Source organism: Acanthochromis polyacanthus, chromosome 16 (genome assembly GCF_021347895.1).
Source record: "Acanthochromis polyacanthus isolate Apoly-LR-REF ecotype Palm Island chromosome 16, KAUST_Apoly_ChrSc, whole genome shotgun sequence".
Taxonomy (NCBI): Eukaryota; Metazoa; Chordata; class Actinopteri; family Pomacentridae; genus Acanthochromis; species Acanthochromis polyacanthus.
The window spans coordinates 2,071,752-2,215,930 of record NC_067128.1 but is presented as its reverse complement, the minus strand read 5'-3'; the positions used below and the strand labels follow the sequence as shown (position 1 = coordinate 2,215,930).

Sequence of the window (144,179 nt, the reverse complement as noted above, 5' to 3'; positions counted from 1 at the left end):
GACTATACTGACAATGCTTTATAGCAATCTTTCCAGAAGCTGTTGAAACTATTCACAAAACACCAAAAAATTGACATTGTGGTGACACGAGAGAAAGATTGGCAAGTATTTGTCCAAATTTCATGGCAATCAATCCAGTGGCTGTTCAGAAATTTCAGTCTGGACCAAAGAACCAGCTATCAAAACACAAATATCTGGGTGAAAAAAATGTTCCTCAAAAATACAAAAGACAAGATGCAAAGAACCTGAATAGAACTGATCATCACTAGATCAACCCAAGTTCTAGCAACCAATCCAGCCTGTTAAAGATCCATGAAGCAATTAGCATAGCAATTCAAGATTCTTTGCTTCTTCTGTAACTGGTAATGTTAAAAACAAGACCTTACAAGAAGGTGGCTAATGCAGAGTAAACTCTTAATAGGTTCTGTGACAAATACCAGTCAGAGTGCAGACTGAGTATAAGGAGCCGAATCTCAGGTTTCTTCTCGGTGAACTCGCGGTGAACTTTCAGCTCATTGGCCAGCCACTGTCCACTTAGCTGGCGGAGTCCTGGGATTAACACTTGAGACGACGCTTCATCAGCTGAATACTCAAAAGCCTGTTTAGTGAAATCCTATTGCAGCACAATATCTCGAATACTGGAAAGACTTCAATCCCCATGACTGGATGTTGCATTTCCTGTCTATTTTTCTGCTTCATCTCGGACCAAAGCTTCAACACGCTGCAATCAGACAAACATGAAGCATGAAACACGTCTAAAATTATCTTCCCAAAGTTTCAACACTCCCAACTGCATGATTTTCTCCAAGAATGCTGAAAAACTGTCTCTGCACACTTGTTAGCTAATTGGACCAGCAGAGCTAAGCATACTCTAAAAGCCGATCCCCTTCCAGTCATGGTGTAAGTTTCCGCAGAGTGGCAGAAACCTTTCTTGATGAGGTTCTTATTGATTAAGGATGGCCATCACCCTTCTGGGCTCCATCTTAAACCAGGCCCCTGCAGATTTATGTGCTTCTCGCAGAGGTTTATCTTTGCCTTAATGCCTCTTTGTTCAACACTGTATTGGTGTTTCTGTCACGTTGTTAAAATCTATGGTGCAATATCACTCGCTTGGAATGGGCTCATCGAAGTGTCAGGCCTCGCAGATGTATGGCACAATATGAGAGAGAGGAAAAAAGGGGGAAAAGAAGGAGCCGTAAACTCATAAATCTATATATTTATTCTGATTGATGGCACTCGCTGTCACTTTCCACAACATCCAAAAGAGAGAGCGCGCAAACAGCTGACATTGTGTTACATATACAGTATACTCCTGACATGCTCCATGAAGTTTTTTAACCATTTTCTTGATGTCTATGATGAGTGTTTCCATTTTTCCCTTTGGCCTGGACAATTTCCTCTGACATTCTGGCTCATCCACAGCTCAGGATCGCATGTGAGAGCACTCAGAGGGGTGATTGATATGTGGATGGGCGTCTGCAGTGTTTTTATCTTTTTCTATGTAGATCATTTCAGCTGCCGCATTCACAGACGCGCCAGATGTTCTAACCTGCTAACCGTTTCGGTCAAGCTTCTGAGTCAGCTACTCTCACTGATTGAAACATGTTCTCTGTGATTATGGCAATCATCGACCCACTCCTGCTATGCAGTTATACTTCCTCCAGCTGGCCCATTTGGTCCGGCTCCCTGAGTGTGGAATTGGATCAAGGTGCCGGTGCTGAAAGGCTCTGCCTTCAAATGACCACTTTCATTATGGCAAATGTCATGTTAGCTCTGGGAACTGTGAGATCTGACATCAAACGCTAATTATTCAATGCTAGTTTTTACTTCGATACTTTTTAGTTTCTTCTTTGACAGAATATTTAATAGAGAAAATATGCAAACCCGGTCCCAAATAAGTAAGAGACAAATGCTAGTGATAGTATAGACCAGGGGTGTCCAACATGAGGCAAGCTCGCCAAAAGTGGTCCTCCAGAGGGTCCAATCCAGCCCTCAAAGTGTAAAAATTACAGAGAAGACATTAACTGCAGATTGTAAACTAGTAAAACTATAAATTTAAAATCATTTCTAGACCATGACAAGTTGTTTGGATCATAAAAGTAAAATACTAGATTGTTCATTGTTCTTTAGTCGTTTTGTGCCTCCTTTTTGTAATATTTTGTCTTGTTTTTGTTGTTTCTTGTTTTATAATTTTTATCATTTGTTTCATGTTTTTGTTGTTTTGTTTCTCATTTTTGTCATTTTGTGTTTCCTTTTTGTCTCGCTTGTGTTTATTATCTCATTTTTGTCATTCCGAGTTTTGCTTTATTCATTATTTTGTGCATCGTTTCTGTCATATTGTTTCATGCTTTCGTCATTTTTTTGTCTCATTTGTCCAATTTTTTGTTGCTTTGTAACTTTTTTGTCTAATTTTTTGTCACGTTTTTGTCTTGTTTCATGTCATTTGTCGCTTTTGTCATTTGTGTCTCTTTTTTGTAATATTTTTTCTTGTGTTGTTTTTGTTCTTTTTAAAGTAAAATAATGTATTGTTCAGTTCCAGGTGACTAAATGTTGTGTTCCTTTGTAGACACTCTGTGATCTGGAAGTTGTAATGAGGAAATGATAAACTGAGGATGAATGTTGATGAAACTGAATTTATTTTTCTTGATAAATTTCAACTTGTTCATGATGTTTTGTAAAAAAAAGATAATTCCTTAAATGTGAACACTTTCAGAATGTACTTTTTTGCACTAAAACAAATGAAATATTTGGAATTTGTAGTTATTCATCCATTATTCTTCTCTGATTTTAGTGGTCCAGAACACTGGAGATCAAACTGGGCTGAATGTGGAACCTGAACTAGAATGAGTTTGACAGAGCTGGCCTAGACTTATAGGGAATGAAAAGAACTTGATCTTTTCCATTGTTTCTTTATGTTCATTTGTCAGTTTCAGTGATCCTTATTTGAGTTATGTGCCTCCACCAACCAGTCAAACCAGTCACTTTATACTCCCATCCATCCAGATGACTTGTAATTTCACTGAGAGTCTGAAAAGCCAAATTCCTTGTAAATGTTCACATGGCTGGTCAATAACATTATAGACCACAAAGCTGTAGCCAAGACAGTATGCAACACTTCGAACATGATTCTCTGTAGAAAAACTAGAAATTCTAAAACTTGGATCCTTTACTGACATCTTCAACACAGCAGCTGAAAGATTTGTGTCCCCAAACCAGCGTCAGACGAGCCTAGCCGCGCTAGACAACCCACGGCAACGAATATAGTTCTCTGCCAGGGTGGGTCTAGTTACCCTCCATAAGGCTCGAGGTTGGATTCTCCTAAAACTGGCCGGACCAATCACCATGAAGTGTAGAGTCAGAAGGCGGGCGTAACTAAGTGACGACAGAGGCGTGACGATTCTGACAGAAACAACCGGCGCACAATAAACAGTTATCTTTCGACTCGGCTTTGGCCACAGCCCTTAAAGATTTGAAGCTAAAATTCAACTTGAAAGATAAACAAAGGACGACACTGAAGTGTTTCATTGAGAAGAAAGATGTATTTGGACTTATGCCGACAGGATATGGCAAATCCTTAATATACCAGTTGGCTCCGCTGGTTGGGAAGCTAATGGGACTTAGACACAATCCGCCGGTGCTCTAGGAACTACGTCAGCCTATTCGTTGCGTTGATTGGTTGTATACCTACCCAATTGCTGCAGAGGGATTTGAAAGACAACCTTTTAGCCCGCCTCCCTCCCTGTCGAGCGTGCCTAGACCCTTGTGCCTTCAGAACATGGGGTCTAGCGCGGCTAGGCTAGCATCAGACCAAATCTGGTCACGTCTGCTTCTTGGTTGTGGTGCTGAATAACAGCAAAAAGGTATTTTTGGTGATTCTATTGGATATAAAATGTCATCACTCCATAATGTTTTCTTACTCCTGTGGACTTTGTTCTGCTTATTTCCTGTTTTATTTTGACATTCAGTGTCCTTGTGTGTCTCTTGTTGTTTTACTCCCTCCTTTTGGCCTGATTAGTTTCACCTGTGTCTTGTCTCCTCAGTCGGTTCTGGGTGTATAAATAGTCTTGTTTTTCCCTTCGTCTTTGTCAGTTTGTCCGTCTCATGCTGTACTGTTTGATTCTCCTGGTCTGTTTATGGTTTTTTCATTTGGATTTGGGGAGTTTTCACACCACTTTTGTGTTCCTTTCAATAACATTTTGCTTATATTAGTTGTTCTTGATATTTACTTCTACTTTTCGGATTGTTCCTGAACTTCAGGCCATCTGGTGTTTGCTGCCCATCTTTTGTAAGTAACTTTAGTTTGAATTAAATGTCCCTCCCTTCCACACAGCCCCCGACATTTACATTTCTGTGAATTTTTTTCCTAAGTAGGTTATGAATTTCTTTTAGTTACGCCCAAAAAACATGCTTTGGAGGTCATGGTGAACTTTGACCAACAAATTCTGAACAGTTTAGAAGTTTGTGGTTCTGCACAATATGAGGAAACGTGGATCTAATCGCTCAGCGCTGCAATTAAATGATTTGCAATAAAAAAACATTTAAGAATGTTAGCTGTGCATTTATAGAGCATCTCTCTGTTTTAATAGCCACTCTGCTAACACTGGATAGCTTATGCCCATTGAATAATAGAAGAATAATAAAACAAGCTTTAATTGAGCAAATTCTGCATGAATACCCAAACGATTAAACAGAATATTAATTTTAAAAGGACATTATAACCCAGGGCTCTAAATACGTGTCCATTTTTGATGATCTTTAGACTGATTTGGTGTCCTACAGCCTGCATGCATACATACTGCACTAACAATGGTAGCAGAAAGTAGCACATTTTCTTCTTCACTGGCTTCAGTCAGTGTGTCCCTGCTTGACGCATGAAACAATCCATTCAGCTGCTGCCGAATTCTAAAGATGAGGAATCTATAGCTGATTATTTTTTAAATAAATGAGAGGAGATGAGGAGGCTGATGGAGAAGGACAAGTCCCATCTCAGGTACTCCTCTGTGCAGGTGCAGCAGAGAGGTACAGATTGAACCAGTGAAGAAGAAAAAGTACATCCAGTCACACCTGCTAGCACGGTGCTGCGGCTGCAAAAATAAATGAATATAAATCACAGTGATGATTCTGGCTTCCAACAATTATATGGACATGATGGACTGTAGTATTTATTACTATTTAAAATGCATCTGCTTACTGAAAACTCTGCTCAATTAACAAACTATATAGAGAAAATCACTTAGTTTAATTTTAGGTTAATCAGAGACAGCAGATGCCTTATTTTGTTGTTTTTAAAGGAACTTTTGGTGTCACAGTAATCTGTTTGTGAGGCGTTTAGGGAACATCTGCAAATTGTAGCGTCTACTGATTATTTATAAAGTGAGGAGTTTAGTTTGTGTCCATTTTATAAAAGTGATATCAGACAACCTCAGGAAAAGACTGATGATGCTAAAATATCAAAACACTGTCAGTCTTTACATCAATGCAAAGACAAGTAATCACAAGCGTGCAAGGTTGGTTCGTCACGCTGTACCCAAAAGCTCCTTTTTTTAGCATGCTAAGCGCCTAAAGCTACCAGTGAAAAGGTTTTTCTAGGGTCCTGTATGCAATGATTAGACATTAAAGTCTCATTTTCTTATTTTCAATGTATTCCTCTGACCTCAGCCAAACCAATTTCTCTCCTTCCTCAGCCACCGTGCATGTTAGCTCACGGTCTCCACCAAATTTGCACCAGTTAGCTGTCGGCTAGCTGGAGCTCCATGTCATGGCCAAATGGTTTAAAGGCGTGGCACCTGTACAGAAAACTTTTCTCAGTGAATGCATTTCAAGCAATTTTTGCAATGTGTTTATTGTGCAAGTTTGTAAGGCAATGACAATGAAAATGTGACTTAATGTCCAACGCTACATTTGTGCCAAATTTGAAGAAATTACTCCAAAAAGAGTGGGGCTTAGACTTAGACACAGAATACATCAAGCCACAGTTGCTGCCTGTGCAAAAATAAAAAATAAAAAAATGCCATGCTGGACAATACTGGTGTTTAAATAGCTCATAATGCACAGGTGGCTAATGCACTGTTTTCTTTTAATAATTCATTAAGTGATGTGGAATTAGGAGTTTACTCTGCTGCTATGTACTACTTCTGGTAGATTCTTTGGACTTTTTTTTTTATAGCTAATTGTAGTAAGAAAGTAATTATGCACATGGCAGTAAAACTCAACATCCCTTTGACAAAATTAGTTTATTTGCAGTCTTATTGGAAGTTTGATGGATGCTTGACATCAGTTTTGTGTAATCTCGGCGCAGCAGTTGGAGGTGTGAAGAGACGGCAGATAAAGCAACGTGACTTCCAGTACACGGAAATCTTTGCAGAGCTCAGCGCCGTTCTTGCTGGTGTGATAAATGCTCCCCTACCCGCTGTTCAACCATGTTTGCTTTCCTATTTTCAGAATCCGTTCTGTTGCCAGGTAGGTTTTCACGTATGAGGAATCTGACATGGTGATCTGATGCGTTAAAATAAATGTTAAGCCGAGATCTTTTCAAGGAGGACAAGATTTTAAAGGAAGGCATTTGTTGCAAGTCAGATAGTGAGTGGTAGAAGACAAACCCACAGCAAGATGAGCAAGGAATGAAATAAAACAGATGTATCTCACACATCTATGCAGTATGCAGGTTGAATCTAATGTGTTTGTGCTCCTTCATGCATTCATGTCAAACTGATGTTTATCCAGTTGTTCACCATGGATACTTCCAAACACGTGTCTTGCTGCTATTTCTACACCGTTTCATTCAGAGGGATGTGGAGCTGTGGCAGTTTTTAACCCTTTCAGACCTACCATTGTGCAAGGCTGCCAGGACATATTCTTACATTTTTACATGCTCTAATGCAAATTCTTGGAGTATTTTTATTTGCTTTACATCAATATAAGCCTTATATCCTAAGTTTTAATAATATATATTGACTTATGTCTTAACTACTGCAATAAATTGCTTAAAAGTGCAATAAACCTAAAACCTTTTTCTGTTTGTTTTCAGTTTTTTTCACGTATATTTCAAAATACAGAAATTGCATAGCTGTATCCCTCTAATTTGTTGAAAAAAAAAAAGTTGCACAATATGCTGCGGTCTCGTTTATAAAGATTTTTGACATGTGGGCTTCATTGTGTGTTCTTACAAACCCATCACTGCAGCAAAAAAGCACTGCAAGGCCTGGCGAATGTGTGAAATGTTAGTGGAACTCCCCAGATTTTGAATGCAAAAAGAATGATCGATCTATCCTATCAGGTTTCTACCGTCAATCAAAAATAAACATGCAATCATAGCGCCGGCGCTACACTGGGCTTCATAGGGTTAAAATACACATTTAATGCAGCTTGGTTGTAGAAAAATAAAGCTATTTTTTAGCTGCTCAGGAATAACTCAAGAATCGCAATGCTAGGTAAGCCACGTAATTCTTTTTTATTCTGCTATATTTATATGCAGCAACAGTTAGTTGAGGTTTCTGAAGCATCTTGCCCAACCGTGCAGAATTAAATCATAAATAAACCTGAATTTACCTCCACAAACGCTAGCAGCTGTGAATGAGTCTTCTTAATCTGCAGACATTAACCTTGCATCACCAGATCCTTTTTTCCCTCCTTCCTGGCACCCACAACAGCTCAAATTGCCCAGAGGAATGCTTATTTTCAGGCATCAGAGCGCAGGCCAGACAATGTCTGTCCTTTTCAAAGGGTATCAGGGATTGGCAGGGCCATGATCTCCTCTACTTGCAGGTCTTTTGTGATTCCCTGGAGGGGCTGAGGCCAGGCGAGCTCCCTGGCGCCATTCTGCTCTTTCACCCAGTCAGCCTTCATTAAACTCCACCTGAACATTCCTGCTGCTGGAGATTGTCGCTTCATTATGGGCTTGGTCCACCACCAATACTACCGGCAACGCTAAACGCAGGGTGGCTTAAGGAAGTGAATGTATAGTGGTAATGAGCTAATTAATGGATATCCACTGCTAAGTAATGAGTATAATTCTACTTGAGGGGACTAATCAGCATGTAAGGTGTGCAGACTGTTTTTCACTGAGGAGTTACTGTAATAATTGTACGAACTACATTCATAGTAAAATAAGATCTTTGGGTACCATGACAGCTATGATAATGTAATTTATTAAACTATGAGTTAAAACTACCACCCAGACAGAGCTTTTACATTAATGGACATTATTCCTTTCTTATAAATGGTGGTGCCCTGATTCATTAAAGTATAACCAACTGTCATTGGTGGAAAGCAGCTACGTAAATATAGTGTACTTCTTTAAATATTGTACTTTACGCTCTCCTACATTCATCTGGCTATGTGAAGAGTTCATTTGCAAAAACAGATAACTCCGTTTTGATAAATTTTCAGAAAAGTTTTTATTTTATTGTTTACATGAGATAATATCAATCAAACTGAAGTTGAGTGGATTTGACTCAGAAGAAAAATACATGACAAAATGGAAAAAAAATGATTGGTATTATTATCTGCAACCCGGTCTCACGGGGATTCGTGAAACTGTCACGTAAGTTTTAGTTTCGGTTTCGTGCGCACCAACACGATTTCGTCATGTTTTTCGTGCCGCTCACCACGAAATGTTTTTCGCTGTGGTAATCACATCTGAAAGTGGTTTATACCGGCGGATTCATGACGATCTAAGCTGTCCATCGGCGTATACTGCTTGTGTGATCGCGTTTGCGGCCGCCGGCCGCCGGACATTCTTGAAATTCCTATGCAAATTGGTAAGTGTACCACCGGCTTATGGTTAGGTTATGGTTAGGTTATGGTTATGGTTATGGTTAGGGTTATGTTTAGGAACGATGTCATGCAAAATATAGCGTTGGATTCGCCACGGTTTTACATTAAAAATATAATATACACATTCTTTTGAAATACGTTCTGAGTGGCACGAAAAGTCCGCCGTTTAAAATACATTGGTGTGCATTTCGTGGTGAGCGGCACGAAAAACATGACGAAATCGTGTTGGTGCGCACGAAGCCGAAACAAAAATTTACGTGACAGTTTCACGAATCCTCGTGAGATCGGGCTGTATTATCTCAAGTAAGCAATAAAAAGAGTTTTCTGAAAATTGATAAAACGGAGTTACCTGTTTATGCAAATGAAGTCTTCATATGTAGTGGTCAGTTTTCAGATAAAGATGATAATCTTATAAAGCAAATTTGCAAATTAATCTTTCTGGTTTGGTAATGGCATTCTACTTTTCTAAATAAAAAAAAAGAGTTTGACAGAATATTCAAAACAGACTGCCACAATCACAGAAGAATCTCAAAAGAAGAAATAAATATGAACCTGACTAAACACGTCGCCTGACTTGAATCCAGCGGGGCAATTTGAAGGTATTTTAAAGAGAAAGGTTAAAGGTACATGCAGCAGCCTCCCCTTCACTCTTTGTTCCCGTTTCCTTTCAAATTGGTTGCTAACTGTTGGATACCTGTCCATTAAATATAGCTATGTTTGCTTTTAAATTAGCATCAGTCTTTTCCCCAGCTTCCCCGTGTGTTTTAGTTGCTTTTAACACCTACACTCTCTGTCCCATAGCCACCGTCCTTTTCCTGATTTTAACCACTGTTGCCAGGTGCAGATATTGTACAAAGAGAGAATTTTAATATGTCATGTGCATTGCCTCATCTGCTCGACATTTTCAGAGCACCTTGTTGAAATGAGAGCACTAATGATGTCCTCCAAAACGAGGACGCGATCTTTTGCCAATGTGCACATCCGAAGATTTGGGTCTTGTTGCAATGATGAGAGCTCAATCACTGCAGAGAACAATGAGATAACAGCTGGGAAGGAAAGCTCTGGCAGAACCCGGCTCGCTGCTTCATTTGGAAAATCTGAAACACATGCAGCAAAAAATAAAACCCCGGACGTTTCACTATTCAGCGCTGCCTCTAAACTGCACCCACATTTCTTCCTCTCAGGACCACTGCTGGGATTTAACATTTAAGAACAGTATCTTTCAGTCTCAGCATTATTTTTCACAGCTATAATTAAAAACTTTGGAGATCAATCTCATCCAGCTTCACAGTTATTCTATAAGGATGGCAGTCATGGAGTGAGATGTTTGGATCGATACCAATCAATGCCATGCATCAGCAGTTTGTGCTAATTCAGCACAGCAGCAGGTGATCAGTCATACTGATAGGAGAGGACCTCTGGACTTTAAATTCAAACAGTGCTCACCAATCCAGCCAGTGGAGCCGAGCTTTGTGTGCACGGTGATGCTATCAGGCAGACCTCAGCTGCACAGCACACACTCATAACAACATTTGGAATTACCAAAAGCACCGCAGGCCGTGCTTCATATAGACAATCAGGTTATGTCCCTTTGAATCTGGGATGATGCGCCTGTTAGTGTGTGTCACGAACGCCCGGCCGTCCTTTAATACACGAGTTATTAAAGTCCATGAGTGGCTGCCTTTCAACACTTTGTACTATAAGGCTGTAATTAAAGGTTAACCCAGCCCTCTGCATGTCATCCTCTGCAAGTGGCTGTGGTCTGAAGCCGTTATATGTTGACTGACACGGCGAAGAAAAATGACAGTGATCAGGCTGTCAGGAAGTTCTGCGGTAACACAGATATATGAAAGGATGAACGGAAAGCCCTGAGAGAAAGAAAAGAAGAAAAAAAAACGGAGGATGGTGGATTGGTGGTTGGGTTGTTTATCAGACTCAGATGTGAAAAGCGCTCCTCCTCTGGATGTTTGCAGTTTGTCACTTGCATACCGTCTTTTCGTTTTCCACCGCTATCAGTAAAGGAAGGCAGGAAGAATGCGGCCTCCACTTGTTAAACCCTTGAAAGTGAAGTACGTCATTATCTGCCGATAGGATTTGAAGAGAGATGAAGATAAAAGGGTTTCAGACCGATTCCTGCCAACAAATGAGTGTTGTTGCTCTCAGCTGCTCTTTACTTCCGAGCTTGAGATGCAGCACTGAATAAAATGTGCTATATAGTATTGACGGTAATTTTCCTGCAATACCCTGAAATGGCACTGCTTTACTATCACCTCAGTAAGTCGGCAGCCCATTTAGCAATTTGCAGAAAATCCCATTTACAGCTCCCTACTTTTTAAATATCTTTAAAAGCCAAGCAGTATTCCTTTGTCAAGCTGTAAATGACCATTTTATAAAGCAGAAGTTGAGGCCTTGTGTCTTTTTTATGCAGTTTCAGAGTTATTAGCAGAGTAGAAGTTTAAGAAATGGATTAAAAGCTGCGTTTCTGTGTTAACAAGAGCTTCAGATGTTAGCTAACTACTGTTTAAAGGCAGGACCAAAGTAAGCTAGTGCTGTAGTGTGCTAGTTACTTCCTACTTTATATCTGAGATAAGTGACTCCCACAAAATCCAACCATTAGCAGCTCTGATACACTCAACAAAAATATAAAGGCAACCCTTTTGTTTTTGCTCCCATTTTTTATGGGAACTGGTACACGCTGTCGTATACGCCCAAAAAAAACAAAAAACAAAGTTAGCTTCACTCAGTAATTAGCTGTTTTAAATCTGCCACCATTATCACTGTAAGATGTAGATGTGAGGAGCATCCTGGTTATATGCTGCACTTGCAAAACCTCTTATTCTGATTTCAGAAACCTGGATGGGGTGTAATCTGCCTGGCTTTGAGAATGTGGATATGCTACTTGGAGTAACAGAAACGGGGATCCTGTTACATGATATGATTATCAAATCAAGACACAACTTTAGAAACCGGAGTACTCTAATGACCATCTAGTGATATGAAAAGCCAGGTTTCCCCCGTTACGTGTAAATACTATATCCTGAAAATGATCCAAACCAGGATAAGACTGAAAATGGGGACACTAATGTGCTCTCAGTGTGAAGCTGCCTTTGTAGCATCAGGAGGTTTGTTTTTTGCAAGTGATCAGTTACCCTGATTCCACCTCTCCCCTGCTGCATCCAAACTGCTTCATTTTTGTGAGCATTAATTTTAATTCAAGTGCCAGAATATATATAAACCTCCAGAGGCAAAAAGGAGCAGCTAGCCCAGAGTTCAGCGGCTATCTCTCCACTGCAGAAAACTATTGATCCCGCTGGTGTAAAGAACCTGTCGGTGTGGGTTTAAGTATTGGCTTCACCTAAATTCACTTGTTGTGGAGGCATTTTCATGGTTGGACTGAAAGAACATCCGTCAGCTGATGCACACACACACACACACAAACACACTTCAACCCCCACCGAGGAAAAAACACATCCAATACTAATCAAATGAATCAATTTAAGTGTGTTTCTGCCCTCCTATTTATCAGCTGCCTCCGTCTAAACAGCTGCTGATAATGCTGCGCGGTGCACATTGAGGCTAGCATCGACACACTGTGGGCGCCTATTTCACGCCTGCCCGGTTCAGGGGCTAATGAGTGCAGTTAGCATCTCACAAGTGGGCTTGCACGGGAATCGAACATCATCAATTCCAGTGCGATTCATTTCGTAACCAAATCACTGATCAAAGTCCATTTCAGGCCGCTCTAATAGCTCTGATGGAAGAAACAGATGCCCTGATGACAGGCCTCTGCATCTCCGTAAACAAATTATGTGGATTCTGTATGTGTCTGCATCCTTGATTAAATGCAATGATTATCTGTAGGCTCCAATATTACCTCTCGTCTTTGAATGAAATTATTCATTTCAGTTTTTGATTGGATTGATTCTCTATTCACTTCTTCCAGCGCTCCCACTGGAATGCTAACGTGTTGTAGCCGCTTAGTGCACCGGCTGAAATTGGAAGGAGAATCAGCACTGAGCCTTTGTAAAAGCTGAAACATGTGTCGCTGAGTGGCTCAAAGAAAATGAAAAGCAAGGCGTCCGCACAAGAGATTTACGCAAATCAAGTGGAATTTATTACGACTAAATGACACCAGACAGCAGTGGAGTACGGAAGTCAACAATATTAGCAACGCAAGCAGTGAATGGATGCGTGTCCTGTGTACTGTGGAGGCGCTGAAGGCGTAAACACAAAGAAAAAACGATGCCAAGTGCATTGAAGAGAGAGACAACACATACCGTCTGCCAACTCTTATAGCGCAGAAGGTCCAGGCGAGCTGTAATTATCTGATGATCCTCCTCTGACGGCCAGCTGCCCTCTCAGGTCGACTAGAACCGCCCTCCACAGTGGAAGAGGTCTCACATGCATTGTTTGTCAGCCAGCTCTTCATTGACACTTTTTCTGACACTCTGCCGCATTTTCTTGGGGTGTCACCACCTCCAGGCGTCAATCAGAACGCTCTGGGTTTGCATGCGCTTTGCATTTGCATTTCTTCCCTCCTCACCCAGCATTAGTGAATATTGTATCCGCGCTTAGCCATCACAGGGACAGCATTAAACCGTGAGGCTGGTTTAGAGTCACGGTCTCAACTGGAACTGCTGTAGCCCACAAACACTTTCTCATACACAGTAATGACTGATGGCATCTGTCCACGGGGCACTTTGGGACATGAGGCGTGGGTGCACGACTAAGATAGATGATTGACAGCTGCTCTTCAACAGGATTCACCCCTCTACGGTCATTCAAACAGAAGCTGTGTCTGATTGGACGGCATTTCAACAGCTGGGCAAAATTAGATTCCGACAGCATTTGAGGCAAGAAAATATGTCTTCACCTGCTGAACCTGTATCTGTTTTAGATAGACAAAGGTTAGTTTGGACCCACCTTAACCCACCTTATTTGCGTGAAGTTGCCGAGATCTCAACTTTGTGCAAATGAAATGCAGGCGACATAAGGCCCTGCTGAACAAAACGTAGCGTGTGTACCAGAATGCATTGCATGATGATTCACATAAGCAATGAATGTTTAAGTGATCAATCCTGTAGACATTTAAATCATTTAATCTGTTTTTCTAAATTTTTAAGTCTGACCTGTTGCTTTATGAGACACTAGAAAGTCAAACCAGAAATGCTGAAAAGCTTCAGTAAGCTAAACCCACAATGCAAACAAAACTTCTGCTTAAGTTTTGATTGCAGCCTTTCGACGTTATGTGCAACGAACATCATAAAAATGTTGAATATTTTCCATCAGTTATTTAAGAAACTGAATTTTTTATTTTTGCTAGACTCCTAGAGAGTGCCAAAACTACCAGATGGTTTGCTGACCGTGGTGTTACTGTGCTTGATTGTCCAGCCAGCTTCCCTGACCTGAACCCCACAGAAGCCCATGTGACGTTACTGTCATGAGGAAGACTCGAAACTCCAAATCCAAAAATGCAGATGAGCTGAAGGATATTATCAAATAATCAACAACACCTCAGGAGTACCTTCATCCTACTCTGCATTGACGTGGTAATTCATAGTAAGGGAGCTGCGAAAGTGTTAAATTAATATGCTTGTCAGAAGTTGGACATTTTTGGATTGTAAATTCTTCTTTGATTAATCTTAGGACATATTCTAATAATTTGAGGTAATAGATTTCTGATTTGGATGAAAATGAAAACAAAAAGAGCCTAAAATATTTCCTTTCTCGTTTTAATGAACATAGAATATGTGAAAGTTTTCTTTTTTGAACTTTTTCATTATGTTACTATATTTTATAAGATGGCTGAGAACACTGGTTGCAGTAGTGTGACATTTTTTTTATTTAGGTGCACACAAACCTTTTCAATGTGCCTTTTTGGCACCAGATAATAATTTCTGTCATCTTTTTTGCCAGTTCCCAAACACACTGATAATTTCTAACACAGTATGTACAGCCATGGCCATAAGTTTGGACACAACATGACTTATGTCTGTTTTGATGTCTATTACAGAACATAACTAATATTTTTTGACAGCACCAGTTTAATTAGTCAACAAATCAACAAGGGATATAATATTATCAATAAATTCCAACAACTGGAACAACTTTGTTCCCAAAACATACATTAGAAGAAAATAACAAAAAAAATGCAGTACTTTCACAACCGAATTTGGTAAGAATAACAAAATGACACCAAACTCTTTTGATGTTTTTTTAAATATGAAACTTAATATAGTTCTCAGGAGTTGTGTATTATCACCCAAACACTTCAGTATTTTGTGGTATTTTCTAAGATTCACAAGCGTCATGGTACTTGTGTCCAAACTTATGGCCATGGCTGTACTTTATTGTCGACTGGGGCTGGACCCGAATATCCCGAATATCCCGAATAACCCGAATATCCGAATATTCGTTCGCTACGGCGGTATCCACATATTAATTTTGGTATCCAAATATTTGGATACCAAAATTAATATCCCCCCCCCCGGTCGGAAAGAAACCCCTATTCGGGCCAGCCCTATTGTCAACACAAGTAAAGATGCAGATAAATGTTAAGTAAGTTTAGCCCATTCTTTTTCATTAGTATGATGAGTGTTTTAAAGTTATTCGGAGGTAACTTGTATTAAATTTTCTTATTGTTTTTGACTCTTCATTGCTTCAGTTTGCTGCTGCCTGGTGCTGAAAAGCCCCCAGTCATCCGTCTGTCGTGGCTCAGGATGAATTTCTTGGAGATGTTGTGCTTATTTTAAGATTTCAATTGGGGAAGTCAGTGCAGTTCAGGAGGAGAGTGTAACCCTGGTTGTTTTTTTATGCTCCCAAACCTCCAAACATGCTTCATAGACATTACTAGGAGGCTGTACACAGTGAAGCCTCTAGTTCCCACTAGAGCTGGCCCGAATAGTGGTTTCTGGTCTCCGGACATTCGGGCCCTATTAAAGACGAATATCCGAATATTCGTTCCGCTCCGTAACGTCCGACGGGGTGGTGGGGGGATGTGGCGGAGACGGCCTGAATATTCGGATCCATTTGTCTGGTCTCCCGGACGCAAACTTTGCACACTGCCTTCATTTTGTCTTCAGTTAGACTGAAGAATTCTCAAACAGCGGAGGTCTTCAGCATCTTCTCTTGTGTTTATGCAACGAAGTGAAGCGTGACGTCAGAGTCGGCAGCAACCCGGCCATTCGGATGGTGGTAACAAACACGAATGGAGGAGCCGAGATGAGCCGAACACTGCGGGATGAGCCGAAGTGGGCCGAAGGCGAAGGGAAGAGACAAGATCCGAATATTCCTATTTTCATCTGGGGGGAGGAGGGGGTGATCACATAGACATATGTGTATATGTCTATGTGATCACACGACGGGATGAAGGCGGAGGGAAGACAGTAACGCCGAATATTCGTTCCGCCTGGTAACGGGGGCTGGACCCGAATATTCGGATACCAAAATTAATATCCGGATACCGCAGTAGCGAACGAATATTCGGATATTCCGGATATTCAGGTCCAGCCCCAGTTCCCACTAAGCTACTGCAGTAGATCCATCAACACCAAGTGATTTTATCTTCCCCGCTGAGCCGCCCACAGACACAGAGACAGTCCTGCAGTATGTCAGACACACCAGCAGTACCAATGAATATGTTCAGTTGCACTTGACTGATTTCTGATCACACGCTGGAGCCCTGACACTGGAGGTGTGTTATTGCTGGTTGTTCTCCAGCTAAAAAGCTTCAACACATCCTTCTACAAGATCAACATTTATGTCAGGAGGAGCTGTGTCATTTTTTTTGGGAGACAAGCTTCCTTCTCTTATCAGCAAACAGTGTTTGGAGGCTGAGCTGGCCAAAAATTACTTGCATATTATAGTGAACTCAGACATAATCTTCTAACACATCCTGCTTAAGTCTCAAATGTGCAACAGCAGGTTCTTCCCCTCCCCGTTCACCTGAGGGTCACACCTCCGGCCAATCGGAGTAGGTGCTCATGAATAATGCAAATTTGATGCCAACAGCTTCCAAAACAGTCTGTTGGAGAGCAGAGGGAGTCTAGGAATGAGGACAGATGGATTTATAGAGATCTAAACACATTCTGATGAATAAATGAGCAGAAATAGTTTTAAACAGACTTAGTATTTATTCAGATTTACCAAAAAATGAAGATCTTTCTGAGAATTTTGAAAGCTTGTGAGCAACTTATATTGGAAATAATGGTCCACCATCTCAAAGCATGCATCCACTTTCCCTAATAGATGTCGTTTAGGATATTCAAAGCCCACATTATTAAAGCACCACTATTGGGGTCAAGAACTCCACAGTGCACCTTTAAATTTTTACAGTTTAACTACATCACCCAAGCAGGCTAATCGCTGTCCTGTCCAAATGCCAAAACACAGTCCCAGAGTGTCACCTCTTGAACCAAACGACTTAAAATAAATTATACGGCGGCCATATTAGGCCAGTTTTAAAAGCCATAAAACTGCGACAATGCATCATTCGAGCAAGTCAGAGAAGCAGATGGACAAGTAACGCGAAGCCATAAAAACATTTTACTGCAATAAGGACAACAAAAGAAGGATGGTACTAACGAGCTAACGTGGCGCTGTGATCTTTAAGATTCCCTCCAAAGCAGAAGATTAATTCAGCAGTGAAGAATGCAGCCTGGACATTCTTTCGGGCCCCGTACAATGGCAGCATGTGTTTGTCCTGGCCCCGGCCTCGTGCATTCTCCGGGTGCATTGATGTGTATGTCCTGCTGCCTGTCTAAGATGACAGAGATGGCACGGTGCCCGAAGACCCGGCGCTGCATTCCAATGGCCATTAATTGAGTACCTGCCCGTCATCTCATCCCTGATTGATGACATAATTAGAGACGGGCCTGTTTGATGGAGATGCCTGGCAAACTCCTCTGTCTGCTGGCCTTTGTGTGGATGTGAGGCCCCAGTCCCTGGAGCTTTGGTGTGCCGCTACCCTTGCCTCAGCACAAGAAGGAGTACACCTTGTGTGTGTGTGGACATGTGTGGCTACTGCTCCCCGGTCCTGCTCTCCTTAACAATGAGCACAGCTTCAAGCTTGGGGAAGCTGATTAAATTAAAGTGCCTCACAGGCAATCATGCCAAGGTCAAAGAGATGCTGTGCAAACCGCATTTGGCACCGACTTTCCTCGCTGTGTGGAGACGCTTATCAGCAGATGTGTGTGGTTTGGGTTCGGGAGCGGCTCAACGGTCGTGGAACGTGGAAAATTGAATTGTCACTGTTGATTTTGCCGCTTGCATATCAGGGAGAAAATGAACTTTCAACAATTGCACAATATGAGGGTCCCGGTCGGTGCCTCGGACGACAAAGATCCCGAGCGGAGTGAGAGAATGCGATCGCTGCCTGCTTGTCTCCGTCGCCCAGATTCAGGGAGATATGTTTTCTATTCGGATGAGTAGGAATTCTGCTGATTAGCATCTCCGCTGTACAGTACGGTGCACAGATTCTTATCCAGCAGCATCGGGGACGCGTCTGAACGAACCCAGATTCATTTTGCAGTCTGACTCCAACTAGAAACTTGCGTTATTTCTAAAAGCATCGTCTCTTTACTTTAAGTGCCTGAGACCTTCACGGCATATCACATCATTTAAAGAGCTACTCGCAGGCTGGCAACACCTGAGATTTAAAGTTTTTCTCAGTCGCTTTGGTGCATTTCTCGAATCATCCTCGGCATTTGCAAAACAGGAAGTGCATTTATCAAAACACCATGGATTACCTGCAGAAGCCAGTCTCTTGCTCAGAATCCTTAGTTCATCTCTCAAAAGGAAATATCTGTCGGTGAAGGTGTCAGTGCATCAGAATGACCAGTCCTTGTGTCATTGTGTGGATCAGGCGGTCAGATTGCTGAGTCATGCTGTCATTCTAACAGTGTTCTGTGGAGGCATATTCTGATAGAAACTGTGGCTAAAATTTTAATGGTAAATATTGTAAATTGTAAGTTACACCTTAGTGAATGTGGGAGATTGATTGCAAGAGACTGGACAAGATTCACATTTAGGCTTTTACTGTTTGTAATTTATCCACAGACCACGTCATTGTGACACAGAAAGCAAAGCAGCGCTGCATTGCACGAAGTACAAAACAACAACAACAAAAAACAGGAGTAGAAATGTGAACATAGGACAATCTCCTTAGGGAAACTGTACATGCAGTGCTGTAGGAATTACAGAGCAGTCTTCCTACACCTCCTGTCTGTTGGGCCACAAATTCTCATCCACATCACAAATATCTTCTCTTGTGTCTTTGAGTGATTTCAGAAAATTCTAGCCCTTCACACATTTCCCTTCTTTAGAGAAATTCAAGACTCACCTGGGAGCAATTTACCAATTCAGGATAGATTTAGAAAAAAAGGTCTAATGGAAATGTCTAGAAATACCCTTGACAACTTGTTCAACCATTTTACAGACTGATGTGATGAACTAATGCCTAAATGTTGTGGAGGGTGAGACTATTCAACAGAGACCCGTTAGAATACATTTAGATCAACAGGACAGAAGCAGCTGATAAAGGAGGAAACAGCAGAGAATTGTACAGAATCATTTGCATGGATGCACCAAAGCAGTTGCAACTTATTCAAAGAAATGAGAAACTGCTTTTTGATGTGCACAAGTGACACAATGATGTAAAGATTGAACAAGTAGTTTTGGGAATTTCAATTCAGATCTGAGAAATGTACCTAAGCGACCGAGAAAAACTGTAATGTGTAGAATAATGTAGCAGAAACTGGATGTCTTGATGTTGCACCGTTAAGTATAGCTTTATGCACACCCCACAAAAACGCAATCTCATCATGATGTCAGAAAATATGGATCCTGAGAGGAGTCTGACACTGAAGAGGTCCAGAATGCAAATTCATCAGACGGACCTCAGCTTTCTAATTATCAGCCTGCTGGGTGTCACAGAGACGAGGGACAGACAAGGACTGAGAGACATAAAAGGCAATCAAGGAGAAATTAATGGTTTCGTCTGAGGTGAAATGCACTTCGACAGTGAAGATGAGCAGCTCCCAGCGGCCTTCAGTCTATGCAGAAGTGACCAAAACACACCAGTTCATTCAAACGTTCTCAGGCGTGTGTCTGAGTTTGTGTCTAGTAGTTTTTATTATGACCGGAGAGCCTTTGAAACAGTTGATCTGTGATCTGTGGAAATCAGCATCAGATCAGTTTGTTACTGTACATCAATCAGCTGATCAGACCTGATAAACACTAATAAATGGTCAAATGCAGTAGAAAGAAACAGAAAATAATAGCTTTTATTACTGCTCTGTCAGATATTCTGTACTGATGTCATTTTAAGAATCCCTCACCAGAATTATTTGTGTTGCTGTATACCTCAAGCACTAAATCAATCCGAAGTTAATATACAATAGCATAATACACAATACTTTCTGGCTGATTAACTTTCAAAATGAGACAAACTTCTCTATGAGTCAGGCCCAATTTCGAAGACTTTGAATGGGAGCAGCTGTAACATGACAAGTTTCCCCTCAATTAAATACTTCTGATTCTAATGTGAAATGAAAAGTTTGCCTCAAACATCACACTGCTGAGTCACCATCCAAACCAATCAGCTGAGAGATAAAAGTCAGATGTTTCCCAACATGCACCGAGGATGTACAAAGAAATCCCTTTCCACTAAGTTCCAAAAACTCCTCTCCAGGAAGTGTGTTAATTCCAGATCACATGACCTGCTCCTCATGATGTCATTTCCTCCTGAAGAAAAGACTGGTCAGACTCCAAGGCTTTCTGACTTATTTAATATAAAGTAGTCAACAGATTTACTACAATATCTTTATGAATAACTTTCAAACTTGCAAATCTCGCCTTTCCAACAGAAACCAACACATTTTAAAGAGGCAGTTGGATGTTTGCAAAGCATAAAAGCTCGAACTACAGTGCGCTGAGCTAAATCTCTGACTGATCTGAGACCATTTCTCCAGAACCAGAAGCTGATGGTGGAACTGATGCAGTATCAGGGCTACACAGTCTTAACTCAGACATGTTATCCAGAACTCCATCGTTTCTCTGCAAATTTAATCCTTCTGCCTAAAATGAGTGCCCCACATGATAACATTTTTTGCTTCAAATGCAACAATAAAGTCTCAACTCTTCACCAACACAAGACTTGAAAGTTTGCTCTGTTGCTGGACAAGCTGAAGGTTGTGCAAAAACTCAATCATTCTCCATGATGACAAAGTGGCGGGTTAGACTGATGAATTGCAAAGTGTCTTATAAACCATATTAATTCCACATTAACTTTCCGAACAGTCGCCCCTGAGAAATATTACATTTATTGAAAACTTCAACCTGCAAGTTGCTGTTGAATGTGTTTAATGAATGCAGATGCCTGGTGCAGGGAGCGCAGGGTCACTGAGTGGTTTAATGAGTGTTAAAAGATGTGACTCACACGCTGTTGTCGTCTCAGTCGCCACATTTCCAAAGAAGCCAATTAAACAGCAGTGTGAGAATCCAGACCAGCGTGAGTCATCAGAAAAGAACATCCTGAGAGAGAATGTTGTTTGAGTCTCTGATACCATCTGTAATGAGTTTTTATCATGGAATGAAGTGACATTATAGATGAGTAAAAATCTATACCAGGTGAAGTTTTAGTCCTTTTATTTAAATATATACTTTTAACAATATAGGATTAGCAGAATTAGAATGTAACTCAGTACATTTACTCAAATATATAACAAATTTGAGTTACTTGAACTTTGCTTGAGTATTTTCTTTTCGTGCAACTTTATACTTATACTGAACCACATTTTAGAGATAAATACTGCATATTTTTTCTTCACAGCATTTCTGTTACAGCTTCAGCGGATTTAAAAACTAAGGTTTTTGCACACAAAACATGAATAACCTTAAAAACATATCTTATTGTAAATGTATCTACCTAACAGTTTATACAAGCACAACTGAATTACTGTGAAGTTGAACTATTATTATTTTTGAAAAACACATCATTATATTTATTAAGATTGTTTTGGTATTAATCAAATACTCAATTAACACAAAATTTACAACTGTTTGGCTCATCATTTAGATGGAAAAATAATCAACAGATTATTCCAGAATGAAAAAGATCATTGATTGCAGTCCTAGAAAAAACAGTTGAAAATTAGTTTTACCTAAGCAACTATAACAGGAACATCCTGCTTTTACATTGATGTGTGCATTAATGTAAAATAACCTATTATATAATGTATTTCAATGTACAACAGTCAGAAAGGACTCTTTTTTGCATTTAATACTTGAACTTTTAGTACTTTAAGCATGTTTTTTATAATTCAACAGTAAAACTTTTTAATTCAGGACTTTTACTTGTAACTTAGTACTCTTACAGGGCCATATTAGTATATTTACTTAAGTAAAGGATGTAAATACTTTCTCCACCAGTGAAGGATAGGTTTTTGTTTTGTTTTTTTTATCACCCAGTGGTTTTCTGATGGGTTTCAGTCAAACTGTGGTCACCAGCTGATTTTCAACAACCACAAAGCTCATCACTGAACATAATAGCAGAATCACAATCACATCTTCCTTTATGTCGCTGAGCAACCATATGCCACAGTAACTCAACAAATTCAATAAATTACAGCCACCATGACAAAAGTAAAACATGTTAAGTTATGGGAAAGACAGATGAGGCCTTTGCACACACATTACATCTTTAGGATATTTTAATGTAGAAATTTATTGATTTTTTTTCGATTACTCCATTATCGGTTGCTTTATATGTAAATTTATATGTGTATAATTAGAGTAGCTTTTACAACCCACTCGGCTGAGAATAATTTTGCGATTTACCTGCCACTTTTTATGGTGGGACAGATGTTAGTGTAACAAGGGAGGAACAATGTGCTGCAGAGGTCAAGTGTCTCCTGTCCTGCCATGTTGTTTTTATTATTCAAAGAGAAACTGTAGCTGCTTTATCGCCCATAACCCAGAGAGGCTGGAGAACGAACCCCTTTCAAAAAAATCAGGGCTACATTCTTCAATACATGTCAGAAGTCAACACGACCTTCAAAAATATAATTCCTAGGAAAAGTATTAACTGCTTTTTATTGCTTTTCAACACTGAGTCAATTTAATTTGGTTACTTGGACAAGAATTTACGAAAAAGAGAGTTTTTCATCTCAAAGTGAAAACAGATTTCCACAAAGAAATGTCAGATATAAAAGATATAAAATAGTAAATAAGTGACTGCATAAGTACTCACTCCCATTAAAGTGACTCACCCAATTCAGCACAGATGCAGTGAACTGGTAGCCTAGCCACGCTAGACAACCTACGGCAACGAATTTAATTCTCTGCCAGGGTGGGTCTAGTTACCCTCCATAAGGCTCCAGGCTGGATTCTCCTAAAACTGGGCGACGAATCACCATGAAGTGTAGAGTCAGAAGGTGGGCGTAACTAAGTGACGACAGAGGTGCGACGATTCTGACAGAAACAACCGGCGCACAATAAACAGTTATCTTTCGACTCGGCTTTGGCCACAGCCCTTAAAGATTTGAAGCTAAAATTCAACTTGAAAGATAAACAAAGGACGGCACTGAAGTGTTTCATTGAGAAGAAAGACGTATTTGGACTTATGCCGACGGGATATGGCAAATCCTTCATATACCAGTTGGCTCTGCTGGTTGGGAAGCTAATGGGACTTAGCCACAATCCGGCGCTCTAGGAACTACGTCAGCCTATTCGTTGCGCTGATTGGTTGTATACTTACCCAATTGCTGCAGAGTGATTTGAAAGACAACCTTTTAGCCCGCCTCCCTCCCTGTCGAGCGGCCCAAGACCCTTGTGACAAAAACGTCATAGTTTAGTATGTCGTCCAAAATATGAGAAAAACGTCATAGTTTAGTATGTCGTCCAAAATGACAAAAACGTCATAGTTTAGTATGTCGTCCAAAACGTGACAAAAACGTCATAGTTTAGTATGTCGTCCAAAACGTGACAAAAACGTCATAGTTTAGTATGTCGTCCAAAACGTGACAAAAACGTCACAGTTTAGTATGTCGTCCAAAATGACAAAAACGTCATAGTTTAGTATGTCGTCCAAAATGACAAAAACGTCATAGTTTAGTATGTCGTCCAAAATGACAAAAACGTCATAGTTTAGTATGTCGTCCAAAACGTGACAAAAACGTCATAGTTTAGTATGTCGTCCAAAACGTGACAAAAACGTCACAGTTTAGTATGTCGTCCAAAATGACAAAAACGTCATAGTTTAGTATGTCGTCCAAAACGTGACAAAAACGTCATAGTTTAGTATGTCGTCCAAAACGTGACAAAAACGTCACAGTTTAGTATGTCGTCCAAAATGACAAAAACGTCATAGTTTAGTATGTCGTCCAAAATGACAAAAACGTCATAGTTTAGTATGTCGTCCAAAACGTGACAAAAACGTCATAGTTTAGTATGTCGTCAAAAACGTGACAAAAACGTCATAGTTTAGTATGTCGTCCAAAACGTGACAAAAAAGTCATAGTTTAGTATGTCGTCCAAAACGTGACAAAAACGTCATAGTTTAGTATGTCGTCCAAAACGTGACAAAAACGTCATAGTTTAGTATGTCGTCCAAAACGTGACAAAAAAGTCATAGTTTAGTATGTCGTCCAAAACGTGACAAAAAAGTCATAGTTTAGTATGTCGTCCAAAACGTGACAAAAAAGTCATAGTTTAGTATGTCGTCCAAAACGTGACAAAAACGTCATAGTTTAGTATGTCGTCCAAAACGTGACAAAAAAGTCATAGTTTAGTATGTCGTCCAAAACGTGACAAAAAAGTCATAGTTTAGTATGTCGTCCAAAACGTGACAAAAACATCATAGTTTAGTATGTCGTCCAAAATATGACAAAAACGTCATAGTTACCTCCACCAAGGAAGTTATGTTTACCTCCACCAAGAAGGTTTTCGTATGTGGGCCAAAATATGACAAAAACATCATAGGTTAGTATGTCATCCCACAAATTGGAACACGGTGTCCAGATAGCTCAACTGGTTAAGAAGGTGATTCGTAAACAGAACTGTGTCAGAGATGCAGATTCGATTCCAGCTCATGGTCCTTTACTGCATGGGTTTCCTGTTTTTCTCTCGAGCCTTGGCAGAGGTCTGCACTCTCTGAGAGCTTTTCTAGTTTAGTATGTCGTCCGAAAATGGCCAAAAAAAACATCATAGTTTAGTATGTCGTCCGAAAATGGACCAAAAACATCATAGTTTAGTATGTCGTCCGAAAATGGACAATAAACATCATAGTTTAGTATGTCGTCCGGAAATGGACCAAAAACGTCATTGTTTAGTATGTCGTCCGAAAATGGACCAAAAACGTCATAGTTTGGTATGATTTCTGAAAATGGACAAAAAACATCATAGTTTAGTATGTCTTCCAAAATGTGACCAAAAACATCATAGTTTAGTATGTCGTCCGAAAATTGACCAAAAATGTCATTGTTTGGTATGTCGTCCGGAAATGGACCAAAAACGTCATAGTTTAGTATGTCGTCCGAAAATGGACAAACAACGTCATAGTTTTGTGTGTCATCTGAAAATGGACAAAAAACATCATAGTTACCCCCGCCAAGGAGGTTATGTGACACCCGGCGTTTGTGTGTCTGTGTGTCTGTCTGTCTGTCTGTTAGCAAGATAACTCAAAAACGCCTGGGCAGATTCAGATGAAATTTTGAGGGGATGTGGACTATCACAAGAGGAAGAGCTGATTTAATTTTGGTGGCAATCCGGAAAGGATCCTGGATTCTGGATCACTTTGAATTTTTTAGTATGTTTTAGTATGTGGTCCAAAATATGACAAAAACATCATAGGTTAGTATGTCGTCCAACAAATTGGAGCAAGGTGTCCGGATAGCTCAACCAGTTAAGAAGGTGATTTGTAAACAGAACTGTGTCAGAGATGCAGGTTCAATTCCAGCTTATGATCCTGTACTGCATGGGTTTCCTGTTTTTCTCTCGATCCTTGACAGAGGTCTGCACTCTCTGAGTGCTTTTCTAGTTTAGTATGTCGTCCGAAAATGTCCCAAAAACATCATATTTTAGTATGTCATCCGAAAATGGACCAAAAACATCATAGTTTAGTATGTCGTCCAAAACGTGACAAAAACGTCATAGTTTAGTATGTCGTCCAAAACGTGACAAAAACGTCATAGTTTAGTATGTCGTCCAAAACGTGACAAAAAAGTCATAGTTTAGTATGTCGTCCAAAACGTGACAAAAACGTCATAGTTTAGTATGTCGTCCAAAACGTGACAAAAACGTCATAGTTTAGTATGTCGTCCAAAACGTGACAAAAAAGTCATAGTTTAGTATGTCGTCCAAAATATGACAAAAACATCATAGTTTAGTATGTCGTCCAAAACGTGACAAAAACGTCATAATTTAGTGTGTCGTCCAAAACATGACAAAAACGTCATAGTTTAGTATGTCGTCCAAAATGTGACAAAAAAATCATAGTTTCGTATGTCGTCCAAAATGTGACAAAAATGTCATAATTTAGTATGTCGTCCAAAATATGACAAAAACGTCATAGTTTAGTATGTCGTCCAAAACGTGACAAAAACGACATAGTTTAGTATGTCGTCCAAAATATGACAAAAACATCATAGTTTAGTATGTCGTCCAAAACGTGACAAAAACGTCATAGTTTAGTATGTCGTCCAAAATATGACAAAAACATCATAGTTTAGTATGTCGTCCAAAATGTGACAAAAAAATCATAGTTTCGTATGTCGTCCAAAATGTGACAAAAATGTCATAGTTTAGTATGTCGTCCAAAATATGACAAAAACGACATAGTTTAGTATGTCGTCCAAAATATGACAAAAACATCATAGTTTAGTATGTCGTCCAAAACGTGACAAAAACGTCATAGTTTAGTATGTCGTCCAAAATATGACAAAAACATCATAGTTTAGTATGTCGTCCAAAATGTGACAAAAAAATCATAGTTTCGTATGTCGTCCAAAATGTGACAAAAATGTCATAGTTTAGTATGTCGTCCAAAATATGACAAAAACATCATAGTTTAGTATGTCGTCCAAAATGTGACAAAAAAATCATAGTTTCGTATGTCGTCCAAAACGTGACAAAAAAGTCATAGTTTAGCATGTCGTCCAAAATATGACAAAAACATCATAGTTTAGTATGTCATCCAAAATGTGACAAAAACGTCATAGTTACCTCCACCAAGGAAGTTATGTTTACCTCCACCAAGAAGGTTTTCGTATGTGGGCCAAAATATGACAAAAACATCATAGGTTAGTATGTCATCCCACAAATTGGAGCAAGGTGTCCGGATAGCTCAACTGGTTAAGAAGGTGATTCGTAAACAGAACTGTGTCAGAGATGCAGATTCGATTCCAGTTCATGGTCCTTTACTGCATGGGTTTCCTGTTTTTCTCTCGAGCCTTGGCAGAGGTCTGCACTCTCTGAGAGCTTTTCTAGTTTAGTATGTCGTCCGAAAATGGCCAAAAAAAACATCATAGTTTAGTATGTCGTCCGAAAATGGACCAAAAACATCATAGTTTAGTATGTCGTCCGAAAATGGCCCAAAAACGTCATATTTTAGTATGTCATCCGAAAATGGACCAAAAACGTCATAGTTTAGTATGTCGTCCAAAACGTGACAAAAACGTCATAGTTTAGTATGTCGTCCAAAACGTGACAAAAACGTCATAGTTTAGTATGTCGTCCAAAACGTGACAAAAAAGTCATAGTTTAGTATGTCGTCCAAAACGTGACAAAAACGTCATAGTTTAGTATGTCGTCCAAAACGTGACAAAAACGTCATAGTTTAGTATGTCGTCCAAAACGTGACAAAAAAGTCATAGTTTAGTATGTCGTCCAAAATATGACAAAAACATCATAGTTTAGTATGTCGTCCAAAATGTGACAAAAAAATCATAGTTTCGTATGTCGTCCAAAATATGACAAAAACGACATAGTTTAGTATGTCGTCCAAAATATGACAAAAACATCATAGTTTAGTATGTCGTCCAAAACGTGACAAAAACGTCATAGTTTAGTATGTCGTCCAAAATATGACAAAAACATCATAGTTTAGTATGTCGTCCAAAATGTGACAAAAAAATCATAGTTTCGTATGTCGTCCAAAATGTGACAAAAATGTCATAGTTTAGTATGTCGTCCAAAATATGACAAAAACATCATAGTTTAGTATGTCGTCCAAAATGTGACAAAAAAATCATAGTTTCGTATGTCGTCCAAAACGTGACAAAAAAGTCATAGTTTAGCATGTCGTCCAAAATATGACAAAAACATCATAGTTTAGTATGTCATCCAAAATGTGACAAAAACGTCATAGTTACCTCCACCAAGGAAGTTATGTTTACCTCCACCAAGAAGGTTTTCGTATGTGGGCCAAAATATGACAAAAACATCATAGGTTAGTATGTCATCCCACAAATTGGAGCAAGGTGTCCGGATAGCTCAACTGGTTAAGAAGGTGATTCGTAAACAGAACTGTGTCAGAGATGCAGATTCGATTCCAGTTCATGGTCCTTTACTGCATGGGTTTCCTGTTTTTCTCTCGAGCCTTGGCAGAGGTCTGCACTCTCTGAGAGCTTTTCTAGTTTAGTATGTCGTCCGAAAATGGCCAAAAAAAACATCATAGTTTAGTATGTCGTCCGAAAATGGACCAAAAACATCATAGTTTAGTATGTCGTCCGAAAATGGCCCAAAAACGTCATATTTTAGTATGTCATCCGAAAATGGACCAAAAACGTCATAGTTTAGTATGTCGTCCAAAACGTGACAAAAACGTCATAGTTTAGTATGTCGTCCAAAACGTGACAAAAACGTCATAGTTTAGTATGTCGTCCAAAACGTGACAAAAAAGTCATAGTTTAGTATGTCGTCCAAAACGTGACAAAAACGTCATAGTTTAGTATGTCGTCCAAAACGTGACAAAAACGTCATAGTTTAGTATGTCGTCCAAAACGTGACAAAAAAGTCATAGTTTAGTATGTCGTCCAAAATATGACAAAAACATCATAGTTTAGTATGTCGTCCAAAATGTGACAAAAAATCATAGTTTCGTATGTCGTCCAAAATGTGACAAAAATGTCATAGTTTAGCATGTCGTCCAAAATATGACAAAAACATCATAGTTTAGTATGTCGTCCAAAATGTGACAAAAACGTCATAGTTTAGTATGTCGTCCAAAATATGACAAAAACATCATAGTTTAGTATGTCATCCAAAATATGACAAAAACATCATAGTTTAGTATGTCGTCCAAAACGTGACAAAAACGTCATAGTTTAGTATGTCGTCCAAAATATGACAAAAACATCATAGTTTAGTATGTCGTCCAAAACGTGACAAAAACGTCATAGTTTAGTATGTCGTCCAAAATATGACAAAAACATCATAGTTTAGTATGTCATCCAAAATATGACAAAAACATCATAGTTTAGTATGTCGTCCAAAACGTGACAAAAACGTCATAGTTTAGTATGTCGTCCAAAATATGACAAAAACGTCATAGTTTAGTATGTCGTCCAAAATGTGACAAAAAAATCACAGTTTCGTATGTCGTCCAAAATGTGACAAAAATGTCATAGTTTAGCATGTCGTCCAAAATATGACAAAAACATCATAGTTTAGTATGTCGTCCAAAATGTGACCAAAAACGTCATAGTTTAGTATGTCGTCCAAAACGTGACAAAAAAGTCATAGTTTAGTATGTCGTCCAAAATATGACAAAAACATCATAGTTTAGTATGTCGTCCAAAATGTGACAAAAAAATCATAGTTTCGTATGTCGTCCAAAATGTGACAAAAATGTCATAGTTTAGCATGTCGTCCAAAATATGACAAAAACATCATAGTTTAGTATGTCGTCCAAAATGTGACAAAAACGTCATAGTTTAGCATGTCGTCCAAAATATGACAAAAACATCATAGTTTAGTATGTCGTCCAAAATGTGACAAAAACGTCATAGTTTAGTATGTCGTCCAAAACGTGACAAAAACGTCATAGTTTAGTATGTCGTCCAAAATATGACAAAAACATCATAGTTTAGTATGTCATCCAAAATATGACAAAAACATCATAGTTTAGTATGTCGTCCAAAACGTGACAAAAACGTCATAGTTTAGTATGTCGTCCAAAATATGACAGAAACGTCATAGTTTAGTATGTCGTCCAAAATGTGACAAAAAAATCACAGTTTCGTATGTCGTCCAAAATGTGACAAAAATGTCATAGTTTAGCATGTCGTCCAAAATATGACAAAAACATCATAGTTTAGTATGTCGTCCAAAATGTGACCAAAAACGTCATAGTTACCTCCACCAAGGAAGTTATGTTTACCTCCACCATGAAGGTTTTCGTATGTGGGCCAAAATATGACAAAAACATCATAGGTTAGTATGTCATCCCACAAATTGGAGCAAGGTGTCCGGATAGCTCAACTGGATAAGAAGGTGATTCGTAAACAGAACTGTGTCAGAGATGCAGATTCGATTCCAGCTCATGGTCCTTTACTGCATGGGTTTCCTGTTTTTCTCTCGAGCCTTGGCAGAGGTCTGCACTCTCTGAGAGCTTTTCTAGTTTAGTATGTCGTCCGAAAATGGACAATAAACATCATAGTTTAGTATGTCGTCCGGAAATGGACCAAAAACGTCATTGTTTAGTATGTCGTCCGAAAATGGACCAAAAACGTCATAGTTTGGTATGATTTCTGAAAATGGACAAAAAACATCATAGTTTAGTATGTCTTCCAAAATGTGACCAAAAACATCATAGTTTAGTATGTCGTCCGAAAATTGACCAAAAATGTCATTGTTTGGTATGTCGTCCGGAAATGGACCAAAAACGTCATAGTTTAGTATGTCTTCCAAAATGTGACCAAAAACGCCATAGTTTAGTATGTCGTCCGAAAATGGACAAACAACGTCATAGTTTTGTGTGTCATCTGAAAATGGACAAAAAACATCATAGTTACCCCCGCCAAGGAGGTTATGTGACACCCGGCGTTTGTGTGTCTGTGTGTCTGTCTGTCTGTCTGTTAGCAAGATAACTCAAAAACGCCTGGGCAGATTCAGATGAAATTTTGAGGGGATGTGGACTATCACAAGAGGAAGAGCTGATTTAATTTTGGTGGCAATCCGGAAAGGATCCTGGATTCTGGATCACTTTGAATTTTTTAGTATGTTTTAGTATGTGGTCCAAAATATGACAAAAACATCATAGGTTAGTATGTCGTCCAACAACTTGGAGCAAGGTGTCCGGATAGCTCAACCAGTTAAGAAGGTGATTTGTAAACAGAACTGTGTCAGAGATGCAGGTTCAATTCCAGCTTATGATCCTGTACTGCATGGGTTTCCTGTTTTTCTCTCGATCCTTGACAGAGGTCTGCACTCTCTGAGTGCTTTTCTAGTTTAGTATGTCGTCCGAAAATGTCCCAAAAACATCATATTTTAGTATGTCATCCGAAAATGGACCAAAAACGTCATTGTTTAGTATGATGTCTGAAAAATTTAAAAAAGTCATAGTTTAGTATGTCGTCCAAAATGTGACCAAAAATGTCATAGTTTAGTGTGTCGTCCGAAAATGGACAAAAAAGTCAGAGTTTAGTATGTCTTCCAAAATGGTCAAAAACGTCATAGTTTAGTATGTCGTCCAAAACGTGACAAAAACGTCATAGTTTAGTATGTCGTCCAAAATATGACAAAAACATCATAGTTTAGTATGTCGTCCAAAACATGACAAAAACATCATAGTTTAGTATGTCGTCCAAAACGTGACAAAAACGTCATAGTTTAGTATGTCGTCCAAAATATGACAAAAACGTCATAGTTTAGTATGTCGTCCAAAATGTGACAAAAAAATCATAGTTTCGTATGTCGTCCAAAACGTGACAAAAACGTCATAGTTTAGTATGTCGTCCAAAACGTGACAAAAACGTCATAGTTTAGTATGTCGTCCAAAATATGACAAAAATGTCATAGTTTAGCATGTCGTCCAAAATATGACAAAAAAGTCATAGTTTAGTATGTCGTCCAAAACGTGACAAAAACGTCATAGTTTAGTATGTCGTCCAAAACGTGACAAAAACGTCATAGTTTAGTATGTCGTCCAAAATGTGACAAAAACATCATAGTTTAGTATGTCGTCCAAAATATGACAAAAACATCATAGTTTAGTATGTCGTCCAAAACGTGACAAAAACGTCATAGTTTAGTATGTCGTCCAAAATATGACAAAAACGTCATAGTTTAGTATGTCGTCCAAAATGTGACAAAAAAATCATAGTTTCGTATGTCGTCCAAAATGTGACAAAAATGTCATAGTTTAGCATGTCGTCCAAAATATGACAAAAACATCATAGTTTAGTATGTCGTCCAAAATGTGACAAAAACGTCATAGTTACCTCCACCAAGGAAGTTATGTTTACCTCCACCAAGAAGGTTTTCGTATGTGAGCCAAAATATGACAAAAACATCATAGGTTAGTATGTCATCCCACAAATTGGAGCAAGGTGTCCGGATAGCTCAACTGGTTAAGAAGGTGATTCGTAAACAGAACTGTGTCAGAGATGCAGATTCGATTCCAGCTCATGGTCCTTTACTGCATGGGTTTCCTGTTTTTCTCTCGAGCCTTGGCAGAGGTCTGCACTCTCTGAGAGCTTTTCTAGTTTAGTATGTCGTCCGAAAATGGCCAAAAAAAACATCATAGTTTAGTATGTCGTCCGAAAATGGACCAAAAACATCATAGTTTAGTATGTCGTCCGAAAATGGACAATAAACATCATAGTTTAGTATGTCGTCCGGAAATGGACCAAAAACGTCATTGTTTAGTATGTCGTCCGAAAATGGACCAAAAACGTCATAGTTTGGTATGATTTCTGAAAATGGACAAAAAACATCATAGTTTAGTATGTCTTCCAAAATGTGACCAAAAACATCATAGTTTAGTATGTCGTCCGAAAATTGACCAAAAATGTCATTGTTTGGTATGTCGTCCGGAAATGGACCAAAAACGTCATAGTTTAGTTTGTCGTCCGAAAATGGACAAACAACGTCATAGTTTTGTGTGTCATCTGAAAATGGACAAAAAACATCATAGTTACCCCCGCCAAGGAGGTTATGTGACACCCGGCGTTTGTGTGTCTGTGTGTCTGTCTGTCTGTCTGTTAGCAAGATAACTCAAAAACGCCTGGGCAGATTCAGATGAAATTTTGAGGGGATGTGGACTATCACAAGAGGAAGAGCTGATTTAATTTTGGTGGCAATCCGGAAAGGATCCTGGATTCTGGATCACTTTGAATTTTTTAGTATGTTTTAGTATGTGGTCCAAAATATGACAAAAACATCATAGGTTAGTATGTCGTCCAACAAATTGGAGCAAGGTGTCCGGATAGCTCAACCAGTTAAGAAGGTGATTTGTAAACAGAACTGTGTCAGAGATGCAGGTTCAATTCCAGCTTATGATCCTGTACTGCATGGGTTTCCTGTTTTTCTCTCGATCCTTGACAGAGGTCTGCACTCTCTGAGTGCTTTTCTAGTTTAGTATGTCGTCCGAAAATGTCCCAAAAACATCATATTTTAGTATGTCATCCGAAAATGGACCAAAAACGTCATTGTTTAGTATGATGTCTGAAAAATTTAAAAAAGTCATAGTTTAGTATGTCGTCCAAAATGTGACCAAAAATGTCATAGTTTAGTGTGTCGTCCGAAAATGGACAAAAAAGTCAGAGTTTAGTATGTCTTCCAAAATGGTCAAAAACGTCATAGTTTAAAGTATGTCGTCCAAAATGTGACCAAAAATGTCATAGTTTAGTATGATGTCCGAAAATGGACAAAAATGTCATAGTTTAGTATGTCGTCCGAAAATGGATAAAAAACGTCATAGTTTAGTATGATGTCTGAAAATGAACAAAAACATCATAGTTTAGTATGATGTCCGAAAATGGACAAAAATGTCATAGTTTAGGATGTCTTCCAAAATGTGACCAAAAATGTCATAGTTTAGTATATCGTCCAAAAATCGACAAACGTCATAATTTAGTGTGTCGTCCGAAAATTTACTAAAAACCTCATAGTTACCTCCGCCAAGGAGGTTATGTGACACCCGGCGTTTGTGTGTCCGTCTGTCTGTCTCTCTGTCTGTTAGCAAGATAACTCAGAAACGCCTGGGCAGATTCAGATGAAATTTTGAGGGGATGTAGACTATGGTAAGAGGAAGAGCTGATTTATTTTGATGGCAATCCGGAAAGGATCCTAGATTCTGGATCACTGAATTTTTTAGTATGTTTTAGTATGTGGTCCAAAATATGACAAAAACATCATAGGTTAGTATGTCGTCCAACAAATTGGAGCAATGTGTCCAGATAGCTCAACTGGTTAAGAAGGTCATTTGAGAACAGAACTGTGTCGGAGATGCAGGTTCAATTCCAGCTCATGATCCTTTACGGCATGGGTTTCTTGTTTTCCTCTCTGTCCTTGGAGGAGGTCTGCACTATCTGAGTGCTTTTCTAGTTTAGTATGTCATCCAAAATGTCCCAAAAACATCATAGTTTAGTATGTCGTCCAATATATGACCAAAAACATCATAGTTTAGGATGTCGTCCAAAATGTACATAAAATATCATACTACAAAATAAAAGCATGGAGGGAATGGTTATTTGAACACTAGCAAAACAAAGGCTTGCCAGAAATGAACTGATCAACAGACCTTTATTAGAGTAATTTACATGCAATTCGGTGTCCATACATAACACGCACAAGGTCATTTTTTATTAAATATTTTGTCTGTCAGAAAGGATACATCACCTGAGCAGCCTTGGCACAGTACTGCACTCTGATCGCTTTTCTCGTTGTTAATGCAGCAGTCGCTCCATTCTTATAACTCTGGTGCAAATATTTCACAACACAGCTGCTTACAAAGTATCGCTGAGTCTCTAAGGTTTTAAACATGGTTGGAGTAGGCATTTTAATAATAATAATTTAAATCCTGCTGCTCAGAGACGTCTGAGTAAAATTCTCACCAGGCAATCTCAACGGGAGAATCACTTCAGGAAGCAGCCTTTCGTCTTTTTCTTAGAACCGAAAGACAGAATACAATAAACGATGGTGTAAGTTGACTGAATAAGCAGTTTGGTAATGCGCTGGACAGTGGACAAAATTTACAGCTGAGAATTCACTAAAAGATGCTTGATTCACTGTTTAGTGAACTGCATCATGGGTAACAGCTAAAGTATAGAATCCCAGATGCTAAAATTAATTCAGTGTTTCATAACTTTGCCCCAACATAAGGTAAAGAAAGTGTTTTTTCCCCTCCTTGTTAGGATGCGAGGGTTTCGAACCCAAAAGCAGACACTCTGAGACAGGCAGATGCTAGAACCAAGATTTAATGACAAAAGCAAAAGCACACCAAAATCCCATACGGGGAATAGTCTAAATAAAACTAAGGCAGGGCTCCAACGAAACAAAGGCAAGGAACAAAAACCGACCACTACATGGGCTAGACTAAGGAACTAACAGAAAGACTTACAACTAAAAGTCCAGGGACCGGGAGCCAAGGCGAGGACAGTGGGGAAGTTCTGGGGACCAAGCCGGTGGCTGTAGAGCCGAGGTAGGAACAGAGCTGACGGGGATCGGTGGCAGAGTCGGGGCAGGGACAGAGGGGTGGGAAAGACTACCGGGACAGAGCAGGCAGGGAGAGCCCCAGAGCTGGGCTGGGCAGGACAGAGCAGGCAGGGAGATCCAGAGCTGAGGGGGAACCGGAGCAGAGAGCTTGGTAGAGTGCCAGCAATAGCAGGGACGGAAAGCAGGCACAGCAATGACAGAGCCAATCCAGACAGATGCATCACAGGCAATGGCCCAGCACTGAGTGATAAGGTGAGCCAGGCTTTATGTGCTGCTGATTGCTGATCAGCTCCAGCTGTGGTCCCTCTGCAGCTGCTCTGATGAGCCGCGGAGCCGAGAGACAGGCAGGGGACCACAGCTGGACTGTGACACTCCTGTTACAAAGCAGACGATCGGAGAAGTCGGACATCTGTCATGTAAATGCCACTTCTGGCTTCACAGAATTAAAGATTTCTAATCAAGATTCTTTTTGTTTTCTTCTCTTTTTTTTTAGCATCCATGTCATAACTTTTTATTTTTACAAACAGTTCTTTTACAACATGTTACCGTACAATTACACTGCTTTACTGTATTAAATTAAGATAAAAATAGTAGTATTTTACAGATATTTGCTGTTTTGTTTGTTGTAATGGAAAGGAAAAGCAAAAGAAACAATCAAGTAAACAGGAAAACAAAAAGGTCGACCTGCTTACATGCTCAGAAATATTCCAGACTCTTTAAGTTTCTTCCTTATGATGCTTCTGTAGTTATTAAAACATAAATTGTCTCACTGATGTCAGTGGAGGGAACCTTTGTTTATGGAAGGAAAATCTCCTGGGGCTCACTGACATGAAAATATCCAAACACTGACATCTGAAGCGAAGCTATTCAGTGAACTCAAGGTAACGGGAAAAACATGAAATCACAAGTTGTGTCTCATCCAGCTTCAACTTGGAAACGAAGCAGCTTTGAGTGATTATAACTGCTAATATTAAGTGTAAAAATACCGTGACATTCTAATACACCACGGGATCATTGATTGCAAATCATACAAAAGGTGCAATTATCCTATAAATTCTGCAGTTATCGTCCATCTGGCAGCGCTGAAGATGACATCGGGGTCTGATATGTAGCAGAGCCCCGGAGGTGTTCTGTCGCAGCACATCAAAATCTGATTCCCTAATTATTCCATCACTCCAAGCTGGAATCTTCAATCAATCAGTCTTCGGTGAAAGGCTAGCAAAAGCACCGGGTCTGGTCCAAGGAGCCGTGATGCTTTCAGATGACATTCTGACACAGAAAATCCCAGCTCAGCGCCAGGAGAAAACCAACGTATGCACACTTCAATTTACCTGTGACAGAAAAAGTGATGACTCTGATTGTGACAGTGGCAGCAGAGCGGCGGCCGCCACTGCAGTTACCTCTAGATGTAATGTTTTCATTGTGAGAGGTGAATTAAAATGAAGTGTCAGTGAAGCCACCAGATGTACTGCAGCATCCTGGAAGCCTCAGTGGTGAGATGTTAGAAATATGCAGCAGTATACAGCAGCAAAAACACCTCCACCATCATGTCTGTAGGGCTTCATTTCTGCACAACTTCTGAAAGAAAAAATCAGCAGAATTCAACAAAATACACGTAAATCATGAGCTTCAAGTGTGCAAGACAATCTCTGAGCAGATAAACTGCCAAGCCGCAGTTTCAAAACAACAGAGTTGTCCTAACACGGCCAAATCCACACCTCAGTACGGTCCAGGCAGGACATTCATTCGTGTCTCATGCAACTTGACAGATCTTGAGTAGTTTGGCAAAGAAAAATGGGGAAATTCTGCAAAGTCCAGAAATGAAAACTGAGACAGAACTCACTACACGGAATACAGCCGCTGCCAAAGCAGCCGCCACTAAATATTGACTTAAAGTGGTGGAATTATGCAATCAATTGTTTTGTGTTTTATCCTCGGTCTTAATTTGAATCACTCTGTAGAGATTTATTTTCACTTTGAGGTTTCTTTCTTTCATCAAAAAAGCTTAACTAAATAAACTGTGAGTCAATCCTGTAAGCAGGGTCCCGGCCAGAAAGGTGCCGGAGTGGCACGATCCCAACGCTGTTGTTCCTGATGCACAAAGAAATGCAGAATGAGCACAAACAGACGCAAAACATGCATGAAATGAAGCAAAACAACTGGAAAGAGATGCAAAACACGCACAAATGGATGCAAAAATGCACAAAACAGGTATGGATGAGGAGATGCAATTTATGCACAAGAAAATGCAAAACAACCCAAATGAGATGCAAAACAATAACAAAGAGATATAAAACACAAGCAAAGGGGGGAAAACAACCACAAAGAGATGCAAAACATGCACTGAGACACAATGGAACCACAGATAAGCGCAACACAACTAGACAGAGATATAAAACAACCACAAAAAAACATACACACATATACAAAACAACCAAAAAGAGATGCAAAACAACTCAGGAGATGCAAGCCATGCATTGGGACATGCAAAACAAGTAAAGAAATTCAAAACATGCATGAATAGATGCATAACAGCTACAAAAAAAATGTAAAGTAGCTTAAAAGAGATGCTAAATAACCATGAAGAGGTGCAAAACAACCACAGAGGGACACAAAACTTGTGTTAAGAGATCCGGAACAAAGACAAAGGGACACAAAACATGCAAGAAGAGATACAAAATAATCGTAAAACAATGAAAAGGGATGGAAAACAGCCACAAAGAGATGCAAAACAACCGAGGAGATGCAAAACAACTAAAGAAAAGCAAAACAACAATAAAGAGATGCAAAACATGCACGAATACATGCATAACAGCCACACAAAAATGAAAAATAGCCGAACAGAGATGCTACATAACCACGAAGAGATGTATGAAAAAACACAAAGCAACCACAAAGACACAAAAACAACCACAAAGACACAAAACAACCACAAAGAGACACAAAGAACAATAAAGAGATGCAAAACATGCACAAATAGATGCATAACAGCCACAAAAAAATGAAAAATAGCCGAACAGAGATGCTAAATAACCATGAAGAGATGTAGGAAAAAACACAAAGCAACCACAAAGACACAAAAACAACCACAAAGATACAAAAACAACCACAAAGACACAAAAACAACCACAAAGACACAAAAACAACCACGAAGACACAAAACAGCCACAAAAAGATGCTAAACATGTGTCTAGAGATCCAGAACAAAGACAAAGAGACACAAAACATGCAAGAAAAGACACAAAATTACCACAAAGATACATAAAACAATGAAAAAGAGATGGAAAACAACCGCCCTTTATTACTACAGTTCACAACTTTCTGTAGGTTTCTCAACCCACCCTCAGCTGTAGAAGAATGAAACAACAATGAAACATGAACATCTCTGAGTGCAGATGGACATTTGTAAAACACGACATACACACAGCGAGCAGGGCCCATAAAATATGAGGCATTTTAATAACAGTGGAATTGTTTCCACATCAGTATTAACACTTTACCAGCTTAATGCCACTTTAATAAGAAGCCATTCGTCAGCTGCTCTGCACTTCACAGGATAACTGAAGAGTCCAAACGCTGGACTCCGCTCTGTTTACTTGTTCACAGACAAACAACATCATCGTTTGACTAAACAGATGAGCGACATGAGAAGAAAGCATCAGCAGAGGGTGGTGCTGAATGACTGATGTCCAATCAGCAGCTGCTTACATCCCTCCGCGGTTTTTTCAGGGATGTCTGTGGCTAATGACTCACCATTGGAGTGCCTCCATGTCCCGTGGAGAGATTCAGATCTGCAGGCCAAGCTTGAGCGCTATCAGATGGTTGTGTGTGAACACCAGTGGCGTCTGCAGCATATGCTTAATTGGCAGTTTGAGCCTCTGCTCGACTGTCTGTGTTCCAAGTCATTAACATGTAATGTGCACTCCGGACCCGGGGCTCATAAGAACCATTCCTGTCCGCCATAACATTTAAACAGCTTTGAGCCACACTTTCCCCAGCTGTGAGACAAAGGGCCTCTGCTTTCTGTCTCCTAAGGCCTCCTCTCCAGTATCTCCGTGTGAACTGTCACCACCTCTCCACGGCGAACTCCTCCCTCGTGGGACACCCGATCAGGACGCGGCTGCTTTCTGTCTTTGCTACTTGCACCAAAAAGAGGAGAAAAAAAGAGAGAGAGAGAGCAGAATGGTGAGAGTTGTTAACAGCTTGTTAAACATGTCTGTTTAATTCAGCACCACTCTCACCCCTCCGCTGGTCTCAAACGCAGCGTTCATCTTCTCTAATGCTAATGCACTCGCCTTTTATAGTCCAGATATAGAGAAAATCAATTCATAATGTCTCGCCTTTTCCCTTCTCTGAGTGGATGTGTGAGACTCTAATGAGCTCCCAATTTAGACCGAGATGTTTGTTTGCGACTGGAAAAATGTGCTGCAGGTTCAGCGAGGAGACACGGAACTGGAAAATGAGGGTTCAAGAGAAAGGAACAGGCACTCGAATCTCTCAACAAGTCAGAGAACAAGAGGTGTATTTAGTCTGCAGGTAGTTAGAGAGCAGAGGAAACATTTCTGGGAGTCTAGCAGCAGAAGAAAAATGAAAGGAATCGCGAATTTGGCTGATAGATAACACACTGTAGCTGCACACAGCCTCGTGTTCTGTTAAAAAGACGAGTTTAGAGCTCATTAGAAACCACTGCAAGCTGATGGAGAAAGAAAAGAACAGTTGCATGACAGGAAAGGAACTAAAGAAGTATTTTTTAATTATCATATGTAGAAGCAGCCGAACATTAGGAACAAACGAGAAGGACGGACGCTAGTTGGCCAAGTTTTCTTATTTTTGAAAGGAAACAGAAACCAGAGCAGAACTGGAGCTATTGTGCATTTTTTGCCGTAATTCAAAAGTTTGTTAAACTGTTTTAAGGACTGTTTGTGGAAAACTAATAGAGCTAGTCATGTCCAGCGCAAAAATGTATGTGCAAGATGTGCAAGCAGCTTCTAAAATGTTCAGGGTTAATCATCAATTACTGACAAAAAAAAACTTTAGAAACAGAAACTGGTTAAACTCTGAGTGATTTCAAAGCTGTTTCTTTGTTCTATCGGCCTTCGTGAAGCGATGGTTTCCTGAAACTGATCCAAACACCTTCAGCTGACTTCTCGACCTCATGATATTTGCAGTGAGTCTCATCGTCGGTCTGAATGAAGGTTTTATATTTGCTCTGCATTTGTTCCTAAAACCATTTACCAACTCCAAGGCTGCAGCTAAAAGAACTGAAACCATCTTAGGGACCTGAAGAACGAGGCTGAATGTGAGGTTTCTGAATTCATCTTCTGCATTTCACCACAAAATAGTCTCACTTTCATTGCTTTATTATTGATACTCGAAGTAATTTCTCTTCTTTTGTGAGCAGAATGAAGGCGCTGCATCTGATCTTGTGATATATGATGATAATTTAATGGAATCTTGAATAATAAACCTACACACTGGGACGCTGATGTGAGTCTGTTAATGATCTGTTCAGAGAGTCTGCAGCTTTTTGCAGCTTTCCTTCCTGACTTGCTGTGTTGCTTTAAACTTGTAATATATTTTAAAACGCCTTGTATTGGTTTAAGATTACAGTTTGCTCTGCTTGATGCGTGTCCCTGCTGATCAACCTCTTTAATGTGAACAGGCCCACAGTGGGACTCAGAAGCTGGACTGGCTTAACGAGCTCATATCCAGGTCTGTGTGACCGCCTGGCCTGATGGTGTTTGTTCGGTTTAGTGAAGCCACAAAATGAAAAGAAAGCCTGGATATGACCAACGGAGAGCTGCACTACAAAGCAAGATTAGTGGGTTATGTGGAGGAAAAATTGTACCAACATACAGAAGGTCAGAAGCACACCAGCTCAGACAGCTGATCGTGCAACAATAACAAGGTTAGATCCTGCCTCTTTTTTCTTTCTCTCAGACGGTATAAGCCCCGAAGGATGGAGAGTCTCCTCAGAGTTGATACTGGCAATGCACTTGTTATGTCGATTCTCCTGAATACACGGATCCAGTTTGTCTTCGTTGTATCTGCACTGCAAAAACTCAAAATCTTACCAAGTCTGTTTGTCTTATTTTTAGTCAAAATGTCTCATCCCACTTGATTTAAGATAAATTCACTGAACAAGTGAAATTTCAGAAAGATGGAGGGACTTGTTTTAGGACAACGCATCTTAAATATCTTGTTAAGTCAAACAATCTTGAAATTATCTTGTTGTGACTCTCGTGTCGTCCTGCGAGTCAAATTGGCCGTTTTAAAGGTTTAAAATGCGCCAAAAATATATATTTTCACAGTGAAAGCTTCCAAATTTTCAACATTTTTTGAGAAATTTTTGAACATTTTTTGGTGGGAAAAAAAAGAAATGTTAAAAAAATGTTTCTTTAAGAACATTCAGGAAAAAATCAACCAAAATCCAGCGAATTTCGCTGGATTTTGGTTGATTTTTTTTCCTGAATGTTCTTAAAGAAAATACTAGAACTTTTGCTGATATATGTGGAATCACTGTAGATATTTTTAGGATTTTTTTTTGAAGATTTTTATTCATTTTTTGAATGCATTTACATTTTTTTAATTTCTTGCCAAATTTGTTTTTTTAATGAAACTTTTGAGGGAAAATTTTAAGGAATTTTCTTCCTGAAGATTTTGCAAATTTTTATAAATTTGGGGAATTTTTTTGTTGAATTTTTGTATTTTTTTCAGACGAGGAAACCACCATATTTGGTGCCATAAATGAGGACAACAGGAGGGTTAAGACATCTAAGCTTGACAATCCTGGTAAAATAGAGCTTAAAATAAGTTTTTCCAGCTAATTTTAAGATCTCAGTATTCTTAATATCACATCTTATTTCAATAAATCTATACCAAGCCATTTTTCACTTGTTCTATTGACACATTTTTTCACTTATTTCAAGGTAAAAGTTCCTTGAAATAATTTTTTTTACTTGTTCTGAGAGGGGCATTTTTTCCAGTGTGCTTCCTCATGTTAACTCCCCGTCTAACCTGCAGCTTCTTTGCGCCTCCTGTTTCAGTCTCTCTCGGTCGTTTCTTTGCCAGTTCGATCCTCCTGCCAAACTTCAGTTGAGCTGACGTCTTGTTCACCTTCTAAATCCAAAACTGTTCATCAGTGACCCACCAGGTCGGCCTTTTAAAAAAAAATCTGCTCCAGCCTCCTCATTTCCGGATTCCCTTCTCCTGTTTTACAATAAACTTTTTTAAAACTGTCCAGCCAGCCCTGTGTTGTGCTTTTGGGTCCAGAAATGCAGTAAATTACCTCATGATTGTTTGTTTTATAGGATTGATTTTCTCAGTAAATACTCCCCTTTTTCTGCACTGCATTCTCAAGTTTAACCAAAATCATCAGGACCAGTGTTGTCGGTTCTTCTCACATCCCTCAGAGAGCATTAATGTCGGACGCATTACAGCAGAAACGTACATTTAGCTTCTACTGTTGCTACACTTTTGAGCCAATCAGAAACATCAGACCTGCTACCTGTTAGTATGCTGATTTCAGAGCAAAAGAGAAAAAAAAACTGAACTCCAGTGCAACTCCAAACGAGTGCACATCAAAAGCTGCTTCCCGGCGATGCATCAGCTGCAGATGTTCAGCAGACAGCAAACACTCAGCGGTCTTTCCATGACAAATGGGAGAATGTTTTGCTCATCAAAGCTTCGTTTCTGGACTGCAGCGCGGTGGGTTTTACTTTCACTAAGGGGGGTATTTATGACTTCGGCCCAAAGAATGCAGCTGCGAACGCGGAGTTCACGACTCTGGGAGACTTTGTGACTCGTGATCGTCCTGAGTGTGTTCTTATGGTGCAGCCCAACATTTTCTCATGTCGTCGTTAAAACGAGGCGAGGAGACGGTGAAGCGATGGACCTGTGGTGAGACGTTGAGCAGGGCTTGAACTGGACCTTCAGGAGCGAATTCAGTGTGACATGGAGGAAATCCTGCACTGGAAAAACAAAGAAAAAAACAAGAAAAAAAGAACTTATTTCAAGGAACAGGCAAAAGATGAGTGCATCAGTGGATGGAAAGAGGCATACCGGGTACTCTTCTGGATCTAGTGGAAAAAAATCCATTCAAATAGCAAAAAGAAGAGAGATCCGAGGCACTCCGAGTTCCTAAAAGTCCTTTAATAATTGATGGACGGCAGTTTACGTGTTTCGGCCACTACACGGCCTACATCAGAACATTATTTCAAGGAATTTGAAATAAGTGAAAAAATCTGCCAATAGAACAAGTGAAAATGGCTTGGTAGGTTTTCTTGAAGTAAGATATGATCTTGAGATCTTAAAATTAGCTGGGAAAACTTATTTTGAGCTGTGTTTTTATCAGGATTGTCAAGCTAAGGTGTCTTATCCCTCCAGCTGTCCTCATTTACAGCGCCAAAAAATATTGTTTCCATGTCTGAAAAAAAATAAATAAATAAAATCAGCAAAAATTTCCACAAATTCATAAAAAATTGCAAAATCTTCAGTAAGAAGTTTCCCCTAAAAAAATATTTTTTTAAAAAAAAATCCCCAAATTTGACAAGAAATATTTTTTTAAAATATAAAAATTGTAAATATTTCCAAAAAATGAATAAAAATCTTCCAAAAAAATCCTAAAAAATATCTAAAGTGATTACATATGTATCAGTAAAACATCTAATCTAAAATCAACCAACTGACAGGAGGGTTAAAACAAGATAATTTCAAGATTGTTTGACTTCACGAGATATTTAAGATGCGTTGTCTTAAAACAAATTCCTCCATCTGCTGAAATGTCACCTGTTAGGTGAATTATCTTAAATCAAGTGAGATGAGACATTTTGACTAAAAATAAGACAAACAGACTTGGTGAGATTTTGAGTTTTTGCAGTGTGGAAAGTTTGACAAACTTTGGTTAGACAGTTTAACTTCATTACTTTCAATTTGTCCAAATTTGTGCTTTTCACTTACAACTTAAAATATAATTTACTTATGAAATATCAGAGTACACTGATGGAAATGAAAAAGCTCTAGGTAGCTCAGTTCAGTCATTTTTTTCAACTTGTATTCAGGCCTGATTCTTACTATGTTTGTGTACAGTGTGATCACTCATTTTCTATATTATCAGGCAGTTTCAAACCACATGGAGGCTAAAAATGATTCTATATTTCCAACTGATCACACACGTTTGCTTTGTCAGAACCCTTTGGCATCAGTTGCAGACGCTGAGAACCAATCATGTGGTTAATACCAGAGGTGGACAGAGTAGCCAAAAAATCGTACTCAAGTAAGAGTAATGTTACTTCAGAATAATATTACTCAAGTAGAAGTAAAAAGTAGTCATTCAAAAATTACTCAAGTAAGAGTAAAAAAGTATCTGGTGGAAAGACTACTCAAGTAGTGAAAGTACTGAGTAACTGTTTGACTGGCTGTATGCTATGAAAAACCAAGATTTGGAAATTTGTGTTTCTTGTGCCTGAACTCATCATTTTTTAAAGATGTTATTTAATTTTGCTAGTTTTTATTTTATTATTTGGAAATACCAGAATTTGCACATTATTTTAAATTTCTGTCTGTCTGATCACATCATTTCTAAAGATATAAATCAGACATTACAGTCAAACAGTTACTCAGCACTTTCACTACTTGAGTAGTCTTTCCACCAAATACTTTTTACTCTTACTTGATTAATTTTTTGAATGACTACTTTTTACTTCTACTTGAGCAATATTATTCTGAAGTAACATTACTCTTACTTGAGTACGATTTTTTTGGCTACTCTGTCCACCTCTGGTTAATACAGAACTCATTGGTTTTTATCCTAACCAGTGAGTTCTGTGCCTATTTAAAGATGCATAGATTAGAAGCGAAATTATCGTACGTTACTTCAGTTTCCATCACAATACAACTGAAAAAGGGGCTTAGCTGTGTGGGAATGTCATTTTGTGAAGGCTGGGTTGGTTTATTCATTCGATTCACTGCGTTGACACTCAAATTGCGTAAATGTATCATTAAGAACAAACTAGTGTGGCTAGTTTAACACATGATAACTGTGTAAAGTGTAAAATATTCCTTTTAAACAACCTCTTCATTTATTTTTCACCATGCGTCATTGGTTCTGTTTTTGCAGCAGTAATAATCCATGAGAATATTCCATAAAACTTCACAGTAATATTGATAAAATGAGCTTTTCTTCCGTGGCTGCAGTGAAGTTTTTAACACTAAAAAGATGCATTTCTTTAAATCAAACCAAAAGGGAAGCAGTCTGAATATCATAAGTAAGTGAAGACCCAATAGTTTTAGGCTTTGAAGAGTTTTTCTGCCCAAGTGCAGACATGCTGATTGGTATTTTTATCTACTGGTTCAGATAAACAACTCAGCATGTTCAGTCACATTAGTTAAAGAAGGGTTCATTTAATTACAGAATTTTACAGTGTAGAGGAGCAAACAGTGATTCCCTAAAGCTTTCTTTCTTGCGTTTCACATTAGATAAGCTTGGTCTTTTGTTACTTTTTCTATTTTTCTCCTCAAATGCATTTTTTTCTAGCTGTAACCACTCATTTTGTCCACACGCATACAGTTTTACAGTGTAGACTTCATTTTCTCTGATCAAGGTTCCTCATAACTCATGTTTAGAAAACTCGGCTTCCAACCAGCGAGTCATTGCCGCGGTCATAAAATACGTAGCATGAGGCCTTGTTCTGACTGACATCCCCACAAAAATACACTCAGGGGTTAAATTTGCAGCTTTGTTCTGAAATATGGGTCACAGGCTTCTTAAATGCCCCCAGAGGAGAGATTCTAGCTTTTATATTAGAAATCCCGTGATTTATTTTCTATAAAAGAAGCTCTGATTTCAGACAAAACCCTGTTTTTCCTCCTACACTGGAAAAAATGCCCCTCTCAAAACAAGGAAAAATAAACTTATTTCAAGGAACTTTTACCTTGAAATAAGTGAAAAAAAATCTGCCAATAGAAGAAGTGAAAAGTGGCTTGGTGAGATCTTAAAATTAGCTGGGAAAGTTTATTTTAAGCTACATTTTACCAGGATTGTCAAGATTAGGTGTCTTAACCCCCCTTTTGTCATCAAAACATATTATTGCCTCGTCTGAAAAAAATCCAAAAAATTCAGCAAAAAATTTCTCCAAATTTATAAAAAAATTGCAAAACCTTCTGGAAGAAAATTCCTTACGTTTCTCTTAAAGGTTTTATTTATTTATTTATTTTAAATCCCCAAATTTGGCAAGAAATAAAAATTTTAAAATTAAAGAAATTTAAAAAGAATTGTAAATATTTTGCAAAAAATGAAAAAAATCTTCCAAAAAAAATCCTAAAAATATCTAAAGTGATTTCATATGTATCAGTAAAAGTTGCAAGGTTTTCTTTAAGAACATTCAGATAAAAATCAACCAAAATCCAGCGAATTTCGCTGGATTTTGGTTGATTTTTATCTGAATGTTCTTAAAGAAACATTTTTTAAGCAATTCTTTTTCTTCCATCAAAAAATGTTAAAAAAAAAATTCCCACAAAAATGTTGAAAATGTGGAAGCTTTCACTGTGAAAATATGTAATTTTTTTCCACGCTTTTAAACTTTAAAACAGATCAGTTTGACCTGCAGAGGGTTAAAACAAGATCATTTCAAGATTGTTTGACTTAACAAGATTTTTAAGATGCGTTCTCTTAAATCAAATCCCTCCATCTGCTGAAATGTGTCTTGTTCAGTGAATTTATCTCAAATCAAGTGGGATGAGACATTCTGACTAAAAATAAGACAAACAGACTTGGTAGGATGTTGAGTTTTTGCAGTGCACTTCCTGAATCTGTGTCGAGCTTCGGTGGGTTTCTTTCGGCTGAGGCCTCGGACGCGCTGAACTTCCACCTAACACGAAAATTAACAAAAGAAAGAAGAGGAGAGAGAAAGCACTTCCTCCTGGTCACCTCCAGAAAGCCGTGAGCCTTTTGCCTTCACTATTCATCACCGTCTTCATTCATTACGGGCCTTAGCAGACGGCCAGTCCCTCTCAAGGTCACAGCTGCTCCGTCCCACCTGGACCAGCGACTCCTCTGACCCTCCGTCCCGACATATGGAGGCGCCGCCGAGCTCCCGGAGAGAAAGTTAAACTTTAATCTGGCCGTCTACCGGGGAATTTACTCCAAGTTTCCTTGACAGGTTGCCTTTTTAATTATTGAAAAAATGCTCGGTTCAGATTCAGTTTAGCCATCGGATGACTCGAAGGCGCCGGTAAATCGCAAATGTGAAGGAATTCTGCATTTTCTTCCTGTTTCTTCCCTTTATACATGCATGTAAAACATCCCCAGCTGCTGATATTTTTCATTGCCGGTGGTTTCTTTCAGTAAAGGAAACCGGAGGACGTGTTGTGGAGGTCCGAGCCAATTAGCCGTCCACTCTCAAGTGTTAGGAGGCATCACCTTTCTCATGGTAACAAGAGCAACACTGCGATGTACGCTAGAGGGAGAAATCAGCAATTAGCATACAAATATGCAGCAGTTCCCTTCTGTGCAGCTTCATGTGGAGACAAAGTTTGATTCATATACTGAGAGAAAATGTGTGGAAGATGTTGGACTTTGACAAACAAGCAAAGCAACTTGATAGTTTTAACGTGGCAGTCGGCTGCAGCATCTTGTAGTTATGGATGGAGAAAATTAATATCAATTTAATGCGCGGTTTTGAAAGCAGACGAGGGGAAATGCTGCAGCGTTATCATATCCACAGATCTGTGCATCAAAGATCTGCACTGTGGAAGGATGTTCTCTGTAATCGCTGCAGCAGGCATGACGGGATGCACCTGCTGCATCTGTGATAAGGGAATTCACTACGTTTGAACTGACCATATGGCTGTGCATTTAGAACAGCGGATTCTGAGGTTATCCCTTTAAGCTAACACGCTACGCTACATATGTCAGAGGCGTATCTCTTCAGGGAGGCGGAAGAGGGTTGGATGTGGAAGGTGAAAGGAGGCGGTGCATAAAAACAAGAAGAAACCACGCAGTCATGACTCTCATCTACATCTGAACACATTTTTAGAAAGTGTGAATTACAGTTTAGAGCACAACATTTTTATCACTTCACGTCAGACGCAGACATCTATAGATCTGCTCCAGAACTTGCCTCAGGATCTTTGTGTTTTATTAGCACTAAAATAAGCCAGTGGAAGTTGTTTATTCACAGGAGCAAACATTCAACTCTTAATGGAGCCAGTTTGACAAAAAGTATGTTAAGAAACGGACTTAAACTGCAAATGAACATCCACAGATCTGCTCACACAAAACATAAAGAGAACTGTTGGACCACCTTCCATGGCATATTAAAGCCACTGGTTCAGGTTAGATAAATCAGCTGATTCCTCTCAAATGAATAGTTTGTGTTGCTGCAACTTAGTTTTAATGAAAGTCTGAGCCAAATGTAAAACGTGAAACCTGATTTTGTCATTCTCTGTTATCCTGCTTGAAGACAATAATCACAGTTGTGTCAGATTTCCATTGCTTTCCATCCACTTTTGTAAAAAACTCTAACACCAGTTTAAGGGGATAAAGTGTCATTTCAAGACAAATCCACAATCATCAAAGCAGAAAGATCACTGAGATTAATTCATAGCTGTACTTCAGCTCAACCACACCTTAGAACTTGTGTTTTTAGGACCAAAATAATACAAATAATAGTTGTTTGTATATCTATAGGTGCAAACAGGAGCTGCTTTACCATTTTTTTCCCTTTACTGGTGCTAACTGGACTAAACACAGGTTAGAAAACAGCCCAGAATGAAACATAAAACAGCGACACTATACCTCATTAAATCCCTAAACGATGGAAACAGCATTTCTAAAATTTGGGGCAGATTAATGGGCGACACAGCTGTAAAACAAAAAGTAATAGCAGAAGAGGTAAAATCCATTAACATCATTTTTCACATCATTAGGAACATGTAAGCATGATTTACACGCCCTGTCAAAAGTTTTGAGACGGGTTCTAATTTATTTGAATGAGAAAGTGTCTCAAAACTTTTGACAGGGGGTGTACACTACCACCACTTAGAAACGTCCTTATTTTTACTTAAATTAGTTCAAAATCAATTAAAGATTGTCTGACATGATTTGAAGTTGTCCAAGATTACTCACAGTTTATCCCAAAATAATTACAATTTGTGCAAATTAAGATAAATATTATCTAAAATGACTCAAAATTATCCCAAATTACAACAATGAAAAATTATTTCTTCGTCAAAATGGAAAAAAAAGAGCAACGTCTTCTGCTGAGGCTGCTACAGTGTCTCCATAAAGTTCCTGTTATGGCTTTATATTTCTACTAAAATACAGCCTTTGGTGGACATCAGTAGAATCTGATGGGAGGAAAGTATGACCAGACAAGGTTTCAGTTTTTAGATGTTTTGACTTAAAACTTGTTTAATTGACTCACAATTTATGCCCAGACTTCCTTGAATTTGTCCAAAATGACAAGAATACACTTAGAAATGTCCTTATTTTTGAAGGAAAAGCAGTTTTTTTCAATGAAGATGACATTAAATGAATGATAAATCCAGTAGACATTGTTAATGTGGTTAATGGTTATTCTAGCTGGATATTTTTAATGGAATATCTCCATAGGGGTACAGAGGAACATTTCCAGCAACCATCACTCCTGTGTTCTAATGCTACATTGTGTTAGCTAATGCTGCTGAAAGGCTCATTGATGGTTAGAAAACCCTTGTGCAGTTATGTTAGCACATGGATAAAAGTGGGACTTTACAACGGTAGCGTATGTAATCCGAGAATCATGTAACTTGCAGGTTCCGAGCGTAAAATTTGATCATATTATCTCATCCATGGATTCTACAAAAGCATAAGAATGTTGCATGCATTTTCAGGACATAAAACTGCATCATATTATTTCAGATGTGATGCAAATAAATGTCCATAGATCTGCTTCAGTCTCCTGAACTCGCTTTAGCATCTTCTTGGTTACATTTTTTCTGCAGTTTCAGATTAATCCAGTGATGTTGTCTTCATATCCACAGCTGGACTTCAAACATTGGCTGCTAATTGCTAATTTACTGGTGTCAATTTAACAAAATGTATAAAAATAAGCCTAAATGTTGGATAGCAATGAGGCTTCATGCAGCAAATTTGAATAACACTGTTAAAAAACCCCAAATGACAGAAACGGTGCTTCTAGAAATGTAACTAAAACACGAGAAAATCCACTATTGTTCCATTTTTCCTCCGTGTTGCTCTGTCAGCATGATTTTACCTCAAAATGGTTCACATTGCAGCTGCTGCTTGAGAGAAACGCTGCAATCCGATACTAGAACAACAGCAGTGAGACGGCCTCTAGGAAACAACATCAACACCGGCTGACCGCTGCAAGCTTCACGTCTGTTGCAGGATTGGGTTTGAGGGTTGCATCAGGCTCTGAGCAGCGGGGTTGCTTCTGTTGTGCCGGTACCTGTGAACGCCCTCTCAGGCTGCTGTTTGCATCGTGGAACTCATTCTGTCACCAATTAGGCCTGGCTACACCTGCAGGGACACTTTCCATGAGGTGCAAATGGGAGGAATGTGCCACACATTGTGTCATTTATTTCCTTTTTGCTGCGGTCTGAAAGCAGGTCTCCTCGCGGACTCTAAAGACTTGTCAGCCCGCATTCAGAGCATTCATTTCAGCACAGAAAATATCTTCCTTATCGCGGCAGAGCCCTGCACATTTTCTCTGCTGAAAAACAGGCGAGAGTTCTGTTCCCCTCGTGTGACAGAGCACCGGCTCAGGAATCTAAAACTGAGGGGACAAATTGAATTTACATCTCAAACAGTCCCGATCGACGCCTGCTTAAAATACCCCGTGTGCTCGACGCTTAAACGCTGCACAGGGATTCCTATTGCCTCTGTGTTTTGGTCTCTTTCATCTCCCAGCATCAAATTTTAATGACGAGCATCAAATGGAGTGAGAACCTTGAGGAGAAACGACAAAGAACAGAAGCTGCAGAGGCCGTTTTGTCTTTCACCTTCACGCAGGAGGAAGTGAAAACTCTGCTGCTTGTTTGGTCCAATTTTCCATTCATTTACTTTTTCATATAATTTCCATAGCAGCAGAAGGTGATCCTAAATTGATTTAGGTGTTGTTGTTTTTTACTGGATGTCCGTGGCTCCTGGCTGACAGGCAGTGACCCGCCGTGACTCGTATTAGCCCGACGTACGGAGAAAAGGCAAAGGCCTCACCTGCATTCAGGCTTTAATTAAAGAGCAGAGAGGGCAGTGAAAGACGGGATAACAACGGAGCAGCGCTTTAAAGCAGCCAGTTCAATGTTCATTCTGGCAGATGTCGATGTTTGTAATACCTGGAATAAGACTGCCTTAAACTGCTCCCTTTAATGAGTTTCTCCTCCACACTGAGGCTGATTAGAAGATGCTTAAATGTGGATCACAAAGTGAAGATGCTCTTTTGGCAAGGAAAAGCATTGATATATTAAAAAAAACCCAAAGCTAACAGCTGTTCACTGAATATTTCAAAGGCAGAAACTCACATTTTATTACTTCCTGCCTTATGGAATAAGACAGACAACCGACTTACTTTAAAACAACTCACAACGCTGGGAAATGTTAGAACTGTTCTGGAAAATAAAGCAGAGATGGAGTTTTTTTTTTTTTTTTAAATGAACCGAGCTTTAACTTTATTTCTAACAATCCGGTTTAATCAGTAAAGATTTATGCGTCACTGAAAGAAAACACCACAAAGAAAGAAGATCTTAATTCAGGGGTGTCAAACATGCGACCCGTGGGCCAAAAGCGGTCCTCCAGAGGGTCCAGTAAAGATTACAGAGAAGACAGTAACTGCAAATAGCAAATTTAAAATAACTTCCAGAACATGACAAGTTGTTCTGATCAGAAAGTGAAACACTAGATGCTGTTCTGTTGTCATTTTGTGCCTCATTTTTGTCATATCTTGTCTTGTTTTTGTTGTATTTTGTCTGACTTTAGTCATTTGTCTCATGTTTTTGTCATTTTATTTCTCATTTTTGTCATTTTGTGTTTCCTTTTTTCTCACTTGTGTTTTTTGTCTAATTTTTGTCATCTTGTCTTTTGCTTTGTTTGTTGTTTTTTGCCTCATTTTTGTTGCCTCGCTTCTGTCTGTTGTCCAATTTTTCTCGCTTTGTGCTCGTTTTTGGAATGTTTTTCCTTGTTTTTGTTGTTTTTTTTTGTCTATTTTTGCCTGACTTTTGATGACATTGATCATAAAGTAAAATGCCAGATCATCAGCTCCAGATATCTGTGACTAAATATTCACATTCTGTGATCTGGAAGTTTTAGTGTGCAAATGATGAGCGTTTTTGTTTTTGATGCACTTTTTGCACTAAAACAAAGGAACCATTAGGAGTTGTGGTTATTTATAGGTTATCATTATGCTGTGATTTTACTGGTCTGGTCCACTGGAGAACAAACTGGGCTGAATGTGAAACCTGGACTAAGATGTTTTGACATCCCTGGCTTAATTGGAGATTAAAGCTGTTAAAGGTGACAGAACAAATAATCTCATCCTTTACTCAAAGTAGCAGCATAATGCAGAGAAATATGAGTGTTATTAGCTTCACTGGATTGCTTTCACTGCTGTTTTAAAGTGTAAGCAGTCTTTTGCATTGGCAAATGTGTGATTAATTTTAACTGTTTAAAACATTTAATCTCAGGTTTTGTGTACAATACAAGTAGTACAAAACAGAAACATTCCAGAAAAATAAAAATACTTCAAGCACCACATTTGATTAAATTGTTAGAATAAATGCAGATTGAATTAACTCACTAAATAATCATTAATTTGACATTTTGACACTTTTTAATGCAAAGTTAGATGCTGACTTTACACTTAGACGTAATATTTGACCTGACACTGGATAAAATGCTGACTAATGGAATGAAAACAAAGAAGTTTTAGAATTACGTTTCATAAAAATAGCAAAAATAGCTCAGTGAAACTAGCTGGTTTGGCACCGTTCCCACTCTTTCTGTGACTGCTCGATCTGAAACACACATATTTTTAAATACTACATGATTTAGTGCCAAATACCTACACCTGCTTTTATATTTCATTTCACCCCTAAAACTGTCGTTTCAGACGTGTTGATGCATCTAAGCTGTCATTTAATTTAATGTAAAGAGTTTGAACAACATTTAGAATTTTAAATATTGAAGAACACTGAAATCCATCTTCTGTCTCAGCGACATGAAGACTTTAATCTATTTAAGGTTAATTCTCTCTCTTTACCTCTGGAATGGCCGGCCTCCCAGCACCGGCTACCGGTTCAATACAAACTGATTTTAAGGTGCTTTTATTTGTTTAAAACGCCGTGTTGTCACAGCTCAGAACTCCTCTGCTCTGCTTTACCTCCAGGCATCGGGTAACTGATCCTCCATCAAGGCTGCTGGTATAAAAGTCTTTGCAATAACAGCTCCAAAGCTTAGGAAAAGAATTCCTCATTCAATGAAATGTTGCTCCTCTATTTACATTTTAAAGAAAATCTCAAGACATGCGTGTATTAAACGGCTTCTGGTTGCACTCAATGGTCTTTATTTTGAGGTATTTTGTAGCTGTTCTATTTTAGAACTTGATCTTACAAGCTGTTATCAAGTTTGTCTTTTTTTTGTACATTATACTTCATTTGACAGGTTTCAATGTTTTCTGTCTTCCTTTTTGCTCATATTTCTGCTGTGGCCTGACTGACGCATGACTTTGTTTTATCAGGTTAAACTGCTAAACTAAATTATCTCCGTCTAAGGTTGTGAATAATATTGTTGGTCGTTGAGTTTAGCATCATTTTAATCCCTATCTGTGTTTTAAGTTCTGCTACGGCTTGTGATGCTTCCTGTTGTTCCATATTTACACCTGCTAAAAATAAAGTGCAGCAGCTGTGGAGCTAACTGAATTAACTCATCAGATTAGCATTAAGTAATTTGCCACATTTAAATGCAAGGTGATACGGTTAACTCATTAGACCTGGTTAATAGCATTTAAACTGAGATGACCTTGAATTACATTTCACATACGCTCAATGTAAAACTGCAGGACCTTTTGTGTCATAGTTGACATTGTAGTGATATCCAGTCATTTTTTATTAAGAAGTGATTGTTTCCATAATACATAACTGTGGAATTTGTAAAGACATGATCATAACGAACATAAAAACAGTCATTTTGTTTTACTTATAATAAAAATGTATGCAGATATATCCCATGGACTTCAACAGTCCCTCAATTATTAACTGACTCTGACAGCTACTGGAGCTGAATTTCCAGTCTCTGTATTAATGCTAACCCCAAAAACATGTATTTCTGTATTTATAATATGATTCTATACAAATAAAACTAATTCCTACATCTGCAAAGAAATATTAGTAGTCAGGTTTAATGTTTAATTTGAACGTAAACGTGTCATTTTTGGAGCTTCTGCCACAGCTTGTGAACTAACATCGGCTTACATACATCTGCTAAATATAAAGTGGAGCAGCTGTGAAGCTAACTGAATTAGCCCATCAGATTATCATTAACCTGCTAAATAACCACATCTGAATGCAAGGTGACACATTTGACCTGACGCTTGATAAAATGCTTCTTAAAAATCATGTAAACTGGAAGAGTTTGATTCACATTTTACAGAATAATTACAGCAAAAGGATTTAAGCTCGTTTAGCATAGTTTCTAATTTGTCTATTACTGCTAACTCTGAAATATTTTTGTACTGTATGACGTTATGCTAATTTGACATGTTCAAAAACCCCATTTAATAAAATGCTGTTCAATATCATGGAAATTCAGAATATTTTAAATAAAAAAACAATATCTCCTAAATAAAAACACAGTCCTATCTCTTTCTACTATATTCTCTCTTATTTCTATTCTATTACTGGCGGTGTACCACCTCATTTGAACCTTTAAACTGTATTCTCTGCTACAGCTTCTGATGCTCCACTGACTTTCTGCTGGCTAACATTTACAATTCTTCCATTTAAAGCCGAGCATCTGTGGAGCTAATTGAATTAACTTAGCAAATTATCATGAACTTCCTAATTTGACGTGTTGAAAGAAACCCAATTTGATCGACTGCTGTTTAATATTTTGTGAACCAGAAAGATTTTGAATTGTATTTCACAAAAATAACTATAATGGCTTAATTAATAAAATGAGCCAGGTTAGCATAGCTGCCACTTTCTGTATCACTGCCAACTCTAAAAACTTTAGATTTCTATGAGGTTAATCAGATTTTGTGCAAATTAAACAATCACATCTGCAAAGGATTGATCAATTAAATCCTTAAAGGTGTAAGTTTTGGAAGCAAAAGTAGTTTTACATCTAAATGCACCTGTGTAGCCAAGTGAATTAATTATTCTTTAACTCGTCAAATTTGATCTGACACTTGATCAAATGCTGTTGAATCTCATGTAAACTGGGAATATTTTGAGTTACATTTCGCAGAAATAAGAAAAATGAATCAATAAAATCAGCTTGTGTAATTTTAACAGATGGTTCCCGGTCTTTCTGTGAATATATTAATATTAACATCAGTCATAATGAGCACTTTCAGCTTAAATAATTCTGCCTGACTACATGAACACTGACTGCATTTAGTTCTTCATGTAAGATGTTATTTTCTTATTAATAAAACACCTGCATCCACAAAGAACTCTACATTTGATCAGTTATGCTAAAGCCTGTGAAGCTACATTGGCCTCCTGTTTGCATAAGTGCTTATTTTTGCTTTGCACACGTTCAAATCTGCACAACTCCAGAGCCTCGACTCCGTACGACGCTCCTCGGTCCAACAAAGTTGAGCAAATAATTTGCTTCTGACTAGCTTAGCACAAACTTGGAGATGAACTTCCAACCCGATCCTGATGAATGCACTGGGGTGAGATCACACTCTAAATCATTCATGGCACTCGCACAGAATGAGGGCAGAACAGCAAAGTAGACGATTCGAGTGCCAAAGCCTCGGTTCCTTTTACCCCGTTGGCCTCCACGTGAAGCCTGCAATTCTGCAACAACAAATCACATTCTGACGTTTGAGGGATTTCAAGAAATACACCAATTTCCCGCTCAAAATACCAGAGCGGCACACCCTTTTGTGTTCCCGCTGTGGTTAATTGTCATAGTGAATTAGGATTGGGCTAATGTGGCTTTCTTAGCGGGCCGGAGGCTGCAGAGGCAACACTGGGATGCGGTCATGTGGGGGGAAAAAAGTTGGTAAAACACAGGGATTGGAGAAAAAAGCCCATTCTGGGATTTAGCTGTGCCATACAAGTGGAAGGAGAGAGCATCCTGGATTTTCCCCAGCTGAACACTAAGCCGCGGTGGCTACGCTAAGATGTCTCAAGCTTCCCGTATAGAAATAAGCGGATAACTTGGCATGGTTTGGTACAGCACAAATCTATGACCCAGAATTACTAGTGTCTGACCCAAAATAGACTGAGAAAGGACCGTGTTCCTGTACAAAAATGTGAAAAGACAAAGAGTGCAGGATCACTCGTTCTTTGCAAAAACGAAAAGGAGTGATCGCTCAAATCCAATGGCTCTTTTATTTTCAAAAAGCTTCACTTAAGTATTTACAGTTTGTGCAAAAACATTTAAAGGTTTCAAGGACTTTACATTGTAAGTTCAACCTCAAGGCACATACATGGAACAACATCAATATTTCATCATGAGAACAGAAATTTTTAACTTTGGTTCCTAAGAAAACGTCTCGGTGTGGATGGCTAACGTAACACTGCGGTGTCTCGATGAGAATCCAGACGCCAGGATGGCAAAGTATCCCAACATAGCCATTTTACATGCACTGTAAAGTTCCTGCCTGCTTCCACTAAACCACATAAAAACCTTAGCATGTGGTCGCTCACGCTGTTTCTTAACCACCTCTCGGAAAAGAAAAAAAAAGGAAAAGATTTGAAAGTCCAAACCCTGGTGTGACAAAAATGAAAGGCTATGAAGCTAAATACAGTACATGCAAAAACTCTTGAATGAATATCGCTGGCTAATAGATATTTGCAGCCTGCGGGAAGAAAAGGTGACTTTAAACCTATTCAGCTTCATGTGTTCCGTCTGTCTCAGTGATTAAACATAATTATTTCAACGCGATTCAATGGGCTTTAAGGGAAATTACTTCTCGGCACCCTGAAACAGCAATAAAACCGACGCTCGCAGTCTGTAATATGTTTTGTGTAATTCCATTGGTCACGGCGCCGCGGCCGCCTTCTTTCATCAAAATTAAGAGTAATATTCGCTGCAAAACAACCAGCGCAGCTCCTTTCCCAGCCTGCTCCAATCATTAGCAATGCACCACTTCATTTCTGGCACTACGGAGTCTCTCGTTAGCTACTGTGTGTCGCTCTTCCTGTTATTGTTGCCGCAGTCGGTTCGGAGAAATGTGCTTTCGGTTCAGCATTCGTGTTGCCGTCTCTTTATGTCTCATCCTCTCTGCTGCTTTCTCTTCCTCACACTTTGCTCCCTCTCCAGCTAATCATTCAGTCCTGCATAAAAGGTAAGGCAAATATCTGTCTCCGTTACACATTCACAGACAGGGGAGATGCTAGACGTTGCAATGGTTTGACCTGACTTGCTTGATCCACAAGTGACTTAAAATAGGGCTTTCTTTTAAAATCGAGAAGCGAAAACAACAGAAAAAAAAAAACAGCATCGGTTGTACATGTTCAAGTGTCGCTGCGTGGGATCATGGTCAGCTGGCGCCGCATGAAGCAGAACCACGCCACGAACTGTCGGCGAGGCGCTCGGCAGGGTTGATCTGAGCGCGGGGCAGGGCGGCCCGGTGGGTGTCGATGGACGGTCTGGATGTGTCTGATATGTGGATATTAGTAGAAATAAAAAAAGTGGAGATGCTTTGATAACCACAGAAGATATTAATAAAGCCATGAAATCATCCAAACCTATCATGAATACAAGTCGAGGTGAAGTGGAGGTTATCTGGTGATGGTGGTGGCACAAATGAACGTATTTTACATTTTTGTTAACTCTCATATCTGTGTGGTAAATATGAAGCTACAGCTGAGAGCATGGCCTGGATGTAAAAGATGGACGTAGCAACTGCGATGTTTTGCCTTAAAAGTCATGTTTTTGCAACCAGATGTGATAAGTAAGGGTTGGACTGAACTGAAAGCTCGTGGAAACGGTGGTCCTGCTTGGAAACAGATCACTGTTTGTTATACTTTAAATGGAACCATAACCGATAATATAATGCTTGAAATTAGTGATTGAGTCTTTAAATTCATCAGTGCAGTGTTTACCAAGTGGAGCTGCAAGAATTAATTGACTATTTGATATTTAGGTCTACTAAATAAACAAAATATTGTTGGGTTGTGGTCAGAATGAGACATTTGAGAAACACAATTTTTTTTTTTACCATTTTATCAACCAAACATCTAGTCGATTAATTGACAGAGACAACAATCATTAGTGGCAGCCCTGATACCGAGGTAACACATGAGAAATAGAATCATTTTCTCCTTGATTTCAACAGAATCAAAATTCCTGCTGCAGCCAGAGGAGAGGCCCCCTGCTGGCTGCTAGAAAACATGCAAGTATGGAGCATAGATGAAGGCTGGTTAATTTAGCTGGAAAAAGGAACGTCCAAAACTACCAGCAGCTAAAAAGATCACTAATTAGCACATTAGATCGCATCACCAAACTGATGTAAAAATCTAAAACTGATATGATTTTTTCCTACCTTAAGGAAACGCTAAGCAATTTCTGTATCGTGACTATGAAGCTACAGGTGAGACTGTATATAAAAGATGGGCGTAATGATCTCCATTGGTTTTATGGAATTGCATGACTAGTGAGGGGTATATCTGGATGAAAACTCGATGACACCATGCATACCCATACGACAGCGATGCCTGCCCATCCTTAAAACACACCATGCTTTCTTGTCTATTTTATTCCATATGGGACCATAACTTTAAAAACTAACATCATGTTGTATTGAAGGAGGCTCGAAATCAGCAACTAAGACCATAAACTTATTTGGAAAATGTCTGCTGAGAGAACAAATCAAATGAGAAGTAGGCCATTTTCTCATAGACTTCTATACGATCAGACTTCACCCCCTGCTGGCTGGAGATGGAATGCCAGTTTTAGTCACTTTTTGTTAGACCCAAATGCTACGTCCATGGTTTAGCACATTTTATGACTGGTTAGCTTTGCTGGAAATATGTTGGAAAAGAGCCAGTCTAGTTCTGTCTAAAGCTCATTAATTAGCACATTACATCATATTTGTTTAATTCATACACAAAGTAATGTGTAAAAATGACACATGCTGGTTTCACGTCAGGTTTTGTTGCCTTTGGACAGATCTAGACTGGCTGTTTCCTTGTTTCCAGTGTTTATGCGAAGCTAGGCCTCATTTTCAGCACACAGACATCACAGTGATTTCAATCATCTCAGGTAACTCTCATAAAACTACTTTAAATATTTTCTATTGCCTTTTTAAGTGCTTCTAGAAACATGACATTCCAATTAAGGCTGAATGAAAACTAAATCTGAAGACATAGAATGAAACTAAATGACACGTTTGGACAGGTGATTGAATTCTTTGATGGTGTTCGTAGTTAGACAGGTTTTAAGCACCGAGGCCGGGCACGTCTCAAATTAAAGTCCGTGTGATCGTGATCTGAGCTATTGCTGGAAATACAGTAAGTGCAGCTACTTTTAAAGATACTCCGACAGCTGAGGTAAATCCTCTCGGAGATAATCCCGACACTCTGGAATAACACGAGTACGAGCCCTTGAGAAATCGTTCTGCTTTAAGCCCAGTTTGTCTGCCGTGTAGAGCGTGTTCGAGCAGCCTCGCAAAGAGTTAAAAAACCCAGCAGGAGCCTCATGCAGCCAAGTGAAAATAAGGTCTACATATTTTCTCCCTTTTTTGGTTGAGGATTATGGGAAGAGGGAGGGAAGGGGGGGGGGGGTTCTTTTAAGCTCGGGCCCTCAAAATAAAATCATGTCAAGTCAAATAAAGTCTTCTTAAGAGGTGCATAATGAAGACCTCTCACTGGCACCTCACATGCAAAGAGCTGCCACCACAGCCTACGAGCTGAAGGGCAGGGAAACTGTTTTAATTGAGCCCATGCAGGGATCAGAGCAGAGTCAGACACAGGCAGGGACAGAAAACAGGGGAAATGTGGGCAGGCTGAGCGAGAGCCATCCTTGCAGAAGGTGCATTGTTCAGGTGAGCGTAGCGAGAATGAAATAGGCCGTTTGGTGAGCGTGGATACAAGGATAAATGACGAGGGGTTTGATGAGGCGCAATCATGGGCGGGGCGCCATCTTACTGGTATAATTTCATAATTTATCAGAAAGTCTAATGAACGCCGGTACCGGGATGAAATAAGTGAGTGTATAATTACGTGTGAGCCGTCTGAAAATCCATCACATCTCTCTCTCACACACACACATGCACAGAGGGAGGAACCATCATCCCATAACAGACCACAGTGGTGAAAATCCATATCATTTAGCCACCAAACGCGGAAAACACTGTTAGTTTTAAATGATTCCACATCATTAAGTAGCTCGATGAGCAAGAATACGCCACACAATGCTGTTTGAGCGTGAGTAATGCCGTCTGGGTAATGGGCTCCAGGGGAACGGTGGAGGTAAAGTGATCGCTCTGCCCTCTCTTTCTCTGCCCCACTCATGTAGCGGTGAGGAAAACTGCCCCCTTGTGGCCTCACTCGCCAAAACAGAGGGGGAAAAATACATTTTCCAAGAAGGATCTGCAAGTCTCAGCACCTCATTAGACACAATCACCCTTTGTTGCTTTAATGCTCATGCTAATAACTGAATTTGCTGAAAATAGCACGTCCTCTCTCTTTTCCAACAGCGTCTCCAGGCTAATCCCACCTTCACTCCACTGTAAACTAGCAGAACAAAGATGCTTTTAGTGTGACTTTTGGGAAATCTCAGCCGAGGCTTTTCAGCAGCACCGATGACATTCCCCCCTCACGGCCTTCCACATTCCCCTACATGTGATCGCTCATTTCCTGCCTTGCTACCATTAATAAGAAAGTGCACTTCAATTCTTTTTTACAACACCAGTGCTATACTTCCACAGCGCTCTAATCAGCAGTGTTTGGATTTCCCCTGTGCTGTGTTGTCTTTTACCGCTGTTCTGTTGTACCGGGGAGGGTGTGCGGGGTTTCAAAGCGCAAAGAAAAGGCCATATTTTTGCTTCTGTGGTTAGCAAAGTATCCCAGCCCTCTGAAGCGCCCCCCCCAAACATTTCCAAGGCTGACAGCGTTTTTGTCAGAAGCTACACCCAGGGTGCCGTGATTGTACACATCCATGTTCATGTACAGTACTGACCATTAAAACAACTTTCAAAACCCTGCTGGTTATAAAAAAAGAAACACTTGTATCTCTTCTTCTAGGAATAAAAAAGATAGCAGAGAATCCCACATTATTATCCACAGTATAAATTACATCGTAGACAGAACTTGGAAATATATATAGTACAGTTATATTTCACTAGAATCTTTATATTTTTGTTGTCTACACAAACGGTGTATGTGTGTGTCTTTATGCGAGTGTTTCTGGCGTGTGAGTGCGTGTGTGTGTGTGTGTGTGTGTGTGTGTGTGTGTGTGTGTGTGTGTGTGTGTGTGTGTGTGTGTGTGTGTGTGTGTGTGTGTTTGCCGCTGTACTGTGTGCTGCTGCATCACGTGTGGCAGAACTCTGTACTGGGCACGTTGCTGCTCTTGCAGTAGGCTATGCTGTTGTTGCTGAGGTGACAGTCTCTAAATCCAATGCCCCCGTTGGGCGTGTAGATGGGCTGAATGCGGAAATCTCCCTTGAGCAGCTGCTCATTGTTCAGCGCCACTATCTGGAAACTGGTCTCAGTCATCTCCAGAATGGAGTTATCCTTCTTGGTCCCAGCCTCGCAGTAGTCGTCTTTTCTCCTGCCGCGGTTGTATTTCCACTTGGTCGAAGACGACCGGCTCTTCCTGTGCATGTGCCAGCAGAACAGGCCGAGCAGCGTCACCAGGATGATAAGAACCGCGCCGCCTATGATCCCCGCCATTAGCAGCGTCGAGTTGATGCTGTCCTGAGGAGCTTGTTCTCTGCCGGGAGGCTTCGTAGACGCGGGAGCCTTGGTCCTGGCCTCGGAGCAAACCGTATCCTCTCCGGGCCTGTAGGAGTTAAGGGTGTCCAGAACGTGCACGCAGATCCGATACACTGAGCGCGGCTCCAGGTTGGTGAGGCTGACGTGCCGCCGGTCCCCGTTCACCGTCCTCTCCCGCATCCCTTCGTTTATTTGGCTTTGGCCCCGTTTGACCCAAGTGACCTTGTAGGCTGTGACGGTGAAATACGAAGCCCAGCTCACCTCGATGCTGGTAGAGTTCACCACGTGGAAGGAGATCTGAAGGGGGTCCTCGTAAGGAGGCAGGGGTCCAGGGGGGTTGTTATGGATTGGAGGTAAAGGAGGGGAGGGGGAGTCGAAGTAGTAAGGGGCGGATGTGGTGATGAGGGTGGAGATCATGGTGGTGACAGGGGTGGTGGTGGGTGGGGGAGGGGGTGTGGAGCGGAGGGTGGGCCAGGGCGGCTGGTCGGGGTGAACGGGGCACTCGATAATATCCAGCGTGAGCTCTCTGATTGTCATGCCACGCACCTTCTCCGGACTCGAACACACGAACCCTCGGGCGTTGATGGAGGAAGGCAGGGATTTGAGCCACACCACCACCCACTTCACGGCGCAGTCGCAGCGCCATGGGTTGTTTCGCACTATTAGGTGCTTCAGGCTCGACAGGCCATCGAACACGCCCTGCGTCAGAGTCTGAAGCTGGTTGTTGGAAATATCCAGCTTTTCCAGCCTGTTCAGACCTGCGAAGGCCGCCACAGGGATCTGGTCGATCTGGTTCTCCTGCAGGCTGAGTTTGACCAGCGACTGGCTGGGCAGGAGGGGAGGGGGGAAGGTGAGCGAGTTGCGGGCCAGGGCCAGCTCACGGAGGGTGGCCAGGTCCTGGAAGGTCCCTGGAGCGATGCCCTCGTCCGTCAGCAGGTTCCCGTCCAGCAGGAGGCGCTGCAGGCGTGTCACATTCTGGAAAGCCTCCTCTGCAATGACAGCAATGCGGTTCTCGTCCAGCCGCAGCTCCTTCAGGTCCTCAGGAAGGCCAATGGGAACGCTGCTTAAGTGGTTCTTGGTGAGGAAGAGGAGTTTGAGGCTTACCGCCTCCCTAAAGGCCCCTTCTTCCACCCCTACGGTGGAGATGGAGTTATCATCCAGGTGAAGCTCCTCCAGCTGAGTCAGCTGGGCCAGCGCTGCCCTGGAGATGGTCTGGATATTGTTCTCCTGGAGATGCAGGACCCTGGTGTTTTTGGGCAGATTGATGGGGAATTCATCCAGCTGGTTGCCATAGAGAACCACAGTCTCCACAGAAGCCAGATTGTGAAGTTCCATAGGGAAGCCAGCATTGTTGATCTGGTTGTTGTGTAGGTAGAGGACCTTGTAGCCCTCCTGCATCCCCAGAGGCACTGATGTCAGGCTGCGTTCGTTGCAGTACACAAACGATTTGTCACAACGACACTCCTCCGGGCAAGAGGCACCCGGGCTGAATTGCATTTGGAGGCTTAGGATGACAGTCAACCAAAACTGCAGGAATGAAGCCCAATCTTTATTCCAGGGTCCAGCCAGAAACTCCATAGTGGAAAAACAAAACAGGAAAATGGAAACCAACAATAAAAAAAAACAAAAACAAATCTGAAAATCAGGAAGGCAATGACGTATATATCCACCAAAAACCAGAGCCACGAAAAGTCCACCTAGAACAGTTTGGTAATGATGCAGTTAGCTGGGGAAAGAGCAGGAAACCGTGGGAGTAATCCTGTAAATGCTAGTCCTCAGCTGAAGAGCGATGGTCTCATTAGTGGTGGCCAGTCCTCTGACTGACTCCATCCATGCTGAGACATCAGACCATAGCAGGACTCTTCACTCGCTGCTCCATGCAGAGCTCAGCCAGGGCCAATTTGAAGCCACGCAGTAAGAGAGCCACCGCAGGCTCCACTTGCCTGTCCGTCACACACTGCTGGTCCCCGACCAGGGCAGAGTCCAGGGGGGGTGACATTTGGATCCACAGACCTGTGGGAAAACAAAGAAAAGCTAGATGAGTATTTTCAGGGGTGGCCTGTTCTCGGAAAAAAGGGGCCTCTCTGTTCCCTCCTTCGCTCTGTCTCTTTATTTAACATACAAACACGCACATACCAACCATCCGGCCTTCGTTCTCACTCTTTCCTTCTCCCCCAAAACATAAAGACGGAGTCACAAAACACACCGTTCACTGCTCATGTCAAATTATGCACTGGCCATGTTAAAAAAAGCGTCTGATAAATATTCAGAACAGCTCTTGCACATCCGGTTTCACAGACATAAAGAAGGCTTTTATCCCCCTGCGCTCTATCAAAGGAGGTAATAGAGCACTGCAAGGACACACACTCACGGATTCACGAGGGTTCTCAGCAACATCACTGTCGCCTAATGGAAAACATGCTAAAATAAGATAAGGCTAATGAAGACATCAGTTCTCTGTGTGCCAACATGGAAGATATTTCCAGGGCAGCAACAACCAAAAAACAACAATACAGCAGAAAACAAGCTGCTACTGCTGGCTTTTTTCCCCCCCTCTTTCCAGCTGCTTGAGCCGACATAGTGGGCAGAGGTACACGAGTAAACACACAGGCGTTTACAGTAAACACAGGCGATTGTTTCTGCCGGTGGCCTGAGGAGGAGCTCGTTATTACGTGCAGGCCTGAACCCACCGTCGTCAAACTCAACACTTAAGGCTGGTGGAGATTACAAAACAAAGGAGAGGCAGTCGAGGAACAGAGACGCCACAGATCAACTCCTCCTCCTCCTCCTCCTCCGCCTGGAGTGACATACACGAGCTGTCAAATGAAATGGGATTGGAAAATAATTTAGTCCCTCCACCTGCGATAAATGATCGATACGGGGCTGTTTCTCAGCACGGGGAGGTTTGTTGTAAAGCACAAGGCCACTGGATTACAGTAGAAGCCACAGATCCATTATTTCAACTTTTATGAGCCATCAAACATCTCCTCTCCCTCTCCCCTCTGGCATGATTGAAAGACAGTATTTGTCATCTGTAGCTTTGAGCTTAACCAGAGCTCCACCCTGAGTCAGAGCTGGATGACACAATGATGGGAAACGATGGGTTGAATGTTAAGCACAGGGGCGACCGTGAGCCTGGGTTAAGGCTTCCTGCAGCGTCTGGAGCCACACAGTTCAGAAAATGAGAAGAATTCTAATATTTTCTGGGGACCAATTTTACATTTCTAAAAAAAATCTGATTCATTTCGAGTGCCAGCCGTGACTGACAGGGAGCTGTATTTTGTAAAGATGAGAAAAAACACACTCCTCTCCATGCATTCGCAGCCTTGCTTCTTTAAGATTCCCTGCCTTGTTTGTTGACTAGATGGAAGCCTGCATGGAGCTCTTTGAGATGGAGAAACAATCCTTTGACACAACCACACATACATACTCTCTGATCTACTTTTCTAAATTGAAAGAGCTAAATTTAATCAAATAAGCTTCAGGGGAGGTGGTGGTGGTGGTGGAGGGAGGGATAAGCAACCACATGAAGTGATAAAATGTGCTGCCACAGCGGCAGAATCAACAGCAGAAGGCAGCAGCATCAAGATTATTATAGCTGCATAAATAAAATGTCAGTGAGAATCCAAAGAACAGCAGCACGAGTTCACCTCGCGACACCAAAACTGACAAACTGCGGACAGGAGTGAGTTTAGAAAGACTTTCACGCCCTTTCTCACCTCTTTTTTTAATTTAGTTTCCAGTCCAGGGAGCACAGTTTCACACCAGCAGATGAACGCTGTGATATGCGGCCAGGACAATCCGATTAGAAGTGGATTTAGCGACAGAAAACGCAATTAAAAGTTTAAAATGGATAGGAGCGTTTAAGAGGCGATAAGAGGAGGATCAGGTGGACTTCAAAGGCTGCCCAGTGTTCATCTGAATGAATTATTACAAAGGAACGAATTGAAAACCGTGCAGAGCATTGAGTGTGAAAGAAAAAAGGAGAGAAGAAAAAAAAGTCAGGTTTTTCTCTCGGGTTGAAAAATGTGCACTGCCGTGATCCTTAACCCGATGAAATGTCTAATTAACCCACAAATAAATAGCGTTTTATTTAAATGATCTCTGAATTAAAGTGAGAGGATTAGGCTGTGTGCAGCTCCATGGGTGGATGTGCGTTATGAGGCTGTCTGCTGGAGCTTTCTGCTCCGTTTCATGTGAAAAGTAGCCGATTTATATGCAACTCAGGCCTGGCCTTAATTCTCCCCAGGTTCGGGTGCAGAAGCAAACATCCAGCCTACCTTTGGCGAGCCTTTATCCATCGCAAACCCCGCTACGGCATTCAACTTTTCCCCTTTTCTTTCCGCCTCCGTCCTTCATGCGGTCCCGCTGTATGACCGTGCGTAAAGCTCTGCTCGGTGCGTTCCGATCAGCAGCCCGGAGAGTCCACGGAACGGCATATTCGGCTGCATGGGTCCTTCCACTCGGTCTGTGTCCGTCCGCACTTTTTTCCCTCTCTTTTCCTTTTTTGTAAATTTTGTTTTACCGTGTGCGTTTCCCCTCCGATTTAACTCAACACCGTCTGCGGCGCGTAAGGAGCGAAGGAAGCAGCGGCAGGCACTTCTCCTCTTCCACTCTCTGCTGCCCGAACGGGGAGGACGCGCTCGCCGAAGTGTCCGCCGCCTGATCCGCCGCGGGCCATGACGCGGGGACCAGCTGCGTCCGTCCCGGTGGCTGCGCCGTTCGGCTCGGGGGGAGGGAGGGACGGAGGTGGAAGCTCAAACTTGCCTTTTTGGTGGCTGCGCGGCTCGGAGCTCCGGACTCCCTCAGAGTTGTTTTCTTAGATGGATTCAGTTGATAGTGCGACGTGTGTGCTCTGCTCACCTCTCTCTCTCTCTCTCGCTCTCTCTCTCTCTCTCTCTGTGTCTCCCCCTCTCGTCCCTCCTTCCTCCCCTCCTCCTCCTCCTCAGAATGAAGAATGCATCTCCTCCAGCAGCTCCGTGATGGCTTTAAGCCACAGATCCTCCCCGCTGCCCTCACACTGCAGAAAATAGTTTGTCTCTCAACACTCCTGATCTCCTGCGTGCTCTTTATTTTTTTCTACCTTTTCATCCTAATCTGAGCTCTCCTTTGCATTTTAATTCTCCACTGGATCCTCTGTGCCACCAAGTCCCTGATTGTAAGCTCTGAGGATCACTTTAACTTGTGTTCTTTTTGTTTTTATTCCCGCTGCCCTACAGCTGGATAATCAGCCCCAGAGCGCAGCGCAGCCTCGCCTCCACCGGCCGGACTCTGCCGGTGATGTGAGGCGTTCAGACACACGCTGACAGCCTCGGTAATTTCATCTGACGACTCCGCTGCTGCCGCTGCTTCTTTCTTGTCTCTCTGTTACTGATTCAGCAGTGCACCGCTGCTCAGAGCGGGAGCGCGCACCGGCACGTTCGTCTGCATCCACTCGGTTTATTAATGCGCGCGCACCCGTGTTTTTTTTTACACCCCCCCCCCCTCGCTTTTGAGGCTAAATGCGCACACGCTTGCTGATGTTTTAATGAGCACAGCTTTGTTCGTGCGTGTTGTTTGGCTCTCAAACACATAAAGAACATCTTAAAGCCAAACTGGGATAAAAGTGAAACTAGTCGAAGTAACGCGTCTTATTCCAACAGAGAAAGCATTCAACTGCTTCAGCTCAGTGAAACTGGACTGATTAGCAGCTGGAAGATCCTGCTGACTCACTTCTAGTGCTACTATAACCATAGAATGGGCATTATTAGAGGCATAGAATAAAGTTGCTCATTTAAAATCACTTTACAAGGACATGTTTTGGTTAAATTTGCCTGAAGGACGACATTTGTGCTTTCATTTTATTTATTTATTGTAATGACAGTGCCAAGAGCCTCCTAGGCCACTCGACAGCCATCTTTGTAGTCCCCCCAGGCAGGACGAGGCCTCAACCTAAATGAATGGCAGAGAGATCTAAAACTGCAACTTTCACTATTCTCCAGGATGTAAAAACTGCATAGAAATGTTGTGAAATTATTCACCTCCTGATTAGTTTTGTGCACTCAGACCATTCTGTGACTGCACCTTGCTACTGTTCTGCAACTGTGAGAATAAAACTCCCTGATTTGTTTGCATTTCTTTAAACCAGGGGCTTCAAACTCATCTTGGTTCAGCCCAATTTGATCTCCAGTGGACCAGACCAGTGAAATCAGAGCAGAATAACCTAGAAATAAGCTATAAACTCCAAATCTTTCCTTTGTTTTAGTGCAAGAAAGTACATTCAGAAAATGCTCACATTTAAGGAAGTATCTTTTTACAAATCATCATGAACAACCTGAAATTTATCAAGAAAAATAAATTCAGTTTCGACATTGTGCCTCAGTTTATCATTTACACATTACAACTTAAAGCAAGACAAACATGAGACACAAAACGACAAAAGCGAGAAACAAAATGACAAAAAATGAGACAGACACGAAAACCCCCCAAAAAGAGACAAAAATCTGACCAAAAAGTTATAAAACTGCAAAAAAATGGACAAACGACAAAGACACAAAATGACAAAATAAGACAAAAAAACACAAGCGAGACAAAAACGAAAAACTAAACAACAAAAACAAGAAACAAAACAATAAAAACACAAACAATGACAAAGTCAGACAAAAAATTAAACATAAGACAAAACATCACAAAAACATGAGACACAAAGTGACAAAAGAACAATTTTACTATTTTACTTAATGATCCAAACAACTTGTCATGGTCTAGAAATGATTTTAATTTTCTAGTTTCACTAATTTACAATCTGCAGTTAATGTCTTCTCTGTAATTTTTCCACTTTGAGGGCCGGATTGGACCCTCTGGAGGACCACTTTTGGCCCATGGGCCTCATGTTGGACACCCCTGCTTTAAACCAACCAGAGTCCTAGTAAGTAGGGCTGAATAGGGAGGAATACTGTCATTAAAATAGATAATCCACCACAAATACAACTCTCAGCTCTGCCTTGCATGATCCAAATACCCCCAAAATGTGAAATCTTCAGTGCAGTAGAATGCGGTTTGGATGTTTTTGCTGTGGCTTTCCATTTGAAAGGAAATGGTAACATGTAAAAACGAAAAGAAGGGAGAAAAAGTTGACAAGTCGCACGTTTTCTCTTGTAGACGATCATAAAGTAATTCCTCAGAAAAACTGCAATAAAATCCAGGCCCAAATAACACTGGCAGGAGCCGCTTCTTAGACTTTGATTCCCGACAATCAGTGCGTCATAAAAATCATGCAGGTGGAGCATAAAAGTGGCGTCAACTATTGAGTGAGCAGCTCCAAGAGCAGTAAAAGTGAACAGACCTATGATTACTGATACAAAATGAGGCCACCTGCGATTTGTAAACAGCTTAAAAGCACAAACATGGTGATAATATGAACCTATCACCTGCAAGTCCGCACCGCTGGTCTAATCTGATCAAATAGTTTGATGACTCTGCAACTAAAACAAGCTTTAACAACCCTGTGCTTGAATCAGTCCAGCGTGATTGTCGGGATGTTTCTCGGTTCAGCGGTCGCAAAGGAGACAAGTGGCTTTTTGGGGAGAGGAGTGGGACATCTGTCATATAACCACCATCTTTGGTGTCGCAAAAGCCTGTCATAGATTCTTTAAATGTCAAGTCTCTCTTTCTTACACTCATAACCTTCCAAAGTCAATCTCTACCCACCTTTGAGGTCAGATCAAGTCTTGCTAAATCAACAGTCCGGCCAATGGAAGACTTACATGTGACAAAGTTGACGATCAAGACCAAACGCAAGTCTGTAATCATTTTGGCCCTGTTTACACGAGGACGCTTGCAGGTAAAAACGTCAAAATATTTCAACAAAACACTCTATCATTTATATGAGAACGGCGTTTTGGGGGCTTAAAAACGCAAAAATTTGAAACCGGCCTCCAGAGTATAAAAGTTGAAAACTCTCCACCATTACGTTTCCGTCTAAACAGCAAAACGCAAAACTTTGCCGGAAAAAAACCTTTGCCGAGATCTGACCACGTTGCGTACGCGACACATACGTGCGCCGGTGCTTTGGTTTGCCGGCCGGTACAAGGACGTAAACAAAGATGTCTGATTATTTTGTGGCTTTGTGGTCCAAAGTGGTTCGAAGCAGTAGTTCGACCTCTTCGTCTGTCCAAACAAAGTTCTTCTTACTAGTCGCCATCTGACATTTACCGTGGCGGAGATCTGAAAAGGGAGATAGTACGCATGTGCGTAGACATGGCGGAGTTTTATCACAGCGCCACCTAGCTGCCTGGGATGCATATCCAATTCCACACACTACAGAGTCACCGTATATACGCAGATTTCCTTCAAAACCGCTCGTCTAAACGTGAAATAAAAAGTGAAGACAAGACGCCACTTTTGCGTTTTCTGTTAAGATGGTCCTTGTATAAACGTAGCCTCAGATGCTATATTTCTATTTAAAAGTGTCATCTTCAGCAACCAAAGTTCCTCCACATTCTCAAAAATTCAACAGTCGCTGGCATGTGACAAATGTTGAAATGGTTTAAGATTAGCCAGTTTTTCGGTTTGGGTAAAAAGGACACATTTCTGAGGCGCATTCAAAAGAAAATCTGAAATGAACAACCACTGTGAGTCTTTGAAAGCAGCATCAGAAACATGTCATTTTTAAAATTTGGATGAAATTAAAGTCAGGTTTTGGCTCTTACAAACTTGCTAGTTTCCGTTTTCCAAGTGAAACGCAAACTTAACAGCACAATGTTGAACGTGGCGAAGGGACTGACAACTGATTTCTGGTTCTAAAGACAAAAAACCCCCCCCACATATCAGTGTTTAGAGGCTACAGTGTGCAAAGAACTACAGCACCTCGGACATATCAGATGTCGAATGCAGAAGGTTCAGGACTGCTTCCACACATGTGACCCAAAATACTTCTAGCTCGGGTGCTGTTATAATTTATATTTCCTCACACAGGAAAGAAAGAACATATGAGGCACTCACATGCTCCTTTAAAAGCACTAAAGCTGCCGTGTTGTGTGTTTGTGGAGGTCAGGAGGGCACCAAGACTCACAAGATCCCCACAGGTCAGCAGGTGCCGCGCTGCCTTTGATCCCGGCCTCCAGTTGCCACACAGCATTAATGTTTGACTCCCGGTGACCTGCTTCAGCACACGTCCAACAAATCCTCACAGCTCCCGTTTAAATCACCGCCCGTCGTCTGGCGCACGTGCGATCCACATCCAACGCGTCAAACCCTCCACGAGGCGACTCGGTTGTTCTCAGTGTTCGCCTTTCATGTTTCATTTCGGCTGCCGTGTCCCAGAGACGGCAAGGCCCAGTCCACAACATTTAATTCCTTCATAAATCAAGCTTCTGTGCGCGGCATGAATTATTGATTGAGTGAATTTAGAGGAAACAGCCTATTTTTATTCTCTCCTTGATGGACATGTTTTGCAGCCTCTGTTCCCGCTCGCTGCAGCGCTACGGAACGTCTCTTTCCAGCTCGCAAATGGGGATGAAATGACAAGACAGTCGGACGGGACGAAGATGGGCCGACGTGCAAACACCCCGGAGCCATTATCTGGGCCTGTTAATTGAATTTTCTTCATTGTTGTCAAGCAAAATAGCAGGGGTTAGATGTGAAATGAAACGCATTCCTTCAAAAAAAATGAACATAATTTGTGTTGGGCATTCCTCTGCAGCAGGGCCTCAGACTTATTTTAGTTCACATTCTGCCCAATTTGATCTCCAGTGGGTCAGATCAGGAACATCACAGCATAATATAAATAATCACACCTCTAGTTTTTTCCCTTGTTCACAAAACGACAAAAATGATACACAAAACAACGAACAAAGCGAAACAAAATGACAAAAATGAGACAAAAAACACAAGCGAGACAAAAAGGAAACACGCAACGACAACAACGAGAAACAAAATGACAAAAACATGAGACAATGACTGAAATCAGGCAAAAAAAAAGACAAACAAGATAAAATGTTACATAAATGAAACACAAAGTGACAAGAATGAGACACAAAATGTGAAAAGCCAGAAACAAAATGTCAAAAAATGAGACAAACGACACAAAACCAAACAAAAAAATCAGACAAGAAAGTCAGAAAGCCACAAAAAATGGACAAACAATAAAAAATTGACAAAAAATGACAAACGCGAGAAACAAAACAAGAGAAAAAGACTAACACAAGCGAGAAAAAAACACAAAACGACTCAAATAGACAAAAAACACAAGCAAGACAAAAAGAAAACACAAAATGACAAAAAAAGAAACAAACCTTCAAAACCACGAGACAAGCGACAAAAATCAGACACAAAATGAGAAGAACGAGACACAATATGACAAAAGCCAGAAACAAAATGACAAAAAATGAGACAAACGACAAGAAAAAAACACAAAAAGAGAAAAAATTAGACAAGAAAGTTACAAAGTGACAAAAATAGGCAAATGACAAAAATTAGACAAAAAAATGACAAAAGCAAGAAACAAAATGACAAAAAAAATATACTAACACAAGCGAGAAAAACAACAAAACAACAAAAATGATAGACAAAACAATGAGTAAAGCGAAACACAAAATGACAGAAATAAGACAAAGCACACAAGCGAGACAAAAAGGAAACACAAAATGATAAAAACAAGAAACAAAACGACTAAAGTTTGGATTTTTTATTTTACTTTCTGATCCAAACAACTTGTCATGGTCTAGAAATGATTTTAAATTTATACTTTTTCTAATTTACAATCTGCAGTTAATGTCTTCTCTGTAATTTTTACACTTTGAGGGCCGGATTGGACCCTCTGGAGGACCACTTTTGGACCACGGGCCTCATATTTGACAGCCCTGCTCTCCAGTTTCTGTGCTGCACAAATGCAGAGAAATATTTCTGCACCCTGGAAATTCCCCCGGCCTTGCCCAGAGACCTTCCCAGAGTTCTTGGTGTGGCGTATTTACTCTAGCTTGTGTACCTTGATAAAACTGTAGATACACATGACCCCAGAGTACATCAAAGCCAGCTCTGTCCATCTGCTCCTGTTCAGTCCGTGTTAAAGGAGGGGAAGGAGAGAGAGGGGAAGAAAAAAACTGCAGATATGTTTATCCCTTGGTTATATCCCCTCTCGTCCCCGGAGACGTCATTAGCTTATCACATTTCTCCTCGCATGAATTTACATCTGGACACTGAAAGGCACTTCAAAGGTGCCAACAACATCAGTGTTTAAAAAGCCTGGCGAGATCTTTGAGGGAACTAGCTGTGGGGAAGCCGCAGTAATGTTGCAAGCTGTGATGTAATCAAGGCCCGCCGCTCGAGATCTTCAGTGGCTTAAAGAAAAATATGCTGATTATGTTTAGAGTGGGCGATCAATGCGTTCATTAATTTCCGAGGCGATGTAATTATGTTTGCCCCCGTCGATTATCAATCTACATGCATCTAATGCCACAGCAGGGCTCCTTTTCACAGCCGAGGAAACAACATACTGTATGTTTTACTCCAGGAGATCTGAGAGGAGGTGAACCCACTCTCCAGACATTTACAGCCATTCACTGCTTAATTTTTGGATCTTTGAAATTCTTTCAACATATTGTGATTTATAGACACTAATACAAACCAGATCCTCTTTGCACCAGGACATCCCCGTACAACATCACCTCAATGCTGGATTAACTCTCAATAATCGCATTGTTTCGAAGGCGAGAAATGGAGCATTTCTTCTGATGAACAAATATAAAGCTAATACTGTATTGAAAATGCAGGCACCAGACTAGAAACTCAATGCAACAAATATAATAAGTCAGAAAATTGTGATTACCGGAATTAAAGGTGCGATTTACAATGAACTAATAGCATGATCACGGCTGTAAAATGAGCGGCAAACACCAGAACCTCCTCGGTTTTGGACTCATGGGTTGCATGTCTGGGTCAAAGCTTCACGCAGAAAAAAGTTGAACTGAAAAATTGTTGACATTTTGGGTTTACTGTGGAGCCTTTTTATTTTTTCCATACCAAAGCTAAACTGATAGTGTTTCATTCTACATTACGGCAAACATCCAACCTCATAAGTGATTCTTTTAACATATTATGATTAATTGACACAAATACACACTAAACAAACCACATCCTAGTTGTACCAGGACATAATATCACTTCAATGCCAATTAACTCTCATTAGCTGCATTATTTCTAGTGAAAAATGGAGTATTTGCGCTCTTAAAGTGAATATATTTGTGATTACTGACATAGAAGTTAGAAAACCTGTGAGTAAGCCTTTAACTTCACATCATTTAACAGCCTGAACATGGCTGTAAAATGACCCGTGGACACCAGAACTGTCTCAATCTTGGACCGATGGGTTGCAAGAAAGAAACCGCCTACGAATGTGAGATTTTTTGTTTCTACTCAAAGCTAAACTGATAATTGTCAATTTCACAGAAGAGCAAACATCATATTGTGATTTATAGACACTAAAACACACGTGGCAAACCAAACAGTTGTACCAGAACAATGAAAACAGCAAATAACACTTAAATGTCAAACCATCTCTCATTAATCGCACCGTTTCTAAACTAAAAAATGCAGTATTTGCTCTTGTGAAGAATCAAAAACCGACATTTTAGAAAGACTGAGCTGAAAATACAGACAGATATGAATACATTTGCGATTATTGGCATGCAAGTTAGAAAACCTGCAATTACTGAAACTAAACTGAGCAAACCTGCAATTTCATATCAGTTTACAGCAAGAACACGGTTATAGATTGGCCAGGACATTCTCAGTTTTGGACTTATGTTTTGTAAGTCTGCAGCAGGGCCTTTCAATTTTCTATACCAAAGCTAAACTTGTAGTTTTTCATTGTACAGAAGAGCAAATATCCGACTTTTCAACGTACAAGTGATAGTTACTGCCAGGCGGAGCAGTTTTGAATCATTTTGACATTTAAATGATACCGCACACTTGCATTGTGTTGCTCTCTAGTAGATGCCACAGCGTAAACAATATTTACCTCCACGCCTCTTTCATTGCTAAAGTGGAACAAATCGAGTCCCGGCACCGCTCCATCTGCCTCCGTAATGTCAGGAGGGGTGTTACATGTGGCATTTAAAAAGCACAGAGACATAAAAGTTGCTTTAATAAGATGAGTAAAACGGTCAGCGGCGCTGTCAGGAGGCCGGCGCGACGCTCAATCAGGGTCAGGTGGTGCACGAGCATGTGAATTACAGGGTGGGGGGCCGGAGCCAATGCAGGGTCCTGACTGAATGCTGCCCTGTGCTAATGCCAGGCTGTAAAAACACTGACTTGACAACAAGCAAGCCCCTGTAGTTCTGCTGAGGGAGGGATGGGGGAGAGAGAAGCAGAGCGAGGGAGGAGGAGGAGGAGGAAGGGGGTGTTTGGAGACAAGAAAAAAAAGGGTGGAGAGGTTCGGTCAGAGGAGGGCTGGTTTTGATATGTGGCTGCCATGTCATCCCCGTCCTACAAAGATTTAATACCTCCGACAACTGCCCCGCAACGTCTAACTGTCAGCATAAGTGGTGGCCATGTTGTGCTGCTCTCCGCTATGAAAAATATATATCTTAAAGGGACAACCCACCCCGGGAACGCCTCGCTTTATACAACAACGTGTGATGTTTAATGCATCCCTGGCAGCCTCTCATGTATGAGCATCATTCTCAGTGTCGAGTCATGTTTGGAGAAGAGCGTGAGAAATTAAAAAAACAAAAATGTGAATCAGTTTTTTCAAAATAAAGCTACACTTTAGGCTGCATCGATGTAACAAACAGTCAAAGAAGTCAAAAGTAAAACCAGTTGTTTTTTGGCTATTTACAAGAGAAAATGGAGAACAGTCTTTTGGAATTAGTTTTAATTGGCAAAGCTGTAATATTCTTTAATTTTAGCTAACACTGCTCATGTTTCACGCTGTCTGGAGATGAAGAAAAGCAACCACCAATCAGTCATGTGAGGGAAATATTTGGAATCAAATTAAAAAATGACCTTAACCTCCTGAGACTCATTCATTTATGTCCTCTGTACTGGACATTTGTTTTTGATCTATATTTTCTGACTCATTTGAGCCGCCGTACTAAATCCTGCTTAACAGAAGACATTGTGGCCTTTCCAATGATATCTCAAGTGATGAGGTGGGATGAGGAGAACTTTGTTTTCATGACGAGACGAAACGGAGAGCAAAACTCGTCTGCCAGGAAACAGAAACGTTAAGTCAAAAATTGTCACGATATCGTTGTTTTACCTCTGCTAACCATGTATTTTATTGTTTATAAACAAGTCAGGAATTATAAATTGGGGTCAGAGTTCAGTCAAAAGTTTTGTCAGGAAAAATAATCTCCCCTTTATGAATGTCAGCTCTTATGGACATGCTAATAGCTAACTAGCATGCTAGTTCTTTGTTTACATTCAGATTTCTGCCCCAAAACACATTTCTTTGTGGGGTAATAAATAGTTGTTTATTTCTATGTTACATTCAATCTTTTTATTTTAGTACACTATTGTTATTTAATTTAGTTTTTAAACGTTTCATTAGAAAATGGATTGACATTCTTGTTTTCTTGTTTTGATTTCAAAGTGTCGCTGTTTTGTTTTTTTATGGTACAATTATTTTGTTGTCTCTAAAATACAAATATTTTTAGAAAATTCTAAACTGTGAGTTGTTGTTTTAGCCTCAAAAAGGCAGGAAATCGCAAAAAAGGTCCTTTGATGCTTTTTTACCCTCCGTTTACCTTTCCAGTAACTTTATCTAATGCAAAACTTCAAAATAGGAGCATGATGAGCTAATGAGCTAAACTAGCAAATCTTTTGACAAAACCTTTGAAAAACCTGAAAGGTCATTCAGCAGCTTACTGTTGGGCTTTTACAATCCCCACAGACTCTTCTGACCATGTGGGTGATAGAATACTCTGTTCTGCAATTAGTTTTATTCATCACAAATTGTGGTTTTGAGTATAAAGTCTCAATCGCTGGAAGGGTTGGCAAAATATTTGGTGCAGGAATTCATGTTCCCCTGAGGATGAATCGTAATCATGTTGGAGTTCCTCGGCATCAATCATCAGCGCAAAAATCACATTTGTCCGTTTGTATGTGTCAGTGTATTACCAGAAACCTGTGAAAGCAGCGACCTCCCGTCCCTGTGAGGATGTAAACCTGCTGATGTTAACGCTAACCTCACAGAGCTGCTAGCTTGGCTTCAGTCTGGCTCACAGATTGACAGGTTTGAATTTCTTTGGTCCTATATTTGACTAACAGGTAAAATAATTTACTACACTTACAAAGGCCGGTTCTTGGGAACGGATCATGGTGCTGTCAACCTATAGGGGTTATTTTTTTAAAAACATGGTTGTACACATCCATTGTCAGCGTATTGTTACAGGAAATGGAGAGCGGTGTGCACCCAGTTTGGAGAAGCTGACAGCAAAACCAGCATGGAAGCTAAAGAATGACCTGCTGTGAATGGTACAGAAGCAAAATGTATTTTAGTCATCAAACAAAAATCGATATCAGGTGAAGTGTAAGCTTTATTTAGAATACATTCACCCCTGCACCTTGCCGTCAGACTGCCCTTTCAGACGAGGAACTGAAGCCGTCAGAGTCCTCTCTTCAAAGGCACCTCAATCCGCTGACGGAAACATTTTACCTCACAGAACACCCGAGGTTCAGTTCTACCAACGCATGACTTGGAGATGCCAGCACAAATCCTGTTAGTTTGAGTTAAATTAGTAGCTCACATCGACGTGTTATTCATATTTGGATTAATGCTGGTTTTAACACACTGTTCAAGATCTGAACTTATGTGTTCAATGTGTTAGTTCGGATCTGAAATAATGTTTTATTTCAGACATTACCATGGTTAACATGTTAATGAATAGCTGAATTGGTGTTTTAACACAATCCAGATTTAAATGTCTAATGTGTGAGTTTGGATCCAAATTTATGCCTTTTGCGTGTTAGTTCACTTCTGAATTAATGTGTTAGTTTGCATCCAAGTTAATGGGTTTACTGTGTGCCAGGAATGATGTGGTAGTTTGGATCCAAATTGGCATGTTTAGCATGTTTGTACCAACATGAATTAACATGCTGAGTTCTGAACTGATGCATTTAATGTGTTACTTGAGATCTGAAATAGCGTGACTGATTTAAGTTTAGATTTGAATGAACGTGATTAATGTGTCAGCTTGGATCCCAATGAATGAGTTTTATGTGTCAGTTTAGATGAGATGAAATCAGATTAGAATTATATTAGGTGGATCCAAGTTAATGTTGGTTCAGATGTGAATAAAGATCTAACTGCCACATTTAAGTGACTTCAGTTCAAAATCAGTGTGTTTCATGATTTAGTTCAGAAAAATCCATCCATCCATCCATCCTCTATACACCGCTTTATCCTCACTAGGGTCATGGGGGGTGCTGGAGTCTATCCCAGCTGACTCCGGTGAAGGCAGGGGACACCCTGGACAGGTCACCAGTCTGTCACAGGGCTACATATACAGACACACAATCACACTCACATTCACACCTACGGACACTTTAGAGTAACCAATTAACCTCAGCATGTTTTTGGACTGTGGGAGGAAGCCGGAGTACCCGGAGAAAACCCACGCATGCACAGGGAGAACATGCAGACTCCATGCAGAAAGATCCCAGGCCGGGATTTGAACCGGGGATCTTCTTACTGCAAGGCAAAAGTGCTAACCACTCTTCCACTGTGCAGCCCTAGTTCAGAAACAGTCAAACAATATCATGAACAAATGACCAACAGACCAGCAACTCCTGCATTCTGAGAGATAAAATGACTGTTTCAACCCAAGTTTGGTGGATTAAAGCAAACACGTGTTGACTTTCCCAAGTGAAAAACAACATGGAGCAGGTGATAATACTTCAAATATAGCATATACTTAAACTGATCCTGAATGTTTTAAGCGGCTAAAATACAATTTGCTAAACTTCCATGCTAATGGTTCTTGTCTGCTTCTCCACTTTGCTGAATTGCCCCAAAACCATCCACTTTACAGTGCCTCACACAGCCCCACTTCAAAGAAACTATCCTTTTAAAGAAGTGGAGGAAAAAGTGAAACTGGCGAGGGTACAATGTCATGTCATCCCTGATTGTTCAAAGGAGAGCAGAGGTCCTCGAGATTTTAATACGAAAATGCAAATGCAGGTTTCTTTTTGTGTAATTATGCAAGAAACTAGCAAGAAGCCCTTGAATTTGCATTCTGCTGTTTGTTTAATTACCGTTGATGTTTTGCAGCGAAGCACATTTCGGTTTAATCTTCCCTGAATCTTTTCCTGGAAACGCTGGTGTGCCCCTGCATTTGGCCGGACATTTTGGAGAAAAACACGCAACCCTTGCCTGAAAAATGTCAAGTCCTTCATGTGTGGTTGTTTATAGCTGAAAGGGGTTTAAGTGTGTATGTGTGTGTTGAGAACTTTACAAATCCCCCAAATTTCTCTTCATTTGATGAAAATGTGCTGCTTCACGGGATTTCCTCGTCGCTCCGGACTCAATGTCGGGCAAAGTGAGAATGACACGGTGCAGACTGGTGAAAAACAGCCTTGTTGTTGAGGAGTAAAAGTAAAAAGGGCCCGCGAGAGAGCAGAAAGAATAGTGGAGGAGAAAAATAAGACAGATGCCAGGAAGGAGCAGGTCTCAGGGTCACGCGAAAGATGGGCCTGATCCCACCTCCAATCCCTGCAGCTTTTCTTTTGTTTGAAGTCACATCTGGGCTAAATTTCCCCTTCTGAGCCGAGCAAAGAGGAAGTCTTCTGGGTGGGTGGACAGGGGGCTCAGGGTCGCTCCTGCCTCCCAGGCTAAACTGTTCTGAACGCTGCAGATCCGTGAGTCACTAAACCGGGGGACGGAGCAAAAACCCAGATCCAGACTCCTGATTCAGCGCTCATCAAGGCGGATCCATGACAGCTACCGAAGCGATGCGGTGACATGTGAGCGAAAGCATGTTTAGACTGTAGGTTAGATAAAGTTGAGCTGTTAAAGAGCTTCAACTGTTATCACACCACCTCAAACGCTGACTAATGTCATCACAAAGGTCACCATAGGAGTCTGAACAAACTTTAAACCAGCGGGACCCCCACAAAGATGACTAAGGAAAAAATATAATAATAAAATGTCACACAAAATACATTTAGCTTTTTTAATAGGTTTTTTTCCTGGTGAAATATTCAGCACTCGGGCCAGAGATTTGCTCAAACGAAACAGTTTGATCCAAAAAAATCTAGACGTGCTCCCTGGGCTGCACTCAGACACTGCTGTGAATGAGTCACAAGCAAAGAAAAAGCAAAGTGTGAGAACTACTTAAAGGCTGTTTCGCTATCAGAATCTCCAGAATACAGTTGCACACATGGTTTTCATCAAGATAAAAAATTGTTTTGATGTATGACGGTTCATTAAGATTGTAGGACAGTGGAAGGACTGTTAATTTTTTATTGTGATGTGTGTCTTGCAGACTTTGGGGACATTAAAGGAGCTTCTGCTAATTTGTCACATGCTTTATTCATTATTAAAATCCTGTGAAAACAGTTGTATAATCTCTTTTGTGGCCATCAGAGGGTTTTTAAAGTTTCAGATGGGTTGTCTTGACTTGGCCCTAATATGTTTTATGAAGAAAGTTTGGGATACCAACTGGAGATAAAAGGATAAGCAAAGAAATGGGCATTTAAGGTGGCAGGGATTCAAATTATTCATAGTCTTGGGTTGTATTAAAGTAAATTTAGCGGTTTGGCATCCTGTGTAAGACGTTAAACTGCAACCACGTAGAATGAATAGATCATGTGCGGGGTTAGTAAGTCCCATGCTAATGTTGACTGCTATTATTATGAGAAAGGACGGCAGGCAGATGATTCCATAAGACCGGCACGCATCGCTCAAAGCTAGCTGAGTATTGCAGGTTGTAGTAGTTCTGGGGCCTGCCACATGGAAGTCAGAAACTTCTTTTTCTCATATATTTTAATGTGGCAAACATTTACCATACATGACTGACTTATGGTTTTACAGCATGAAACATGACCCATACCAGCTGAAGTAATTCCTATAGACTTCTTTCCATTTTCTTTCGTATATGCCTAAGTTTTGCTTCTTAATTTCTTTTCCTTCAAGGTTTTGTAACAGTTAGTAAACTACTGGTTTTGTTTGCTAGCTTCTTCTACTCTGTTTATTATTGACACATGTAGCCTATAGCGCCATTTTCTGATGACACTACATAACCAAGTTTATTCGCTCCAAAGCAGGTAATGAAAACAAGCACAATTCTTATTTTCTTTCCTTTTTTGTGAACTTTAAAAAGTTTGCTTTATACTGGATTGAAAATCACATGGAAACACGCTTCGCAAAGCTGGCTGAGAGCATCTAAGAGGTGTGCTGAGGGCATTCCCTCGGCAAACATATAAATAGACCAGTTTTTTGGGTGCTTTGTACACATCCATCCATCCATATTCTTCTGCTTGTCTGTGCTCGCATCGTGGAAGCAGCAGATGAAGCAGGTCATTCCAGACATCCTTGCCCCAAACAACACTTTCCAGCTCTTCCTGGGGGATCCTGAGGAGTTCCCAGGTCAGATGAGATACATAATCCCTCCTGCGAGTTCTGGGTCTACCCCAGGGTCTCCTCCCAGGTGGACGTGTTCAAAAAACCTCCAAAGGAAGTCTCCCTGGAGGATCAGAATCAGATGTCCAAACCACCTCCACTGGTTCCTTCAGAGGTGAAGGATCAGCAGCTCTACTCTGAGCTCCCTCCAGATGTCTGATCTTCTCTTCCTATCTCTAAGGCTGAGCCCAGACACCTCACAGAGGAAGCTCATTTCAGACCCTTGTATCCACGATCTTGTTCTTTCAGTCAATACCCAGAGCTCATGATCACAGGTGAGGTTTGGAACATAGACGGATGGTAAACCGAGAGGTTCGTCTTGTGGCTCAGCTCCCTCTTTATCATCAGTGCAGTACAACGCCCACATTACTTTCCATCTCTCGCTCCATTTTCCCATCACTCATCAACAAGATCCCAATTTTCTCAAACTCCTTCACGTGGGGAAGCATCTCCCCCCCAACCTAGAGGGAGCAATCCACCAGTTTCCAGCAGAGAACCATGGCCTCAGACTTGGAAGTACTGATCCACATTGCCTTTTTCACTTTATATCAGACAGAGGTTCTTGATCACCCAGTTAGCATGTATATTGCCAGTGCTAGCTGTCAGCTGCTTGGTAACTTCACTCCTTAAAGACTCGACTGCAGTCTGAAGACGTTAACTTCCTCATATTACACAAACTCACTGAAACACTCAATGCTGCTGTGCAAAAACAAAACAATCCCAAAACAGAAGCTGACAGTCTGGTTTTGCTTGTACAAATGCTGAAGTTGTAGCCAGTGAAAACATCGACCTGCATACTTTATACGTTTAGCCGCGTCGGTTTCAACCTTTATTCATCTCTATCTTGTGAGTCCAATACCTTCATCAGTGAAACAACCCTTAACAGAGTCACAAATAAGTAGTTTTTGTTTGGAAAGTTTTTTGTTACAGCCAGTAAACCAGTCATTAAGTATTAATTAACAGTGATGTATTGGGGTTCATCATCTAAAACGATTATTCTGGTCATTTATACTCTAAGATATTTGCACCTGGTGACTCAAGTGTTCCTCATTTCTGTTGTTTGCTTTCTGTTAATTTCCCACATGAATTAAGCTGTCATACCTGCAAACACAGTTAACAGGAAACAAAAGAGAAGAGCAGGGAAACAGCCAATTACTGGAGAAAGAAAAGATAAATAATGAATAAAATCATAAAAAATTTAAAAAGACGCTCCAACAAAAAACAGTTCTTACTTCGTAAAGTGTGTCTGGCGCTGCTCTGCTGTGTTCCTGCGACCGGCAGCTTGATCCGATCAGTTCCTTACAGCTGTTTAAAGGCTGCCGGTGCCTGAATGACAATCTGTGTTTATCTTCGGCTTTCCCCTCCAACTAATTAACTAAAGCCCCGGAACACCAAAACACCACAGTCCCCTGAACCTTCTCCTTCTCTGACAGCTGATTTATTATTGCACCACTTCAAATTAGTGCCGAGTGGAGAACGTCTCACAACAATTTACACTCGCATGACCTGAGACACTTATTAATTGCTATATTTTAATTAAAGATAATTACAATATCCAAGCATATAATGCAGTTTCGCTGCAAACGTTGCTTATTTAGGTGACGGCGAATAAAATAGAGAGATAATTGCTGTCATCATCGGTATTATTATCTTTTTTTTTTTTAAATTTAGCGGGTTAGGTTATCAAAACAGACGCGCACTCTGGGGACGAGGTTGTTCTTCACTTTCGCTCCACTTCCGTACTCCTGTGTCTTCGCTTTTCAGATTAAACGCCGTGCCAATCTTTATTCCTCGTGGAAAAGCTTAATTGCCTGGGAAGCGAAGAGACATTTTTAACTTGCGTCCGAAAGCGGTGCATTGTAGTGGAAGCTTGAAAGGCTCTTATTATCTGTTTCAGCCCTCCCCCCTCCGTCCTTTTCAGGGTGAAAAATCCCCCTGATGGCAGGAATTTGGATAAATCCAGATTACATCAGAAGGCAGGTGAAACAGCTCAAAACAGGCGGCTAAAAATATAATTATGCTGTCAGACGACGCTAAGCTATATGGGCTTTAATCCGCTGCCATGCGATACCATTGCTTGTCTTTTCCCATCAAACCTTGTAATCCAATATTCTTATCCTGCGTCTTAATATACATTTCTTCCTCTGGTTAATTCATCATCAACATCTCTTTTCTTTTTCAGGTAATTTATTCTAGTAGCAATCACAGTATCGGCCTTGGCAAGCTTCAGTGTAACTCAAAGCCGGGCCAGTGTTCATTTACTCGTATTTTGGAATATTGCTCACAAGTTGAAATCAAACTCCTCACAACAACATGCCCCGGAGACGTGCAGATGCTGATTTCCTCTCGTCACGTGTTGACAGCGCTTCGTCTTTCTGTTTACAAGATCCTCCGGAGCAGCTCGCCGTGTCGTGAACAACATAAATGAGATTGCACTAAATAGCATTTTTGCCCCATATGGTTTTGCTGAGGCAGTAGCCTCTTTAAAACAATCTGCGGTTCCATCTGGTCACTGTGGGCTTTTTTTTTTGCCCCTCGTCTGTTTTTTTTTTTTGCTTTCACTTGCTGCCTCGGCGTGCCACCCCAGCTGGAAAAGCGTCTCACGAAACATCCCGAGGGCGTCTCTGAGGTGGACGCCTACGTGAGAACCGCCAATCCCTGTCGGGGTGCTTCGGGGACGCCCGGTGAATCAGAGCGCTTCGGCCTCGGATGGGAGGAACAAAGAGGCTCGGCGAGGGAGGAAGAGGAGAAATCAATTCGCAGGGATCTGTTTTCGTCGCTCATCCCTCACAGAGCGGCAGATCAGTCCTCCTCGCTCGCTCAGGTGGCACGGGGCCCAACCCTGGCGCCTGCCACCCTGCCCAGATTAATTGAAGCATGCTGTTGTAAATGAATCACATATGGCTAATATCTCCCCGCTTCACCCTCTCCAGCGCACGCTACCAGCATCACCTAGTCTCTTCTATTTCGGGAGCTTCACACTCTTATTTCTACCCTTTTCTTTGGACCTGAAGACACTGAGAAGCGTAAAGGTAACACAGGTCAGGTGCTCATCGGTTTGAGTTCACTGTAAAATTCATGACTTTCCCTTTTGGTTTTTCATTTGTCTCTCTCCACAGTCCACCCTGTGCTCTTAACGTGGCACGAAGCAGATTAATTGCGCTGTCGTACAAAAGGTATGAATAAGCCGGCGCACCTGTCCCTGATGCCACCGCGCATTAAGATGAATGCGTCATAGCTTTGCTCTTTATTAGTTATTTATAAGACCCACTGCCCAGAATAACAGCACTAAAACAAAGGGGACGGAGCGAACGGGCGCTCGCGGCTCTTTTTGGCAAAGCTCGCAAGGAAGTAATATGAAAGTGTTGACCAAAGTGACATTAACAACAGTGGCCTGCCAGGCGGCTCGATCCGGTTGTCATGTCAACACAGCATGGTTGTCATGTAAACATCCAGCATGAAGCAGAGCGAGGGGATTTGTTCTTCTTAATAAATCTTGACCTAAGTTGATGTAGCCGCTACAGGAATCATGTTTTTGCATTTTTTAGTTGCTCCAGGCAGTGATGCTGAAGATCTGCGGTTTTATTTTCCCTCTTTCTGTGTCACCAGTGTGCACATTCACAGGATTCGTTGGGTTTTCCGTGTGGAATTTTTAACCTTTAGTTTTAAATTGATCAGGCGATTAGCAAATACATATAACATTGTTAGTTTTTAACCTTTACATTCACTGTTAGTGAGGTTAATTTGTATTATAAATACAGTAATATTATTGGGTCTTAAACTGCATATTTAATTTAGTCAGGTAATTTCATATTTTATATAATATTATAGGGTTTTACATAGAATGTTTAAATTACTCAAGTAAATTCATATACTAAACAACACTGTAGGGAAAATTAGTCTTTCACAACATGTCTACATTTTTCTTTTTGTGCTTTTCTAGTTTTAAGGACTAGGAGAAAGTGCTCATAAATCTGACAATTTTCATACAACACAAGCATAAGTTTAACAAGTAAAGGAATAAATTGAAACTAATAGCCATGTATAACAAGTGTTAAAAGATCATAAAGAGATTTTTCCTTCTGATTATTTTTTGACTGGCTATTTTATAAGACGTGTGAAGTAGCAGCTCCAAGTCTGTCTGTTGCTGTTCTTTTGCACTACCATTTCAGGTAGATGCTAATGTTAGCATGCTAACATCTGCACAGTGGTGATGCTAACATGAAGTGTAATGTTGACCATGTCCACCAACTCTTTCAGGCATATTAGCAGGTTAATATATTTATAGTAACAAGTCTGCCATAAGGTAAAATGTTTAAGATGTCTACCAGTTTATTTTAGCATATTAGCAAGCTAAAATTTCCCCAATGTCAACACTATCATAAGCTGTCATGTTTGCCATGTCAGCCAGCTTATTTCAGAATATTAGCATGCTAACACTTGCTAATTAGCACTGCGATAGTGTGATATTGATTAGGGATGTCTGATATTAGCTTTTCTGCCAATAACAAACAATATTTTGTCATAATATTGTCCACCTCTCAATTTCCGATTCCAATATCAGCCGACACCAATACCGATATGAGCACATATTATATATTAGTCAGGCACAGCAAGCTTGTTACTGCAGCCACACTTTTGTCAGAGGCGTTTGCTTTTACTCCTTACTCTAAGTTACCTCGTGGGTTGAGCCATGAGCCCTTCTTTTCTATTTAATAACAAATAAATCATTTCCTATTAACAGTTTCTCATTGGAAGTGCTGACAGGAATTACTGAATTACCGCAACACTGAAGAAATCTTTAAAACCCGATGGTTCCCAGACAAGTTCTGAATTCCTGACACACCACATCTATCACCTGAGAGCTGCAAGTTGAACCTTGTTTTATCGCCTGTACGCAGAATGAGCTTTTAACAGCACCTTTTTTTACTGTGTACCGTCGGCCGTATTAACGACTATCAGTGAATCACTTTGATCGGAATAAACTTGATGGTTCTCAGGCAGGTTCTGAATTGCTCCAATCCCCGCGCCTGCAGGCTGTTTGTAATTTCTTGTAATTATGACATAGTTTCCGACAGCAAGTCATTTTAATGAGATAACGTTTCCAGATTCTTTTCTTTTGCTTTTGTGAACGCCATGCACTTCTGTGGGCAACAAAAGGGAAGAATGCTGATGCTCTAAGAAAAGGCCCATTTTTCAAGGGTGAAAATTTGCTTTTCCAAACACTCGAGAAGACCATTAAGGAGAGAGCCGTGTGGACTTTGTAGCACTCGTGGGATTATTTTGTTCCTGTCACATTTCATTTCCGAGCTCTGCAGCACGAGAGGCGTTTACAGCCTATGAGCTAATATTTTGTACTGACTCAGAATGCCTGATGGCTAATGAGAACACAGCCTCTCACAAAGCCACAGTGCCCCGTTGGTCCCCTCTTATCATCAGACTCATCAGGGTGTATTCAGTAACTTGGCAGAGCCCCTGATTGCATGGTTAGAAATTCAAGTGGTAGATGTATCAGGTTTGATATGAATATTATGTGGATTGCCCATGGGGACAATTCTATTCGTGAGACCTGCCCCCCTTCCTTTGTCTGAACTCTTTTGGATTTGTCACTTTGCATTTGCTTTAAGAGGTAAAGCTTTTAAACACTCTCAATAATGGGAAGCATGCTTTGGTGGTGACACCGCTATGATCTATATCAAAGCCATCTGGAAAGCAAAAGTTCCCCGCTTGTCTTTAAAAGTGCATTTGGGCCCTTTAAATACGGTTTCTTGAATTTCCACGTCGCATCCTGTGCTGAGGGGGCGAGTTAGTAAATCAGTTCATGCAAATGTTCTATGCGATTGCACTTCAAACGCTCCGAGGATGATGATGATGATGATACGTTAAATTTAGATGCAGTAAACTGAGCCCTTGTCTATCATTGTGGTTGTGTACATCCCCAGACGCCCTCACATTTCCTCATCTATGTACGAAAACAGATGTTAACAACGCGCTGCTTTGGAGTGCTTGTGCCTCGGCCTTACATTTGAATGTGCCTGTTTTGTATTAAATGCGCCCTTGATGTATGTAATTCGTACACTAAATGCTATGTTTCGGCTCCCAACGTGAGCTGCCCGCATGCATTTGTCACGGCGAGCCACTTGTTCGGCCCACTGTTGTGATTAATTGTGTGGCTGTGCACAGATTTACTGTGATAGCCCCTGCTGTCAAAGAATGTGTGCACGGACGGACGGCCTCGGCAGCATCCACAGCGGTCTGCGACGGTTACACAAATGGATAGAGAGCCAGAGCAGGCTGCAGCAGCGAGGCTCGTAGGTGCTTATTCTGCACACTGAACGTCTTTGTTCTCCCGCCGACCTTCATCCAGACACTTTTATTTGACAACGAGGTGTGCCCTGCAACAGCCGATTGGAGCTGATGTCCCGATGCAGCCGCCAGGGGTGGTGATTATGACTGTCATAAAACAGCCTTGGCTCCATCTCCACAGTGTAGAAGACGAGGAAAACAATAGCTGGCCCATGTGCTAAAGAGCAAAAGAAAAAAAAAAAGAAAGGAAGACCGAGGGAATGGCAAAAATTCCCCCTCCTGTTATTTAAAACTGTTAAGAGCTAGCAGGTATTTCTCATGACTATCTGCTTTCCCCTGGGTGTCGGGTATCTTCAGGGAGAGTCTAGAAATGCTCCAGAAAGGTAGTCGGAATGCAAAGACTGCACATGGAAGCATTTTAGACGACTGCAGAGCGGGCGTCCGCTGGCGAGATGTAAGACGAAACATTGCTCAATGTCCTCTTCAATGTATCTCTTGGAAGGAGAGTGTTAACACATGTTCAGTTCCTGGACTATGCAGCCCTGTGTGTGTGTGTGTGTGTGTGTGCGTGCGCGCCTGGGGTTGCAGAATAGTAACTGCCGTGTCATAGCGGGGGTTGTGTAGAAATACGCCCCTGGGACTTCAGCGCTGGCTCGGATCCAGCTCTACTGATACGTTAACAAGAAGAACTTGTTCTTATCAATGGGGTGCTTTATTCCTGCTGTATACACACACACAGACACACACACAGACACACACACACCGACACACACACACACACTGATCAACAGACACCGAAATGCAAACACCAAACATTCCAATAAACTCTCACACACAACAAACGCACACACAGCTGACCAATAGACTCGCAGACAAACAGACAGATGAGCATATAAACCGGTTGCAGCGGCCAATAAACACACACAGATGGACAGAAAAACACACAGAAACGCACAGAAACACACAGCCGGTGGGTACAGAAGCAGTGCTGACATCAGGAATGCCCCTCCAGGTCCTCATCGCAGCACCTCACACACACTGTTCGCTTGTTAGTATTCCTGGTAAGAGGAAACTGAATCTTTCAACCAGCAGGAATTATGCAAAAAACACAGGACAGGAAGGAGAGGGGGGCAGATCTGTGTGTTAACTGAATGTATGCCGGGGGTGTTAGTGGTGTCTCGGTAGGTGGGTATGCTGTTCCATGTAAGAAAATACAACGGGGAGGTCAGTGTGCAAAATTTGGTTTTGATCTGATACCAGAAAATCCCAGAAAGCCTCATATTGATACAGAAACAACATCAGATGGATCCATTTTACCGAGCCGCTGTTGTCGGTCATAAAAGCAGCTTTTGGTCGTATTGATGCTTTCACTATCGATCCATCCAGCCCTAGTTGCTACAGACTGAAACACGGAGAATAGTTGTTAAGAAAGGCCGAACTTTCAACACCTGCTGAGACAAACTGAGATGAGAGCCGTGGGAGTGAATCAAAACAAAAAACAAGTAAAGCTGGAGACCCAGAAAACAGCACAGTGAGGTGAAAGACGCTAAAATAGAACGCAGTCATCAGGAACATCCCGATCAAGTCATGTAGCATCCGTCAAAATCATTCCACCAGATAAAACCTCGTACTGGTTAACAACCAGGGCGGTTCCGTGTTTTCATTCTGAGAACATTATGGGAGTTGAAGTGGTAAAGGAGCAGCATGACAGAGACTCTTATTGGGCTTAGTGCCTAACTAAACGAGTACTAACTCAAGCTAGTTCAGTGAGTGCTCCTACATCCCAGTAGAACATCTGACTGATGCGTCTACAGCTGGATCACACTTCTAGGAGCCTCCTTCAAAACCAGAGTGTGCAATTTATAGTTTTAAAGGTTTATTCCACCCAAAATACTCCTTTCCATACAAATATTTATAGTGTTAAATGTTTACGTCGTGCAATTAGTGCATTATCCATCCATTCTCCATACACCACTTTATCCTCACTAGGGTCGCGGGGGATGCTGGAGCCTAACTAGTGCATTAATAAATCCGAATACATTTTTTTGTCTAAGTACGACCTTCCTGAGGAGACAAGGTCTATAGAGTCAGCATGTAGTCAGAGTCAGTATTTCTGCATGACAACAGATAAAAACAGAGATACACCCCCGTGGGTGTATTTCATCATATGGATGTGATCAGGGCAGGACTCTGATCATACATGTAAAGTTTCAGGCAGATTGGAGCATGTTCAGGGCACTTACACAGCATTTGAAATTTCATGGTGAAGGATCAAAATTCCAGAGGCCGCCACGGACACGCCCTTTGACTTTGGAAAAAGATTTTAATAACTTTGGATCATTAAGGCCTCCTGTATGTACTGGCCCAATTTGAGGTGAATTGGAGTTTCCCCCTAGGAGGAGTTCACTCTAGAAAAAAAATAAAAATGGGCAAAATCTGACATTCAATGCAAAATAGCTCACTTCCTGTTGGGTTTGGAATGTGGCTGTCACTGACTCTTTTGTTCAGCCTGATGTGCTGCATATGTGTACCAAATTTGGTAGATACACCCCCTGTCAAAAGTTGTAGGACAGGTTCTACTTTATTTGAATGAGAAAGTGTCCTAAAACTTTTGACAGGGGGTGTATATTTGTGCCGATATTGAGCCATATCCACGAAATCCCGATCTTGGGATCAGGTTTGAGTAGTAGTAGTCACATTAATCATTTAACCAAGGATAATTCTGCTTTATTTGAATCACTTTCCCATTAATATTGCAATTATTGAAAAACCGAAGGGAGCTTGCACTTTTTGAATAAATGCAACGAAAAACACACATCTGCATGGTAACATCCACATCCACAAGGGAATCTAGGCTTAAGGAAGATAGCAAAACGGCTCAAAAACAAACATTTTTTGCATTGTAGCTTTAAGACTGAGCTTTTAATCTGACTTCCTGTCACTTTGAAGTAAACTGTAAGAGCACCACAGCTGTAAAATCTGACCCCGTGATGTCTGGAAAAATGTCAGACTTTCTCAAGTCTATCCTGATAATAACCCCGTTGCTCCTGCCTCATTAGTTCAGATCTTTTTAGTCTTACCCATCTGTTCTAAACTACTGCTCCAATATATCTGAAAAGCTACCAGACATGCTTCAGGTGCCCTCTGATCCAGTTGCATCACGACACTCTTTGGGGTAATATCGGATACGGTGGCCGTGCCAAAAAGAGCAGACTGTTTTTGCTGTTTTTCACCCTACTGGCTGTACAGTCGATATAACTTCACTGAAAACCGTCCTCTCCTCTATCTCATGAGGTTTGCATTGGAGATGTCCTTCATTTTAGCAAATTAGAAGAGATTGAAGACACTCTTCATGGCTGCACAGTTGGATTTTTCAAAACATGACAACCCCTGCGATGGAAACCCTGCAGTTCCACAGCGAGTCCCCGTGAAGCCGGCTGCTGGTTATTTTTATTATCGCTTTCCCTTTGATTACCCAGCACTAAGAGCAGTCATTTTACAATTTAAAATAAGGAATGGTTTGTTTGTTTTATTTATTTATTCATGCACATCATTTTTCTCTCTTTTTAAGGTCGCATTGTGACTAGTTCGCTTTTTTTTTTTTTTTTGCACAAAATGTTCACTTTTTGATTGTAACTACTCATTTTTTCCATATACACCCCCTGTCAAAAGTTTTGAGACGGGTTCTAATTTATTTGAATGAGAAAGTGTCTCAAAACTTTCGACAGGGGGTGTACATCGTGCCCATATTATTTTTGTGTGTGTTTTTGCTTGAGTGTATTTTTAAGGCTAGGTAATAATTGACAAAAGTAGTTTTTCAGTGGTGAAAGCTGCATTCTGAGGTGAAAAAGGTGAACCGAAGGGAGCAAAATTAACCGACAGACTGCATTAAAGTTTGTAACTTGGACACTAGTATGGTAAACCTCAACTGTAAATGTACACTATATCAGTAGAAAGTGCATTTGATTGCAAATACAAACCTGAAAAAAGATTTAGCATGTTCCAATACATAGTCAGCCAAAAATACCAGGACGTCCTTCCCACATCTCATTTTGCAATATGAAAGCCAGCGTGCTTTTCTTGCCATTCTGACCCACAATCCCCTGCAGCAGAACACACGAGACGGTATCTATCCGAATAACAAGCATAAGCCACAGAGAGCTCACAGACAGATGACAGCTCACGCTGGACGACGCACTATGACGGATATACGAGCAAGACAGTCAGAGTTCAAGGCGCGATGTTATGGCGAAATAGTGCGTTCCAGTTCTACGCATGCAACAGTATGCACTTTGTAGGGGCAGCTGGAGAATGTACAGAAAGGAAAAAGGATTAGATTTGGATTGCAGGAAAAGGTCTGAGATCACTGATGGTAACGGCTGATAGCAGCAGTTGGAACTAAAGCAGGAAGAGGCCGGAGCTGTGTCACCACCTTGGCTGCTGCTGTCAGCGACTCTGAGGCGAAGCAGAGCAAACAGCGAGCGTCCGTCCTCTGGCCTGCTAATGTCTCGACACGGCCCACCTCAGCGACAAGGCTTCTTCACAGGATTTAATTACAACCCGTGTTTGGCCTCCACAGCAGACCTCTCAAACTTCCTCTTCCATTGCAATCACACTCGACAGAAAGCTTAAATCCTTCTTTCCTCTTTTGCTTTTACAGCTCGGACCGCTGCCCACATTCAGCACATATACAGTATGTGTAAAATACAGCTCCCACTCTCAGGTGGTACCAAGGCCAAGTGCTGCATTACTCACACTGTGTGTCGCTTAGCTAAACAAAGAGTGCAGGTCTGTGTGGAAGCAAGTGTTAATATCCCTCCCCCTTTCACACTATTGATGCTGGAAAAGTCTAAAAGCTACGCCGCCATCAGAGGCCTTTTCTGTCTGCCGCTTTTTCTCCCAGGAAGTCACACGTTCCTGTTGTTTTCAGAAATCCATTGGAAACAGCTTGTAGAACACAAAGCCGACACACTCCGTCGTCTGTTAGCCAACACGTGGACCAGACTTCTGCTCTTTCCTCTTAATCACCATTATTATCTTTAATGAGGACTGTTTTCACTTCTTCCATTACCACGCGCTCTTTACGACGTGCATACTTTAGGTGCTTCTAGAGGTAAAACCAAACAAAGCGCGAGGCAATTACACGCAGTTTCGACGTAATCTAGTTCTAGTTTTGCAACGTGGAAGCGGGTTTGGTACGAAAGCTGAGTGCGGCGCTTGTGGCGTCATTAAGCCACATCAGGACAAAACGCACACGTTGCTCCAAACGGCGGATTAAATCGGGAGCTCTTTGCACAAACATCAGGTTCTTGAACAGGAGCCGGACTTCTGGGAGGTACTGGAAGCAACATCAAGAGTTCAGACTGCGGCGTGCTTCTGTTTTACAGCTCATGCGTGCTTCAATGCTCCACACTGTAGGTGATGTTTGTCTTGCCAATGTCCACACGGATCCCTCGGCAACAGGAAATGAAACGGATTGATCACACACACACTCCTCCACTTTAGGCAAAGCTGCTGTTTCTTCGCTCATGCAGGAGGATAAAAATAAGTGGAAATCAAGTGCAGTTTTATATCTGAGAGCAAACTACTACGGCTTCTTCTGCCAGGCATATTTAAGATATGTGATGACTGCTGCCATGGCAACAAGGTGCCTCAACACACTGTGGGAAAACGCTGCCTGTGATTTTACAACATTTCAAATGTGCCATACTATAATTAGTACGCTCTTCTGTTGTGATCAATATAAGGAACAAAAAGTAGGATAATGTCAGTTAGTTCAGTAACAAACAGTGCTATTAATCACTCATATTACGGCCCGGCAATGTGAGGCTTAGCTTGTTTTCTCACTGACCAAGATGATATAAATGTCAACTTAAATCCTTAAATCACACCTGCTTCCTCTTTTTAAATTTGTTTACAGATCTATACGCCCAGTTGTTCAAATTACTACAAAGTGTGCTAAACGTTCACTCAGGTATTTCCCCCTGGTAGACGTCATCACATTTTGTTGTGCTATGAAGTTACAAAGCATAACTTCAGCTCTTCGTGTATTTATAGGGGCTTCAGATTTGTGAATAGCTCTCCCTGTGATGTGTATTCCTCTGGCTCAGTTTCAGTTTAAAATATTCCTTTGCATCATACACACCGGATGCTGCACCTTGATGTTTTATTACACACAGGCTGCACAGTTTGTCGATTCTTTGTTTATTTACCAGGACAACAATGCACTTGGACATGATTATCTGATATGTGCAGTTTGTAGATCTTACACAGTTTCTTTGGAATTTATTGATTTTTTTCCTGTGGCTTTCAGCTGAAAGAGGCTGACGATCTTCGTACAGGTTTGCTAATGAGTGCATTCGACTAGATTTTTATTTATGTAGAGAATGTGAAGTCGACATCACAAAGGCTCTCAGAGTTGGGCAGACGCTTGGCAGACAAATCCACGCAGAGAGGAAGAAATGGCTTTTTTTTGCTAATTTGCTAATGTTAGCAACTGTCAGCTTTCCTGCTAACTTTAACCACTGGCCACTTGACTTGCTAATGTTAGCATCTGGCGACTTCCAGCTGCCTTGTTATAATGTTAAACTAGTCTTTTGGTAACATTGAGTTTTACTACGGATAAGACTACTGCAGCTTCCACGTTCAACTTTGTTTTTACTACCATTAACCTCTAGTCACTTTTAGCTAACTTGCCAATGTTAACAAATGGCCATTTTTATCTAATTTGCCAGGGTTAACTACGGGTCACTTTTAGCTATCTTGCCAGTTTTAACTAGGCTGGCAAATATTAGCAATTTGCCAATTTCCACTGCATTGGTAATGGTTTCTACTGACCAATTTTAGCTGGTTAGCTCAGGTTAGCCACTGATAAGAATATGTTTAAGATCCGTTTATTTAGAGTTTGAGGCATTGTAAACTCTGTAGCATCACTACATTAGCTGTTTAATGGTCAGGAAATGCCTCCAGTTAAATGCTAATGTTTCCCTTTTTTAAAATAACAGAAATACAAATGTTCCAACTTGTAAAGTGGGAGGTTACTTGTACCGCGCTGTAAATAATATTAATTAATCCTGGAGTGGTGTTATCTTTAAAGCTACATTTGTCCCTGGTGTGAATGAGGGTTTTATGTTTCAGTCACCTTCCTCTGACGTAATGTAAAACTGGCTTCACAAATATGAAATATAATATTCTAAATGATCTGGGGGCTATTTAAAGACGCAAAGGAGCTGTAGCGATGCGGCGGAGCTAAAGTACTCCCGTTTAATGCCGTTTAACAACTGTGTAAAAACGATTTAATTCCAGAAACTACATAATGTATTGAATAATTCCATGTTTTGCCATTTGCAGGTGTTACCATGGTTCCTAATTTAAGACATTATTCCTGCAGAGTTGTGTTCAGGGACACGCTGTGCTGGGATTAAATAGCTCTTAGTACAGCGAAAAACAAACACAAAATAAATCGTGGGCCTGACTTTGGTTTAAGTACATTTCCAATGGAGTTCTCCTCTGAATAGTCATTTAAGTTTTTTATGAAGGTAACTCGTCATTTCCAATGCCTGCAGTGCTTGTGGGAAAAACTCCCCAAACTTTTGGACTCCCTTGAAACAGTTTAGTGATCTCTGCAGCCGAGTCAATAAATAGGAGCACATAACTTCTTCCTTTTTTCCCCCCCTTTCCTCTCTCCCTACTCGACTCCCACAGCTCCCTGCTCAGTGCGCGATCCAATTTCAGGCCGACGGAGGCGATCCTTCCTCGGGGCTGGTTCAGATGGAGGCCGGCGGGCCATTTACACAGCGGAGTGAGAATGAGGGATTTCTAATGACTCTGCACTCTGATAGTCTTCCAGTGGTGCCCAAGGCCTCTCGCCAAGGACCATCCAACTTGACACAACTACTCATCAGGCAGTCACATAATTCTGCAGAGCGTACGGGGGGGCCTCCGAGTCCGGGAAGCTCGGCTGCTACGAGTGTTAGCAGACGGAGTCCACGCTGATCTGAGGCTTCTCGTCTCCTTTTACGCTCATTTTCTCTCCACTTTGTCATTATTGCGGTCCTATATGCTCCATTTTTCCAACTACTTTGAATTAAATCCTATAATATCCCAAGGGAGAGATTCAAAGGCAAGAAAAAAAAACAATCCTTTCTTTCAATCTACCAAGTTTTTAACTTGTTAATGCAAATGTAATCCATGAATAATGAGGGCCGTGTCAAAAATATTAATGATCCCTTATAATTGAGTAATTAGCGGTGAAGCTGTCCTGCGGTGTTAAGTAACCTCGAAGCTTTGTAATTGTTTTTTCAGAGAGGTAAAGAAAAGGTGAATATCTTAATTATGTCTGTGTGGAACTAAAGGCTGCCAGCTTCACTCATAAACTTTACAAAACACATTTGTTTTTTCCTTACATGTTCCACTATAACCATGAAAAAATTCACTATGAACCGGATCCTTTTTCTGTCAGTAATTTAAATAATTTTCATCCTTGCAGAAAGTTTTTTTTTGTGCCGTTTTCTTCCTCCCTTCTACTCCAGGCCAACTTTCTTCATTACAAACTTGTCTGTTCTTTAAATTGCCAGCGAGGTTAACAGAGCAGAAGTTTTCAGTGATTAATTCCAGCTCATTCTATTTCAAGTTTACTTTCATTTAAGTTTGTTTTGCTCTAAAAACCGTCCTGGAGTATTCGCCGATCGCTTTTCAAATGACGGACTGTGGGGTTGCACTAAGAACGCTGCCTGTCCGAGACGCGTTTGATTAAATTTTCAAAATAAAATCATTGTTTGTGTCGTTGAATTGTTATTTTGGTCGCATCTTTGAAGATAAGTTGTAGCGCTGATCACTTGTCAATCAATCAAAAGTGGTCAATGCTGATATATTTAAGAAAACATCCAACTTTATTTCATTCCATCTGCTTTCTGTGTTTACATTTCAAATCCTTTTATCGACTTCACTGACCTTATGTATTTTCCTTGAGCTGTTTTTGGTGTTTGTATCGCCCGAGCCTCACATTTTGAAGACTTTGGTGCACAAATTTCCAATAATTCCTCAACAGAATCCTTTTTTTTTCAGCTTTCTGCGAGGTTCTGTTTAAATTCAGCTGCACTTATTGCTTCAACACAACTTCAGCTCCTGCATTTTCCCCATTATATGCGATTTATAAACTTCTCTTTGGTATTGCCGCTGTGTAAAGTTCTTTTCCATCTTTGTAGCATCTCAAATATGACTAGAGCTGCAACAAGTACATATTCTAGTGATTAATCTTGTTTTGTTTTTTTTAGTGATTCATCTATTAATCATTTTGTCTATGGAATTCCAAAACAGAAAAAAGTCTACTGAGAGCATTTGATTAAGCAAAACTATGAATATGTAAATGTAGATATTGAACCTGAAGCATCTCTGCGGCTGTTAAAATAAAGGAGCATGCTGGACGTAACTCTTAAACCGAGAAGTTATTTCACAACATATAATCTAAACATGCTGTATCAGATTAAGCAGTCCTTATCTGGAGCAAACACAAATGAATTCAAGAGGCCGTTGATGCTTCCCTAAATGTAGACTTTCATTTTCAGTCGTGCAAAACCATTTGTGTAAGGCAACAAGCCCTGTAAGTAAGTACAATTCTAAGTATTTAGTAGTAAATTAACTGAACTGTATAAAATCAGCTGAGCATATTTAAATGTTTTCATATTAATACACGAGGTGATAATAATCCAGTATAAACAGTATTAAAATGTAGGACGATGGTGTGTAATGAACACTTTTACTTTCATGGTCTTTAAATTGTACGTTTTTAGTCCACTTTGCCTTTTACAAATGAACTTTTACTTGCAACTGAGTGTTTGTAAATAGTGGTTTTGCTGCTTTCACTTCAGTAAAAAGGTCAGAAGTGCTTCCTCTTGAAACTGTAAAAAAAAAAAAAAAAACAACAACTATGATTGCTTCACCAGAGCAACTCAGCATAACCCTGCAGATGCACTCTACATACACCCCCTGTCAAAAGTTTTAGGACGCTTTCTCATTCGTTTGAATGGGAAAGCGTCCTAAAACTTTTGACACAGGGTGTATCTTTGTTTTTGGACACAATGACTTAAAGTGAACCATAAGGAAAATCACCAGACTGTAATTAAAATCAGAACTGCAAAATGTGCCAAAAAAATGTGTGATTTCTTAACTTGAGTTGTAATTATGTCATTGTTGAGCAATTAAGTGTGTGGTTATTTTCCTGTCAACTTTAAAAATGCATTAAAAAGAAAGAAAGAAGAAGAAATATACTGAGCCTTACTTAACCATGATGCATTTTAAAGATTATATTACTATTATTGAAGGTGTTTTGGCCTGAAAACCTGCATTTTTATCTAGAAACTGTCACATATCTTATTGGAAAAGCCAGCATGTTGTGGTTACTTTAACTCTGGATACATCTGTAACACTATGCTGCGATAAACAACAGGAACCAGTGAGGTATTTACATCTACATATATATATATTTATCTATCACAGCCTCAGAGGACACAGCAATGCCACTTTGTATCGCACGTCTGATGGTGTCGTTGAGCCCGAAGCGGCAGAAAAATGAGAGAGATTAACGAAAAAGGTCAAACGCGCCATTAGTTGTACTGAACCCGGTTACACTTCCAGGTTTATTGCCGTCTCCGCGGGGCACGGCGAGGCCACAAACCTCATCCACGTGTCCCTGAATGCGTGTTGAGCGTTCGGGTAAAAAGAGGAGAGCACTTGACCTCCCATCGTCTCCGCGTTTGGTCATATTTCCCCGTCAGAGCCCTGAGCTTCTCCTTTAACCGCGGCGGAGACAAAACACGCCGCCGCAGAAGCTCAGACAGAATGTCATCGCCGCTCCGGGTTCGTCACCTCCATCGAGAACGCTGCAGCTCGTCCTTTCAGGAAGGGAGTGAACGCCTACACGGACCCACACGTGCACTCCCACACACGGTTTGTCACACCGAGACGTGCATGTCTTCACGTCGTCCTCCCCCGACAGCAGCAGCGGCTCCTCTGACATTTAACCAAAGCAAAACAAATTCCACTCATGAGTGCGCTTTCAATACACATGAAGGGAAAAAAAAAAGGAAATGTGTAAAACGATACCCGGAGTAATCAGAGAGTAAAAAGTCCCCTGATAATAAATACAGGGAGGATGGAAGCAGCAGAACAATGCTTCTTCTCTCGCTTTCTCTCTCCGGCTGCTGATATTTGTGCCTGCAAATGAGGCCATTTTGTTGCAAATAATGATGCGGCTCTCCACAGTTTACAGGCTAATTTAAAAAGGGGACCATTCTGAAGCATGACCCAATAGGAACTGAGTGGTTTTATTCCTCATCTGAGCTCTGGTTTTTAAAGAAAACGGCCTCACTGAAACCGCTGTTACTTTTACATGTCTGGGTCCATTTATGTGAACGCTCCCCGTTGTGTCATTTCCTCTTTCACCCCTCTTTTATCTTTCTTTCTTTTTCTCTCATCTCCCTTTCTCTGCTCCACACCATATGGGAGACAGAGGCGCAGCGTGTTTCGGGACGGAAAATTGATTGTAAATAGACGATGTGAGGGATCCACGGTAATGATGGCGGAGAGTGCTCTGTCCCACAGCACAATGTCACCACAAGCTATCAGCGGCTGCACTCTGATGCTCCCCACTGCATATTCTTATGCTCTGATGCTGGTAAGTCTATACGCCTCCAGAGAGCTCGCCTGGGGGTCAGCTAATGGGACCACTGCCATCCTCCCTCTGTGCTTTGGAAAAGAGGCAACTCCTCTTTTTTTGTGTGTGTGTTTTTTTTCCTCTTTCCAGAAGACTTGGTTACAATAACTACGGCGCTCTCAGACCCAGATGGGGGACGGCATGAAGCTCTGGCCGTGTAAAGAGATGGAGAAAAGACGTGTAAGTAACCAGCTGGCGCATTCAGAGCCAACACAAACTGACTCACACCTTGGAATCTTTCAATTTGCCTGTAATAAATTGCAGTAGGAAGCAATTGCGTCGCTGATGTGCTGAGGGGGTTGAAATTGAAACCGGTGCAGGGACAGTGGCGCGCTCTCAAAGAGAACAGGGCCGGGCAGGTTTGGCCTCTGACTGCTGGAAGAAATGGAAACAATCCCTGAATCTGCCCCTCTCTCACACGTTATCGGCAGCCGCGCAAAACGTTTGTCAGGCCGAGCACGCAAGCCGACCGACGGGCCTCTGCGTTAACGTGTCAAGTCGCTACCTCGGCTTGCATATTTTCTGGCAAAAAATAAAAATACAATTGACAGCAGCAGCAGCAGCAGCATCTAGTCTGGCAATTATGGAGGCGACAAAACAGCTTTCAGACAGCGATACGGTGTGACTGCCGCATAAAACACTCAAAGGAAGGAAGACCTTACGACATTTGGAAAAATACATGAATACAGCACTGATCAAATAAATGTATAAATAAACAATAAATAAACATTTAGCCACGGCTATCTGGAACTGAATGATATAGTATTTTACTTCATGACAAAAACAACAAGTCTGACCAAAAAAAGACGAACGAAACAGGACAAAATATTACAAAAGTGAGACGCAAAATGACAAAAACGAGACACTAAAAAAAGAAGAAATGATACAAGGCAAAACAAAAAAGAGACAAAAAGTTTGACCAAAAAGTTACAAAGCGACAAAAAATGAAAAAGTGAGACAAAAATAGACACAAAACGACAAAAACCAGATGGAAAAATTACACAAATGACAAAAACGAGAAACAAAATGACAAAATAATACAAACAACACTAGCGAGACAAAAAGGAAACACAAAACGACAAAATTCAGACCAAAAAACAACAAAAAGAAGACAAAATATCACAAAAATGAGACACGAAAGGATCAAAGAACCATGAGTAATCTTGTATTTTGTGATCAAAACAACTTCTCAAAGTCTAGAAATGATGTTAAATTTATAGTTTTACTAATTTACAATCTGCATTTAATATCTTCTTTGTAGTTTTTGCACTTTACAAAGTCGTCCCGTTGACCGGAGTGGACCTTCTGGGCCGCATGTGTGACACCCCTGGTTTAAATCAATTACACAATGAACAGAAGCTTGACTTTAAAAAATGTGTATTGTAAATTAAATCACTGTATCAATCAGATGCAGATATTTTATACACTGGGCTCTGTGGCCTGGTTCAGTTCAGACGTGGTAACATGGCGCTAATGTCAGATTGCTCTTATGCTAACCTCGCCTCTCTTGCTGCTGCATTAGTGTCCAGCTGAGTGGCGCTCAGCCCTGTTTGCTGTAACTGCAGGTGGCTTCGGGGATGTGCATTAGTCCCCCTCGGCCTCTGCAATGCCGGAGCAAACGTAAACTCCTGGAGCGCCTCAGATGAAACTGGATGAAGGGCCTCGTCTGAGTGTGTGACTGTGTGTACGTGTGGGCTTTTAAGAGTGTGTGTGTGTGTAGAATGTTTTGATTCACTGTCATGTATTTTAGTCGAGCAATGTTCTTTTAATTGGCATTTTTGTGTGAGTGTCTGTGCTTTTAAGAGTGTGTGTTTGTGTGTGCATGTGTGTGTAATATTTTGTTTCACTGTGTCATGTACTTTTTTATAACATTGTAATTTTGTGATGTTTTTATTGTGACCCGCTAAGGGACTGCAGATGAAAATTAGCCTAAAGCGAACTCTGGTACAATGTATCAAATGGAAACATTTGTGTTTAACATTGTACATGGTCCCTTTTTAAATAAACTGATAATAACAATAACAAGTGGAAACGCAGAGCCGAATCCAATAAGACCGAAAGCCACAGCCGTGCAGACTGTATCCAAACAAGCGCTCTGAATGTGGACCTCTTTCTGCAGGTAATTTGGTCCCGGCTGGGCCCAAACTCCTGTTATTCTGTTACATTCCCTCACGCTCGCCGTCCTGCACTCCGTCTTGCTCCGGTTCGCTGCTTTCACAAGAGAAAAACAGACATTTGCTGACCCTACAAATTACATTTTCTCGCGATGATGCACAGTCTGCGCTGACAGCTGATTTGATATTAATATCGCCTCCAACATCTTGTTTTTCTCCGGCTATTCTTGTATTTATTCTCGCTTTCTGACATAGAAAACACCAATAAAGGCTGGTTTAAGAAGGAAGGCAGAGAGGGAGACTGGCAGAGCCTTGTTTGCCTGCCGAGCGCGTAGATATCAGATAACGCCGCGTGTTTTATTGGGTGACGGACAAATAAAGAACAGCAGAACAACGTGTGGGAAGACAGACACTGGTCTAAAAGCCTCCATTCATCCCTGAGTCATGTTTCACCGTGGCTGCAGTGTCAGGTTGGACCCTAATCTCCTCCAGATGCCCTCACAGGAAAACAGCATCCCCGGCTGCAGCGCCACAGAAACAAGAGCAGAACCTTGATAACGTAATTGATTTGCGAGTTTGTCGTTTGGTTGTTTTGACTCTGGCTGCACGTATTTACCCGTGCATCCGCTCTGTTTGGTTTCTCCTGTCCTCACTTTTTAGTCCTGATCAAAACAGTATTTCCTTCCACTCTTCAGCTCTCCCTGTACGCCTGCCTGTTCCTGCAGGATGCGGAGAACAAGGGAAATATATGCATAACCCTCCGCTGACATGCCGTCTCGTTTGATGTGGGATTCTCAAGCAGATGCCCCCGTCTCTAGCAGCGATATTGGGGGATATTAAAGTGCTGCCTGGCTTTGTCTCTCTGACTCCTCAATGCAAACACACAGCATCATTTGCAAAAGCCAATTCTATTTCCTGTTTTAGAAACTGGCTTTGCAGCTTCGCTCTGTTACGCAGAAAACAAATAAAAATTGAGTGCAGCAACTTCAGAGGACGTGAAGCCTTGCTGGAGCCGTCGACGCTGTTTGTGTAGCTGCAAGTAATGACAAACTCATCACTGATAGCAGAAGTTAATCTAGAGAATATCATTTTTCCAGGGAATAAAGTGGCATTTTCTTGTTCTGTGTCCAAGTCAATAAGACATGCATCGCACAAAAGACTCTCACACTGGAGAAACTAAAAACAGAGAATGTTTTCCTCCTTCCTGAAGAATGCTTTGTAACAGAGGTGTCAAATTTATCTTCAGGTTCCACATTCAGCCCAGTTTGATCTCCAGTGGACCGGACCAGTAAAACCACAGCATAAAAAAACCCTATAAATAACCACAACTACACAACTTCCTCCGTTTTAGTGGAAAAACGTTCACATTTAAAGGAATTATCTTTCTACAAAACATCATAAATAACCTGAAATTTCTTAAGAAAAATAAGTTCAATTTCAGCAGCATTCATCCTCAGTTTATCATTTCCACATTACAACTTCCAGATCACAGTTTATCTACAAAAAGGGACAAAACATTTAGTCACAGCCATGTGGAACTGAACGATAGTGTTTTACTTCAAAAAAGACAAAAAACAACAAAAACAAGACAAAATGTTAAAAACATGAGACACAAAATGACAAAAGCGAGAAAGAAAATGATAAAAATTGAGACAAACGACACGAAACAAAACAGAGACAAAAATGATAAAAGAGAGAAACAAAACAACAAAAAGGAACAATACGAGCGAGACAAAAAAACACACAACATGAAAAAATGCTGCACAGCTAAAGCAAAACAAAGTGAGAAAAATAAGACAAAAAACAAGCGAAGCAAAAACAAAACGGCAAAATCAAGAAACAAATTGATGAAAACATGAGAGAACCGACAAAAAAGACAAAAAAAACACACAACATGAAAAAAACGCTGCACAAAACAACAAATAAAGCAAAACAAAGTGAGAAAAATAAGACAAAAAACAAGCGAAGCAAAAACAAAATGGCAAAATCAAGAAACAAATTGATGAAAACATGAGAGAACCGACAAAAAGACAAAAAAAAACCACACAATATGAAAAAAACGCTGCACAAAACAACAAATAAAGCAAAACAAAGTGAGAAAATAAGACAAAAAACAAGCGAAGCAAAAACAAAACGGCAAAATGAAGAAACAAAATGATGAAAACATGAGAGAACCGACAAAAAAGACAAAAAAAACCCCAACAAAAACGAGACAAAATATTACATAAATGAGACACAAAACGACAAAAGACCAAAGAACAATCTAGTATTTTACTTTCTGATCCAAACAACTTGTCATGGTCTAGAAATGATTTTAAATTTATAGTTTTACTAATTTACAATCTGCAGTTAATATCTTCTCTGGAGTTTTTCCACTTTGAGGGCCGGATTGGACCCTCTGGAGGACCACTTTTGGACCACAGTCCACATGTTTGACAGCCCTGATTTGAAAGAATAGTTTCATATTTTGGGAAACACGCCTGTTTGCTTACTTGCCAAGAGTTCCGCTGGGCTCAGACTACAGGAGTTTTGAAAAGCTGACAGATTTTGAAATCAGGTTGCATCATAATTAGAAACTTCCCAGATGTTCCCTCTAATCTCAGACATGCACTCACTACAATACGTGAAATAATAGCGCATCACACACACAACAGGATGTTATTAAGATTACAGAACCAGAGGGAGCAATCAGCGAGCCGAGCACCACCACCTCACATGATCTCAGGGGGAAGCAGAAACGGAGACTGTGGTGCAACAACTGGATAGAACACTAAAAATACTCTGCAGTGAGAAAAAAAATGCAAAAGCAGAAGGCTAGACGAGTGTGGATGAGAACATGTTTGGGGAAATGCAGTCAGCATGGTGTGTTTCTTCTTGAAAAAGAACTGGAGGCCAGTTTTTATATGTGTAGCTAACGTTAGCCTCAGGGGTTAGCACGTTTAGCTTAATATTATGATATTTTCTCAAAATCATTTTATTTACATGTCTCATTTTTATTTTTTTTCAATGCCAAAAGTAAACAGTTTGCACCAGATTCTGTAAAATATATAAAACTCTGTGCTCCTAAGAATCTATAACTGGCTCTGTTGACAAGCTGCAGAACTTTACCGTGCAGCAAAAAGCCAGCAAATGTGACAAAAGTAAACAACATTTGGGGTTCAGGCTGTTAAAGGAGCCAACGAGTTAATTAGCCAGCTTTCAGTTAGATGACAAGGCGGCAACCTTAGCTTAGCACATAGGCTAAAAACAGCTAGCACACTCCATCTTCTTTTGTTAGCACCTTTAAAAGTCATTAACAGTTTATATGTTGTTTGTTTAATCAACACAACAACCAAAGCATCAAAAAGAGGCTGTATTCTCCATGTATAAGACTCCTGAAAAACACAGATAGTTTTTAACATGCAAAAAGTAAGTTAGCTACAGTAGCTCATGGGTGGAAGTTATGCTAACGCTAATGCAATGCGTCATATGTAGTGTTACACATCATTTTCAGACTGCTATGTGAGAATTTAAGGTCATTTTGTTCCTTTTTGTGGCTGTTTTCAGTCTGTGATAATTTTAGCTATTTTTGTGGTTATTTTTGCATTGTTTTGAAGTTATTTTGTGTGTCTCTTGTCATTTTGTGTCTTTATATGATAATTATCTGTCTCGCTGAGTCATGTTGTGTTTTTCTGCAGTCATTTTGTGTAATTTTTTTGGCCATTTTGTGCATTTTTGTGTTCATGTATCTTTTTTTGGTTGTTTTGTGTGTCTTTGAGCTCTTTTTGTTTACTTTTTGGTCATTTCAGACTGTTTTGTGGGCATCTTAGTTCTATTGTGGTCATTTTGTGCATTTTTATGGTCATTTTGTTCCTTTTTGCGGCTGTTTTCAGTCTATTTGTGGTAATTTTAGGTGTTTTCGTGGTCATTTTGCAACATTTTGCGTCTTTTTGTCTGTTTGTGGTTGTTTTTTGCCTCCTTTATGATAATTTTGTGTCTCATTGAGTCACTTTATGCTTTTCTGTGGTCTTTTATGTCATTTAATAACACAAAATAAGAAACTGCATCTGTGTCCGAGAAATCACTTTCAGCTAAGTTCCCCATTACAAAAACACCTCTAAAGGAATTACTTTCAATTTTACTCAGTTGTATGTATAATATCTAGAAGAATCTTTCTCTAAAATGCCATGTGGTGTTTGGTTACAGGCCGCCACGTCGATTTTAGGCCTGAAAACAGCAAAAATGTCAACTCCGATCCAAAAAGTCCCACAATTATACTTTGACCCGTATGTGAAACTCCTTCATATTTGACTGTCAAATAACTCTCAGCAAGAAAGCAAATGAAGTGTATTTCCTCAAATGGTAACCATTAAATCTGCTTATGACTAAATAATAAAAAAAATCACGCTTTAGTTCCAATATTCCTAACATTAAAACCTGCCAAACGTCTCTCCAAACCTGCAGAAAAACACTTGACACGACCTTTAGCACCGCGATGGATTTCAAAGGCTTGAGAGGGTTGCGTGTGTATTCTTGTAAAACTAAACCGTAAATACGCATAAACCAAATTTTACGAGGCAATTGCATTTCTGGATTTGAGTCAAACTTGTAAACACTGAAGAGGGGGAAGGAGAGGAGGAGGAGGAGGAGGAGGAGGAGGAGGAGGAGAGGAGCTGCCGGGCCTGGAAGTATCTGGGCCAGTGGAACGGAGGTGTGGTCGGGGACGGACGGTGCAGCTCTCGCCCGGGGCCAGGGCTGAGGAGAAGGTCATGTGAAAGTGGAATGTGGCTTTGCTGGATGCTCGCCAGGGGCTGTGTTCATGAAGAAGGCTTATTTTTTTTAAAAACAAAGTCAAAACTGCATGCCACCTGGGAGGGATTTTATTTCACTCATTGCTTGCTTCAATAACATCCAGGTGATTTGAATAATTGGGTTTCTGAAGCATGTGACGGCTTTTTGACTGCGCTCCGAACAGATTTTGACATAATGAGAGGCTTTCCCCCCCCTCTTTTTTCTTCTTTTTTGCATACCGTACAAACCGGACAAACAATTACCTAGCAATTACTGTGAAGCTTTTTGAGATGGAGGGGAACGTATCACTCAGCAGGCAGCTGACAGCGTGAGCTAACTCAGCAAGCGACATGCAAAATAGGAAAATAATGGTGTAGAGTGCCAGAAGTGAAGAGTCTCCGTACAACACGGAGACGTACAATAAACAAGAAGGCGGCAAAAACCAATTTATGTAGACAGGTTGAAAAGCAGTGCGTGCAAACAACAAGACACATATCCACAGAGAAGTGAGTGAAAGCAGAGCGGGAGGGAGGGGATGGATGGGCAGCTTCACAAGGCTTTTTACTGAGAATGAATCAGCTGGTATTAAAGCAGCACACATAAAAAAATGATGAGATAAGGGACAACATTCAGCCCAATCTGACCTCCAGTGGACCGCACCAGTAAAATCAGAGCACAATAAGCTATAAATAACCACAAACTCCTAATTGTTACTCGTGCAAAAAAGGTGCACCAAAAACATAAAAATTGTAACTCAGTTTATCATTTCCACATTACAACTTCCAGATCAAGAGTGTCTACAAAGGAACACAACATTTAGTTCGGCAGCTATCTGGAACTGAACGATGCAGTATTTCACCTTATGATCAAAACGACAAAAGTTAGACAAAAAACAAGAAAAAAATATTACAAAAATGAGACACAAAATGACAAAAGCAAGACACAAAGCAATAAAAGTGAGAAACGAGATGACAAAATTAGACAAATGGCACAAAACAAACAAAAAACAGACAAAAATTACACAAAAATGTTACAAGAAGGCAACAAAATAGACAAAAATGAGACAAAAAGTGACAAAAAAAGACAAACACGGCACACAAAAAATGACAAAGCAGAACACAAGATGACAACAAAAAATAAGACAAGCAAGGCAAAAAGGAAACACAAGACGACAAAGACGAGAAAGAAACGACAAAAAACAACAAAAACAAGAAGAAAATATTACAAAAATCAGCTGTATGGCAAAAAAAGGACAAAAGACAGAAGCAAGAAAAAGACACAAAAACAACCAAAACGAGACAAAAGACAACAAAAAGTGAAACAAAAAAGACAACAATAAGACAAAACACAAGCGAGACAAAAGGAAACACAAGACGACAAAGACAAGAAAGAAAACGACAAAAACAACAAAACAAGAAAAAAATATTACAAAAATCAGCTGTATGGCAAGAATAAAGGACAGAAGACAGAAGCAAGAAAAAGACGCAAAAACAACCAAAACGAGACAAAAGACAACAAATAAAGTGAAACAAAAACACAAGCGAGACAAAAAGGAAACACAAAACAACAAAAAATGAGACAAACGACTAAAGTCAGACAAAAAACAACAAAAACATGACAAGATATGACAAAAACGAGGCACAAAAATGACAAAAGAACGATGAACAATCCAGTATTTTACATTCTAATCAAATGAACTTGTCATGGTCTAGAAATGATTTTTAAATTTATAAGTTTTACTAATTTACAATCTGCAGTTAATGTCCTCTCTGGAATCTTTACAAAGTCGTCCACAGGGCGGATTGGACCCTCTGGAGGTCCGCTTTTGGCCCACGGGCCTCATGTTGGACAGCCATGGACTGGATATTTTCCCACGTGAAGGGATCGTTTAATGTCAGGATATTCCGTTGCGAGTTTGGCCGCGGGTGAGGAGCTTTCAGGGCAGGAAGGGCAGGGTTAGGGTTAGGGTTAGGGTTAGGGAGTTGCATCACGTCTGTGTGCTTGTTTAGTTTTGGAAGGTTAGCCGGTGCATTGTGTCAGCTAGACCTTTGTTCCCACCTGCATCACTGAGTCACAAGACTGCAACAACAAAAGCAGAGCATGAAGTCACGCCGGCCGGTAAACAGGTGAAGGAGCTGATGGAATGACAGCGGTGGGGACTAGAAACGACAGGCGTTCGCTTGAGCTCAGACTGGCAGCGTAAATTACATTTTTGGCATATCCAGATTGGAATCAGATTGCTTTCTAAAAGTGCGGACGAGCAAAAAAAAAAAAAAACTTGGTCATACTAGAGGTGGTTTGAAATTTGACTCAAATCAAATTGTGAGCGACTGAACCCGAAGCCACTCAAATCCGATTTTCACCGTCCTTTACGTCACTTAAAGCCCGTAACGCAGAACACATGACGGTGACATCACACCGAGCTGCTCTGGAAGAACTACACTGGAAAAATGCCCTCTCAAAACAAGAAAAAAAACTTATTTCAAGGAACTTTTACCTTGAAGAAAGTGGAAAGAATCTGCCAATAGAACAAGTGAAAAATGTCTTGGTAAGATTTCTTTGAAATAAAAGCTGATATTTTAGAAATATTGAGATCTTTAAAATTAGCTGGGAAAACTTATTTTAAGCTTTATTTACCAGGATTGTCAAGCTTAGGGGTCTTTAAAAAAAAGCCAGACATGCTAAAAAATAGTAATTTTTCACTTAAAAGCAGATTTTTGCTTTCATGTAACCTCCTAATTTTGAGATGTATTAACCCTATTTGAATTTTCTTGTAAAATACAAGTCAAAACAAGATAATTTCCAAGATTGTTTGCCTTAACAAAATATTTAAGATGCATGTCTTAAAGCAAGTCCCTCCATCTGCTGAAACATCACTTGTTAAGTGATTTATCCTTAAATCAAGTGGGATGAGACATTCTGACTAAAAATAAGACAAACAGACTTGGTAAGATGTTGAGTTTTTGCAGTGTACCTGGACCTGGTACTGAGTAAAAGTACGGTTAAAATACAGCAAGAATGTCTGGTTCAGATACATCTAGACCAGGGGTCGGCAACCCACGGCTCCGGAGCCGCATGCGGCTCTTTCAGCCCTCTGTTGTGGCTCCCTGTAACTTTGGAAAATACATTGTTCTGCCTTTCAGGCGCGTTTCAACGCATTTTATATAGAGAGTTTTATTGTGAAATTACCGCTCTTATTTTGACGTGTCACTTCACTGGATGTGCTGCTGGGGTTTTCCCCTGGCTGGGACATGAGAGCGCAAGGTTGATGCGGAGGAGATGGGAGAAGCAACGCCTGTAGTTTCACATCGTTTTGTACTCAAGAATGGCAAGCCTGTTTATTAAGCTCCACTCCAAGAAAGACACGTCTTGTCTTTGAGTCAAAAGTACTCATGATAGGGTAATACACGTTACTCGCAAGAACACGGCAGCAGGTCAGAGAGTCAGAGGAGTGACGTCTTGGAAACAGGGCAGCGACTTAACCGGAGAAAAGTTATTAGCTTAAGATAAATAGACAAATAGATTTTACAAGTCAAATAGACATCGCAAAATATTGATTTCCAGCTAACATTATGTAACATATGAGGTCCAAGAGCAAAAATGACATTAACCTGGTAAGATAAATATTAGTGGAAGGACACAATTTTAAAATGAATCTAATTAGAGGCTTTGTAATTAATTAATCACGACTGATTAACAAGGGCATAGAAGTAAAAAAAAAAGCGATAAATGCAGTGTTGTCTTCATTTTAAATGCCAAAAGGATTTTGCGGCTCCCGGTGTTTTCTTTTCTGTGGGAAACGGGTCGAAATGGCTCTTTGAGTGTTAAAGGTTGCCGACCCCTGATCTAGAGCAAGAGTGTCCTACACGTGGCCCACGGGCCAAAAGCTGATGTGGTGTTGTGTTTTTATCATCTTGTGTCTCATTGTTGTCATATTTTGCCTTGTTTTTGTCAGATTTTTGCTGCTTGTCCTATGTTTTAGTCATTCTGTTTCTCATTTTTTGGTCATTTTGTGTTTCCTTTTTGTCTCAGTTGCATTGTTTGTCTACTTTTTTGTCATTTTGTTTCTTGTTTTTGTCATTTTGACACAGAAAATGACTTTTATTGGCTTATAGGCGTCTCTAAGGTCAACCAAAGAAACCGTTATTCTTCGAAGGGTCGAAACTTCCAGAAAAGCTTCGAGCTCCAAATCTGTGAGGATGATCTTAACTAGCATCTGCCGCTCATCGATCCAGACTTTAACTCGGTAAATATTAAACATTAGGGTGGCTCCTATGAGTCTACGAGCAGTTTCATTGCCAATAATCTGGTCAAACATCGGCTCTGACCAGATCTCTCCACCGATTGTTGGGGAGGTGAAACTGAAACTCCTGCAGTCTGAGCCCAGTATTAGAATGGCATCCTTTCCATGAGATCATTAAAGAGAAACACACTGAGCTAAAAGTTGACTCAGATTGGGTGGATGTAGGACAGATGCAAGTGTGCCAATTGAATGACGCACAAAAGCCCAAATTTAACTTTAAAGTCACAACATAGCGGCAGTTAAAGAGTCTTTATCTTCAGCAATGTGAGTAAAAATGTAAGCGTGATTAGATCGCTGAACGTGAGCGTCTCTCACCTGGACCGGCAGATCAGTGGAAGCAGATAGAGCCTTAAACACATAAACAAGAACCATGTTCTCTGGAAACTGATTTAAAGCCAATACCCTGCAAATGACCTTTAATGTGGAAGAAAAAGGGGGAAAAGAGAAAGTTCATTTTGGACAACTGTCAGCCTTCAGAAAGGAACAAGGAGCTCTGACTGGAAACTTTTTTACGGCCTTACAAGTCACAAAGGCCGAGCTCTTAATGTGAAAAATAGCTCAAGCTGTCGAATAAAAAAATACAATATTCCCCATTGGAACGCTATGGAGTAGAAGGAGAAAGCAGCAGAAAATGGAAATGCTCAAGCACCCTAAAATTGTACAGTGCAGCAAATGTGCTTTCTGGCAGCGCTGCTGGATATGAACGTACAAACATTCCTGGCTTGTGATGCCGCCCGCATCGCCTCTATCGCTCCAGTGTGAAAGTATGAGAGGACTCATCTCCGTTCTTTATCTAATCTGCACTTCTCTGTTTTCATTCTCGAAAGCTGCTCCCTGAGCCGGAGTGTGTAGAACAGCCACAAAAACCAACACATGGACACCAAATGCAACATCGCTTGTAAATGACAACAGACATTTCCCCTTTAAAGACAAACTTTGAGAGACAAATTGAGTTTTTATGAGGTGTGAACATAAAATCGGAGATAAGATGGCGGGATGGGGGCGGACGGGGATCGACCGGCTCCTGAATGCATCAGCAGCATGAAGCCTGTTAAAAGTTCAGTGCGGTTGAGGCTGGAAATCACAGAGTGGAGCTCTGCGTTGTGTGCTGTGCGCCTGCTGGCAGCCCTTCTGGCTGGCATTCACCGATGCTTTTTTGGCTGCTTTCAGAAGGATCCAAAGCAAACAGGAACGGCTCTGCTTACAGGCCGTAAAACATGTGTGTCAGCCTTCTCCTCCACGGACGGCACTGTACCGCACAAAATGGCAAAACGGCGCTCACATTTTCTCACTGAGCTAATGCAAAATATTAAAGTCGCTTCCAATTAGGATGATAAACGAGCTGTTTGGGATTTTTAAGGTTTGGATCTGGAAGCTACCATGACAGTACCATAGACCAGGGGTGTCAAACATGCGGCCTGAAGGCAAAAATACCAATGGATGACTCCATCTTTGATGCACATTTGATGGTACAGACTCTGGTTTTGTCATATTGACCCCTGAAAGCTACATTTAACATCTACCAACTACAGTACTGCTCGTACTAGAGCTGTCATGATATCAGATCTTCACTACACAATTGTTATGACCCAAAAAATCAAGACAGGAATATTAATGCTATATCTAATGGGTGTCAAATGTGCGGCCCCAGGGACAAAATCGGCCCGCTAGATGACTTTGTAAAGTGTAAAAATTCCAGAGAAGATATTAACTGTAAATTTTAGACAAGTAAAACTGTAAATTTCAACTAATTTCTAGACCATGACAAGCTGTTTTTTGTCTAACCCTAACCCTATCAAATGTACATCAAAGATGACGCCATTCATTGGTTTATGAGCAACCGCTTTGAGGTTTGTCTGGAATCGAACATAACAAGCAAATTTTTACAAAAACAATGGCAGTATGGCAGCGACCTGTCAATTACAAGGTGGCTCCGACCTAAAACATACTGTACTGTATCGCTATTTTACTCTAAATGGGACCAAAATTTACAAAATAAACACCATTCTGTATTGTAGGAGACTCGAAACTAGCTGTTGAGATTATAAAATAATTCTGCAAATGTTTGCTGATTGAGCAGATCAAAGCGAAGCAGACTCATTTTCTCATAGACTTCTACACAATCGGCTAACCATATGAGCTGCCCCCTGCTGGCTGTTAGACAGAATGCAGATTTAAGGCAATTCTGGCTTCTCTCTTTACATCATCCGTCTTTTATATCCAGTCCACATCAGGCTCCCCAGTGCTGCATCGTGCTTTAATAGTTAGTACATTTCTTCGAGCGTCACAGATAACCCAGAATGACTCATCAGAATTTGATCTACTCTTTCTAATCATCAGTTGGCTGGAGGAAATCTCTCAGCCGATGTCGCTGTGTGGGTTTCAAAGGATGAAAGTCTGTGCAGACTTTGATGGCGTATCACAGGGTTGAGTTTGGGCTCAGCTCTCCGTAAATTACTCCGATTCCAATCACGACACTGCAGATTAGAAGACGTCAAGTCAGCCTGCACGGATCCAGCATTAATCAAATTACAGCAACCGAAAAAACAAACCACCTGGAAGACACTAATGTAGTCAGCGTTATTGTGCCAGACTTCTACTAATTACAGCGTTTGACCAATCAGCTTCAATCCGTAGCTTGTTCTCGTCATGTTTTCCGCAACTCAAACTTTACTTCAAACCAGAGAAATAATCTAATAATGCCATTTGCTGTTTACAGTGTGGCAGGCGCTGGGTCTTTGCCATCCGGAGAGGGGCATGCGAGCCAGATTTAAACGTCTGCTCTGAATGTTTATGGGGTTTCTTTGTGCCTAAGTGGTTTGAATTGCAGAGCTTTTGCTGAACATCGTTACTGCAGCAATCAAAGCTGTGATTTTCCTCTTTAACTGCTCTGTAAAGAACAAATCAAAGATGCTGGTAAACGTCGGCTGATTCATGTGGAAAAAAATAATTTGTCACCTCTGATGTTGAGGCGCATTTAACAAAACTCGGATGAGCCAAAAAACGGCTGAAATATGGCAAAAGCAGCGGGTTTTTTTCCTCGCTTGTTCCGCTCTGGTCATCTCTTAGAGGTCAAGGTGAGTATTTGTACCTCTGCGATGGCACTCTGTCTCTTCCAATGACAGCTTCCACATAAACGCCGGCAGTCACGAGCCGGAGATTATGAGCGCTTGATGAAAACGGCTATTGGTGGATTTATCACGGCGCTCGGTTCGACCTCCAGACACATGTGAGGTCACTTATTGCAGCTCATGTTTTTTACATCGGTCTTGTTATTCCAATGTCTAAGCCCCTGACTATAATCTAATGACTGTGCTGTGAGTGTCCAGGTATTACCTTCAGAAAATATACACTTGCAACATTCTTTCAGAACTATTGAGTTCTGTTTATTTTAAAGCCTGCAGGAAGAATTTGAGCCTCGCTGGCAGAAAGATGTATATATAGAGTCATTTTTTATAGACACTTAACTCCAATTAACCTCCATTCTCCTATTTGCCTATAATCACATTATCCTCTGGTATTCCACTCTATTTTTCTTTCATTCGGGAGAGGCCGTGTGTCCAGAGAACAGTGCAAGAACAAGCTTCTCCTTGTGTTGGATCTCCCAGTTGGCAAGAAAACCAGTCCATGGTCTTCACTCTGTCTTTTGTCAGGTCTGAGTTCTGTCCTGAGGCCACGTCTGTTGGACGTCTGATTCGGCCATCAGCTGATTCTATAGCAGGGGGTGTCCAACATGAGGCCCGTGTTCCAAAACCAGCCTGCCAGACGGCCTAATCCAGCCAAAGGGATGACTTTGTAAAGTGTATAAAATCCAGAGAAGACATTCACTGCAGGTTGTAAATTAGTAAAACTATAAATTGAAAATGATTTCCAGACCATGACAAGTTGTTTTGATCATAAAGTAAAAATATTAGATTGTTCATTGTTCTTTTGTCATTTTCTGTCTCATTTTTGTAACATTTTGTCTTTTTTGTTTGCTTTAATCATTGTTTTGTGTATCATTTGTCGTTTATCTTGTTTTTTGTCTCCCTGTAACTTTTTTGTCTAATTGTTAGTCTCCATTTTGTTTGTTTCATGTTGTTTTTCTCATTTTTGGTCATTTTGTGCCTTGTTTTTGTCATTGTGCGTCTCATTTTTGCAATATTTTGCCTTATTTTTGTTGTTTTTTTTCTGACGTCTGTCGTTTAGATCATAAAGTAAAATATGAAATCAGTCGATTCCAGATGACAGTGACTATTTTTTTGTGCCTTTGTGGAAACAGTGATTTGTAGGTTGTAATGTGGAAATGAAAAACTGAGGCATAATGCTGTGAAATTAAATTAAATTTTCTTTAGAAATTTCAGGTTGTTCATAATGTTTGGTAAAAAGATAATTCATTGAATGTGAACATTTCCAGAATATATATATTTTTTGCACTAAAACAAAGGAAAGATATGGAGTTGGAGTTATTTATAGGTTATTATGCTGTGATTTTACTGGTCAGGCCCACTTAAGATCAAACTGGGCTGAATGTGGAACCTGAACTAAGGTGAGTGTGACCCTCATGCTCTTCAGTACAACACGTTAAAGATGTATTATTAGGGCTTGTCGAGGATTCACTGCTCTGTCTGGTTGTTTCTAGTTTACTGTAAGTTTCTAAATGACAGAATAAATTAAGAGGACTGTTTAAAAAAAAAGGAAAAAAAAAAAGATCCAGCCGTGTTTTTCATTCCCTTATTAATTTCTAATACTCTCAAGACATGCTGACTCATTCCTCCTGTCAAAATAATGTCAAATGATTTTAATTCTCAGCATTAAATGTCTTCAAATGGACAGTTTGGAACCAGACGCTTGAATCTGTGCCTCTTTCTTTCCCCCACGCCGCACAAAAAAACACATTCCAGCTGTCGACTGTGCTCATTCATGTACTAAATGTATGAAACTGTTCCTGACTACCTGCCTGTCCCCTAAAGCAATTATAGGTGCAAGTGTTCACTTTTGGCACTTTTAAACCCCTACGCCTCAAAAAGGCGCCTGTTGAGCTGTCACTCACACGGACACATTAGCAACACATTTTCTAGAACTCTTGCATGAACAATGATGTGGGAAATGTGAAGATTTGAGAAGATGCCACTTCAGTTTGGTTCAAACTTCACACGTCCGCTCCAACTCACTTAAGGCAGAATTAATGGAGACATTTATTACAACGCTACCAGTTACTGTACAGATACAGACTCGACATGAAAAATGGGAACTAACAGTTTGCTTCACTGCAAACATGTGCTGCTTGCAACAGTATAAAACTGTGAAATCAGGAAATCAGAATCAGCTCCACTTTGACCAGCTGCTAACATATCAATCTATAGGTAAAATAAATTTATAAATATACCAACATGAGCCACTCTACCTTCATACCAAGTACTTTTATTTGTGATTTAGCTGATCATATTTTGACTTTAAACACAGTCATTTTACTTTGAATAAAATGCTTCGCTATTGTGGTACTTTTAATAAGCAAGAGCTGATTACGTTTTGTTGGAATGCTAATAAATTGACAAAAAAACCCTCAAAACATAGTTTACATTACAGACTGCATCAAAATGGGTTAGTAAGCAAAACAAATATTAAAAAAAGTGAGCTAAAAATTTATTGAAGCAGTCCAAAACAAAAGATTAAATTGTTAGCTAAAAGTAGGCTAATTAGCTAAAGGTTGAAAAAACTAGCAAAGAACGCAAAAATGCTGTAAACAGTGAACATAAATTTATGTAGCTATAAGGCAATGATTAAACTAATAGAAATGGATATTTGTAAATCTTAAGGTAAACATTTTGAATAGCTAACTAGCGAAGCATAATATATAAATAGCTGAAATTGTTAGCTAAAAGTAGGCTAATTGACTAAAGGTTAAAGGTTGAAAAAACTAGCAAAGAACACATAAATGCTGTAAACAGTGAACATAAATGTATGTATAATGTGATGATTAAACTAAAAGAAATGTTGTAAATCTTAAGGTAAACATTTTGAATAGCTAACTAGCTAAGCGTAATACATAAATAGCTGAAATAGTTGGCTAAAAATAGGCTAATTGCTAAAGGCTAATGGTTGAAAAAGTTAGCAAAGATAGAACGGATAAACGCTGAAAAACAGTGAACATAAATTCATGTATAAGGCGATGAAATGATTAACTAAAAGAAACAGATATGTTTTAAATCTTAAGGTAAACATTTGAATACACAAATAGCTGAAATAATTGGCTAAAAGTAGGCTAGATAAAGGGTAAAATAGCTAAGAGATGGTAAAAAAATCTAAAAAGTAACCCTAAATGTGTGGACAAATTGCTGAAATAGTTAACTAAAACAAATGTCTTTATGGCTTAAATTGCTGGCTATGAGAAAGTAGACATTTGGATAATTAGCCAATAATAAGAGTTAAACAGCTGACAGGATAATAGTTGATATAGATAGCTAAGAAGGGGTAAATATTTGGAATAATTATACAAAAAAGAGGCTAACTGATATAGGATGGAATAGTAAGCTAAGAGAGAGAAAATATTTTCAAAAAGAGTATAATGGTCAAGTCAAGTTATTTAAATATCACATATAAGGCAACAGATGGTGACACTAAATACTAAATATTAGAGTTAAATATTACGAGTAAATGTAGGCTAAAACTATGCTAAAGGAAAAATATATCATTAAACATTTCAGCTGACCAAAAACAACAGATGAACAGTTGAAGTAACAGAGCAAAGGCTCCAGATACTGATCAAATAGTCAAATAAAGTGAGCAAACACTTGAAATAATGAGAGGTGTTGTGTTATTTGTTTAAATACCGCAGCACACCTTTGGCACAGTTAAGTTGTGGCTTGTTTGTATGTTTGTGTAACCAGGTTCAGTTAGACATTAGTCAACCAGAACTGACCACAGGATCTGACTTAATGAATAGTTCATAAAGTCACCATGTTGCAACTCATTTATTCACAAAAACAACACCTGAAAACTGCCTTTTAAAGGATTACAATGCCCATAATGTCTTAGCATTGTGTTATCCGGTAAATGACTGTTTAATAGAAGAGCTTGAGCCCTTAATGGAGAAACTTCTGTCAATACATTTGCTGTAACTTGACTTTAGAGAACAAAACCGAGGCATGAATGAGGTAAGGAGTCATGAAAAGGGCTTCAAATAAGACATCTTGCTGTGTTTTCACCGTTACTAGTTAAGAAGCTTAAAGGCAACTGGCAGCTACGGGCAACTTTTAAGGTGGAATGTTTTCTTGGACGTTGCTAAGTGCATGAATCAATCAACACACCCTGAATGTCCAAACGACAACTCTGAGCTTTCGTTTGTGTTGGATCTCTTGGTTGGCGTACGGCTTAGCGATGATTGGATCTCCCAGCACTTAAGGAAACGTACGTGAAATTCAACCGGATTATGTGAAACATGAATATTCTGTTTCCTCATTCAGAGAAAAAAAGTTGATCCTGCAGCAGCAAAACATGTTTAGAATTTATGAACCGAGAATAATGAAGTTCAAAATGAGTCAGCAAAGAAAGGACAAAGATAGATAGATAGATAGATTAGATTAGATGGACCGCTTCCAGGAGCTCACATGGTACATTTAAGAAAAAAAGGAATATATGTGCTGATATTTTACAATAAAAACAGCATTAAAAAGTCTAATTAAAGTAAAAATAATAACTCTGACCCTAGAGCAATGTTATGAAACACACAACAACTAAACGTACTAAAAATTTACATTTCAACTGTATGAAAAGCAGTATTTTATGATCCATGACACATTTATATAGTGTAACTATAAAAATCTGTTCCAACGCACGTATCTGTAAAGCGACGGCTGGGTGGATAAAGGTGAGAAGGAGCGTTTCCTTTCAGGTCGCCTTCTGCTCGACGTCTTTGCATCAACACTATTATGTCGGAGGAAATAAAAAGCAGCCGCCGCAGCAAATATCCTGCTGCTACTGTAAAGCACAGAGGTAACAGCCAACGTATGAAGATAATTAAATGTTAGAGGTCACGTGTAGACGGTGGAGAGGTGTGCGCCGCTGTTCTCTGTACGCCGTAATGTTGACTCATTAATCACATCCATTGGCAGTCATGGTCTGGGATTCGACGTGTTAAGTCAAAGCCGTGAATAACACAGCTTTGTAAATTGAGTGCATTCGGGGCAGCTTTTCCTGGCAAAGCGAAAATAAATAAAATAATAACAAGGAAAAAAAAAAAGCTTTTGATCATAGAGATGTCATTATTTCCCAAGAAGCGAGTCGTGTTTACCTGTGAGAGCCGGTGGAGGACTTCACACCCATTTAAATAATGAGACCACAGCAGAAAGATGTTTCACATAATTGTTCCTGCTTCACCTCAGACAGTTTTAAAAGTTATCGCCGGAATGCTCACAATTATTTCCAGTTGTTTTTCTGCAGCCGGTGGCAGATTTCAGAATGTAAACTTGGCCCTTTACACTGTTCTGATTTTTTTTTAAAACAACCCCTGAGACAGGATGCACTCTTTTATTGGGCTTTTTTAAAAGAAAAATAATAATAATGTGTGCTCAACCTTTTTTCCTTTAAAGCCTCCTGTGGGGCCAGCTATTAAAATCATCAACCCTGTTTAAAAAGTTTGCTTCGGAGGCATTCGTCGCCCCAAAGGTTGACAAGACAAGCGCAGGAGGTCAAGGGAAGAGACACGGCGAACAACAGGCAGTGAACTAGAAAGAAACACGGTGGCCATGAATAATGCATGGATGAAAAGGTTTATCTAATGGCACTCTTAAAACTTTTAAAAGTTCATCTTTGCTTTCAGCTGGAGATGCTCTCCGTTAAAATACTCGTTTTTTTTTTTCTTTTTCCAGCTTCCACTGCAGCCTTCTTCCCTCAAACTCAGCTTGAGAGAGAGAGACACTGATTGGTTTAATTATGTTTGCAGTGATTAAGCATCTTAATGGTGCTCATCACAACGTGAGACTTGAATCACAATGATTTTGGAGATGTGACATTTGAGATGCAGTTTTGAGGAGAAAAAGAGACGCAGAGAAAAACTCACTCAGCCTGGCAGACGACTCAAAAAAAGAAAAAAAGAGAGAGACACTTACTGTCTTTAGACACTTGGTGGTCATGGCAGGGTCAGGGAGGAACAGAGGCGCTGAGAGAGTGGAGAGCGCGACCTCACGGCGTTTCCCTTCACATCCCGACCCGGCGACGAGACCGACGGGGCTCGTTAACTTGAAAAAGCCTGGATGGAGGGCGGTAGGCTCACTGGAGTGTGTCTGGAGGAAAGTGAAGGCACCAGGCAGTCAGACAAAAGCAGAGAGAATTCAAAGAGCAGCTCCTCTTCCTCCTTCGCTTTCTCTGGTGTAACTTAACCCCCCGAGGAGCCCCGGCGAAACCGACACACAGAACCAGTTCCAGACCTGTCTCGCTCCGACGAGGCTGCCTCGCCCCCTCTCCGGGTTTTTTCTCCCGTTTTTTGGTATCATTCAGCTCTTGATTCCGCGGCCCGGCCGATGAGCTCACCGCCGGCTCGGGTTTCAGCGCCTGTGCTGGAATGCAGAGGGGCAGAGAGGCAGAGGTGCCGTGGAGGTCAAAGGCTACCGGGGTGGATGGTGTGGAGGATCCGAGAAGACAGGGCCAGAGGGGTATCTGAGGGGCCCCGGGGGAGCCGAGAACAAAACGGGAGTCGCAGGGGTCGAGGGGTACGGATGTCGCGGTAGAGTTTGACAGCTCTGGAGGCGATGGGCTTGAAGACACCGAGTACATTTACACGCTCAAGCACACACACAAACACTGAGAAGTCCCCCCAAGTGCCAGATTTATTGCTCACTAAGAGACTGGGGTGTTTCCTCAGGGAGAAAGGCTTTTTTTTCTTGTCAAGCTGCTGTTTTTACATTTTCAGCAGCATTAGCTCAGAGATAGGAATTCCACATGTGATTAAAAACAGGAAGACTGAGGGACTTTTGAAGGCCATGGGATGTATCTTGCATACGTTTTTAATAAAAGTAAAAAAGCTAATGTTTTTATGTTCATTATGATCATGTCTTATTTATTATGGAAACAATCATTTATTAATAAAAAATGACTGGATATCACTGAAATGTTAACTAAATACTCGTCCCAATTTAGACTTTTAAATAATGATCCAAATTGATTACTCATCTATTGATTTAGTGCCATGCAGCTCTGCTATAGAACAGCTCAGTAGTGAAAATGTAGACTTCCAAACCAGGCTTGGATAGTATTAGATCAAATTAGGATGATGTAATCAGACTAGAAAATAAATAGGTAAGATTTGAAACAATGTGTAATTAGAGTATAGTTACATTGTTGAGGATTACTTGATTACATTTTGATTACGTCTTTAATATGTGTCATGACTCCTCTCAGGTTGCCAGTTTTTTAAACGACTAACATTGTTTTTTAATGGTGATTTATTTATAATGGAGTTTTTGTTCCTTCGTATTTACTCTGAACATTTTGAGTAAGTGCTTCTCTTCATGAATGCTGCCAAAATTTTCACCCACAAAATTCCAAGAATCAGTTCTGGGATGGTTCCAGGCTCAGACAATCTTCTCTGGAAATATGCAATCATGAGGTCCTGATTACTCCTGAAGAGCTTGGTGAGAAACTCAGAGCAATGCCTTAATGAACCAACTGTTCCTATCCCAGCAAAGAGTTTTAAATCTATTTTGTTTTGTTTCTTAGTGTCTTTGTTTCTTTATTCCTACACTGCCTGGCATGTTTGCACTGGGGTATTTCAGTCCCATCTATGTCCTGTACACATGACAAAACTGACAATAAAGCTGACCTTGACTTTGACTGAATCCTGTATCGGACATACTTTACAAATCCTGAGAGACTGGATGCATTCAAACTCACATTTGCAAGACTTTAAGATTCTTCTTCCATTGACTTAACCTCTAAAAATGCTTCTCTGTGAATCAAAGTTCCATATTTAGAAGCTCTTTTCCGTGAAAACAATCCCTTCTTGCCTTTAAATGGCTAAACTGTTGTTTTCTCTAGAATCATACCTTTGTGACTCAAACACACCAGCTCACCTATGCCTCTGCTCGAACTCTGGAAAACCACTCTGTACTAAACAACGACGAGTTATAATATTGGACCAGAGGAGGTCCTCGACTTACATCAGAGCTCCGTTCCTACTGATCTATGTAAGTCGATTTTCATCATAAATCAGACCTCCAGCTTTTTATTCTGTCTAATTTCACTTCCATGGAGACGGCTTTCCTTTTCTTCCAAACATCAGAAGAGTCTGACTTATGCTGGGAGCCATGATGAAGAACAACAAGACGACATGGTCATCAATATCCCCCGCCACATGTGATGTCTATGAGTCTATATCCAAGATAGTGATCAAGGGCCATAACTCTGTTAAATATTATCGCACAGGTCTCATTTTCGAACTTGATCAAGGTGTCCATGGTGTGAAGCTACACACTAAATTTCATAATCCTAGCTGGAATAGTTTCTGAGAAAAGCTGTCCCCTTCATCTCTGACGGACGGACGGACAGACGGAGGCCAAACCTATATCCCCCTTTTCCACTTCGTGGAGGCGGGGGATAAAAAGTTAGTGAATGTAGCACAATCCAAGGAGTACAACCAGAGAATGGAAACAAAGCTGTCTGATAGAGCCGCGTGACGACCTATTTGTCCGCTCTGCTCATCAACTAGTTCCACATAAGCAGCTCCAACATAATGATGAAATGCCGTAAGTTGAGGACGTCGTAAACCGAGGACCCCCTGTAATTCCGTCATACATGTTCGAACTAGAAACCAATTACGAAGAAGAACACAGACAGCTCCGCAAGTTTGGTTCCTGATGTTTGTTAAGAATAAAAAAAATGGAAGTCTGAATGTGTGTTTTTGAGGATGTCATCAGACCACTGCAGCTTGGAGGCAGAAATACTCAGCCATGGCGCTGAAAGCTCATTTTACTCATGATGTGATCTTCCAGGTGATAAAAATACACCATGTGGACATTTTTAACAAGGTAAAAAACTAGATTTTTATAGGAGAGGGTCTTTAAGGAATCTAACCTGGACAGATGCATCCTGAGTGTCGTCTCCAGAGCCGGACGGACCTCTGCGGGAATGTCGGCTGGTCTCGCTCCGATATCAGCGCTGCTATCAGGTATCAGTGTGGTCATCTTCAGGTGCTTCACGAGGGAGTCGACTCGGCTCGCTGCTCTCCTCGTTCCTAGATGAAGCACGTACATGATGTCAGCAGACACACAGCTGCACAGCTCTGCAGAATCCTCCTGTTACTGGGCCTTCTTGATATTTAATACATGAATACGGAATAAATTGTTAAAGTCAAATCTTTACTCGTTGCCCTTAAATCAAAGAGGGAATTGATCAGCAACAGAAGGAAGAATCTGGCTTTAGAAGTACAGAGAGAAGCAGCGAGGCCGGCTGTAATTACAGACCCAGAGCTGACTTTCATCTCTCAGGGAAAGATCATCACAACTTCTATTATTTTAGAAATGTTAACTCAACACGATCCACAAAAACTCATCCCAGCTCTTATAACAACTCGATTATTGTAATGCCCTTTCTAAAGGTCTTTCTGGCTTCTGGAATCGATGGAACAGCCAATCAGCCACTTCACTTTAATTGCATCAGTTTCATAAATTGTCTTTTGTTTTTTACTCTAATAAAGATTTTGATCTCGTTTAATTATGATTGTTCATCACACATTCTGTATTCCTTCTAATTTGTTGTCTTTTCCCTTTTAACCCTCAACATTATTACACATTTAGGTGTTAATCTTTGTTTTTATGAGCAGCACTGTTCATTTCTTCCACCGTGTGAATGAATCAGGATTGACTGCAATAAAAAAAAAAGCTACTAGACAAAAATGTATTTTAATGCAATAAAAAAATAGGTCAATTACTTCATCAACAGTAGCTGTACTTGCAAGAGATTTTATGGGTGGACTTAACAAATACAGATGATCCAAAATTTGAACAAAACAGCAAACAATGCTCTATGAAGAATCTTTAATGGAGCCTTTGGAGCAATATTAGAGCTAAATTTGCTGTCATTATGGACCTTTTTGTTCATAAAATGCTAAGTTTAAAATGTATTAATTTTCAAATGTATCTTTTATGTCACTTTTTTGGGAGCTACACGGCTCCGGCCAACCAGAAGAAGAAGTCCAGTAAAACAGTACGGTTAGTGTGACCTGGATGTTTTTGAGAATCATTACAGAAGCAGAATAAATAAATGGATATCAGAGATTCATTTAAGCTTGAAGGCACACACTGATTACAACAAAGAGTGATTGTATCATCTGCAAATCAGATTCTGATGTGCCGTGACAGAAAGCCACAGGAGCTCTGCAGTGAGTCTGCACCGGCCCCAACATGGAGACCGTCTGTATGATTATTTTACAGAATGCAGAATCAAAAAAGCCACAAACCCCACAGTGTTCAAACGTTTAAATAAATGGGTTCACAAAAATAAATAAGATGAAGAGTTGGACTTGTTCTAAGCTATTTCATTGCCATGAAGATGCTGAATGTGCCACAAATAATGACTTGATAAACTCTCACTCCTTGTTTCCACATACCTTTGTTTGATGATTCTATTTCCATATTTACTGCAGAGAGAGAGAGAGAGAGAGAGAGAGAGAGAGAGAAAACAGTGAGAATCTGACACCAAGGCTGGAAGAAATAAAATATAAGAAATAAAAATGTGCAAACATGGCATATAACTGTAAACTAATGGCATATTAACATGGCAAAATAATAAAAAAATACAGATTTTTATCATAGACTGAACTGTTTTCTCACAGTTACCACGTAATCTAAAAAAAATTGTGTGATTTTACTAGTTAATATCTGTTTTTCTTCTTGAAACAGGGAAAATCTGTAAAATAACAGCAAACCATTCCAGAGAGTACAGCTAAACACCTCTAAAAGCCTTTTTCCCACAGTGGAATACACAGACTACACCTTCCAGTATTCAATGCGAGGAAAAACATCTTGAAACTTGACTTTAACCAAGAGACAGGCACGTTTTATCAGTTTGTGCTGTCTGGTTTTGTAGAATATCTGCTGTACATGTCACAAAAACAGGATCAATGTTGCACAGAGAAATAAAAGAGGAGGCTGTCCTGGTTGGTGTGAAATATTTTGTTAAAGTATAAACCACTACCCCAGTTAGCATGCTTTAAACCAGCTAAACAAGTTTATTTTTTATCACCTACTTATACGATTTGGCAGCCAACAAGCCAAGCACCTGCGCAGCCTGTGATCACTGAGGTTCCCATTTAAATGCCTGATGGCAGATGTGTGAAAACACTGCATCACTAGTTAGCTATGTTTTACATTCCAACATTCAGACATTTCACTGTGCCAGAACCTCTAATTAGTCATCTGCTTGGTATTACTGCTAACAGCTGATCTCACCTGATTAATACCAGTTGGTACATGTCAGTTTTTCCTCATAGGTGTTTCGGTATAAAGCGTGAATCACAGTCTGACACTGTGGGGAAACACTTTATTGTGCTGAAACTGTAGACTAACCTGGTAACCCACTACATGGAGTCACAGCTTCACCTAATTTAACAAGGTAAATAACTCAAAACACAGCTAACTGCACAGGAAAACAATGAAATAAACAACTCAGTATGTTGCACAACATAAATTCGCTCCACAAACCCAGACCTTCCTGGCCACGCCCACTCAAGGTTAAGTTTACAATATCTTTTTTAATAATTAAATGACGTGTAAATCTTCTTAGCCTAAAAAAAAATCCATGTTTCCAGAAATTAAAAGTACAATAGTAATCATTGTACTTGACTACAGTACAATAATAATTATATTTTTGTAATATTTCCCACCTGGCTTTGAGCTTCAGCCCTTGGCGGCGCATTAGCAGCTGACGGAACACCTGGTGGCGGTCGCATTTCAAGCTAATACTAACAAGCTTCGAGTGCTTTTTTAAAAACCGTTTGAAGAAAAAAACGTCATATTTCATCAAGTCATTACCTTCACTCAAGCTACATGGACTTATCAAGACTAGCAAAGGTTTGTGCGACACTCCACACACAGCAGCTACAGCGCCGCGGCTAACTAACAGCTAGCACAATGCTAGCACAGTGACGCCATGATAGGTGTTTATCAGCTGAGAGAGGTGTTTTCGGAATATCGCCACTGTCAGTCTGGATGGAGCAGAGCTTAATCTTACCAGCTGAGCTCAGAGTGAATTCTGACATGAGGAACTTTCAAGGGAAGAGCTCAACTTACCTCCTGACTTTTCCAAGGAGCTGTCAGTGTGCCACGGTTTTATATGCGATGCTAACAGCCGTTTTCACAGCATCGTTCTCGTGTCCTTAAAGCATCACAACGTGTGTAAAAATACAGCCGAACTATTCTGTGAACTGACATCTGTCTGTACAAAGAATGAGACGTTGTTCATCTCCAACAGGAGGAGGAGATCAGAGGAGGTTCCATCAGAAAGGATCCGAGGATGGATTTCATTTCCAAGAGAGGGGTGAGTTATTATAGTGCTCTATTTCACTCAGCACTGGTTGTTAAGAGTGTTGCTGTTTCTTTGTGATGCTGAAGGTTTCAGTGTTATAGAGTCGACTTCTGCCCCTTATTATGTGTATTAATAACTGAATGCACTCACAGCTGCCCTGGATTTTATTCACTAATAATGAGTGGCTTATCATAGTGCTGTAATTCACAGAGCATTGTGTTTGTTGCTGTTGCTTTTGATTCTTTGTGTTGCTGCAGGTTTCAGTGATTCAGTGTTGACTTATTAAGTATATTAATAACTGAACTCTCTCTCGGCTACACCTGCCAAAAGGCTTAGCCGCTAATGTGGCTGGAATATTAAAGCTGAAGTGAAACATTTGGCATATAGACAGAGACGTTTTTAGATTTTAACCTGATAATTGCACCTATTTGAAGTTATTTCAGGGTAAAATTAGTATAATGTGTGAGACACTGTGCTCTGAGGAAAGTAAGGTGGCTTTCTGCAGTCAGCACATGTTCCACATTAAAGCTAGACCAGTGGTTCTCTAACTGTGCGCCTTTGAATTCATCTTAATCTTTGCACAACTTCAATCAGATGTAGAGGTGTGCTTTAGGAATACCTGTGTTTATATATTTTTTTAAGATAGTAATTTGGATGTCTGACTCTTCAAATAGTCCAGGAGGAGAGATGCAGGTGCTGGTGAGGAGGAAAAGTTCCCTCATAAAGTCCTATCACACAACACCCCAGATAAATAACTCATGATGCCTACCTTATATAACTACAGCAATGTAGAATAAAACAATAAAACATGTTTTCATTGCTAGAGAGCTGCCTCTTGCCATACTTTTGTTATGTTAATAATTAGACACGTTCTAGTTGTAGTTATGAGGAAGCAGTATCATTAATAGATCATGTTCATATGGGTGAATATATAACTGAGACTTTTGAAGTGCATAGGATTTATCTTGCATACATTTTCATTAAAAGTAAAAAAAAAACAACTGTTTTTATGTTCATTATGATCATGTCTTTACAAATTTGATAATTATTTTTTATGAAAACAATCACTTATTAATAAAAAAATGACTGGATATCAATAAAATGTCAACTAAATAACTGAATTTAACACCAACCACCTTCTAATGAGCTCAACAACAATAAAATGAGCTGATTCACAAATAGTTTGGATTGTGTTCTTTTATTAAGGTGAGATTATCATGACAGATATTTCTTTTTTGGCATTATATCACATTTTATATGGAAATCTGTGTCCTAGAAATCCCTTTCCACTAAGTTCCCCGTTCCAAAAACTCCTCTCCAGGAAGTGTGTTAATTCCAGATCACATGACCTGCTCCACATGATGTCATTTCCTCCTGAAGAAAAGACTGGAAGACTCCAAGGCTTTCTGACTTATTTAATATAAAGTAGTCATCAGGTTTACTACTATATATTTAGAAATAGCTTTCAATTTTACTCAGCTGTATCTATATTATTTAGAAGAATCTTTCTGTAAAAATGCCATGTGGTGTTTGGTTAAAGTCGATTTTAGGCCTGAAAACAGCAAAAATGTCAACTATGTAACAAAAGTCCCACAATCATATATTGACCCACATATTCATACTAGAAATGACATATTAATAGATAAAATGCTTTTTATATTGTTCTCGCTGTTATAAAAACTCACCGAAATGCACATTTCTGTCTGGGGTTGTTGGTAAAACATACAGGGCGATATTCACTGATGCCTCACTTGGATGTTTTCTTACTGTGGCTGTGTTTTATTGAATTTGCTGAAGGTGGGTGGGTTTTTGTGCCATGCGGTGCTAAAGCGGATTCCTGAGTGACATGAGTAAGACGTGACGGTAAAGCTGCATTAGTCGCCGTCATGTGCAGCGGTGTGTGTTGTGGTTATTGGAGATCAGCTGTGCTGTTGGTTGCAGTGCAGCAGCGCATCTAGTGTGAGATGACTGAGCGTTTCCTTTCTCTGTGTGAGAAATTTGCATGTGTCTAAAAATCTGCGTTTCTTGTGGCTGTTAAATGGTGTTTAAACTGGTGTTTTTTAATGGACGATGACCAGAATATCACATGATTATTTAATGCAGTGTTTCCCCTCCTATATGACCGACGAGGCGGGCCGCCTCGTTACAATTTTGCCGACATTGCCGCCTCCCTGGTCCGCACCAAAAAAAAAAAAAAAAAGTAATGCTAAATATTAGAAAGCATTGACACATAAGTCCGGTATACTCACCGCTGAAATCAACAAGTCAGAATGGCAGCCTTTTCTCGCCGTGGGTGAAGACAGCAGGCACATCCCCGTTGGTCGGTAACACTCAGTTCTCGTATGACATCCCGCGAGTTCGTGTTTCAAATGTCGGTCGTTCCGATTTGCGAACAACGAGCATGGCGGACAAGAAGCGGCAGCGCTCCATCGTTTCGTTTTTCGGGGCTAAAAGCAGGTGTGTATCACAGACATATGTCAAATTAAGTATCAAAACTATCGCATGTCATCAAAATAAAGTGAGCAACGCAGTGTAGGCATCGATCTCGCTTCCTTTACTGAGTTACTGTTCTGTTGTCCGCGGCGATACGAATTGACAGTGACTGCAAAAATGGCTCCCGTTAAAACATTTAGGCGACAAAACCCGTTCTACCCAACGAGACAAATGATTTCAACGGAATATAAAGTTCCTAGTTTCTTTTGATAAAATGATTTATAGATTGCCCGAAATTATATCATTCAATGGCAAAACAAATTCTGTGTTCAAATTCTAGTTCTGTGTTCAAAAAGGTAACAGTTTTGAAAACAGAACTAACTCCTTCAGAAAACCAGTTGTTAACCCAGAGTTGAAGTTTTCTTTCACATTTTAAGTAAAATGAAGGTCATAACCTTTTTATTATAAATAAAAATGAAGTGGGAATTTGGTACCTAACATGTAGTTGTTTTTAGAAAAAAAGTAAAAGTCACCACTTGATTCCAGATTCAAGTCCTTTGTCGTCTTTTTCAAATTTGTAATAAGAACTGATGTGGCATTTTGGAATGGCTTGTGGAAATCTGACCAGAATATAATAGACTGGACTAGTTGACATGTTTTGATCGCAAGGACAAGTGGGTTTATATTTGTCATATTTTCTCCCCATCACTAATTTTTAGAAAAGAAACATGAAAATTTTATTTAATTTAGTTTTTGGAAATGGCTACAAATACAACAAAATGTGCTCTAGATTGTGCCACAATGCCCCATTTTGGATCTTGATTTTCAAAATTTTTACGGGGGGGGGGCATGCCCCCGGACCCCCCCCCTTCGTGCCTCCAGTGCAGCCCGCCACCTCACAGCCATTTCAACCCAGGGGAAACACTGTAATGTTTCTGAAAGAAGTGCTTTTTACATTGCAGAGGCTACAAATTTGTCACTTGCTTTTTATATTTGTTCTCTCTAGAAACTTAATTCTGCAGTTTTTTCCATGCATAATTAGATCACACAACATTACAGGTTAATTTGACTCAGTGGGGCTAAATTGTCATATATATATAATTGTGCAGTCCCAATCTTAATATCTAAATTGGTCAGATAAATTTGCATAATTCATGTTATTGTAAGTCTGATCCTTCATATTTAATAGAATCTGGTAAATTTGTGGTTTATTTATTATAATAGGGTCTTAACCGTAATATTTAAGCTTTAGTCACTTCTGTGGAGGGAAGAGATGTTAAACTCTCAGGTGTTAGCAGGAATTATTGCTGCATTTTTACATCAAACTGTTTTGGTTTTAGCACGGTGGACCTGACGTTTAAACACGCTGTTAACATATGTAGTAATTTTCCAGTGCTTTGGGTACAACAAACCACATTTCATTTTGCTATTTGGGTGAAGTGACGGTTTAATTTAATCGGCACATTATTTTTTGTACAAACTGTGCCACAGTGTAAGTTACTGTATACGCTAGCATTATACACAGTACATCTTTGACGTTTTCTTGTTATATTCCCAGAGTACCACCCAGAAAATAACACTTTATGCTTGCAGATTCTTGTATGTGAACCTTTGCCTGTATTCAATCCATCAGACTATATTTAAATTTTCAGACAAATCAAGTGCAGTTGAAGGTGCTTCTTAATCGACTTGCAAAACAACAGATTTAGACTAGTGAACGAGTGCAATACGATGAAATATTCACTGCATAAATAAGATGATAAAACAGAACTGGAAACGTCCTGCACCTCTGTGGACAAAGCAGAGGGAACTCGTACACAACTCCCATGCAGGATGACGGCTATAAGGCCATAAATCATTAAATAAAATCAGATTTTTTTTTGCAAACTTTTAAAGAACCTGGAATCAATTTTTTCTCAAGCGCTCACAGGTGTTCCAAATACAGGGAAATAAAATGGGGAGTCCTTTCATTTGTTTCCATGCTCGTGTCCTCTCTATACAGCCAAAAAAATCACAGAATCTTTGTCAGCTGTGACACACTTGGAGCACAGATTTATTTTTATTACCGCTGGTGGAATAGTAAATGAGAAATTAAAGATTTTGATGAAACAGGACAATTTTAAGTTCAGGTGTGACTGAATTTCCCATCGGAACAGACGAGTAGCTCGCGGTTAGCTCACAATCTTGACTATTCTTTTGATTTTACTGTTTCCAGCTTTGATAAATGGAGTCATTTTTAAATAAAAAGAGAATATGCCTTTCAAACCGTCTGGTGGATTTTTGGGGGCTCAGAGGGTAAAATTTAAGTTGTAGCTTTCTGTGCACATGCTGGAGTGCTAGCTGACACCTGTTCTGCTGCTTCCATAAAGCGTTGCAGGTCCACCGTGCACTAATTAGTGTTTGAGCCACCTGTGGAGATGCTGCAGAGGTGCGACGAGGGGTGCTGATTCACACCGACGGTGAACTTTACAGCGTGAGCCGTCGGTTTCAAAAGCAGAGAGCAAAGCGACGTTTCCCAAAGATGTCGTTGCCAAACTGCAAACTGCGGCTCCTGGAAGCGGCCTGGCATTTATTTGTGTATTGTCTTTCCAGCCGACTTTGTGCTGTTTACTCAACCGCCCCCCCCCGCCCTCCTCTGTGCTAGCTTTGAACTAGCAGGGTTCTGTATGAGGCCCTGGTTCTCAGAGGAGGAGGCTGGGGGTGCTGGAGGCTGTGCAGATCTCCCCCTCGCTGCCTGCTTTGTGCAGCATGCTGGGGAGTAAGCTCGCATACTGTTTGTGCAGATGAGTGTCGGAGCGGGCACACCCTCTGCGGGCCTGTTCCCATGGGAACGGCAGTGATAGCGAACAGCTTGTTTTTGTGTTTTTTGGCAATGTTGCCGCTGCTGGAATACTGACAGGCACTGGGGAGGTCTGATATGCAAAACCACTGCCAGGTAGGCCTTATGCGAAAGGAATGTTTTCCCTTTGACTCTCTCCCTCTCGGTGTTTTCACATCCACGCTGAGCTATTTGGTCGCACAGCTTCAGTGGAACTCTGCGCTTTTCACCTATGGCTGGGCGATGTTGATCAAGAGGAGTTTACGTTTCAGAGCTCGCCTCACGCCACAGGCTGACAGGCTGAACTTGTTCTTGAGGGTTCACAATCCTCAGGTGGATCACGGGATCGGTTTTAGTCAAATGACTTCAGGTTAGTGTTACATGTCTCCGCACGCTCGGCCGGCAGACGCTTGGCTTCGCTTCTGACCTTTCCGGGTCTCGGAGGGAATTCCACACTAGCTAAACAGGAAGCAGTTTTTTTTCAGAAAAGCCTCCCCTTCCCATAAAATTTCAAACAATAACATCACTGCATGGGTTCGCTGACTTCATTAGCATTATTGTAATCGGAAGCCTCTTCCCCTTTTCTAGAAGAAGTCACTTTACTGAAAGAGTGAAGGACTGTTAGCAGGAGAGTAAACTCCTTTTATTCAGGGGTCACATTCAGCCCTGTTTGATGTCCAGTGGACCAGAGCAGTAAAATCAGAGCATAAAAACCGATTAATGACAACAACCCCTAATAGTTTCTTTGCTTTAGTGCAAAGAAAATGCATCAAAAACGGAAACACCATGCCTCGGTTTAGCATTTCCACATCACAGAGTGTCCACAGAGACACACAACATTTAGCCGCAGGTATCTGGAACTGAACGATTTAGTATTTAAGCTTTATGATCAAAACGACAAAAGTCCGATGACAAAATGACAAAAATGAGAAAAATATTACAGAAACGAGACACAAAGCGAGAAAAAATGGACAAAAGACAGAAGCAAGACAAGAGTTAAGCACAAAAAAACGAAACGAGACAAAAGACGACAAATAAAGCAAAACTCAAAATGAGAAAAATGAGAAACAAAACAATAAAAACATGAGACAAACAACTAAAATCAGACAAAACAACAAACCAAGACAAGATATAACAAAAGTGAGACACAAAATGACAACAGACCAATGAACAATCTGGTATTTTACTTTTATGATCAAAACAACTGGGAGTTATTTAAAATTTACAATCTGCTTCTATTGTCTTCTCTGTAATCTTTAAATCTTACAAAATCGTCCCATAGGCCGTGTTGGACCCTCTGGTGGGCCGCTTTTTGGCCCACGGCCCGCATGTTTGACACCCCCGCTGTAAAGTTCTAAAACTCATTTGCGTTGGTGCTGAATTCTGCGAGCGAAGACGTGAACAAGGAAGAACGGACTCACGAAGTCGATGTCAAAACTGTGATGAAAACCAAAACGTGTTCCTGCAGCTTTGTGAAAACCAATAAAAGATTAATGTTGGACAAGCAAAAATCAATCGCAGTCTGTGTCCAGGAACAGAAGAGACGTCCCCCACGACCCACGTGCATCAAATACAGCACCAACCTGTATTATTTTTAGACATTTTTTTGTGTTTTTATTAATATTAGACTCACACAGAGCAGGGGGAGCCCGAAATGAAATGAAAGCATATGTTTACTGTGCAAACGACTAACTCACTTTATGGTGTTTGGTTTCCTAAATGAAAACATTCTCCAGGAAAGACTCGGGCAGGCTTCTTGCTGAGGAGGAGAGCAGCGAGTGCCTCTCCTCTCCTCTCCTCTCCCTTCAGCCTCTCGCCTGGGACGGCGGGGTAATTACATCACTTGGAGATGGAATGGAAGCACTTTACAAGCGAAAGTAAGTGAAATGCTTTATTGCTCGCCGAATTGCCAATTAAAAAGCAACACCTGGAACGCAGAGGCTCGGCTAAACCGGCCCCGAAACCAGCCGGTCCCCTTCTCCACGGAGGCCCCTGGAGAATGTTTTTCTTTCCATCTTTCTTCCCCCGCTCCCCCCGTCGTTATTTGTAAAAGTTGCCAACAATGCACCTTCACATCGGCTTACATAGACCATAAGTCACCAAAGCCTGACGTGCTCTTAAACGTATTAATAAAGCCCATTTCCTGGCAGGGCTGCAGTGTAAACCTGCACAGGGCACGCTGCTGAGAAAGAAAACAGTGGTGATTCTCTCCAGCACCCAGCGAGCAGTCGGTGCCCCCCCCCCCGTCCAACGCTCACACAGCCGGTCCGGTCCCAGATGTGTTCCACGCTCTGCACAAACACAAAGGTGGTGAAAAGAAGAATGTCTTTCATATTCCTGCTCTGCCTCTCCAGAACAGACCACAGTCGGTGCGCTACAAGAGACGCTTGTCTTCTAACACCTCTGTAGAAAAATAGAATCGCTTCAAGGATTCTAGCTACAATTTACAGCCATGTTGGAAGCTCTGTGAGGCTAATCTACTAGCATTCAGCCTGCTAACGAGCTTAGTGAGAATAATGATCACAGAGAATAAGCGTGCATGCTTCTATTGGTTCACTTTCTGAGCTAAAAAATCAGCCAGCAGAGGTCAAAGACACGTTTTCTCGACCCTCGTGTTCTACTGTGGGTCAAACTGACCCGTTTTGAAGTTTGAAAATGTGGGGAAAAAGAATATTTTCACAATGAAACTTCTGATGTCCACATTTTCAACATTGTTGGGAAATCTTTTACATTTTTTTGGTGGGGAAAAAAGAAAATGTTTCTTCAGAACATTCACAAAAAGAATCTACCAAAATTCAGCCGATTCCGCTGGATTTTGGTTGATTAGTTTTACTGATGTAATCACCAAAATTTGGGGGATTTTATTTTTTTTTTTAAATAAAACTTTTAAGAGAAACTTTTAAGGAATTATTGGAATTTTCTTCGTAAAGGTTTTGTAAATTTAAATTTTGAAAATGTGTAAAAACAAAATCACTTTAGATATTTTTTAAATTATATTTCCAAGATTTTTAATCTTTTTTTTTTAAAATTTTTTATTATGAAACCGTGTGACAAACAATAACAACAACAGTGATGTAGACAGTGAAGATACAATGAATGGAAATATCATAGCATTATTTTTAAAATTATATTATAGGTTGTGCATCGCCCCTCACTCCTCACTGCCTGTTCGTCAATTTTTATTCTTTATCTTTATTTGTTTTTTTAATTTTTTCTATTTTTTTTTTAATTATTATTGTTTTTTGTTTTAGCTTTTTCTTGTTCCCTTCTCCCTCCTCACATATCAAGTCCCCGCCAGTCTACATTATTACTCGTGGTCATTTAACTTACATCGAATCACTGAAACACAATTGCCACTTATCGACAAATGCAGGTTTTTTGTTTTTGTTTTGTTTTGTTTTGTTTGTTTGTTTTCTGTGCTGGATCTGTTTGTTTGAATTTGTCTACTTCTATCTCTTTTTTTTTTAAATATTTCCATTCATTTTATCTTTTTTTTAAAAATTTTTGATCAAACATTTTCTTGCAAAATTTCAGGGATTTAAAAAAAAAAATAAAGCTTTTAAATGAAACTTTTAAGGAATTATTGGATTTTTTTTCTGAAGGTTTTGCACATTTAAAGTTTAAATATGTGGGTAAAAATATATTTCCACTGTGAAACTTCTGAGGTCTACATTTTCAACATTGCTGGGAAATTTCTGAAAATTTTTTTGGTGGAATAATAGAAATCTTAAAATGTTTCTTAAGAACATTCATAAAAAAATCCAGGGAATTTTGGTAGATTTTTTGTGAAAGTTTTTAAAGAAAATATTAGAACTTTTACTGATATATACAGAATCACTTTAGATATTTTTAGGATATTTTTTTGAATTTTTACTAATTTTTTGAAAATATTTGCAAAAATTTTCTTGCCAAATTTGGGGGATTTAAAAAAAAAAAAATCTTTAAGGGAAACTTTTAAGGAATTATTGGAATTTTCTTCCTGAAGGGTTTGCAAATTTTCAATAATTTGGGGATTTTTTTTGGCGGAATTTTAAAAATTTTTTCAGACAAGGAAACTATAGTTTTTGGTGCCCGTAAATAAAGACAACAAGAGGGTTAAAATACTTCCCCAAATGACAGCTTTTAGCAGAGTGAGAAACTTAAAAAACAGAAATAATTAGCAGAGTTTTCACTTTCTATCTTCTGTCTGTGACGATATCATGAATGAAGCTTTAAGTTGTGATACTTCATCAAAATCCCTTTATTACACAAAAAATGATCAAAAATAAACCATCAATTATATCTAAAAAAAAACTCCTCAGCATTCCGCTGTTTTGTTTTAACGTGTTTTCTGGCTCCCTGGCTGCCAGATTTTCACTTTTTTTCTTTTTTTTAAACAAATTTCTGTGTTTACACGGAGCAGAGAAAAGAGAACAAGAGAGAATTGAGCGGAAAATTAAACACATTTGGTCAATAAAATAAATGCAGCATGGATCAGGAACAGCATAGAAAGGAGTGAGTTGTTGGAAGATAATTCACTGATGTGGTGGTGGAATTTCTTTGAGTCGATGTGAAAAATGCCTGGTTGGTAGCCTAGCCTAGACAACCCACGGCAACGAATTTAATTCTCTGCCAGGGTGGGTCTAGTTACCCTCCATAAGGCTCGAGGCTGGATTCTCCTAAAACTGGCCGGACCAATCACCATGAAGTGTAGAGTCAGAAGGCGGGCGTAACTAAGTGACGACAGAGGCGTGACGATTCTGACAGAAACAACCGGCGCACAATAAACAGTTATCTTTGGACTCGGCTTTGGCCACAGCCCTTAAAGATTTGAAGCTAAAATTCAACTTGAAAGATAAACAAAGGACGACACTGAAGTGTTTCATTGAGAAGAAAGATGTATTTGGACTTATGCCGACGGGATATGGCAAATCCTTAATATACCAGTTGGCTCCGCTGGTTGGGAAGCTAATGGGACTTAGACACAATCCGCCGGCGCTCTAGGAACTCCGTCAGCCTATTCGTTGCGCTGATTGGTTGTATACCTACCCAATTGCTGCAGAGGGATTTGATAGACAACCTTTTAGCCCGCCTCCCTCCCTGTCGAGCGGTCCTAGACCCTTGTGCCTTCAGAATATGGGTCTAGCGCGGCTAGGCTACCTGGTTGGTAGAGGTTGGAAAAATGTAAATATGCTTGGTACTATAGCACTGGGAAGCCATCATGTTTTTACAATATCCACAGCACATGTGGTAAAGAACATTTTACATATTGAGTTGTTTGTGATTTAGTAATATAAAGGCTGTTGTTGTTTTCATAAATGATTCTTGTCATTTTAGCTGTCATCTGTCGACCGGTAGCCGTGGTCGTGCTGCTTCCATTGAGCTCCTGGGCTTCATGTTGCAGTGAAAAAATGAGTCCACAGTGAGCAAAATGTGACGGGAGCAAAGAAAAGATCCAGAAACTACTTGGGATTCAGATGGTTAATTTGCATTAAATGCAAAATACCGCTGAGACTGGTGAGAATGTCGTTAGTTTGGAGTGATTGCAATTCCTCCTGTGGGAAACCTGAAGTGTAGAAAGTCAGATGTTCACCGAGGTCAGCAGGAATTATCCTCTGGGTAGACGTGGGTCACCTCATTGTTGAGATATTCCACTGTCTGAAAACTTTTGACCTCATACAAGAAGAAAAGCATCAACCGTTAGGACTTTTCCTTCAGAGGCCACGGACAGCTGCAAAATGTCACTGGACTATTGCAACAGATTGTGAAATATTTTAGTCAAAACAAGCCGTGAGTCAACTTACATTAACATCTGCAGGCCTGCTAGTGGCTGAACGAGTTTAAATAATGAGTGAATTGGTTTTTAAAAAGTTCAGCAATGAAACATTTTCCTCCCAGCGTTGTCCTGGTCGTCTGCCTGAACGGTAGCTGACTGAGGAGTTCTCACTCTGACCGGCCACAAACCGTCACGCCCACAGAAAAGATTAACATCAGCCCACATTGCCATGACGACACTGGCGACAATGATGCTGACAGGCGCTGCCATGGCGACAGCAGTCACAGGCACACATTTGTGGCATCAGAAAGAAGGCCTTATTTACTTTGCAAATGTCTTTACCAGCAGTGCCGGCTTATTACTTTTGAGCCTGACTGACACAGTTTTATGGAAAATAAATTGGCAGAAGCACACTTGATGCATGGCATATCACTTATGATGCTGGCTTAGTCCCTGAGGAGGAGACATGAAAGGAGATGGATACTGGATGATAAGATGTATTGTCATGAATGAGAGTGAAAGGGATGAGTAAAACCCTGAATAGGGCTCATAGCCCCTTTGTAGCTGCAGTCAAAGTGCCTCTTGCAAATTCAGAGCCGGCAGCCAAGGATAATGCGCCTCTCATGTCCAAATAATGGCTGCTGTGCTTCTCACATCCTTATAAGATCCCGGCTACACAGTTTACCAAGTCCAATGTTATCACTTTTTAAGCGTGCATAGATTTCAGGGGTTTACATGAAAGCGCAGTGTCACATTTCCTCTTTGTGCATTCTGTTTCATTAAATGCTGCCGGAGGAAGAAGTCAGTTCTTTCACGCGTGGTTTACGTCAAAGTATTTGCACGGTGACTGGTTAAAGGCAATTCCTGTGTATGGCTTTATCACAGCGGAAAGAAAGGTCTCAGCTGAAATGCAGCAATCGCAAGAGGAGCTTATCTTTAGATTAGACACGTGGGAACCCAAAACTGTCTGGATGACGCATAAGCAGCTGAAGCAACAATCTGAGCAACCTGAAATGTAGCTTCAGCGTTGGCACCCTCTGTCATCTGTTAATCACACATAAGCAGGAGGATGAATGGATGTGGCTTTGAGCTCTTAGGCAAATGAGGGAAAATGTATATTAACATAAAGCACCGAGGTCTGCATGGGCCTAAAGAGGGAAACATGCATGCTGGGAGCTGCACAGCAACATGTGCTCACAGATTACGTCCAAATTTAAATGATGGAGCTCCAAATGAATGCAGCCGTATCCATCCAGTCCAGTTAAAGATGCCCGAGGTAGCACTTTCTAATCTCTCTGAAGTCCCTTGTAACTGCAGCTAAACCTTCTGTGTGTAACCTTCTCTTATCACGCCAGAAAATTAAAAAAAAAAAAATCTGGAGTGACCCGAGCCCATAATGTCTTGATACATTACCCCAGCGCTCTGAGCGTGCTGGCACTAATGCCCCACCTGTAGCGCTTCGGTCTGTGCCAGCACGTCTGACTCAGGAGTAATATCCATTTTGACTCGCTGAAATATTCATTGGCACACCTTGGGTGCACCAGAGGAGGTGTATAGTGTGTCAAATAAGGATATGGAAGCAGCGTTTGTCTAGCGCCTCGGAAATGCCGGCTAATCGCAGTGAATCATCGTTAAACCAGGCCTCAGCTGGGTTAGGAGGATGGAAAGGAATCTGTTTGACTCATATTTAAAAGAAAAGAAAAAAAAACCCTTCACAGAATTTAAGGTTTTGTAATTGCCGTTTATGCTAGAAACTAAAACAGACTGTACGTGTTAGAAAGCCAACCTCCACTGTTTAGTAGGGGTGTGTATCTCTCTCTTAGGTGGTGATCGGATACAAATCTAGATACATGTCTTACGATATGATTCACCAAGGATACATTTTAATACATTACGATTCAATGCGATGCACTTTAAATCTGTTTGTGGTGGAAAAAAAGAAGGTTGTTGCTAGAGGTACGGACCCGTAGCCTGTGGCCTACGGATACGGCACTTTCCATTTGCCAATCAGATACGCGAGATCTGGTCACGTGATTCCTGGTAGACGCTAGCTGTACGGACCCGTAGCATCGGTACTACAGGTACGGACCCTAAACCTAACCCTAACCTTAACCTTTGCTTACCTTTCAACAGTTTGCAGTGGTTAGCAGCTTCTTGACTCGCGAGACTCGCATACAGGTCTGTATCTGTCAGCAAATGGAAAGTGCCGTATCCGTAGGCCACAGGCTACGGGTACGGGTCCATATCTGTAGACACTACCAAAAAAGAAAGAAATGTATGAGATCATTTTGTTCGCAGTAGCGTCCACAGATCCCTGGTCATCCACGTAGATGTCTCCGTGCCGTCTCGACAGATTAGTGCTAAGATTAGTGGCGCTCCCGGTGTACTCAATCGCTGCTTTACACACTTTACAAACGGCCAGACTTTTATCCAACTTTCCATCCTTCTTGAAAAATCCAAAGACCTTCCAAACTTTCGATTTGAGATTTGAGGGTGCACTGTAAATTGTTTCGGTGCTATCAGCCATGCTGTTGTGTATGAGTCACCCGCTAACATGCTACAAGAACGAAACTCTCGTAATACGTCACCGTGAGAGTCTCGCGAGACTTGGGCGGCCATCTTTAGTAGCAAACCTCAAATAAACCGATTCATATGTTTTAAAATGGACATCGACCGGTCCACAGCAGATATAGATCGATCCAGAGACACGCCGATCGATGTATTCATATCTCTAAAGGTGAGAATAGATTATTGATTTGTATCGGTTTATCTTTACACACCTCCACTGTTAGTTTGACTTTGTGGCTTCGGCTGCTTGCATTGTTTTTCCAGAGCTACTGTACATGTTCTGAGACAAAACCCACGTCTTCACAAATACTGCACTGGTGTGATTTACTCATCACGCAGTAAATGAAGTATAATAATGTCTGATGTAACCCACAAAACCACGGTTAAGTGTAAAATTTCTGTGTGGAGAAAATCTGCACGTTTAGAGTCCTGATGGTTTAGAGTGGCAAAGAAACCAGATTTTTTTTTTCCTAAAGGGAAAAAAAATCATCTGTTTCTTAAAAAAAATAGCATTTGCCGTCATTTCTGTCCGTAATAATACCGCTGTAAGTTAATTACTGAGTTCTGGGAAGAAAGAAACGTCACGTAAAGAAAGTTTAATTGGGCCGCTGATCGCTGAGTTTAAATGAAACCTCAGGTCAGCCAAACCCATTTGGAAGAAAAGAAAACGTGCTTGTTAAGTTTCCATCCAAGTGCAGCACAAACTCTTACACAAGAGAAATCCAGAAAATCGTTAAAAGTAAATGCAAATTAATGCACATTTCCATTCACTAGTGGTGTGCAGATGTGAGAAGATGATCAAGATAAACAGTCAGTGGTCAGTGTGGAGAAAAGGATGAGAATGAGGTTGAGGTTTAATGAGAATTAAAACGGTCAAACCTCAGAAATGGTTTGATGTACTAATGCTGAGAAATGTACAATCTCCTCATCATTACACACAAATGTGATCTTTTGTCTGCCACCATTTTTGCGTCTCTGCAGTGAAGTAGAAGCTTTTATGGTTTAGATTTAGAGAACTTTATTGATCCTATGAAGGGTAAATCTCTTGTAACTACACACTGCTCTATCAACAGGAAGCGGTAAATAAAATCAATACATTTCTTACAGCTCACAGATAACTCATATAAACTAGAAAAGCATTCAGAGAGTGCAGTACTCCTCCAAGGCTGCTCATTCCCCCATATGGTATCAGAAAGATGCAGTATTTCTTTATTAGTTATTGATGGTGAGAAAAAACATCAAACATAGAATCACCGTCCGACCAGAGCGCGGAACACAGACGGACATGGGCGCTGCATCGTACATATATTATGTACGCACGATGCAGCGCCGATGTCCGCGTTTAGATACAGCTGTATAGTAAACGCTGACATCCGTGTTTACGATAGATCGCAGATGTCTGTGCTGCATCGTGCATACGTAATATATGCACGATGCAGCGCCGATGTCCGCGTTTAGATACAGCTGTATAGTAAACGCTGACATCCGTGTTTACGATAGATCGCAGATGTCCGCGCTGCATCGTGCATACGTAATATATGCACGATGCAGCGCCGATGTCCATCCGTGTTCTGCACTCCGGTTGGACGCTGATTTCTGTTGCATTGCGCGCTCACTTCCGCTTTTGATGACGTATCGTGCTCAGACGATTAGTTGACGCGTCATTAGTTGCAGCCCTGTATTTAATACAGACGTACACACAAACAGAATGACCTTGCGCTGAGCACAGGCGTGTGTTTTGCATGTGTGTTATGTATGGATACCGAATTGTGTGACTGAAATTTGCTCAGACGCACCCCCTCAATTTAACCAGCTGCTCCTTGTATCATTTCTAACAGATAAGTCCCGATAAGATTTGTAGTAGGATCAGTCATGTGATCGTCGGCAGGCAGCTGACGTAGCGTTTGCTTGTTGTCATGGTTACAGTGTGGATGCATGCTGTTCTTTTTAATCTGCTCAAACATGAACATCTATTTAATGCTGTTATTGTCTGCGTTGTTTCTGCTCATCTGCACTCTGTCACTTATGTGAAATTAAAAGTATTTACATTTTGAATTAATCTGCAGTCAATTAAACCCTAACCTTTGTAAAAACATTAGAGCTGTGGATGCTCAGCTCAGTGCTGCTGCAGACAGATTTATCTCGGCTTATCTAGTAACACTACATTTCTCCGTAGAGTGAAAAATGCTTGCTCTTCTCGTGCACCTGTTCTGCAAAGTTCCTTACAAATTTCAGACTTAACTTTCATTTTCTAAGAGTTTTTCCTGCAGAGAGCGACGAAAACTCTGCAGTAACAAAATGAAAAATACAGAGAATTCAAATTAGGGTTTGTGAATTTTTTCGATTGATATTTCAGATACTTTTTGAAAATTATTATTATTACTTTATTCCACATCCTCCCATTTTCATTCCATTTTCGCACATTGAAATTTGCTGCTTGAATTGCCATATCTCAGGAACTGTTGAAGATAAAAGCCTGAATTTTTCACAGTCATTTCTCGCCGTGCCATTATCATTTCAAAGAAAATACCAAAAACTATTTGATATATCAAGCCAGTATTTCACACATATCTTTGTACATTTTACGCTCTAAAAAGTCCAGGCAGATCAGAGGTAGTAGTTGAGCAGAAATTGCTCTACAAGTTTGATGATTTGAGAAGGAATGAGCCATTTTTCTGTGATATTTTGTTGAGTGGTATTTCATCTAGTGAATATTTTGTTTATCAAATGCTCTAAAATACAGTTGAATGCACAGATTTACTGTTTGCCAGCCGACGGTGCTTCCTGCTGCATGTATTCGTCCCCTGAAGGCCCTCTTCTGAGCCAGGAAAAACCCCGATGCTTGATGTGCTATCTTAAGACCGCTAGTTTAGCAGATAGCCGTGTCCCTCCATCTGCTCCTGCTTCTCTCTCCTGCTCAGTGTGCCACATGTTTAGTTTTTCCCTCTTCGCGATATATGTAGTGTGTTAGCGGCGTTGGAGATGAGGCTTTAGTGAATTTGAAACGTGGCTCCACAGCGTGGAAAAAAAGGGCGTTCGCTGCGGTAGATGTTCCCACCCCAGTAGCTGCTGCAGGCCGACCCTTCGTAGCCGTTAGCTGTCTCCATCTTAAAATCAGACACATTAATCGGTCTATCTCTAGTGCAGGAGTGTCAAACTTATCTTAGTCCAGGTTCCACATTCAGCCCAGTTTGATCTGAAGTGAACTAGACCAGTAAAATCACAGCATGATAACCTGTAAATATCAACAACTCTTAATTTTAGTGCAATGTTTTAGTGCAAAAAACAAATAAATATGCATTACAACTTTCAGGTTGAAGTGTTTCTACAAAGGAACACGACATTTAGTCACAGCTGGAGCTGAATGATAGTATTTTACTTTATGATCAAAATGGCAAGAGTCAGACACAAAAAAACCCCACAAAGACAAAATACTGCACAAAAACAAGACAAAATATTTAAAAAATTCAGACAAAAAAACAACAAAAACGAGACACAAAATGACAAAAAAATGAAACGAGACAAAAAGTTACAAGGCAACAAAAAATGGAAAAATAACAAAAACGACACACAAAAATTGCACAAATGAGGCCAAAAATGACAAAAGCGAGAAACAAAACAACAAAAAAGTAGACTATAAACATAAGTGAGACAAAAAACACCAAACAACAAAAATGATACAAAACACAAAATGACAAAAAGAAGACACTGAACACAAGTGAGACAGAAAGGAAACACAAACGACAAAAACGAGAAATAAAAC

General features: G+C 40.5%; 1 protein-coding gene and 1 long non-coding RNA gene across 3 annotated transcripts; both read right to left on the bottom strand.

The window, feature by feature from the left end:
* Window positions 1-34,499: 34,499 nt before the first annotated feature.
* Window positions 34,500-41,532, bottom strand: LOC127530271 (uncharacterized). Its single transcript, XR_007936730.1, has 2 exons — window positions 39,184-41,532; window positions 34,500-37,008 (listed from the first exon to the last, which is right to left on the bottom strand). It is a non-coding gene; the product is annotated as an uncharacterized LOC127530271 (long non-coding RNA).
* Window positions 41,533-56,969: 15,437 nt separating this feature from the next.
* Window positions 56,970-120,556, bottom strand: flrt2 (fibronectin leucine rich transmembrane protein 2). Of its 2 annotated transcripts, none has more exons than XM_051936588.1 (2): window positions 120,434-120,556; window positions 56,970-64,551 (listed from the first exon to the last, which is right to left on the bottom strand). In XM_051936588.1, the coding sequence occupies exon 2, from the start codon at window positions 64,114-64,116 to the stop codon at window positions 62,134-62,136; it is 1,983 nt and encodes a 660-aa protein (XP_051792548.1). In that variant the 5' UTR covers window positions 64,117-64,551; window positions 120,434-120,556; the 3' UTR covers window positions 56,970-62,133. The 2 variants fall into 2 exon arrangements, with proteins under 2 accessions (XP_051792548.1, XP_022071700.1); XM_022216008.2 differs by lacking the exon at window positions 120,434-120,556 and adding an exon at window positions 66,819-67,907.
* Window positions 120,557-144,179: the final 23,623 nt, after the last annotated feature.

What these genes read in the sequence shown, in the direction of transcription:
- flrt2 (XM_051936588.1), bottom strand. Translation starts at nt 64,116, where the DNA reads ATGGAGTTTCTGGCTGGACCCTGGAATAAAGATTGGGCTTCATTCCTG.